Here is a 129,793-nt window from a genome sequence, read left to right as displayed (position 1 = left end):
CTGAAAATACGTCTATACTTTAACAGTGTATACACTTTAACAGTTTGAGAATACCGTAGGACTACTACTTTTTACACTGTGGTATTACTACTGTTACCTTAAACAGCAATAGGTAATACATTTGTTTCTTTATTTTTTTGGCCACTTGGGGGCAGCCAAAAAAGCTAATAAAACAACATTAACATCACCTTATAATGTTGTGGTGGTGAACATGTCACCACATCCAGCAGACACAGGGCAACATCAGCAATTATTTGGAGTCAGTTTTCTGTCTACCCAATGTAACCCCAATATTTACTCTGCTTTCAGTTCTGTTTTGGTCTCCACCTATTCTTGAGGGAAATATCTGGTTCTGGTACTGCCTAAATGATCCACTACTAGCTATGATGGGCAGGTAGCAGGCAGGGTTTTTATCAAACCCTTTTCACTAAAAACATCTGGCTACGGAGGATGGAATTTGGATTGATGAGAGCAGTAAAAATCAACCACAACAATAAAGTTACAACACGGTCTCACGGCAGTTTGTGAAATGGTCACGTTATTTTAATCTATTGATTTGTGTTCACAGAGACGTTTTTTTCATGGTGGCCAGCACAAAATGGTCTGGGAGATTGCACAAAATGGTCTGGGAGATTGCACAAAATGGTCTGGGAGATTGCGGGGGAGGACGCCTCACACGCTGGGAGACCTCACACGCCGGGAGACGGCCGCGGGGGAGGACGTCACACACACAGGGACACGGCCGCGGGGGACGCGCAACAATAACGGGATGGCGGAGGTTGAGTTAAGGAAAAAAACAACGGGGAAAGGACGCCTCACACACCGGGAGACGGCTGCAGGTAACGCGCGACAATAACGGAACGGTTAACAGGGAAACAAAATGCCACACGCGGGATGCAATCCCCGGCCTCCGGGGTGAAAGTCCTGAATTGTTTGACCTATCCACCACCCCAACCAACCTCCTTATGCAGATTTTCGGCATTTCATACTACTCCCTACCATAGTCGTGCTGTGACCACGACATATGTTTCCCATTTAAATACATTAGTTTATATTTTCGTGCTGGCCACCACGAAAAAAAACAACAAAAACGTCCCCGTGAACACGAATCAATAGATTAAATAACGTGACCATTTCACGAACTGCCATGAGACTGGGTTGAAAATTAGGGGTCATAAAATTAAAACAATTATGTAAAATACAAGCAGAGTTGATCATTCTCTGTGGGTTTGTCACTATAAGTGACTCCTTTGACATTACTAGTCACTTGATCCAAATAAAAATATGGTTTAGTGAATATTTAAGCAAATGGTCTGAAAACGTCTTATAATTCTTCATCTAAATACTAGGACAAATGGTAACCAAATAAAAGCATATTTGCATTGTTGCAGTGAGAACAATTTGCCATCACAGGCATGGCAAACTTTTAGCTAGTGTTAAAAAAAACAAAAACTATATAAATAAGGAAAGTGGAAGTGAAGTCATCACATCCATGTTTTCTGTCCATGACATTCAACCCCAAACTGAACTCAAAACTGTGCTTTGTTCATTTCAACCTCATTGGACGACGCCACAGTTTCCCTAAGGGGCTCTGTCGCACTGTATTAGATTTACACAAATTACTAAGACACAAAGCAGCCCCTTATAACGACGTATCAACCGCAAATGTTCTTAGATGCAAATACCACAAAAAAAGTCCCTCTTGGGGGATGTTACCATTTGGAGCCATAATGTTGCAGAGAACACAGAAAATGACTTGCTAAACGTGTCCAGTCCAGCTCGTCGAAGCAGAGCAATGCAGACTTTAGCCCACGAGCTGTTCTTTTGCAAAAAGCATAATGTTAGTCATACAACATGATATTTGCAGAGCCACCACAGTGACAGGTTTATCTAAACGAGCTAGTCGTTAAGTCTTGTTTGAAGGCTGCAGAATACTGGGCATCAGCTAATGATGGTGGAAGCAGCCGTAGGCAGGATTTGTCAGTCCAGAGGATAAACTGGGTGATGGGTGATGAGAATGGGACATATTCTCAAGGCCATTGTGATATCATCAGCATATTGTCTTTCCTTCCGCAGCTCTCATTAGACACAAACATTTTCTTTTGTCTTCTCCCTTTCTGTCATTCAGATTTAAATTTAGCTTCAAGGATGAGAGCAAAATTTACCTTGTCTCCACTTTTTTTTTTCTCACTCCCTGTTCTAAAGTTGACACCCAGGGTCAGCATGACCACTCAACCATTGCTTTCTGATTCAACCATCCCATCATTTCTGACAGTAGTTGATGTTTTGTTGCTCTGCTCTGCAGAAGAAGTGAACTTGTAGCAAGACTGAAATGAGGTATGGCAGACAGAGAGCAAGTAACTAAAGGTGAATTGAAAGAATAGTAGAAAAGGAGCTGGATGGAAAGGGGCTGGGAGGATGGGAGGAGGGGAAGGTGCACAAGGGAAAAAAACAAGGTTAATTTCAGACTACAGTGAAGTAGAAGAAGTTAGGGATTATGGAATATAGTGTATGGGAGAAGGCGGAAGAGAGAAAAACAAGAAAAATATGACAATGAGTAAAGAGAGGGGCACAGAAAAGCCCAGAAACAATCAGGGGCTTGAGAACAGAGAGCATGGATGTAGGAGAGCATCTAACCACTTGTATAGTATATATACCACTGTAAAGTACATGAAAGTAAAACACTCAAAGAAGCTAGTTTTAAAATATATTGTAATTATTTTTAAAGGTTGATTATACTCAGTACTATTCTCTAATTAGCTTTGCCCTTTTGACTATTCTCTTTCCCTTTCATCTCACCTTCCTTCATAGATTTCCCTTAACGGAGTCTTCTCATCCCCTTTTTTTCCATTATTTAGATGTTTAAATTAACACATGTGCCTTTTTCAGATCACAAACTACACCCTCCTCCACTACCTCTAAATATGTATGCCAGACTTTAATAATACAACAGCTGCTTTGTCATCTGCAAATGGCTTTCCTTTTTCATGGAATACATATTCAGTTTTGTTTATAGGGTTGCCTTATACAGTATAATGCCAGTTATGTAACATAATTAAAAGTTGCTGTTTTACCATCATTGGATTACATTTGTGTGCTCTCTTCACTTGCCAGCCAAGCATCCTGAATCGAGAGTCGTCTTAGGCTTGTTGCAATCTGTGGTTATATTTAATACCAGACAACATTGAGGTAATTAATTTGGCTTATATCACCAAATGCATCCTGTTCCATTAAATTGCAAGTGAGGGCTTTAGTGTGGAATTAACTAGTTTTCTCAACACCACTTCAACTGCCCCTTGTTATTTTTGGACCACTGCTAAAACACAATTAGTGTTGCTCTTATGAAGTAATGGAACTTTAATAATTGCATTTGATAACTGTGGCATGCAGAATATTTGAAGTTGCAACAACTAAATAGGTAAACTCATTAAAGTTGTGTACATAACTTCAATTCACGTTGCACTTTCAACTTTTGTACAGCAGTGATGTGGTGTTTGTGGATTCAGTGACCATATCTGCAGCATACAATCCACTCTTTGTTGTAATACAACTGGATTTATGTGGAACAAATTTGACTCGTTTGCGGTTTTGAATTCTTTTATTCCAAACAATGGCCCTGGCTTCAGTTTTGCTGCAGTAAGCTAGTTGGCTATGCAGTCAGTAAACACTGCCCAGTTCTTGAAGGTCAAAGCATGAATACTCTTGGATCCAATGTGGACAATGTGTTTGTATGGTTCAGTGTGGGGCTATTTGGAACTTTTTTTGTTTGGAAATTACTTTCTTTACAGGGTATTATCCGAATGTGTGTGCTGTCAGCTGTTTTGTTTTAATATAAGCTCCAGTAGACATGTTGAGTATTGACCCAGGCACATGCACATTTGCCCACAGGTACATATAAAGCTGACGAACATAATAGATTTAGAGCCTCACTTTGGCCAGTGTTATTTTATTTTCTATATTGAGTGTTTTCTGTGTGTACATACTATGCTCATATGTGCTTCATGCACATATGTGCGTGGGCTTGTGTGTGTCCCACCTAGAGCTATGCTTCTCTCCTTTTCACTGCTATAAATCACAGTGTAAACCCACATTTACCATGGTCAGCGCAAGCATCACCTGGTTATGGTTCATCTAAATCTTGTGCCCTGTTGAACCTCAACACTGTTCCCCCCTTTAGGGATTCAGAAGGGCTCACTTGTGTTCATTCTTCTCTTGTAATATTCTTTTACTCTCCTTCTTTTTTCTTTTCCTTACTCTTAGTTCCAATCTCTCCCAATTTCCCTCCTCTTTCCAAGACCTTTCGGGCTGTTCTTTGTCAAAACCAATAGTTGCTATGCATATAACTAACAAGCTCCGCAGTTCAAAAGGCTACGAAGCTCACTTCTGCTCAGCCACACATTGCCATTCAATCATATCTTGTTACCGTGACATGCGCCTTTGAAACCATCTATTCTGGGAGGGAAAATAGTCATTCAAAGGGCACAAGTTATATTGAATTGAATCACAAGAGCATAACATTTTTTTTTTATTATTTCCTATCACATTTTCTTATTCCAGAAACATGCACTATGGACTTTCAAAAAGAGGTTTGCCCTGTACTCTGCTGGGATTACCCTGCAAAACTGACTTCCTGAAGGTATGACACAGTGCTGGCTGTAACCTTAATAAATGAATTGGCTTGTACAGGTACAAAATATGATTTCCTCTTGAGGCCAGTGCCTTTCCAGTCTCAAGAGCATAAATCAATAGAGAATTTACAGGATAGCACGGTGTGACTGAGAAAGCACAGGGTGAAACATTAAGTGGATGTATAGATAAGATACATCATGCTTTTGCAATGCAATTATGAGGGGGATCATCTCAAGAAATACAGATTTGAGGAGGACATGCTTCTTCGCTTTAATTTCTGCTATCATATTTTCACATAATGCCACACAATGTCAAAAGAAAGCCCCTTCACCAACCTGGGACTGCTCAGAGCCTTTTATCTTTAGATGTATGGTTTGGCTCTCAATCTGCTGGTCTCTGTGTGTTAGGCAGCACATTTTGCAGTGTGTTGAACCATAAATCAAGCCTTGATAGACTGTGTACACTGAATCGACACATATCTCACATCACCTCCCTAGGGATGTATTGGAGGCAAAGGCATCCATCAACAGTTAGCAGGTTAAAAGCTGCTGGGGAAGGCAAATTGATCCTGATCAGACTAGAAGCAAATCAAAACATATGGTGCTCTCCTCCAGCTCCTGCTTCTAAACAGGCCGAATAGTTGTTACAAATGCAGTCAAAAGTGTGCAGGGTAAACACTGCAGCTTGTTATCAGGGATATGACAAGGCTAAATGTGAAAAACATAACTACATGGGCTTGAGACCTGCCTTAGACTTTATTGCTGTGAGACATGAGTTACTTGACTGCTTAAAGACTCGAATTGACATGAGACTTGAAAGGAAAAATACTTAAGAACTCTATTTACTATTTTCCTGTATGCCTTAAACGTGAATCTAACAAGGCAAATTTTATTATTTTTTTTAAAATATATAAATATTGTATATGTATAAATGCATTTTATTGAAAAACAATGGCAGATGACCTCATGATCTGATGGGTTGCTCTATGCTCATAATGTCTTTTAGAAAGTCAGTTTGCCTGTATTCAGTCAATATAATTAGGTTTGTAAGAGAAACTGTTTCTGCATTTTATAATGCATTTGAAAATGCTCTATACAGCTTTGCCCTCCTTCTGTTGCAGTTTAATATGTGTTTAATGTATATAAATACATTTATCAATAGGATATTATATCATATTATTACTGTATTTTATTATTTTATTTTTTTGAAAGCTAATTATCTCCCTCAGCCATCATTGCCTGTTGCAGATACTGGTCTTGGCTGTGTTAAAACATTACTTGCTACAGCTTTGAAAGGAACGTGTGAATGGCATCTCATTTTAACGGTCAAACGACCTGAAATTATATATTGCAATTGGTTTAAAGACTTGTGACTTTACATGGACTTGCCCTCATAGATTTGAGACTTGCCCCCCATTATAAAAAACAGCTGCATTATTATTAATAGTAATAGTATAATGCTCAATCACTGATTACATGAAACCTGTTTTTATGCAAATTAGAGATATCGGCTTATTAATGTGTAAATGGAATATTGTTCAATAGTCAAGTATGTTACTGTGTTGGACAAGACACCAGGCTTACAAAAGAGAACCAATACTTCATTGCTTGTATAAATATATATATATTTTTTGCTTTCATCAGCTCTCCTGGGTAATTGCTCTGTTTGAAGTTATTCAGAGATTCAGAGATTTTAAGATGGGCAATAGAGGGAAAGATTGGAAAAACATGTAATTCTGTTATAAAATACAGATGTACTATTGTTGTCTATGGGCAACCATTTCATATTACATAATGTTGCGCTTCAGACTCTCTCTCTCTCTCTCTCTCTCTCTCTCTCTCTCTCTCTCTCTCTCTCTCTCATAAAAACGTGTGCATGCTGTGTATACTGTACATGGGCCCAAATGCCTACACACACACACACACACACACACACACACACACACACACACACACACACACCTCAAGGACAAATAAATCAAATATCTATCATAATTTGACCCAGTACAATTGTGTGGTTGACTACCCACTGCCAGATATTTCAAAATCCTAAAACTTTTTTTGTGTGTAACCCCTCCACTCTCTCTCTCTCACACACACACGGACAGACACACTGCTAATGCTGATGTAATTTGTTAATGTTGACATTTGTTCCAACCACTGGCAATTTTAGATAGATAGATAGATAGATAGATAGACATTTGCTCTTTAAAACACTCAAAGCATCAAACCCTTGGAGAAAAATATAAATAAGATAGATTAGACTAAGAAGAGAGAGAAAGCTTAAGAGGGTAAGAAAGTAGGAGACTGAAAAAATAAGATAGGTAGAGATAGGGAGAGATAGAGAGAGCGCCTCCATTATTCATCTGTTCATCTCACTGCAGTAGATCCAGCAGGGGGAGGTGTTGCAATATTTGGTTGCTGGCTGTCTGTTGCAAAAAAAAAACTAAATACACAATCCGACTTACATATAAATACATGCAACTTTTTTCTCCACACCTGAGAAGCGTTCCTAAACAGAGGTACACAAAGCTGCACAGGGTAAGTAACAGAGTTATACCTATGTCTCTTTCGCTCCCTGTTTCTCCCCTCTTTTGTGCCGAAGTCCAACTCACTTGGTGGAGGAAAGGTAGGTGTGGAGCAAGGCAGAGAAAGAGCTGTTAAAAACCATGAAATGTCTCCACTCACTTGGGAGGGTCTGACATTTTGTCTGTCTTGAAGGCAGGGTGAATGGAATGAGAGAGAGAGAGAGAGAGAGAGAGAGAGAGAGAGAGAGAGAGAGAGACGGCTATTAGGATAAACCCAGATATAAAGAAATAGTTGTATCTCTCTGTCATTCGCACTGTGATTGTTGCATTCAGTAGGTGGTCATTATCACAGAACAAAAGAATAATGAAAGATTTGAGATTATAGTTTCCGGTCACACTGAATCTACTCGTTCGATTTCATGGGCCTCCAAACAGTGTGAGTGTCTACAAAGAGTTCCTATATGATAGTGCCACAATGTTTTTATATATTTTTGTTCTGAAGCTCCCTACCCTAGTTTAATACTCCATGTAGCTCTAGGCCAGTTTTAGGTATTTTTAATTGACTTTTGATTTGGCAGTCAAACAATAATGGTTGTTATGCAACTGCCCCGCCAAGCTAATAAGAGCCTGATATTATTTTCTGGAACGGTCACACCGGGCCACTTAATATTGGACTTATATTTGACAAGTTGTGAAGAAAAGAACTCTAATGGGATCAGGCCTAGAATTACCACTTAGGGGGCCCAAGGGCAAAAAAGAGTTCTGGGCCCCTATTGAGCCACCCTTGTGTCTCTGCGGTGTGCATGTATAGGTTAAAGAAATATTTTGTAACTTACCAATTGTATTCAGATAATATGCACCATGTCAGCACAATATTGACAAGTTTTGTATGTAACATTGGTTCAAAAAACAAGTGATACGTTTGACATTGGTTTGCCAGTTACTCCACTTCCCTGTCTGTTTTAAGGCTTCATTTGTGCTTCTACTGTGGCTTAGGATGTGAATTTGACAAATAACAACACAACAAACGCACGCACGCACGCATGCACGCGCACGCACACACACACGCACACGCGCACACACACATACACACACCCCTTTTGCCAGAAAGCATGCATTCCATCACCAATAGGTAATTATTTAATGAATAACAGATGTTAGTGCTGCTTTTTTTCTGTGTCATGAAGTCAAAATCACAACAAACAAGAGGCAGATTATTTCTTACAGGTGATAACTTTGAGATGAAGTCTCATTTTCTCCTACATTATTAACAAATTGCCCAGACACACACACAGCCGAGCCGCGATGTGCCTTGGGTGTAAGCTATTATTCATTCTCAAACTGGCCACGTGTATGATCGGGATTTCTTCACACTAAATAAAGCATTGTTGTTTATCAAACCTGACCACTGACAAATATCACTTTCTCTCTCTCCCCTCATTTATTATTCTGTTCCAAATTATGTCTCAGAGCCAAATTCATAACATTCTTGCTTTTGAATATTTCTTAAATTGTTTTGTTCTGAGAGGAAATGCTCCCTCTGACTGAAATTCAATTAGGTGAATGAAGCAAATCGTGTTTCATAAACATGCTGGGCAACCAAATGTCTAAACAGATGGGTGTGTGTCAACATAATCTTTTTTGTATTAACTCAAAGTGCCAATTAACTGCCATTGAAGGTGACAGATTTGGCCACTGAACCATCTTTTTTATGTTTCTTGCCTTTATACTGTGGTTAGGTTTCTTGAACTCTTTAGTCTATTCCATTTAAGACCTAATTTTATTATTTGCTGCAAGTGGCTAGATTCAAAAAGCGCTCTTGAAGGGAATTTGTGATAACATGGAACATATCACTTTTAAGAGCAACTGCACCCCATTTTCAAAACTGTAAAAACAAAAGGCTTGTTTTGCCTAATAAAAACACTAGTTTGTGTTCCAGTTTGCAAAACAACAAATGCTGCAAAAGGTATTGTGTTCTCAAAATTCTGGTTCTACTGGTGGCTAAAAAGACAATACTCAACCCAAGACCAACAACCTTCTTTGTTCACACCTGAAGTCATGTATAAAACTGAAAATAGAGTAAAATTAGTATTATATTTTAGGCAATCTGTTTGCTACTCCATTTACTGCATTGCCTGTCATTTACATCAGCTCATATATTTGAATACACATACACCTATGCTCCCTGGTCACTGGACACTTTAGATACTGTAAAATAATTTGCATGGCAAATCCAACCTTGGCATGACAGTATTACAGTTCATGACTCAGTGACATGATATTTGTTTTTGTAAACTTCCCAGTGCCACACTGAAAAAAAACAGACCATTTATATTGTTGGATGCACTTGGAAACTCTTCTGAAACGCTATACTGTCAGATTAAGTAGAAAGAAGAAGACAGAAGAAGAATACCTCATTAAAGCTATAGTGTGTAGTTTCTGTCTCCCCCATGAGGAATTCTAAGTAATGACAACAACATTGTCGGTGCGTCCACATGATACATCCTTCCGTGATCGCGCACTCGCCCCCACCCCTCCTCCACGCAGTTGCTAGTAGCCAAGGAGGACACGGAGGATTAAAAAAACATGATGGACTCTTCAGAAGAGGTCACATATTCACTCAAATTTCTGCGTGGGAAAGTCACCGGACGACACAATCTTCTGAACATAGCCATACTGAGAAATAAAGAGAGAGTTTTAAAGAGCGGACAGTCTTTATTAGCTTTGTAGCAACTCATTTGGCAATGGCATGTAATGTAATGGATATGTAATGGATGGAATTGGACGTTCATTAATATCAAAAAGTTACGTGCTAAAGCTTTAAACCTCATATTGTCTAATATGACAGCATAACACTGTAACAAAGCTAGACAACTGTTGTCCTTTGATAGATTTTACCACCTTTTATTTATTCAACCCTATAGTATGGCTGCTCTCTCTGATTTTAGGTTGGTCAATGCACACCTTTACAGTACATATGGTTTCATTCTTTGAACATTTTATCACAGTTAATTAATAACCTGATGGAATTTACCTGATGAAAGTCTGGGACCAAAACGTTGTATTTTTCTAAATAAATTATTGCTTGCGTAATGGTCAGTGTGCGGGATTTTCTCTCAACAATCACAGTTAATTAGCCAACAGAAGCATTTTTCGCTTCACAGGGATCAACAATGACAATATTATTGTATTAATTGTGTAAATGTTCTGCAAACCTTTATATGTAGTTGTGTGGAAACTTTACTGAATGCGAATTTGAAGTTCTAATCGCTGCATCACTGCATTTGCAGTCTTAGCAGAAATGTATTAAATAAATGGAGTAAAACTAAACCTTTGTCTGTGGTTTTATCACAGCTGTAGTGTTCCAGCTGTCTTGTCATATTTGTGCCTTTTTATGCCTTTTTGAACTTATTGCCTCCCTGCTTTGCTCCTTTGGACTTGGTTGCTTAATGTAACTGTGTGCTTGTTACTGAAAAGAAAGCATTTGGACTATGTTTTCACACAGATGAAGTAAAAAAAATCCCGGACAGTAAACATAGAAAACAAACTGAAACAAACTGAAAATGGAAAAGATCCATTGTATTGTATCCTGAAGGTACTGTATGCACTGAATCTCAAATAAGGTCCACGGTAGGGGAGCATGTGATTGACAGAACATCAGATATACGACTGGCAGGGCATAGCGAGACCACCGTTATCTCATATACACTTTCTCTCTGCAATCTCTAGTGACACTTCCATGCTGTCTTGCAGCCGTCCAGGCGAGTTTCATATTCAACCCAATTGGCACCATGATAGCAGGGGAAGTAGGGGTGGTGCGATGGATGGAGAGACAGAAGAAGAGATACAGGGTGAGGAATGATGGAGGGAATGTTAGAGATGGAGGAAGGATGCAACAATCCAATAGAGTGCTTTCCAGAAAGGGCATTAAGAAGTTACTTAGCTAAATCCATTATGCTTCACAGGATGTGGCTGCCTTTATGCTCTAAATCAAATCATGCGTCCAGGTTATTGTTCCCACATTAGAAAAACTGCATCCTACTTCCATCCCCTGAATGCTCATTCACCCTGCTCCATCCATCTGAGATGAGGGATGGATGAAGTGTGAATCAGATGATGATGGTTATATTGTTGATGATGCAATAAACACTGAGGATTGTGTCACCAAAACTATTTTGATGAGACTAAATCAAGTATAACGAAGCAGAAACAACAACAAATATAGCCACAAGCGGCAATTCATGGGTTCAAACCCTTTTTTGGCTTCTCAAAGCATTTTCACTTGTTACAGTTACCTTTCACTCACATTCATAAACTTCATCAGACTCCAAGGCAAACACTCTACCGCCTGAGCTACAGCAGGCTTGGGAAGCAGCCCAATCGCTAAAAGTCAAAGCAGCAAGCAGCACTGAGCAGATGCCAAATCGCCAAAGTCAAAGCCGCAAGCAGAGTTGAGCGGGTTTGTAGCTTCGTAAAGCTGAGCAAAACCAATTCAGATGGTTTAATGCTTAATAGAAGAAGTGGTGAAACCAACCACACACCTGTTACATCCCTACAATAGGGTGGTGTTAAATGTCTCCAACAATTTTAGACAGGATTGCTATGGCAGAACTTGATTTATAGGCAATTCCCTGCTAGCTCCGCCCTTTAGGAAGTTCTTTGATCGATGCCGGCCATGTTTTATGATGAATCTTGCTCATTTATAGCAGAAATGTGTATCTCAGTCCCGCAAGGCCATATGCCAATATTGGTTGACAAAGTTCTATTCATTTAACTGTTTTTCATATCATGCAAATTAGCTAAATCATGTGACATCTACGTGACCAGTTGGTGACGCTACAGAGCTCCGTGCTACAGAGCAGTAGTTGCTAGCTGTTTAAGCCGCTACAGAGCTTCGTGATGCCGGCTTCAGACCTCTGTCACAGCTTGTCATATCAGCGGCAGTTAGTAAATGTGTTCAGCCACTACAGAGCTCTGCGACACCGGCTACAGGCATAGTGCTCCGCATGGTGTTCTGTCAGGTCAGGTAGTTGGTGGTTCAGTTACCCGATAATAGGTGACTGTGAGCCGGATACAGAGCACCGCAAGCTGCCGCTCATTTCGGTGGGGATTACAATTAAATTTAGGCAAGAAAAAGTGAGTGTTATGCGGCGACGAAAGTTACGTTTGGGCACCAAAACGCCTAGTTAAGTTTAGGAAAAAGATCGTGGTTTGTATTAAAACACTCCCAAGGAACACGCATTTCCTGTGTGAAAGTCTTTTGTTTTCCACGGAAAGCGAACTCCACTCCCTGGCTTGAAAGTCCTGTGTGTTAACGCCAACCCATCACCCCGACCACCTACCTACGCGGCCAGCCACGTTCTTACACAGCAGCAGTCAATGTGGTGCGCCCAGCGAAAAAAAAAAGGAAATCATACGAATTACAGTTCTTATCTTTTCAAACATATGGTTCATGAGAACAGGCTGTTTTGGGAGCCTTTGGATATTGACTTATAGTGATGTTTAGGTAAACAAAAATCAAATGTACTATTTAGTAATACTATGATATCCTCTGCAGCCGTCAAAAGCATTACTGAATCAAACAAAATGTTTAAGTCAAAGTGTAAACTACGTCTACGTCTACTATGACCTTGGCTCATTCTGTCTACCTTTACAAACATGAAAAGTTCTCTGGAGGTCACACACAAGAGAGTGAAGACTAATCTTTGATGTCATCAAGCAACACCACCTGGAGCTGTTCCATTTGTCGTGGATGCGCCTACTTTGTGAATTGTGTGACAGTGCTGAAGGCTATTTTCTGGGGATATCTTTTGGTTCAGAGCTCTTAGTACTTTTATGAAATGAACCAATTTGGGTGTAAAAGACCAACAAGTTATTCTACAGAGTCAGACTGCAGAGTCTGCCCCCCTATTTTTTGACAGAACAGCAGCTGAAGAAATGGGATGCTAATCACATAGTCATGGATGTCTGGATTTTAGCTTTCGGGTTTACTTGTTCATGTTCATAAATATTAATTGAACTGTCCAAGATGATTAGTGTGTTGGAATTTATTTCACATTTAAATACTAAGTTTGATTTCACTTAAAATAAACATTGTATGATTTGATAAAGTAATTAATATAACTTGCACATAGCAAGACTAAGAACTGAAACCTCTGCGGCCCTATAATAAAATTTTCTGGATGCTTTTATTCATAATGTTTTATATTGCTGAATACATACATTTATTTATATTTATTTTACGAAAAAGGAAGACATATTAAATGAGGAAATTCTTGTAATCAAGTTCTACATACGAATGTTGTAGTTTGTTGTGCTGGGTTGTCCGTGTATTTAGTGCCAGTATGGACAATAGTTGTTCTGCTTGGATGTTTTACTCTCAAACAAACTACAGTTATGAGTGAGAGTAAAATATTGCCAAATTAACGACAGTTAACAGGTTGGAGGCTTTGTGAATACAGCAGCTCATCACTTAAAGCTTGTCAAAATAAAACATACTGTGAAGTCAAGCACACTCTCAAAGCGGAGTCGTAGACACTACATTTTCACCAAATGCATTGCTTTCAGCTCAAGGCACTTTACTGTCTCCCTAAATTAGACACAAAGCACGTTTCAGCTCCCAAGGTAAGAGCGAATAGCCTTGGGTTGATGAAGACCCTCCAACTGATCCAGAATACATTTGGCTGCTTTATAAACAAAAACACTCTTTGTAAACTCTGTGATGTATCAGAGGAGTCACAGTATGAAATATGTAGCAACTGATTTGATCTCTTATTGTCAGGAAATACCTACCAACAAGAGCTGTCTCCTGTTTAATAGCACTTCCTGCTTTTACATATTAGGTTGTCTCTACAGTAATTGTATATTACTCTTATTCTCTCTCCCTGTAGTTTTTCAGGTGTGACTGTGGCTGCTGGAATAATTTCTATTCTTCATATCTCAAAAACCACAGTCCTGTCCTTGGTCTGTCTCCAAATATCACCCCAGCAGTGCACTTCACCTCTGTAAACTCTACTGGTGGTATTTATGCGTGAGGAGCCCAAGGATCTGAACTCATAGAGACATATAACACAAGGTTATAGCTTTGCTGTTCAAGTACATACAGCAAGCCTGGACTGGCACTGGGGCTCCCGCCGGAGCCTTTACAGGCTGCTGATCAGAGGAGCAGAAAGGAATAAGTTTCCACAGACTCCCCACGGCTCAGTGGAAAGGCATAAATGACACAGAGGCAGGCTGACGTCCTGCACTTACCAGGTTTACAGTCAAATCTCTGGATACACAAATACAGGTGTGCACAGAGGCACTAACCGGTTGTATACACACTGGAGATGATTCTGCATGTAGCATGAAGACAGTAGAAACTCAGATAAACCCACTGTACACTACCTGCCTGCCACAAAATGGCAACCAGTTTATTTCTAGCTGGTTACCATAGTGGAGCGTTTGGCAGCTAATGAGCCAGATATTGGTTGGTGGAGACCAAAACAAAGCTAAAAGAAGAGTGAAGGTGTCAAGAACTGACTCCAAATAAATGCTAATGTTTCTCCATGTCTGCTCCATGAGTAAATAGGCAATGTTAAAATATAAAAACATTTAGGCAATTGTAATACTTTGCCCAGAAATATATTTAAGGGTAAAACAGTATTAAGGTAATGTAAATGTTGAAAGTTTCTTCAGACAGACTAACGAAATTACCTTGGATTTTGGTTAGGCTAGACCATCCTTAAGTTTTTTGGAACACTGAACATAAGAATGGACAGTGTCCATTGTGTTGCAGGATAAGTTTCAATAGACGTTGAATATTGTATTTTTTGAACTTGAGTTGCCATTCAATTCCACTGTTACTGAATCCAAACTGACTACAGATGCAATCCCCTTACAAGGAGCGAGGAAAAAACTATTTTATAGCCAACTTTCAAGCAGGGAAGAATGTTTAAGAGACTCCATACAGATTTTGGACAATTTTGTTCTGTAATTTTAAATACAGAATGTGTTTAAACAATGCCCCTCTTTTGTTATTTGTCATAGAAATTTAGGAACTACTCTTGTTAACACTTTTGAGGTTGTTCCATGAAGATAAAGGTTCTAAACTCTATGTCAACCCTGGCTGTTGGTATCCTCTTAGTCAGAGACAAAATGGGAGGCCCCCTCGACCGTGAGCACAACAAGGCTGAGTAAATTAATCAACTGTTGTTGTGAGTAACCAATATGCACAATGGTACAGAGTGCTATGGCCTTGGGTTGAACAAGTTGTTGTGTAAGCGGATACTCAGAAAACAATGATAAGCTTTGGATAAAGCCTTATCCTACGCAATGAATTTAAATCAAAGGCATTAAAAACCACTGAGGTGTGTGAAGATGTACTGCACTGATTAGGTGAGGTAGGCCCGATATTCATAAAACAAAATGTTGAATTAGAGTCATTTATTTCTCCTCTTGTCTTTTTGAATGTCATTGTAAAGTGAACAGGATATGAAAATAATGTTTCCAGTGAAAGCCACAGTTACACTTTCATTTTTATCCTTACAGGTAATACTTTATGATAATATATTCCATAGTTAATGTTAGGCAGTGACTTTGTAGGTTTAGGGATTCAATTTCTATTGGTTGAAATGTTATTCTCATATAAAAGTCATATTGTCTACATTATCCGTACACATTTTCCCATCAGTTATAACTCAATCAAGTTGCCATATCCCATGACATCATTATCATGTTACTAAAGAATAATTCTCTCCATCTGAAGGGGTGTTGACTGTATAGTGTTGCAGCCAGAGTAAATGTACTAAATGGCTCCTTTTCTAGTGTGGTGCTTTGGGTGCCACTGAAACACAGAGACAAGAGTTTATAGCTGATGGTCAATGTGATAGTGAAGTGCTCCCTATGGACTGTCCATTTAGTGACAATGGGTGCAAGTGGCCTCTCTCTTTCTGACACACGCAAGCAATATGAAGCTTATTTATTACAGTAGCTGTGATCAAAGTAAATATGCGTCTTTATTAGCTATTTCCATCTCCCGACAAAAAAAGTTTTTGTGTAACTCCAGCCTATGATGAATGGGGGATGGCAGAGCATTAGTGTTCTTCAGATGACAAAGTGGGGCTCTGGCACATCTTTATCTACAAAAAAGGTAAATGGAAACAGAGAGGCCACCTTGAAAGGGAAAATACCAGCAACACTTGCCGTGCTGTGGAGATTAACAGCTTTATTTTGGAAAAAGAAAATCAGGGTGCAATGAAGGCCACAGGCTGAAATGCATTTGCATATCACTATAAAGTTGTTCTCTACAGCACTAAAAGTATTGGTGGAATTTTCAGGGCGTTAGCATTCTGACAGGGGAAGAGCTAATCTTGATGGCAACTATTGTGTAATGATAGGGAGATTTACTCTTGATAGAAAAATGCATCATACTCTAAGTACATCCCAAAGCAGATAAATATGTTGGCATCTGCACCCGGTGTGTGGAAGCATTTCTGTGTTGCAGCTTTCTCACACTTTTTTTTCTCACAAAGAGGCTTTAGAAAAAAGTAGACAAATTCCTGAGGGTTCAACGCAGAAATAGTCTAAACAAACAATCCAGATATTCCAGTATCCCTCTGCTTTAATTTGCTTGGCAGTGCTCTGCCTGCAACTTTCACCACTCTTCCATTTTGGCATTTTCTCCCTCATATGTAATCTGTAGTATCTGCATCACTGACTTTGGGCTCAATTGTGGTTTGTGTTTAATAAAGCTGTGACCCTAAAGAGAACATAAAAGCCTCCGAAATAATACCAGAGCTGAAAGCAGAAACTCCCTGTGATCTACCTTTGGGAGTGGAGATTATACCTGCTTAACGTCAAGCAGACCAAATACCATATAAAGAGGCTATGAAATCAGCCAGCTAAATTTCCCCGTAATCACAGTGGAGAGGTTAGATGCTGGCAGGCGCCTCACAAGCCACAGTCCAGGAGCGTGTGTGCAAGTCTCATGGAAAGCGGACAACTGAGCTTGACTTACAGGCTTAGCGTAAACTGAATTTCTAAATAATCCTTACCGTTTGTTCAATCCATATACAATGGGTGGTTTATTGGATTAGAACAATTTAGATAGAGCCAGATAGATACATTGACTTTTTTAACTTTCTTTCAACTCAGTAAAACAAGTTTGAAAACTTAAATGAACCTAAGATATTTTTTATTTATTCACTTGGCTGATCTCCTCTCCTACTCCTACTGTGATTTCAAAGTCATTATTGAAATTGAGTAGCCTGCAGTTACTTAAGACAAAATATAAAAAGCGTTTAATGGTTTTAGACTATTCCAAACATTACATATGATGTATATCCCAAACTGGTCCTTTAAATTTATTTTCAAGAATTTGACATTAATTTTTTTCTGTAATCTGTCAAAGCAGCTTCTAAATTCTCAAATCATAAATCGGCCTACTGTAGTTTTACTGCTAATTAAATTGCCTTCCTGTGGAAATTCTCTTACAGTAGAGCACTGCATCCTGCTAACTGCACCCTTGTCCTGATATGTCAGTCATCCATCACATCTGCTTACTCGCAGAGTTATTCTCCTCAAAGACCAGTATTTAAAGTGAGATCCACCCACAACCCAAACACAGTCCACATAGTTTGCCAGGTTAAATGCAAACAGTGTGAGGGTAAAAGCCTATTAAGGGGTGCCATTCTGCCTGAAAAGTGATTGATTTGGTGGTTTGTGCCCCCTTCAGGTTGACAGATCTGAATGCCCACAAGTCAGAAACAGTTCACACCCCCTACAGCTGCCTGTCCACAGTGAGGGGATGTTGGCATCCCATCTCAAGCCTATAGTGGTTTGGCATCCCATCTCAAGCCTATAGTGGTATTATCCTTCATAGTGATAACATGGATGTTCAGCTGCCAACCTGCAGACTTTCAAACTGCAACATAAGATTTAAAAAAAATACCATTTAAAGTTACTATATGTAACTTTTAAATGTTTCTAAAACTGTGTAATTTTTCATCTGATGATCAGAAATGACCTGTAACAGCAGACAAGACTAACTATTTTTATATAGTTTTGATTAATGCCTTTGCCCGGGTGCAATTTTCCCCGCAAAGTTACTAAATGATTTACGGAATGTAGAACAGCGCTACAGTAACACATTCTGATGGGTCACAGATTTCGGCTGAGCACCCAACCAGGTAAAAGGTAGCAGGTGAGATGTCTTTATATAGGCCTAATTGTATTTTTATTTTATTTTAGAAGTTATCTGTTGTAGTTATGGCTGATACTGGGTCAGGGCCATCACAGAAAAGACCGAAATTAAACAAAGAACAACTAAAAGCTAAAAAGGAAAGTGAAAGAGGACGGGGGAAACCAAGTTAATCTCAGTCGGGCTTTCAACAGATGGAGACAATTGGGGGATCGTAAATGATTCAAAAATGTCCCAGAATTGGCCCTCAGGTATGTAATATGTCTATTTTATTCATAAAATAACTTTAGTCTGCGCAATGTGGTTGTACGTCAGTAGCCGAAATTACATTACATCTCCCTTCTATTTAACGCAGACATTTTGTTCCTTTTAGTCCGTGTTTGTGTTGGCCTACTATTTTATTTCCCTTTGCCCCACTGTACTTGTGTAAAGGATCTTTGGGTTTCATGAAATGCGCTATATTTATTAATAAGTTCTTACTACATTGGTTGCTACAACAATCTCTTAAAGTGATTACGTTACCCGGTTTAGCTCACGATACATCCAGGCTAAGTAACCATATGCAACACTTGAAAGCTAAGACCTTTACTACGGCAGGTGTGGTAAAAACACTACCGCTTTTGTCCAAAGGGGCCGCTAGAATCAACACAAACTGAAAGTTACATATAGCCACTTTAAGATGCAACAGTAAAAATTAAATAGTAAGTACATAATGATGTGTACTCCTGTTTTTTGGAGGGGGCAATAGTAGCATAGAAAGACATGTTTGTGACCACTAGGACAAGTGAATGGAACACATGTTCCTCTCATATGCAGTAAAAATCCTGGGTTAAGGTGGTAAAAACCTAAATGCTGCGGACTAAATAATGATAAAGAAATTACGAATTTTCAAAATCACTCCCTAATGACAATGCCCATTAGGTCACTCCTATAATCACATTGTGTTTCTAGTTAACATGATGTATAAAGTATGACAAAGCAGAATCAGCTTGAAGAAAAAAAACAGACTGCAGCAAAACAAGAGATGCAGATATAGAGATGCAGATATGTTGCTCTTAATCTGGGCCCTCGTTAAATCAGCAGAGACCACCAAATGACTCAGCATGACATGTTGTTAGATAAAGGATAACATTTCTAAATGTTGTCTAATAAAGACAAAGATTTTAAAGAAAGCTGCACTATATAACAGGCATGGGAAATAAAAAGCTAGAGTCAGTTGGACTAAGGACAATTTAGGGACAAGGTGGAATCTAGTCTGGTGGCATTTCAGATGTGGCTTAAAACTTTTAGTAATGTCAGGCCACAGAGAGTGCTTATTCATGTTTCATGTCCGAAAGCTCTCAGTAAAAGGAGCGATGCTTTTGCACATTTGCTATGTTTAATAAACAGACCACCTGGTCTTATACTGCATCGGTCTTTTCCAATGTCAGTGCTCTTTTCTGTCTATCTTTGTTTTTGTTATCCCTGTAGCCAAATCTTCTCATGAAGATTCAACATTTGTTGCGTATGTTTTTCTTCAACAATTTTTGGGGGATTTTTGCTCTGTGGTTACATCATTGTGGTCTGAATGCCAGGCTGTTTCTCATATCCAATAGTGCTAACAGTAGATCATTCTGCATGCCACAGCTTGATGCGAACTGAGTAGGGCTGTGACAGCATATGTGTGGGTTGTAAAACTGGAATGATAGTGGAACTGGGCATCTGTGTGTTCAATGATGCCATTATAGAAGACTATACCTCCTCCAGCTCTTATCTAAAGATGACACAACATATCATCACAGCCAGAGTCACACATGCCACCCTGTCTGCAGAGAGAATGGGTACCATTAGAGATGAGGTCATTGTTGAATTTTTTTTAAGCAGACATGTTACTAAACTAAGCCTTCACATGCCACTACTGTCACTGCCTACAATGCACACAATCCGTTTGATGACACTACTTCCATGTGTTAGCCAGGGGCCCTATAAGAATTACGAGTTTATGCCAGTAAAGGTAACTACCTGCATGCATTTTCTCAATGTTATAAACTCACACAGATAAATAGGTTTCTGGAGGTAGGTCAATGCGCCAATTTGGCCTAAAATTACTGCTGTGACTATTGAAGCAAGTGGATCTAACCTGACATTTCTCTTTCTTGCTCTCTCTCTCTGTGTTAGTGTGTATGTGTTTGTGTGTGTGAGTGAGAGAGAGAGAGAGAGAGAGAGAGAGAGAGAGAGAGAGAGAATGAATGAAGAAGTGAATATGAACAAGAGACACAGCGGCAGATTCTGCTTGGGGTAATAATGAGCTGCCTTGTATTATCAAAATAAATGTCCTGTTAAGCCATATAGATTAAAAGTGAACATCTAGTAACATGTTGTAATAGCAAACAAGTACTGTAAAAAAAAAAAAAAAAAGCCTCTATTCCGGCCTGCACCGATCCTTTCTTTTGTGTATCTCATTATCACCCAACTGTGAATGTCCTCCACTAACAAAATACATTCAAATATGTTAATTAACTGTTACAGTTACGGTAATAGCTAATGGATGTGTTGGCATTTATCTAAATTACCTCTTCCATTTCTGCTAGATCAATACGTCCTACTACTAACCCATATCTCTGATGCTACCTTTTGGGTCATGACCGGCGTGGCTAGAGTCTCTGACAGCTGCTGCGGTGACATGGCTGCAGGGCAGAAAGAGATAACTGTCTCTGGGGACCAAATGATATTGGCCGTGTGTGTGTGTGTGTGTGTGTGTGTGTGTGTGTGTGTGTGTGTGTGTGTGTGTGTGTGTGTGTGTGTGTGTGTGTGTGGGCCTCTGTTTAGTTTAATTTGCAGTATATGATGAGCAAGGCCTACATTTCCATTTCTATTTCCAGAGCTGTTCATATGTGCAATATCTCTATATTGAAAGATAGCATGTGGGGGCAAGAGATTGTTCTTTTCTGCTATTAACTCAGCTCATACTAGCAGGGTTTCAACTGCAAATACAACAGCAAAACTCATACAGTTCAATACTATTGTGTTTTTTGCGAGTATTATAGTCATATTTATTCAATATATAAAGGATGTCAAAACATGACCTATATTGCAGATGTGTTATGTGTTAGCTTATGAAACGTATATCCACGGTGAAAGATGTAGGTACAGTATGGTCAGGAAATATGCATTGCAAATTGGTTATAAGAATATAAATTAAATATTACGAGACTTCCTCTCTTTATTTAAAGTGTATTCGGGAGCGATTTCTGGTTTACTCTGCTATGAGGAGTGCTGCCTGCCTGATGAAGCATCTGTCAATTTCCTTAAGATGATTAACCTACGCTGAGCCTCCATTGCCACATATAAACACATGATGGTGTTTTTTTAAACCAGATCATCTTCTATGCATGTCACACAACTTTGATTGCCACAGTCAAATTTTATTAACTAATGTCTAAAAAAACAGGAACCAGACAGTGGCTGGTTGTCATTCTGTGTGAATGACTTTATAAGGCCACAAATATATATATTAAAAAAAAACAGTGCAACGGTTTACCATGGCTGTTACCTCATGGGACCATAAAAGAAATAATGCAGCATGTTCACTGCCTGTATGCCCGTGGAATAAATGTTCAGAGGGGAATTTGGCCTAATGCACCATGACAAGATGACGACTCTGCAAGCACCTGCTTGTTTCACTGCACCTGCCACTCTCCTTGGTGTTCGTTCCCCCCCTTAAGCTTTCACGTTGGTAGGTTTTAATTTATAATGGGATCAATTAACTGTATTTTTCTGTTTGCTTGACAACAACATTTTTACTGGATAGGGACAAAATATAAGAAAAACACTCAGTATGTTCACTGAGGAAGAAGGAGAAAAATATTATAGATGTCACCAACATGGTCTAGTTTTAGTAAATTTGTTACCCATTCTGTTAATATATTGTATATGAAGACAAACTGTTCTTCCCATCTGTCAGTGAACAATATATCAGAAATGCAGTTTAGATGAAAGATATCTTAAGCATATAGTGTACTGTACGCACTTGTAAATGGAAACTTGCCAGATGTGTCCTTTAGTGATTTAAAACAGATTTGGAGCAATGCTGCGGAGGACACATGACCTACTTTGCTCCTGCCATTCGAGTCATGCACACAGTCCTAACAAGCACCAATTAGAATATGTGTTTATTTGTATGTGTTTATTTGTGTAATGCATTTGTCTTGATTTCCCTTCTGTCTTTTAAAGTAGCATTTAAAGAGATTGGAAACTTGCCATTTAAGCAATGTGTGTGTCTAAATAGATTGATGAGAGAGAGAGAGAGAGAGAGAGAGAGAGAGAGAGAGAGAGAGAGAGAGAGAGAGAGAGATTGCAAAGTGTAACAGCAGTTTTAGAATAATGTATGAGGCAATGTGAGTAGACTACCATTTTGTATTTTAGATTATGAACACATATTTTCTCAAACATCCCCTCAAGGAGTCCTTGGTAAAAGTTACACCTAACCAAAGCAGGAGCACTAGCATACTTATATAAGGATATTGAAATGGGTACTACTTTACCTTACAAAGGACAATGCAAACCTCTACTCTTTGTGAATGGTTCATGAATGTCACAAGACTTAGAAAAGCACATATATGATAGAAGACTTGTGTATGCTGCCAAAACATAAATGTATCCTCTGGCACAGGCTACTTAACCTCATTCAGTCAAACAATCAATACATGTACAAAATAAACAAGTAAACTAATCAGCCCTTTTTTGGGGATGACAGTATTTATTTGTTTGTTTGTTTTGTTAAAACAACTGGGCTGTGAGATCCCGTATTCCTCTGATTTAAGTAGCAACAAACTGACGGAAGCTGTCCTTGGTGCTGATTGGTGGTTTGATATGCAGATGACACTTATATAGCTGTCCAGGGTGCTGAACGTGTGACTGAAATCAACTCAGGCCTGCAGCTCAATTAGGGTTCTAAATAGATCTGTATGGCATCAAAGAGCACACACACACAAACACACACACACACACACTCTTCTCTTGAAATGATTTGTGTAGTTAGTATAGGAGAGTTTCTTCTGTTTGTCTCCACATAGGAAAAGTGCCAGTGAAACATGATTACAACTTTCAGTCTTCTATAGACCCTCATCGTGTTCACTGAGATTGCATAGAATTGTGTACTTGCTCCTCATTAGTCTGTTAGGGACCCAGGATGTCACCTTCGATTTCATTTTGTGAGCCCTCTGATTAATTTTGTGTTAACTGCTGCATCACATTATTTGGCAGCAATTGACAAATGGGGCAATCTTTACATTCACGACAGCAGCCAATACTAACATCGCCACTATCTTAACATGGTATAATGTTATCATATTGTATCATATACAAAAATAGATGTTTTAACAGTCATCACGTGGCATACACCGATTGTGTCCTAGCAGTAAATAATAAAACCACATTTTTATTTCCTGTAGCACCAAGCTAAGGCTTTTTCCACTATTCAGTGCAGCTCTGCTTCCGCTTGGTGAAACCACGCATGTGTTGATCCGTGCTGCAGCAACGTGCATCAGTTCCTCTCTGACCCCAGTGTTAATCTGCATTCAGACTGAGACTGCACTGTTTTTTCTTTTTTTCAGCTGCTCGATATTAGAGTAGCATATTCCGGGGGGCTTCGCCGTCTGTGGCAGTTTTTAAGGCCCTGCTAGGCTGACGATTCGGCAACAGACACGCAACAAAAATTAATATTATATATAAATAAATAAAAACAAGCGACGCGAAATCAAGCTTTCGACTCGCATCGAGTTTGTTTTGGATGATTTCACTCCACCGCACGTCCGCCTCGGGTCTAGATTTACAGACCCGCTACTGCTAACGTGCGTAATGTATCGTAGAGAGGAAACACAGTAAATAGACGGAGACGTCCATCTGCAATAAAGAGGGAACGAAGATGGTGATGATGGCTTCACCAAATTTAGCCTCCAAATGCTCGACAGCAATGGCGAAGCCTTCCCTCTCCCTGAAGCTGTTTCTCTGGGTGTTTATTGTCGTTAATCTCCCTACAAGGTAAGATATTAATGCGTGATATGTGCTCTCTAAAACATGATTCTATTTCGGCTTTGTTGGATAGCTTGTGTCTTAATCAAACAATACATAATTTTGCGGTGCCTCCCTTAAATGCCAACACAACCCTTCTTTTAGTGGGATCCTGGACGATTTGTGGAATCTAGTTTTATTAGAAAACCAAGGCATGTAGTGTATATATCACACGTTTAATTGTGGTTCGACATGGAAGTGTGATATTTTTTTTTTTTAGATAGCCATAGCGACACATGCATCGCATTACTGTGAGATTTCGTGCATCATAGTGTATTTTCTGGACAGAAAACAAAAGCGACGAACAGCTTCAGACTGTCTTAAAGATCTGGCTGTGGAAATCAGATGATTTAATCCCGGGCATTTTTACAGATAGCATGTCTATGAAGAGCCCAGTAGCCTATCTCACACAATCTGTCCATAGTTAGAAATAGCATAGTGGCAGGCTAATTTGCTTGAAGCTAAGGTTCCATATAGTCTCTGCTAAGCTGTCTTTAAGGATCAAGTCTATTCTAAGAGCCAAAGCCTCATTATTAAACGCAGGTGTCGAATGTGGCCGAACTCGAATAGCTTTATGCAAACCGTCGCTTGTAATAAAGATAACATGAGTGTGAATGAGGGTACGTTAGATACCACGTATTTGAAATAAAAAAGCATTTCAAAATGGCAGACAATCACACAGATAATACAAGTGTAAAGGCACAATAAGGACAAGGATAGCACATATGGACTCATCCTTGTCTTGCACACACACAGGCAAAGGACTGCCATTTCAGCTTTAACTGAGGTGCAGATTTGAGTTTGTTGAGAGAAGCTGTTTGGCTGTCCCTGTCAAGGCAGTCTCGTGTACTAAGATGAGAGAAGTCAAGAGGAAGGATGGCTAGGCTTCTCGCTTTCCTTTTGTCTTGTGCTGCTGGAGGGTGAAAAATGGAGGCAGATAAATCAGTTGACGTTCAATCACCGTCATGCTGATCGCAACCTCAGGGCTCCCTGCCCAGCCTTCATTGTCAGGCCTGTGTGTCTCTCTAATTGTATGCAAAAGTAGTGTTCACAATATGCCTGAGTAAACACTACACCTTGCCCCACTGAATACAATCCAGAATTGAGATTAATGGGCAAGTTATGGCTTGTATAAATTGTGCATGAGTGATGAGAATGAACTTTGACGTGACATTTGGGTGCTTCTAAGTGAGCTCTTTATGTTAATAGCTGTAAAAATGGAATCTACCCATTTGTGGCTTATCCCCCAATGACAGGGAGATGTGTTTTCTTTTCAAATATTTTATATACAAGTGTATTATGTAACAATTAGAATATTGCTATTGCTCGGTAAGTTGCATTGGACGTCATTTGTGATTCATGTATGAGACCTCTTACATAAGAAATCTCTTAAGGCCTCTGGCATGCTTTCAGTAATCTATGCTACTTTGTGACTCATTGGCAGTTACTATGTGTAGTGATTGTGTTATTCACCATACATTAACCCCAGTGCACAGTCAATCCTCAAGTAGAAGTAGAAGACATTCTGTTACACATGTTGTGGCATATAGTTCCATCAGTCAGTAATTATACTTCAGATGTAGGCCCATGATCCACTAGGAGAGTTTGTAAACCATGGTATTATGGCCATGACAGGAGCTAATGATATCAGAGTGAGGAAGTTCTCTGCTCAGGTTTTCTATTGTGCCAATTGCTGTTTACTGTTCAGCAAACTTGCTTCCAGCATTTTAGGTGGCAGATTAAATTCATTACATTATCACCATTTGGGACCCACTACACTTACTGTTTTTAGTTTTGCATTGCACCGTAGTTGTGGCTTAAGAGATCATCCAACAGCAACCTAACAAAAAGTCCTCTTGCTAAACAAGTAACAGATAGTTTGTGAACAACATATCCACCCACACAGTTAACAGCAGTTGGCATAATTGTAAATTAAACAAATAGTTATGAAGTGAATTTACATTTTTCATCAGTTGTTTAACATGACACTCCTGGATCTGAGGTTGATTGGGTCTGGGTTGATTTCTGTCTAAAATCATCTTGCTAGCAAGAACATGCTATGGACATAATACATTAAATGAATATGGTACATAACAATAATCGCAACTGATACAAAAATAATATAGATTTGTAGAATTATTTTTGAGCTGTGTATACTCTGTAAGTGTGCATGACGTAGGACAAATTTCAGAAGAGAACAAATTTCAGAAGAGAACAAATTTGACGCCAATTTTATGAATTCAATCCTGAGTCCAGCATGCCATTAATTGCATTACAGTTATACTTGTTTATTAGTAAGTGCAGTTCCTTCCATCCATTGAAATGGGATACATACAGTGTATTGGACTCAATCAAACCCTCAATCACTATCTGCCTCTTGTCATCACTTGGAAAAGGCTGGGATGTACAAACTGTCAATCTGTCATGTATCCCATAATGACTATCATATGTATTCATGTCTCAGAATTCCTAAAATGTTTATGATAGCACACAGATGTCAATATTCTTTTTTCCTATCTCGATTTAAGACAGTTTGACAGGACAGTAGAAGATGACAGTCACAGCTCATAGCTGCCTCTTGGTTTAGATAATCTGTCAAATTCAGCACTCAGGAGGTATTAAGGTCTACGTGATTTCAGATTTCTGGGATAGTTGTGTAGTGCTGGTGATTACTCCCATTTACTTGGACCAGTAAGTACCACAAGAAACCTGAAGTAGGGGCATGAATATTGGTACATAACATGCCTTGTCATTTTTCACAATGGCTTTCACTAGTTCTGTCTTTATTCTAGGAGATCTTGTGGATAAATATAGAGCTACTACCCTTAGTCCAAAAGGGTTTGTGAATTTCGTTTTTAAGGGGATACTTTTAAAACTAGTCCACTGATGTTTTGTTTCCCTCTATGGTAATATGTATGGCCGGCTTTTAGGTTAATTCTAAACACTCAATGTTGCATTAAATGTAGACTCACTGCAATATCCCTGTTCATATAAAACTCGATAAAGGCAAATGCACTGCCATTTAAATGCAAACGGTAAAGCTCACCCCACCCAGAATTGGACGCTGCTCTCACCCCTTACTTAATGATTGACAAGTTCTTTAATCCATCAACATCAGGCAGCATCTTAATTACTTATTTATATGTTATGTTGCTGCTGCTGCTGCTGCAGTTATTGATGATTTGTTCACATCATCTTTAAGTCAGACCTCACATTTAAATAGTCCAAGATATTACTGATTGGCCATTTTACTTGATACACAACATTGGCAACATTACAAATTGGCCTAACCTGCCTAATTGTACTGATCACTGACAAATCAACCTTGTATGCCAATATCAGCTTATCACTGTGACCTGGTTCACATTGAACTGAGTGGCGCCTGTAAATACACTGGTTCTCACTACCAGAGGTCAGTTAAGTAGAGCAGGCTGACATAGTCCAGGTGATTAGTTGTTAACAGTCCTGCATGTGAGTACCATAACTGCTCATTGTAAATTGGTAGTCTGGTTGATTAAGCAGAAACACAGTATTCATCCACAAATGACTACAGTTTGTTAATTCAAAAAAATAAGTCGCCAATGTATTGTGTTATTTTGTTTTATTAACGGAGCTTGTGAGAGGGCTGTAGCAACAATGTGATGTGCAAGAGTGGTTTGTTGTGTTGTTGCCATGTGCAGGACCAATTTCATGTTGGTTGATGATAAGCATGAGGATTCGTTAGATTTGGTTGCTTTATTAGCTACAATTTAAAACATACAAAGATGATTTCTCAAGGGAACTTGATGTAGATGCTAATGGCAGGCACATAGCTATTTCCGTAGCTGGTATTGCTATAATTACCCTAGACTATCTCATGAATGTGTACAACTGGAGAGGATGGGGCAGTTTTCTGCTGCTGTACATGAAACCTGAGATGAGATTTTAATTGAGATCTGTTTAATATCAGAGGCAGGCTTTGACAGCTGCATATAGAGCAGATGAGAGTGTTTATTGATGGTGATACATTGATGAAGGTGTAGAATCTATTAAAATATCAGATTGTCCTCGATGAGAACACTTATCTCCAGTACTGTCCATCATTACATACACAGCCGCGGACATACATATGCATGAATAACAAACACTAATATGAACACAAACGCATAACAGCATGCACACATACAACACCCATACACACACTGTCACAAACCTCTCTGTGGATCTTCAGGTACTGAATTAGTAGGCAAAACCTCAGATCTCCCTGCAGTGAACACATGGCTCTTCCTTTGATCTGCTTGTCTTTGGAGCATTACCATATACACAGAGATCTACTCTGCAAGATGAATACAGATGATGAAATTGCAGCAACCTTTCAGCAAGTTTCAAGTTCTTACACCCTTCACTGCCAGGCTTGCTTATCTATCTGTCTATCTATCTATCTATCTATCTATCTATCTATCTATCTATCTATCTATCTATCTGTCTGTCTGTCTGTCTGTCTGTCTGTCTATCTGTCTATTTATCTATCTATACATGACAGATACTCCCATAATATATATTTTTTTATAATATCCAGTAAGGCATATCTAAAAGGGTCCACCTGAGTAAAACTATTACGATTTAATGTTTTAGGCATTAGTGTTGTGGTGGAGATGGATGACACTTAATGGCACTTTATGCAGTCTAAGGAAGAGTGCTGGTCAAAACATTATTTCAGCCTAAGAACATGAGAAAGCTATCAGGGCCTCTATCCTTGTGCTTTACCATGGAAACTGTGTGTGTTTTTCCCCCTTACCATTACTGATTCTTTATTATTTCATTTAGCCCCCAACTGTTTTACTGTTGCTCTTCTGTGCTGTTGGCCGGTTCTCCAAACTCTTCTTTCTCTCTTCTCTCTCTCTCTCTCTCTACTTATCCATCTATCACTTCTGTCTTTTGTCTCAATCTGGTTTTTGATGCATTGTGTGCCTGAACAAATATGTGTTATTTATCAAACACCCACAAATGCAAGTTTTCTTTCATCTGAGGCACAACTTTCATGTAATTAGTAAAGTAGGCTTCTCTTTATGCATATATGCTATTTGTGTGAGCTTCCTTGTATGCCAAGGAAGCTCACACAAATAGCAGGAGATATGTGGTTGATTGCACATTCAATCGTATATTACCCAGGTCCTTGGTTTGCATGAAAGCTATCTCCAAAGAGTGTGTGCACATTTACACTGGTGTTTTCAGAGAAAATTGTAATAGGAAAAATACATTTTAATTATCCTGTATTCTATAAAAATCTTAACAATTTCCTTAAAAACAAGAAGAACATTTATTTTAAAATGAAGAGCAATAAATTACAATATCTGTCCATTTTCAGATTTAAGAGCATCATCACAATTACAATGCAGTAACAGTGTAGTGAAAGATATGAATAAATAGTCCCAGATTTAATTTAATAAAAAGCAATGGCAAATGGAAAAGCTGTACGTACTGATTTGAAAGAACTGAAATTTGGAGCAGACCTCAAGTTTTAATATATGGTGCATCAAAGCACTGCTCCTTTGTGTTTAGTCAAGAGAGATTTATAGATAAGATTTCTATTAATTTTTTGTCAGCCCATTGCTATTTATTGGACAGTAGTATGACTCTACTGCAGTACTTTTGCAAACATCTTAATGTTGATATCAAGATTAAAATGTAATCAGTATTAGAAGCCTAAATAATTTTTGCACTCAGTTTAATTGAAGCCTTAGTGAGTATTTTGGAATACTGTTAATACTTCATGTAACATTATCTTGTGACTTGTTTTTACGTTCTTTTGAGGTTGCTAAACCTATGAAAATCCCACGACCGAACTGCACTTTTTTTTTTACTGTTCATGCACAAAACACGTCTAGAAGGCACTGATTGCATAATGAACTGCTGCCTTAGTAAATCACACACTAATTACACTTGGATAGTGCTAGCACAAATTGAATGAAAAGATCCAGTGCACATTTGCTCTGTGCTTTTATGTGCATAAATCTGGCCCACAGTCTCTTTCACCAACATCACTTTCATGCTTTTCCGTCTACTCTTTTCCTTCATTTCACTGCTTCCCTCTAGCAGTACACATCTTCCCTCTTACTGCAGACAGCATTATGTAGTGCTCCTGACATACTATAGTCCTTAACGATGACAGCATGTTGTTGTCAGCATATTAATTCGCACAATGCATTGTCATACCTCCATCTTCTATTCAGGTCTCAAAGCTGACAAATATCTATTGTGACAGACACTTAACTTTCATTCCAGACATATCATTTACAAAGATCACACTAGTTTGTGGGAGAGGAGGAAAAACATTTACAGCATCGTTGTGGTGGTATTTGGGGTCGGAGGCTCTTGATACATCATTGTCCTTACAGTTTGAGATGTTGAGGTAAGAAGTATTCTCAGGAAAATTGGCTTGTCTTTTCCAGCTTTCTGAAGCTTTGGGGGCCCTTAAAACCCTATTTACGAATCGACAAACAATTCTGCTGTCAAGTTCCTCAACTTTATCATCATGCAATTTGTTAACAGAGTTGAAAACTAAAGAAGAGCTTTAACTGTTATTAAAGATGATTGTGGAGGTTGTGAAGTTCTTGAGGTTCTGGGCCTCACAGTAATAGTAGGAATACTGTATGCAATTCTTACATTTTATAGGCCACTATAGAAAAATGAATCGCAGAGAAGCTGAGTGGCTGTTTTGTAGTCTTATTTGCAGGAAAAACAAAGTTATGCATTCAAGATAAGTGTTTGAAGGGCATACAAATTGTCCAAAGGGTATCAACAGCGATACACCGCACAGCGGGCAGGTAAGTCTCTCCTACTGAGGCTGTTTCAGATAGTCACCTATATTTGTCAGCAAAAATAAGATGTCCCCCATGACCACCGTTTCATCCATATAAAAAATTAAACTAGTGAATAGATGATAGCCCTATTGCTACCACCGCCAACCACATGTCCCAAAAAGGTGTTCAACAATGACTATACCTGGCTCCTACACATTTGTTTAAAGGCATGTCCCATTGGTCAATCAACAACTAGGGCCCTATTTTAATGATCTAAGCGCATGGCGTGAAGCGCCTGGCGCAGGTGTGTTTAGGGCATATACAAATCCACTTTTGCTTGTTAACGGCGGAAAAAAGGGTCTGTGTGCCAGGCGTATGGTTCAAAAGGGTTGAACTTAGTGTGTTAATTAATTATAGTTATGTTTTGGTCGTAACATACAATAAACCAATCAAACAACCAAGAGTGTCATCTCCCATTCCCTTTAAAAGCCAGGCGCGTACCTTGGTGCATTGCTATTATGATAGTGCATTTGCTAAGAAGGAAGGAGAGATTTTCAGGAGAAGAAACTGATCTGCTTGTGCGTTTTTCCATTGGGGAAAATTGTGTACAAGATGTCCAGGAGGACAAAATTAATGATGAGATGTGTCAGATAGATGATAGTGGCTCTCAGCTGGTGTGTTGGTGCAGACTAATATGCATTGATTAGGTTCCATTGAAAATAAACCAAAAAAGTGTAAAACTCAAACAATGACTTTTCTTTTTTAAAATCATATAATGGCACGTCACCTCAGAAAAAGCATAATTCCTATCAGCCATAAGCTATCTATATGTCTATTTTATAACCTCTTAGATGAGCATATATTATGTATGAGCCTTGTGCCATATTCAGGCTATGGTTGCTTTGTTCTTTTGTAATTTGTGCATTTCTTGCAAGTGTTCTATGGATTGAACATAACAGAACCAAGGGATTATGTCTTAAAGTGCTCATATTATGCTTTTTGGCTTTTCCTCTTTCCTTTATTGTGTTGTATATCTTTTTATGCATGTTATAAGTTTACAAAGTGAAAAAGCCCAAGGTCCATCTCCAACAGAAAACACTGTTCACAAACTGCTCCAAACCGCTCTGTTGTAGTCCAGCCTTTACTTCCGTGATGAATGTGCGTCACTTTGTAACCCACGTTATAATGCTCACCTAGCTGCTAGCATGGCACTCCCTCATGCTCTGCGACTGACTGGCTAGCAGTACTTACTGTGCCTTTCCCTACAAAGATGGTACAGAAGTAAGATGTCTCACTCTGTAGCTAAAACAGAGAGCTCAACACAGGGTGAAAAGAGGAGCTGCAGCAATGTGCAGTACAACACAAATATGGTGTTTTCTGAAAATTAAACCACATAAACCAATTCTGGTATAGCCTCTAAATACAATTATGAACCTGAAAATGAGCATAATATGAGCACTTTAAGTATCGCCATGCAGGGAATTCAAAGATCTGAAGCAAATAAATCCAGCCCTTTCATCTAATTTTCACATCAAACAGATAACATTTTGACTCTTATCTGGTGTGGTCTAAATGCATTATGGGATTGGTCTTGAAATACTGGTGGGTTCTTCACCAAAACACTAAATGCTCAGGGCTGTAGATTAAGTAAACATATTTGATAGGAGTATCAATCTGAATCAAACTAAAGAAGCATGTTTGAAGGACATTTCTTTTGCAAATTATGATATATGCACAAGATGGCATGGCCCCAGGAATTCAGACATCTCACAGTGAACAAACAGTATATTGTAGACTGGCACTTATTACAGTGGGACTTTACAGTGAGAAAATTGAGAAAATGTATGTTCTGCATTACAAGTGTTGCACTGAATGTGTACAGTAGTTGTTGTTAATCCTACAAAATGATCACTTTATTTCACTCTTTATTTCTGATATTAGCATTTTAAAGTGGTGCAACTACGTTTTACGAGAAATAACAGAAACAAAATGGAAAGGGAAGATTAATCACACATATTTCGGTTGGTCTCTATAGTCACAATGATGTGGTGATGAAAAGCCCTGAAAATAAGTTCATAAAGGAAGCACAGCACTCTACGAACAACACTGCTTGCTTTTCTTTTTAAAATAAATTATGGATAACATGCATTTATTTTCTCTCTTCTCTCTGCAGCTCCTTCCAGACTGATGACGATGATGAGGTGGCTAACAAGACGTGGGTGCTGACTCCCAAAGTGCACGAGAGTGACGTCACACACATCCTAAACAGCCTACTAGACGGATATGACAACAAACTAAGGCCTGACATCGGAGGTGGGCGCTGATTTTTCACAGTTGATTTGTTTTGTCGCAGAATCACAAAGAAATACACCCACATTTATGGCCACATTTGCAATTGAACACGTTTATGCACTCATTAACTGACAAACATGCTATTACCCAAGCACTTTATGCATTGACTATAGAAAATAAGGATGTGGCATATGTGACATTCCCACTGATTTCTAAAAGGAGCCTGCCATATTCTCACTTGTTGAAGATAATTCATGATTTTGCAGTGGTGTGAAGCCTGTAACACTTGTTAATGAAAGTAAACCAACCACCATAATACACCCCTCTTTAAACTTTATTGAGATATATTCTCAAAATTGTAACTAAGAAATGCATTATATTAAGGGAATACTTTGAGACTTTCTCCTTTTTTGGAGACTTAGGGACCTATTTTAAAGATCTAAGCGCACAGCATGAAGCGTATGGCATAGCTGCATTTAGGGCGTGTCCAAATCAACTTTTGCTAGTTCAACGGCAGAAAAAAGGGTCCGTGCGCAGGGCGCATGGTTCAAAAGGGTTGTACTTAGTGTCTTCATTAATTCATAGGTGTGTTTTGGGCATAACATGCAATAAACCAATCAGAGTGACATCTCCCATTCCCTTTAAAAGCCAGGTGCGTTTGTACCTTGGCGCATTGCTATTATGATGGCGGATTTGCACCGTAATATTTTTATTTGTAATCTTTTGCATGTTTGTGTGCTGCTGCGTTTCCCTGTGTGTGTGTGTAACAAGCATAGTGTGCGTGCGCTGTGCATAAGCCTAGGTGCATTTTACTAATTTGCTGTTAAAATAACAATGAAATGCTGCGCTATTGACTTTAGACCAGGTTTTTGTTGGTCAATGGCATGATCACTTCCCACTACCTCAAGATAGCAATACGCCAAGAATTCACCTGAACACACCTTCCTAGACCAGCGCATGGGCGCAAAGATGGGCGCAGGTGCATTTGCTATTTAAACGACGCGGGCGCTGGATGGGAAATTGACAGATGCGTCGGTCTTAAACTAGCAAAGACACTGCACCGGGTGCAAGATAGGGCCCTAATAAAGCAATTAGGGATCTTAAGGCACGTGTGCACACGGAGAGGACACGTTGATACTATAAAAACAAATCTAGTGGCACTTGTACTTTATGTGCACATACTCACAGATTCCATTTTTTATTTGAAAAACAGGAGCTGAGAAAACAGCCTTGTGGTTAGGTTAGTGGGCTATCAAAGGATTCCATATGCCCAAGAGGTCATAGATTTCCCTCAACAAGTGGCTTCTCACACAACAGCAGTGTAGTTTAAAACATCTGACCTCAACACCAGTAACTCGTTACTTTACTTAGACTCTAGCCTGACGGCTTGTAATCTAATATTATTCCAAAGCCCAAAGATTAAAAATAATGTTATACAAAGTACTTTTTCCCTAACAACAGATACATTTTTGAATTAATCCGGGGGCAGCCAGTCACATTGCACAAACACGAGGGAAAGGTGCGTTTTGCAGGCTTCTTACTTTTAGCTGGAGCTGACCCTTTGCTTTAACTGGTTTAAATGACACATTTCCAGTAGCAGATTATATCACCTGTAGCTTTCTAGTTAATAATATTGCTGTTATTTACATGCCAAAAAAAAAGCTAATATCAAATCTGGCAGTTGATCAACTTGCGCTTAAATGTTATAAAGTTTATTTGAAATATGTAAATACAGACTTTAAAAGCATGCATTATTCTTTAAGTGTACTCTACTACTTCTCTTTTACATGCTATTTTCTTTTTTAAAGATTTTTTTTGGGGCTTTTCCACCTTTATTTGACAGGACAGCTAGGTAGGAAAGGGGGGAGAGAGAGAGGGGCAAGACATGCAGGAAATCGTCACAGGTCGGATTCAACCCTGGACCTCTGCGTCAAGGCATAAACCTCCAAGTATATGTGCGCCTGTTCTACCCACTGAACTAACCCGGCCAACTCATACATTTTAAATGGCATTCAATTTAAAGGGACAAATGACTTATCAAAGACTCAAAACACAAAGTTTGCCTCACCTCTAATGGTAGGAAGTAATAATGTTGGGCATTCCACCTGATACATTTTTAAATATATCTGCTGTCAAATGATAAGTAATAATTACTTTGTAATGACATGAAATGACAATGGAAGGCCAGCTGCACTGGATGGCCTATTCACTAGCTGTAGAAATTGAACACGCAGGGTTTAACATGCATAGCATACAGTTTATTATTACGCCACGCTGGATAGTACAGGGTGTCCTTGTGTGTTTGCCTGTGTCTATTTTATGTGTGTTTGTTTTGTGTTGTGTGTTGACAGGCAGCCAGACTGACTATAAAGAGTGTGTGTTTATGTACATGCGTGCATTATGGTCGGGATAGCAGTCCGTCATGGTCCTACAAGCCCTGTCTTGTTGAAGTACGGTAGCTTACTCCCTTCACTTTGACAGACAGCTGGGCAGGGCCTCCTTGTCTGCACAAGCGCACATATATCCTAAAGCCTGTCACGTCCATCTGCAAGAGCAGAATAGGGAGATATTCAGTACCCTTGAATACTTGATTCATGGGTCAGTATTCCTGGGAAAACTGGTTAAGTCAGAATCTGTCACATACTCTTACAGAATGATAAAGATTTACCACTCTATATGCCAGCAGGGAATCGCTTCTACATCCATTGTAGGGGCACAAAGTAGTGCTGTATTGAAGCAGCAAATAATAGTTTGGAAAAATGCCCCAGTCTTATCAGTCTGTGTCACAAAGTTACAGCTGAGACATTTACCATTTGTTTTCCTAAATTAAGTGTTGAGTCTTGTAGTGGTGTACACACACAGGAAGAAGGAAACAGCAACTGACATATGCAACCTGCACACTACACAGAAGAAACAAAGTGCTCCTTCCAAAGAACAAAATATTGACCCCTTTTTTAGTATCTCTGCCAAAACAAGTGATTGCAAACTAGGGCTGTGACGATAACCGCATCACCGCAATACCGGCGGTGATGTGACACTACCACTGTGATGACATCATCAATGTTTTCAATTAGGTGTTCATGCTACATTGAGCCACCAACATTTAAACTTGGCTATTTTTTTTGTGGTATTTTCACCTTTATTGGATTGATGAACGTGTAAACTAGAGACAGACTGGAAATGGGGAATCGAACCAGGGACGTTGCAGGGTTATGGTATGTGGCGTAACCATTCCGCTACCAAGTTGGCGTGAATGTTTACCCATTAACAATTTTGGGGATTTTTCCCTGTTTTCTTCTAATTTGCGCTGTAGTATTTGTCATTGGTATTTGTTACCTCCACTGTTGACCTAAGGATGGAGGATATGTGCTACCTCATCAGCTGGTTCTTCAAACCTGCCACTGAGAGATTCTTGGTATCTCCCCCAGATTCCAACCCCTTGACTGAAATTGTGACACAAGATGAAAGCAGCTGAATAACATGGATGTATATAGTGAATCCTTTACACTGCTTTCATGGTTTTTCCACACACTGTCCAATATGTACAATGCTGCATATAATGTGACACATTTCATGAAGGGCAGGACCTTTATTTTTAAGACTTAGAAGTGGGTTGTGCTATAAATTTAAAAGCAGCTAAGATCTGCTTTGAGGTGCAACTTCAACCCAAAGAGCCACTGTGTAGCTTGGCGGCTGGCTGCCACCGTCTTAACCATCATCTTCAAACACGCTATGATCTCGCTCACTCAATGGTGGTATTCCAGCTGCTGCCATGTTACACAGCTACAGAGGGGTTATAATTAGCTGGCTATACTGTCATCTGAACCACCAACCAATCAACCAACCAAGCATACCAAGGCAAAGCGAAGATTCTCCTTCACTCCTCAGAGCGCTAAAAAGCTATGGATTTAGATTCATCGCTGATTGTGCCACAGTCTCCCTTTGAAGTCCATTGTGATGCTCATTTCATTTTAATGCCCCTGGAGTCTACTGTATGTATGAAAACTGAAGCAAGTAGAACAGAGAGAGGGAGAGAGAGAGAGAGAGAGAGAGAGAGAGAGAGAGAGAGAGAGAGAGAGAGAGAGAGTGATAATATATCCATGGCTTTGATCAAGATCATTGCATTCTAGAAAATAAACAGATTTGAGAATTCACAAATATGGAGAGACATACATTTACTGTAAAGTGAGTTTAACTAATAGGTCTAAATTATTGCTAATGCATGGTGATGAATTTGGTCAGAGTCTATTAACTAATTCGATCACCCTTGTACCAGGATGCATGATGCCTGTGGTGGGTGTGTTGGCATGTATTATGTCCTCTTAGACAGCAAGTTAAAAAATCGGAGCACAGCCATTTTATGTTCACTGGCACATTTATGAAAGCCATCTACTTGGCCTCTCCAGTTGGCTGTATAAAATAAGACATTTTTTTTAATTTATTAATATTCTATTCATGCCATGCCTGTTATTTTATGTGATTTTACTAATAATCCAATGGGTTACATATTCTCTGCATCATAGTTACAGTCTACATACATGCTAATTATGCCAACGCAATAATATGCACTAGTATTCCTAGCCACTCACTTATATATCTGTCCGAAAGCAACACTGTGCTATATGCAATCAAGTACGAACCATTAAGAGCAAGAGTGTTTGTGTGTTTATGCCTGTGACTGACATGAAAAATGGATGCAAACCTGCACTTACTCCCTCTGTCTATCTCTTACACTCACTATAGCTCCCACATCAAGTCTTAACCTGACTGTCCTCTCAGATGTAATGTCCAGTCATCCATAAACATACGCATTACATAGCAAAGTGTAGTGACCTCCAGGCTGACTTAGAGGCTCTGACAGAGCATGGGTGTCGATGTGACACCAAGCTTTCCAGTGTCCTCAGTCATACTTTGTCTGAGGTCTGTCTATCCATATCACTTGGTGTATGCAGCGGATACCATGACATGTTATGCATGGCGGGGGACAGATGTACACATGCAGGTGCACACGCAGAGATAAAAATGAATACATGGGAAGATGAACATGCAACATTTAACAGTTTCCAATGTAACTGCTGTTCTATGTGGCATATTTGGTGGTCTCTATTGGTCTAAGAATTGTAATCTTCCCCCAAATCTTGTCAAGTCAAAATATTTATGAGGCACTTCTAACCTTAAAGTGCATTTTTTGGGAACGCCGGGCAATAGCAGGTCTGTGAGAAAAGACAGTAACTGATTGACTATGAAGAGGAGCTTACAGGCCTGAAGCATACAGTATAATGGTAGAAAAGGGATGGATGGCATGTTGCAGAGGGCACACAGGTATTGTGGTAAATGGGACAGGAGTTTGGCTGTAAATACAGACAAAGCATGTGGTTCTCTGACATTGCCAGGAAGCCTGTTTAAAGATGAAGTTGGCCCTGTAGGCTCTGATGTAGTTTCCTTGCTATTTCATCAGCACTATCTGATGTATCTCAGACCTGGTAAAATCTTGAGTGAACTGAATGTCATTAGCGTTTACAGTGGACCTAAAATGAAGGAAAAAAAAAATTTCAAAATATTTTTAATAAAGCCCAAGGTTGCAACAACCAATTGAAGAATCAAACACCAAATTACAAACAGTTACAGCATCAATATTTGATTAAAAACCTTCCTGAAAGGAGACAAGCAATATATATCTCAAACTCACTAGACATTAGATGTGCTTAAAATTTGTACTTGAAATATTAGCTTGATAATTGTATTTGCAATATTTTATAATACTTCATACAGCATTTCTTTAACAGTAGTTTATTTTATTCTTGTCCTCATTAGAAGACACATTGACTTTTGTGAACAATGTTTTTCAACTTGTTGTCGGATCCCCCCGCCTCTCACCTATTGGATTTATTGTATTACAAAAATCATGTTTCTTTGCATTGAACATCCATTTTTTCTTTTTCTATTTGCATTTTTATTATTTGTATTTATTATTTTTAGATTGTGTTTAAGGGCTCTTAAAATATATTGTTTGTCTCATATTAACAATGCTTTTTCAATTGATTGTTTTAGTCTGTGGCTTAGTCTATAGTATAGTCCATAGTATCTTTATCCTTAGTATAAAGATGTTGTTTCATATTTTTGAGTTTAATGCCTGATGAAAGTCCATAACAAAACATTGTGTTTTCACTGAACGTATTGCAGACAGTGTAATAATTCAAAACTTTCTTTTGCATGAATTTATTATATGCACCTGTCTTGTGTGTCTTAGCTGTGTATTAGATCAAATGTAAGCAGAGCAGTGATGTTTTCCAGCAACATTGTATTCACACATTCACAATAGGGAGATTATGTCCCTTGTTTTCCTCATTGATGATGATGAAGTAGACAAAACTGATAAATAACTTCCTGAAACTTGTTGTGCATATGCATGATACATCATTGCTAAATCTCTAAAATTGATTGTCTTGTGCTTCTTTGCAGTCAAACCAACAGTGATCCACACAGACATGTTTGTCAACAGCATTGGTCCAGTAAATGCCATCAATATGGTGAGTAATACTGGAATATGGTGTTAATGTGTTATTGTTGTTATATATAATAATCAGCCTTAAACTGCATATATAACTAAAGGAGAATTTTAATTTAACAAATGTGTGTTTGGCCTGCCTCCATCCTCAGGATTGGTGTATAATGATCCAGACTGTAGCTCTCTTTTCTGTACCTGGCAGGGATTCAGTGTCTGGCTCAAGCACACTTCAGCAGGGCAGATGCTTGCTGTCATGGTGGATTGGTGGGTCCACCTAATCACTGTGCTGCCCCACTGTCCTTGTAGTGTGGCAACACAATACATGTGTCAATCAACTACTTAACTACTGCTCTGGTCTTTGCCCCACAGAGAATAAATAAGGTCCATTTAATGCATCTGTGTTGCATTAAACACTGCTTATTTCGAGTTAGAAATACTGTTTAACAGTTAACCAATTGTGTTGCTTAACACGCAGGTCAGATCTCAAAGCAGCATATTTGCAAATGTCTGCGTGAGTTGGCAAAGGGTAAGAGGTTTGCATTTGAATTGCATCAGCAGCAATCTGAGGTGTAGCCTGTTCAAGCTCTTTGTGGTTTGTTAAAATATTACCAGCTTGTGATTTTGCTTGGACCTGGTTTGAAGACAAGGGTCTTTTGGGGGACTTTTGATCACGTTTGTCTGTTGCTATGGTTAGAGTGCCACATTTTAATAGTGTGCTTAATTTTCTATTAGCATTTATTTAATATATAATAAAGAATTATGTGAATAACATTCCAGTAATCAATATAGGAACAGCTAAAAAAACCTTGCAAATCAGGTGATACTGTATATAGTTTAATCTTACTATGAACAAGTACATACAATCTCTATCGTCTCTATGGTAATGGTCTAATAATAGTTTCTTTCAGTATTCTTCTTCTAGTGTATGCATACAATTTTATTACTCTTACAACGATGCACTTCAATTTCAGCCAATATGAGTGGGAGAACTGCTTATTTGTACACTACCAGCTTCCAGAAACCATATGTATCAGTACATTTCTATTATTAAAAAACAATTTAACAAGTTGGAAGTGTTGGAAATGCTAAATTTCAGCTATCCATTTCAGAGAGGGAGACCCTACACCGTGTTGTTTTTTGATTACCATTGGTATTATGTTACAATGCACAGTAACTGAAGAAAACTGAGGAATAGTAATAGAATATATCTGTCATCACTCTGCAGTGATGAACAAAAGAACAGTTCATCTGATGGTGGAAAGGAAAAATGTTTGTTGGAGAGAAAGCAGGATTAGAAAATGAGAGTCTCTTGAAAATCTCACATCAGCGTTGTTTTATGTGTCATTGTTTTCTGTGGAACGTCCACGCTGAGATCCCACTTCTATTGTAATTCTGCAGAGCAGCCTGCTTTACATGGTAGTGGCGTTTCATTTCACTTAGTCTTAGCTAAAACACCCACTCTCAATAACTGTAGTCACAATGAAGTTGGAAGAGAAGCATTGATGGGATCAGTTAGAAAATGTGTCTTTGCGTTCACATTAGGGAGTCTGCGTGCATATGCGTGTGTGTGTGTGTGTGTGTGTGATTGTGAGAGAGAGAGAGAGAGAGAGAGAGAGAGAGAGAGAGAGAGAGAGAGAGAGAGGGGGGCGAGAGAGGGAGAGAGTGTTTGTGTGTCTGTGTGATGAGGGCATCATGCTGGCATGAAATGACTGATTGCTTCACATTCATATGTAATCAGCGCGGTTAGGCCAGTGTGTTCACACTGTGACATGACAAATGTGGTGCAATCGTATTTTATAAAGAGCATCAAACCATAATCACTTTTTTAATTTTTTAATTATGCAGGAATCTTTTAAATATGATAACGTTGCAACTCATGCAACAGAGGGGTAAGGGATAGGACAGACTAACAGAGAGAAAGAGAGATTGTGGAGATGTTGCTGTTCATATATGTTTGTTCTTATGCTTTGGCAACACAGATGTATTTTTTGTCATGCCAATAAAGCAAACTTGAAAATTGAGAGGGAGTGATTTGAAGAAGAATCATAAATCAATGTTTTGTAGCCACTTAAGCTGAGCAGTTATTAGCTGTTCTTGGATGTGTGCAGCTCTTTGAATTGAAAGTAGTGTGATTCTGTTAAATATCCCAAAGTATATATAGGTTAAAGTAAAAAAGTTAGCTGTCCATTCCACTCAGCGGGGCCTAGATGAAGATCCTAAGGCATTTAATATATCCGCATCATTGGATTTGAACTGTCTGCCTGTCCTTTGTGGAAAAAAAGATGTTGAAATGATGGGAATGTTGCCTGGTAAAAATGTTTTTCAAATCTCATTTAGGACTCGTTGGCATGGATTTAGGCTTTATTGTTGGGCTAAGCTTTGTCAGGAAGTTAATGCCCTCTTGCACACAAATCCCCAGATTTTTATTTATTTTTCTCCCCTGCTGTACTTTACTTTGAACCTCAGGGCTCAACCCTTCCTAATAACAAAAGAAAGAAAGGCTGATAGCGCCTCTCACTCACCGTGTCTCTTTTCACGCTCACATTAGACCACATCACACCTTTGCTCTTAGCTCTTTAACTCTGCCTATTCAACACTGCCCATGCCGCTTTTCATCCTTGATGTGTATGTTCTAACACAGCTCTTACAGGTGCTGAATAGGAGACTGAAGAGACAGTAGGTTTTGTCAGGCTCAGGACAAAGTGCTGCCAAGGCAGCAGGTTATGAGTTTAGATAATACTCGAGCCAAACAAGGGGTATTATTAATTGCCCCGTTGAACATTTAATTTTCAGGTTGAGAGCGTCAAGATGGTCATTTTCAACAGAACTCTTGAGTTGGAAGAAAAGGACTTCTTGGCCTGAATAGAAACGTGTCTGAGGAGAAAAAAAAATTGCCTGCAAATGTGTTTCTGTGAGCCTTTCCACTGGCATAAAAAAGTTCCCCTCAGCCAGAAGAAACAGGAGCGCTTTTGCAGCCCACATTTCGATTTGATCTCATTGCATCTCACTGTTAAAAGCCATTCATTGGTGACAGCACTGGTTATAAACAATACTGTTTGCAAAGTTTTCCTGACAACCAAAGACATTTATGTAGTGTGTTACATAAAGCATGTTCAGCTTTTAAACTGAAGTTCGACATAATTTGGGTAAAACTGTGTTCTATCTGTTGTCAGGAATACACAATCGACATCTTTTTTGCTCAGACCTGGTACGACAGGAGGTTAAAATTCAACAGTACGATGAAGGTTCTGCGTCTCAACAGCAACATGGTTGGGAAGATCTGGATCCCGGACACTTTTTTCCGCAACTCAAAGAAGGCCGACGCCCACTGGATCACCACACCTAATCGCATGCTTCGAATTTGGAATGATGGTCGAATACTCTACACCCTCAGGTAAAACGTCAGGGATACCTGAGATGAGATATTAGTAATACAACTGATTTTGATATTTCACATTCATATGTGACCCACAGATTGATTGATTGATTGATTGAATGATTGATTGATTGATTGTGTGACTGGGTGGCAGAATTATTCATCTTACCAGTTATCATTCCAGTTTTATTACAGCTTAAATTGTCAGTTATCATTATCTTTGCCATTCTGCATCCGTTTTATCTAAACCAAAAGATAAAAAAAGTGCTTCTAAATTTTAGATTTAGTGAAAAAGGAGCATTATTTTACTGTTTAAATGATAGCCAAGATAATGAGGAGTTCAAATATTTTTACATAAACAATTAATGTCAGTACTCCCAACTGAATAAAGCAGAAAACAATAGATAACCCTGAAAGTACATGGTAACTAGTCTCGACTTAACAACTGGAGCATTAAAGCTGGACAAATACCAACTGCGCAGCATTTAATGTTTTATTTGGGTTATTGTCAATTTTTTGCCACCAAAGTCCTTCCTGTTCTTTCTGGAATCACCACAAGCAATGTGTGTACTTTGGAAAGTATTCTGAAGTACCCAACAATTTATGGCCTCTCTACATAAATGATTCATGATACTGATTATACTGAGCAGGCCCTGGGCAATTTTGAATTTCAGCATTTTAAATTTGACATTTATTAGCGTGCAGGAAATCTCTCCTCCTGAATGAGGCAGGAAGTTGTTAGTGACAAGGGAACACTAGAACTTCATTGCCCTAAACTGATGTTTTTAGGCACTCTTGCATGTAGCATATGGCTTGAAAGGCAACATTTCTAATTCCCCTATTGGATTTTTGCATGAGTATGACTTTCAAAAATCTTTGGGATGATTTGTTTTATTAATATAAATATCATACTCATTGCTATATTGTCTAATGTCCCATTCTTTCCTAAAGAGCTTGAGATTGGACAAATATAATGGCCGAGAAGTTACTGTTCTGGTCAGTTGAAAGTACTAGCTTTTTAAATTATTGACTACTCAATAATAATATGACTATAAACTGTATGAGTGTAAAACCTGTGGAATTAAATGGTGGAAAACAGGAGGATAGGTTGAAGGGAAATATTAATTGTACTTATCATGTTTTCCATGCCATCATAAATACAGCGGACGTTCAAACCGACACCACAATATATCATCAGTGATAATAAGAGAGAAAGTGAACTATTCTGGACTCAATCAAGCCGTGATGGATGTTCTGCTATGCAGAACACTACCCCTCCACTTCATTAATTTGTTAAGCAACTCAGAATTTAACCACTGGCTAATTAGGATGACCGCTGTGATTGGGAGGACAATGATACATGACAATAGCGAGTGCATGGATGGGTAAAGTCATTTAAGGTCATTCTCTCATTAAGGGGAAGTTTAATGACTTAGCGTTCAAACTCCCTCAAGCGTGAGAAAGAAGAGACGTGTGTGTTGCTGTGAAAAACATCAATTTAGTTTAGTGAAATGCTAATTAATAATTCCTTGTGTTAATACTGATAAGGTTAGGGGTTTAGTTCTGCTTTTCCCAACACCCTTTTAAATGTGCACTATTTTTTGTGATTGACTGGTATGCAATTTAAAATGTATGTTTACACATTTACATTTTTCTATAGACCTATTCAATAGGATTCCATTGCTGGAATATACATACAACAAGGAACCTCATCTTTAACCTTTTTTAAGTTTCCTTGCACTGCAAAAGGGAATACACTGGGACACATTTCGAGTGTGTATGTGTACAAATGGTCTACAGTAACTGAGTCAGTGGATCCAAATATTGTGTCTCTGCAGGTTGACCATCGATGCAGAGTGCCAGCTTAAACTGAACAACTTCCCAATGGATGAGCACTCATGTCCCCTGGAGTTTTCAAGCTGTAAGTTTGGCCATATGCTGATCCCCTACCATTTTACCTCTTCCTCTGTTTCATTTCAAACACACACACGCTGTGGCCATAAACGAGCAACATATGATCCTAACAAATACATTATTTAGGGAATAATTATGCAAAAGGCCAAATCAAGGAATTCAAGCTGCAGTCTTAGGATTTATTTCATACCACTCCAATCTCTAATCAGAAGCACTAGAAAGTATGTCTCATGAAAGTTTGTATGCATTTACATAACATAGTCTTTAAAGAGCTCTGTAATAGGTTTGAAAAATATAACAATATGTAGTTATGTGTAACAATATGAGATATTGCAACAAAAAACAATTGCTGTAAAACAATTAATTCATGTATAGTATACTGGCATTCAATAAAGGGATTTCATAATAGATATATTTATGCCAACTCGTCCAAAGGCAAAGTACTGATTGATTTTTCTGCACTTTGTCAATACTGTTCTAAAAGACATTTCAAATGGTGACACAAGTCCAAATGATTCAGTCCCTCTGTGTGAGGAGCGAATGAGGGTAAGTTATGCTAATGAGGCCACTATGGATCTACAGAGAGATGCACCATGGGTTATTCTCCAGAGAAAATGCTTCCTAAATAGCTCCAGAGCAACAAGACAGGAAACGCAGGAGGGTAGCAGAACTAAAAATGGAACAGAAGCATTCATTTTAATTTGATGAAAGCCATGGATGTTTTCAGAACTTTGAAAATCGCTTGATGTACAGTACATGAGCTCAATCTCAGAGGCAGCAGGCGGAGCAGCGTGCTGCAATTTACCACGCGGCATATTTTCTCAACACGTGCCACAAAGCATTGTAGATTTTCCAATGCAACCTCTTTTGCAGCAGTTTTGGAGAATGCTTTATAGATACAGATGATACACTATATTATTTCAGTTTGCTCAAAATTGCATATTCATTTTAATAGCTTAATTGCAGCAAATGTTTTGACAACAACAACACAACTCGTTGGGAAGTGATTTCATGACATTGAGCTCTAGCAACATTGTTGTTCTAGCTTCCCAAAAGGACAATGAAACAATCATATGTCTTGGATGCATTGCCAGAGAAGAAGCAGACGGCCTGCCTGGCTGTAATGTGGCAAATGGGTAGATCTTTCCATTTCCTGCTCCTCTGAGGGCCTGCATTACTGGACGTCTGAGAGCACTTTAGTAATAAAGCCATTTAAAGTCCGCATTGAGTCCGCATTGAGGAAGTATCATTTGCATTATTCAAGCCCCTCCTTGTCAGCTGTACACAGCTCATCACTAGACTGAAGACAACACTAGACCATTCCCATAATAAGGAGTCCATTTCCATATTCAACTTACTATTAGTTTTAAAGAAGCTTAACTTTGCCTTTTTGTTCCAAATTTGGATACTAGACAGAAATTTAATACCGACAAATTTGATTATGATAATGCATATGCACTTATAAGTGAATTTGCATCAGACAAGTAAGATCGTTGTGATTCTCACAACCAGAGAGCATCCTCTTGAGGTAATGAAATTACTGGAATCCAACTCATGGACAGACATGAATCAATTTTGTAATTTTTGCTTTTAAGTCAGTTGAGTGTTTCAGAAAAATAAGTTTTCACTCCACAGATGAACTGCATATTTTGTCAGAAGTTTGTTATATAATGGTTCTTTCATGAAACAGTTTATTTGCAAGCTAGCTGACTTTGTGGGTATGGCTTACTCTGAAGTAAAACAGACTGTGCTTTATTTTTAATGGTGTTTCAACACATTGTTTTACACAGCGGAGCACTTATCTAAAGAGTCACGTCTTAGGATATTTCCTAAAAGGAATGAATGTTAGTCTTCGTTAAACATTGTGTTATTTTTGGACCAAGACTCTTTCCTCTCCTTGTTTTAAGAGAGCTCCATGTAACTGTGTTATTGTTTGTCCAGATGGCTACCCCAGGGAGGAGATTGTGTACAAGTGGAAAAGGAGCTCAGTGGAGGTTGGCGACATTCGCTCGTGGAGGCTCTACCAGTTCTCCTTCGTGGGCCTGAGGAACACCACTGAGGTTGTCAGGACTGTCTCAGGTAAGAAAACAATCTATTCTTTTTTTTCTGACAAGACAAAACAAAAAACAAGTCTTACACATTCAGTAAATGCTGACTGAATATACCCGTTCTAAGTGAGTGACGCCCTGCTTGTGTCATTGGACAGTCATATGAGTGACAGTGTTAATTTCATGAACATGCAGCAGTGGAATAGGGATTCCACGGATGCTCCGCGACACAACCTTCATGGTTGAGCATGATATATTTAATCTGATGGGAGGCAGGAGCATGCAGGCAAAATAACCTTAATGTGATGATATGGTGGAATTTCTTGTATCAAAACATGAGAAGCATTATTAGTATTAGTATCAGGCTCAACCATGCATGCCAGTGACTCTAAACACATGATCAAATATAGTAAAATTCTCTCTTTGACTCTCTTAAAAATGCCATTCCCTCCTCTAGGTATGTAAGCAATCACTGCTGATCTGTAGACTGTTCTGGTTTGTGTCTGTTGCTAGGGGTTACAGACATGATTCGTTGTGTTTTTATCCACTTTTAAGTCACACTGCTTCAAGTAAAATCCATAAGGGCTACCTACATATATCACTTCCTCTGTGGGATGGTTTCACGCATTTTTGGGCTATACAATTATGTTTTTCTATGGCTTGTACTGACTTTTCTTTTCCCCCAGTTTGTTTGGTGACTTTTAATTATATACTGGACCTTATGGGTCAAATTGTGTTACTTTAGAAAACAATTTTGAATGTGTGTGACGACTGTGAAATCTTCTTAGTTTCCCAACCACTTCTGTCATTAAGTATGTGTATTTAACTCTTTCTTAGCCAGAGGGGACTATGACCTACAATACAGTTTGTGGTCGCTACTCCAAAATTGTCCCATGCTTGTTGGGAAGTTAAGAAAATAACAGAAAAGTTATTTTAAAATATAAATTTTTTATACAATTAACTAACAGAAAATTAATTGAAAATAAACATTTAAGTGTACATTTCTGTCACCTTTTGATGTTTGATGAGATTTGATGCATCTGTATTGTAACTCCAAACTGATACTCTACCTAAATAGTTTAAAACAAAGACTTGCAATTATGATTTTATTCAATAATATATGACTATTATAATCTGTTACATGTCTATCTTTAATTCAGCTCCTTATTTTGTTCTACAGATAAAAGATATTATATTAATTATTAACAAGAAAAGTAATGCACAAAAGGATTAGCTATATATGTTATACAGTAATATATTGTAACAAAAGCCTTTAATTGCTCACTAGAAATAGTGTTTGCCAGTATAACTTTATAATAATGACTTTCTCATTCAATAAATCTTTTCCCACTTATCTGCTATTATAGTCAACTGTCCTTCATGTCATGCTCTAACAAGGGTGTATGAATTAGAAGTACTGTATGTGGTGTCTATTAAATAACACAAAAAAGACAATCTCAATGTGCATCATTCATACAATATATTTATGATTTAGTGGCTTGATTCCACTCAGAATGATGCAGGAATATGAATGTGTGCTTGAGGAAAAACAGCTGTTTTCCCCTGACGGTGTTGATGTTTTAAAGGAGGGCCACCATGTTTGCATTCATATGCTTGTTTGTTTATATTCATGAGATAGCAGTAAGTAATATAGGTAATGTTCTGCAAGACTTTAGATATATTCTTTACACGTGTCTATGGTGTGAATCAAAGAAAGCCTGCCCACAGAGATTAGCTCTGGCCTGAGGAGAGTTCATTCTCATTAGCTCAGCTGCATTATCCAGAGGAAATAACAATGACAATTTAAAAAAGGGTGTATTATACAGAGGTGTATGAAGTACTAGAGATCCATACTTGAGTAAAAGTACAAGTGCTCTATCAAAAAAGTGACTTGAACAGAAGTTAAAGTGCTCTTTAAGCACACCACTTGGAAGTACTAACGTTTTCAACATTTTTTGTACTTAAGTAGTTTATTTTAAAATGTACTACTCAAGTAATAAAAGTAAAAGTACAAATATTGTGTTATGTAGTTATTAAAGAAAGCAGTCAAATTTTGAATATCACATTGTTGGAGTTCAACGATTTCCTTGGTATTAAGATGGTGTATTACAGGCAGTCACAAGCTTTACATTGCTGGATATGAAGGAAGTTTCTGAAATAAACCCAAAAAGGTACAATAATGTCACAGCTGTTATAACTACTATTATCTGATATAACAGTGGGTTATTAATCACTTATTAACAAATACTGAAATAAAATGTGTGATGTAGTGGAAAGTTAGCAAGCTAGCAAAATACAGATAAACTAGCAGCTTCACATCACAGGGTGAAACGGTTACTACACACACAGTAGCAGAAGAAGACCAGCTACAAACACCGGAGCATACATCGTTCACACTCAGCTTGAGCAAAGCGCTGCCGGCCGGCACAAATGCAGTAGACCGATCAACAGGACTTGAACCCCCTCCTCTTTCACTGAAGTCGCCGGTGTGGAAGTATTTTGGATTTCCAGGGAGTTATGTTGACAAAAAATCCACAGTTTGCAAGCCCTGCTATGTGCGTGTACCATATTCTTCCACTGGCAGCACAACTAACATGGCAGTTCATCTGTGTGGTATATGTTCAACTATTCGGAAATAGTTTGTTACGACACTTAATTGTTCAGAGAAGACTATGGACATAGCTGTTTTATGACACATGCCTTTGGTGTGGGAGACCCGGGTTCAATTCCCACTGCACTACATCAACCAATGTGTCCCTGAGCAAGACACTTAAACCCTAGTTGCTCCGAAGGTGTGCGGCCTCGACATATATAGCAATTGTAAGTCACTTTGGATAAAAGTGTCAGTTAAATGTAATGAAATAATGTAAGAAAGTAAAGTCATTGTTTCAGATATGTGGCATTAGGGTCATTATTCTTACTATAATTTGCAGCTCAGCATGTCTAGTCATATAGTATACTGCTTCCCTTTCATAACAAAAGCCCAGACTGTATTGCGAGAAGCACATACTGTAGCTAAGCAAGCAATTAGTAAAGTGAAAGAACTAAAAGGGGGTTAAAGACGTGTGAGTTTTTTGGTGAAACAGGTGTAGTTTATAGTGACGCTGCTGTGTGTGTGTGTGTGTGTGTGTGTGCATGAATGGTCATCTTATTTAAAATGTGGTAGCTGTGGTACTCTCTTATGATGAACAGTTAAGTTGAAGATAATATTGTGTTTGGAGTGTTTTCCATGGGTTTAATAGCTGCTATCCCCATTAGGTGACCCAGTGCTCTGTAATGGTGACAGACAAAAAGGTGACAAAACACCATGAACCATTAGCTTTCACAGAAAACCCATTTTAGAAATGTTTGATCGCAGTACAAGTTTGATACATACGTAAAGAAACATAAAGTAAATGCAATGGCCTCTGCGATGTTGTTTATTATTTCAAATATCTCAATATAAATAGTAATTTCAGATACATAGTATCAGATTTCTGTCAGAGTAAAATGCTCACTTTTCATTGGCCGACTGACCAAGCTCTATCAGACATACACAGAAATACGCTTGTATGCACTCTCGCACAAAGTAGCCATGGGATAAACTGAATATACCCAATCGTTCTGTAATTTGCCACAGTTCAACAGAGTGTCACTGCAACATAATGCTAACACACACCCTTACACACACAGGGAGGCAGAGAGAGATTTGCGCTGTGTACAGCACATGTGCGTTGCAAGATCAAATGCAGTGGTGCAAGTTGATTAAAAAAGAAGAAAAGAAAACTGCTTGTACATTTTCCTTCTGTTTAAATTAAAACACTTTTCAAGTGACAACATGAAAAGGCAATCTGTGTAGGAGGGTATGCTGTAATGGAGTATTTGCAGGGTACTTTGACTTTCTCGCTCTGATCTGGTTTGTTTTTTTCCACAAACAGCCATCTGCTCTCTTGTCAGAGCAGAGAACCTTGGGTGTGGCTGAGAGACCTCTTGTCTCATTTTTCAGTCAGTTTGGGTATCTGACCTGCTTCAAGATTCATGAACACAACATCTGTCTCAAAAATCAGTCAGTTAGGGCCATATAATTACCCAGTCATCTGAAGTACTCGCCATAAAGCGTGTAGCGCTCCTCCTATGTTTTTAATTTGGCTTTTCAATTGAATTCATTATTTTGTCTTCTGGTGTTTCCTATCAATGTCAAAGTTGAATATGCAAACTATCTACATATCTGGTACAATAACATATTAGTTTTCCTCATTTTAATCATGTTATGTGAAGCAGTTAGGGCTGCATCTTTGCATGAAAGGTAGCATACAAGTTAAAGTGTGGATAACCAAGCCTGAAGAGGGTCCCGCAGAGTTCAGACAAATACTTACAAATTATGTTCTTTTTGTAGTGAAAATATAGTGTAGAATTAAATACAAATAATAGACATACTGTCTGTGTTAAGCTTCTTCTTGTTCAGTGCTGGGCTTTGTTATTTATGGGACATACAGGCAAGCTGTGACCATGATAACAACAACTGCTTGACAGGGTGACACAAACTCATTATACGCTAGTCTCGCTTTGCCAGACCTTCCTCCACAGCACTGCGGAGGAGGGTCTGGCTAGTCCACACAGCATTCCGGGATGGAAAAAAACGGCGGGCAGAGCCATGGTGCCGCTGCAAAATAGCCTCGAGAAGGAACTTGTTTTGGTGGAAAATGTCTACATCCAAAAGTTGTTTTAGTCGTGCAACAGAAAACTCTGATTGCACAGATAGTCTAGCTAGCTGTCTGGATTCACCCTGCAGAGATCTGAGGAACAGTTAACCATAGTCCTCATAAATTGACCAGAGTTTAAAACAAAGAAAGCGGAAGGTAACGGACATCCAGCTGAAAAAGAGGGCCATCCGGCCAAATTTCTGGCGGCAATGAAGTAATCCCGGAAGCGGAACATCGTGGATCTAGACTATTATATGCGTCGGGCTCAGGTCACTTTGGACACAAAAACCAGAATGCTTGTCGGGTCGGTTACTCTATTACAAATAATACAAATATTAGTTGTTTTGTTTTTTATAACAAGGACAAACACTATAATAACGGTTGTTGTTGTTACAATGAGCTAGAGTGAAGCTTGAACACTGCAGCTGTGTCAACTGCTGCATTTTCTCATCTTGACTAAAAGGAGTGTTAGTAGTGGGGGCCGCTTGTCGACTATAAAGTAGTGAGTAGGGAGACTGTCCTTCAACCAGATGAGCCTGGGCGCAAACACTCATTCTAGCATCTGCTGGTGTATATGATACTGCGTTGTCTACAAGCAAGACACTGAATCCCTGCCAGCTTAAGGGTTCTGTGTATTTGTCTGAGCTGGACGGTTGTAGTTAGTTTCAGTTATTTAATTTTTTTAAATTAACCTTTTCACAGTATTCCAGTTAAAGCACTCTGCTGAATCATGTGCTTAAACTGGAATAATGTGAAAAGGGTCAGGTGAGGCAACAGAGGGACACATAATGGTAAGATGAGCAGACAGGCAGGCAGGTGAATTGGCCGGATCCAGACAATGAAGACTGTAGCAAATAGTCAGAGGAAGAGGTTCCCTCTCATTCTATTAGACAAGCCAGTCTCTCCCTGGCTCAACTTGTCACAGTACTCTACTGCATTACCGTATCTGTGCTCGTATTCTCTGAGTATCTTCTTTTTTTTGTGAAGTGATACATGATTAAATAACGATTGAGTGAGATTGTTATTAAAAGGGGGCTGGGGCGGTGACATGCCATCTGCTGCTCTCATCCAGTTGCGTTGTAGTTTTTTTTTTTTTTTTATAAAGGCTATGTCGGTTTTTATTTTGTTTCTCTTCCCTCCCTCAGCCAGTGTCCAAAGGCTTGGTCTCTCAACATGTCACTTCGCATCAGAGCCGCCTGTACTGCCTGGAAGCCTATACCTGCATTTACAAACACACACACAGACACAGACACAGACACAGACACACACACACACACATTTGCATGCATGCACACAATCTCAGGCCAATGAAGAGAAAGAAAAAAACATTCACTGCTGCTTATGACAAGCAAGGACCCTTAAAATGACACCAGTGGACAGAATAGAGAGAAACTAAAAGAGGAGGATTTTGAAGGTAGGACAGCCAAGGCACTAGATCCACAGCTAACGTAGCTGTTAAATTAACCTCAAAGTTAACCCCTCAGTGACTGGGTTAGGCTTGATGCTGTTGAACTGTTTTCTCACCCATCTGCCAGGCTGGAGTTCAGGGATGAAAATCATAGTGCAGACAAGGACAGAGAGAGAAAAAAAAAGGAGAGGAGGAGGGGTGACAGCAATAAAATGGAAAGGAATGGTAGTTGTGGCATTTTAATGGTCCTGCAAAGGAAAATGAAACAACATAATCCATTTTGCAGTTTACAGAGGTCAAGTGTGTCAGGATGTGAGGCTTTGAGCAAAATGTGTGGATTTGCTGCATCTGAGGCTATATTTTGGGGGCTATATTTTGGTTACTTTTTACAAGCAAATGATCATTAGAAACAGGTTTGCTTTTCGAGCTTCGACTCTGCAGTATCTGAAATGTAGTTTTACTTGGAAAGAAATATATGCACTGTGTGATAAATGTAGTGACCTGAAATGGAAATGTACTAACACAATCTCAGAGGCTGACAAAACATCAATGGCCACTAATTTGCATCCAAAACAGTTGTGTGGTTGCATTATTACATTACGGGTGAAAGTGTGTGATTGATGAGGAGGTAAAAGAAGATATATTGTGAGGGGAGAACCAAGATGAATGAGTGATTAGTTTTATCAAGAAATGGGTGATTAGTCATTTTGTCTAAAGCTACTGATTAATGTAGCCAGTGTGGTGCATTTACATTAACTATCAAATACTATCACAGGGATCTCTGTGAGGCCGTTAACCATTTCCCAGCACATTAGTGGAACAAATGAGCTTAGAACAGCATTGCTTAGATTGCCAGGAAGCTTTTTCATTCGAGCATAAAGGGAATCAATGCCATTTGCTGTCTTTATTTCTTGTTATGCTACTAGCCTCTCTTTTCTCAGCAGTGAATCATGGGATTGTTTTAGCAGGACATGAGGTGCTTCATCTGAGCACAACTGTATGCTATGTGCATCAGCCAGTGGTGCATATTTGTGTGTTTGACAGTATTCAGAGTGCTTTGGTCTGCGCCTGTGTCCATGAATTGATGCATGTTCCTATGTGTCCATTTGCCTGCATGCACATTTAAGTGCGTGCTCTGCATTGGATAGGAAGTTTTTTTTTTACATATTGAAAGCTATTCTTAGAGTGACCTTCCAAAAGCCATGCCGTGCAGCCCTGTTGTCTGTGTGCGCCGGCCTGTGTGATTCAGTTGGAGTGGAGAAAGCCCAGGGACACATCAGTGGCCCTCTCCCGATTACGAAGCTCCACAGTTTGCAGATGATTCTTTGATGGGGCGGATCTGGAGGCATTGTGGTTGAAAGGAAGTGGCCCGGCGAGAGGAAAACAGACAGCCAAACAACGCCCATGCACAGGATATATATATATATAAACACACTCATGTAAGCACAGTCACTCTCTGACATGCCAAAGGATTCCCTTTATATCATGGCAGAGTGCAACGTTGCTCTATCTTTAGGCCCTCTGTGCTGCAAATGGGGAGCTAGACCATAATTTAATCCTCAAACACACTTCACACACAACTAGAATAGATACCATTCAACAGCAACAACATTTTCTCCATCCTTCTTTCTGATATAACATTGTTAATGTTGTTAGTTTTGTGTCAGGACTATTTAATGATAAGTTGGGTTTCATTGAGGTTGTGCTGCATTACCGTTGCACAGCTAAACAAAAAACCTGTTCCTTTAAGGAAATCCACTTAAAAAAGAGGTGGGACAGACATGTGACAATATTGTCTTGGCATCAGGAGGTTTGTGAAATCACCCGGTGGTGGTGTGTTAACAGGCACATCACATACGAGTTCAATAGCAGAAATCCAAAGCAAATTAAAGGGAATATGTTATTAAATTCCTCAAAACAAAATTATGCCACCAAGACAGATGCCTGGTTTAATCAAGAAAGATCGAGGGAGACAAAAAGCAATAAAACCAAAATGCCAATCTTTTTTTTATTGTTACTGAGACATTGCATCCCTGATCAAATAAAACACCTGTGGAAGCTCAAGCATATTGTGCAACATTATTCCAGTTTCCAATTTATACGTTGTCTTGATGAGTAACACTTCTTTCTCAGAATAATTCACAATAAATGTAAAAAGGAGATTCAATCAATATGAGATTGAAGAATATGCAGATGCATACCAAGCAAAAAAATTGTCAAATATTACTTTATGGTTGTATGTCAAGTAGGCTTGGGTAACGTTCACTTTTTTCCCGAATACCGGTACCTGGAATTCGGTTCCTTTTCTGCCTTTTCTGGTACTTTACCTCTTTAATAAAAACAAAAAATTCCAAATCTATTTATCCTATTTAACTAAAACATTTTATTTATTTAGAACATTTTACACTCCACACAAAACTACCTCTCTCTTCCCAAACCCGTCCATACAATCTATCAAATAATTATAAATTTCCTACACTGCACTGTATCTTTTATCTTCTGGTTGTATCTTATTCTATTTTATCCTGTTTTTATTTTCTATCTCTTTTTAAATTGCTCTTTGATGTTTTATGTAAAGCGTCTTGAATTTACTTGTTGCTTATTCTATGGCCACGAACTTCCACCCCCAGGATTGCTATATTCTGCTGGAAATTCCGCCGGATGTCACTCTTTTTGGATGTCCATTTTCGGATGTCCGTTATCTTCTGCTTTCTTTGTGTTGTAATTCTAAACTCTAGTTGATTTATGAGGACTATGGTTAACTGCTCCTCAGATCTCTGCAGGGTAAATCCAGACAGCTAGCTAGGCTATCTGTCCAATCTGAGTTTTCTGTTGCACGATTAAAACAATCTTTGAACCTACACATTCCACCAAAATAATTTCCTTCCCAAGGCTATTTTGCAGCATTTTTCTTCCATCCCGGAATTCTGTGTGGACTAGCCAGACCCTCCTCCGCAGCGCTGTGGAGGAAGGTCTGGCAATACAAGACTATTTGTTGCTATAGAAATAAAGACTAATAAAGAGCATAGTGAACACTTTGGTGCCTGCCTGCCACAGAGGAAGTCTAACGTTAACCATACCACATTCATTTCTCAAGGAATTGTTTTGTTCGTATAATTTAAGAAACTAGTGAAAACTGTGACTTAGTGATTAGTGAAACTAGTGACCTGGACCTGGTGCAACCAAAACACTCAACGCTCTAAAGACAGTGGAGATGGTTGTGGACTTCAGGAAGAACCCAGCCTCACCTGCCCCCATCACCCTCTGTGGCTCCACAATTGACACTGTGGAGTCATTCCGCTTCCTGGGAACTATCATCTCCCAAGACCTCAAGTGGTCAAGAAAGCACAACAGGGGGCGGCCTCTAGCTCACCCAGTAAGAGTGCTCGCCCCATGTAGGCTGAGTCCTTTGCAGCGGCCTTGGTTCTAATCTGACCTGCGGCCCTTTGCTGCGTGTCATCCCCCATCTCTCTCCCCCTTTCATGTCTATCCACTGTCACTATAATAAAGGGAAAAGCCCCCAAAAAAAGAAAAAAAAAAGCACAACAGAGGATATACTTCCTGCGGCAGCTTAAGAAATTCAACCTTCCAAAGACAATGATGGTGCACTTCTACACAGCCATCATTGAGTCCATGCTCACATCCTCCATCACCATCTGGTACGCTGCTGCCACTGCCAAGGACAAGGGCAGACTGCAGCGTGTCAATCAATCTGCAGAGAAGGCGATTGGCTGTAATCTGCCGCCGCTCCAGGACTTATACGCCACCAGGACTCTGAAGCGTGCTGGAAAGATTGTGGCTGACCCCTCCCACCCCAGTCACAAACTCTTTGAGCCACTCCCCTCTGGCAGGAGGCTGAGGTCCATCAGGACCAAAACCACACGCCACATGAACAGTTTTTCCCCTCCGCCACTAGCCTTATTAACAAGGCCCGGGAACCCACCCTGACTCTCTCCACCTCTGGCTCCTTATGCCACTGTACCTACTCTGCTGTAGCATTCCTTTTACTACGGTTTAACTTATTTTATTTATTATTAACATTTATTTTATCGTTATTAATACATACTGTGTGTATATGTTTATACTTATATTGTTTACAGTATATTCGTTTATATTAGAGAATGTGTGACATGCACCAACAACACCATGACAAATTCCTTGTATGTGCAAAAAACGTACTTGGCAATAAAGCCCTTTCTGATTCTGAAAACAATTTTCCCAATTTCCCAGAGCCCAATGTCACAAATTTGCATTGCTTGTCTTGTCTGACCTAAAACAGTTTTAAATATTTGACCAAAAATGAACTAACCTACTCATAGATGTATTATAAATTTCACTATTTATTATACTGGTGTAAAGTTACATATCCTAATAAAAGTAAGTATATAAAGAGAAACAATGCTGTTGGATTCACATACAAGTACTGCACCATAGATGTAGTAATACTGGAAGTAGTAGTGTAAACATTATTAACAGAAATAGAAGTAGTAGTAAAAGCAGTAGTAAGAGCAATAACCGTTGCAGTCAAGTTATTTGTAGTACCAGCGGGAGAAGTAATATTGGTCCAAGCATCCAATAGAACATTTCATCATACATTGCAGTATACTGTGTGTGACTATCTTCCCTTCTGCACCTTCAGGCATACAAAGTTTCTCATTTGTCAAAATCTAAGACCAACCCAATCAACACCTTCCCGTGCTTCACACTGTAAAGGGCTTTTCACACGGGGAGCGATTGTCGCACCTCGTAATTAATTTTCAATGAGAGGTGAGCAGGCAGGGGGGCGCGGGCAGTTTGCCAGGTGACGCGAGAAGGAGGAGCAATCCTGCAAAACTGTCGTGTTCGTGCTCGTCACACGCACACACCCGCCCGCTGCAACAGTTGAATCGTGTTGAACTTTTCCCTGTGTGTGCGACGCGCAGTGCAAATCAATGAACAAGAGATGGATTCTTGCTTGTTTGTGCGTTCCCTAAAATATAAAAATGTTTTCTAAATAGTTATTATAACAAGCTTGTGCTTGTCAGAGCATTGGCATAAGACTGGATTTATCGGGTTTATTTAGCTAACTTTAGCTATCAACAATAACAGTCCGTGGTTAGGAAAGACTAGGATTACCACCATTTGTTATAAATCTAAATCTAAATCTAAATCTAAATCTATACGATACCACAGTCAGCTAATGTCATTCAGTTGTACGGCAGGGATACAGTAGTGCACAGAATCGCGTTGACCTTCACATGAGGAGTGTAGTAGACCCCGCGGATCCATGCGACTATGCAGGTGAAGTGTCGCTCCCCGTGTGAAAAGCCCTTGACGGTGAGAATGAGGTTTCAGAATGACCAGAAAAGCACCAAGAAGTCAAGAATGACGCAAACCTCCAGAAACAGCATCTTAAACAGCTTTGACATGGTTTGGTATTGGCTGAACATCCTCTTCTTCTTTTTTTCTCGCTTTTTTTTTTTTTTTTTTATCCTTGCATCTCTCCGCCTTATGACCTCCATCTTTGCCTACCGGCATCTCAACCGAAAAACAGGAACCAACAACAACCTCCCTTATTTACGTCCACTTGCTGGGCCTTCTCTCTCTCTCTTGCAAATTGCATGACTTTAATTGTGTAGTCAATGTATTCCAGTGTCCTAGTTTTGCTGAAGCTCATATTGCAACTACAGCTGTGCAGTGGAAAGGTTTGGTGTCATTGAAGTGGATGAAAAAAATATACATCATGAGGACATTTATATTCACATATTAAGGTGGAAGAAGTTACAGGAGAGGATCAGTGGGCTGAATATTATTCTATTTCTCAACCTTCACTCACTGTCTTCAATCCATATTCCTGTGTGCTTCATGGTATGGCCTCCAAAACAGAACAAGCATCTATACAGAACAAAGAGCACTGACAATCTAACATACAATCAAATAAAATATCGTTCTCTAAATCTGCTCTCCTCTGCTGTGCACCACAGGCACTCTTTTATATGCAGGTGGTGGTCGATAGGGAGGAAAACAAGAGCCTTATTTTCCCAAAGCAATCTCTTCTTGTATGGTGAGAGAGAGAGAGAGAGAGAGAGAGAGAGAGAGAGAGAGAGAGAGACAGAGAGAGAGAGACAGAGATGAGCGTGAGAGAGAGACAGAAAGCAATGGGTAAGGGTTGGGGGGGTTGTAAAATGTAGGACACGGGAATACACAGGGCACAAAATAAAAAAAATCATCTCTTTTGCAAGAGTGAACAGGGAAGACGGGGTGGGGTGGGTTGGGTGTATAGAGCAGACACTTGTAAATGTGAATGCTGTTAGTGTATTGGGCGGGTTAGGATGTGTGTGTGGAGGATGGGAGAGGGGATGGAGGAGTGTACATTGGTATTTAACTTCACAAAAGGAGGATTCTGGCTGAGTCAGAGCATTTTTCCTCCCACTCCTGCCCATCACAACTATCACCCAGAAGCAAGAGGGAGAACGCACAGAGAGAGAGGGGGATGAAGGGAGGGAGAGATTAGAGAGAGCAGCTATTATAGATACACAGTTGCACCGCGGCTAATGGATTGTTTCAGCGCTTCTTCACCTTTTTTACTTCAGCAAAGATTGAGTGATCATCATCTGATCAAAAAAACTGCAATGTAGTATTACGGTGATTAAATAACTTAATAAATACAAAAACATACTGTATACATAACTAAAGTCATGGGTAACCTATTGTGCACCTATTGTGTAAAATTTTCATCATATGTCTGATTTAAGATGGACTCATTTTTAAACAACATTAAGACTGGCAGTTTGAATTTAATTCACTCTACATTACCATTCATTTGCCCCATTTGCCCTTACTGTGTATTAAAAACAGATCAGTTGTGGAAGAAGTTGAAATGCCACAATGTAAAATATATTCTTTGACAAGTCCTGCATTAAACATTTTTATTTAAGTACTCTAAGTAAAAATATGGAAGTATTATCAGATAAGTGTACCTAAATAAGTAAAAATATTCATTATGCAAAATTACTCCTTTCCTATGGTTATATTATCATTTTTGGTATATTACTGCTTTATTTTTACTGGTGGCATAATGTTTAAACAATATTTTCATTTTGTGGTGGGTGGAGCTGGAGCTGATTTAACCACTTTATATACTAGCTGTCAAATAAATGTAGTAAAAATTACAATATCTTCTAGTAAAAGTTTGTGGAGTATAAAGTAGCATACAAATAAAGATTCAAATGAAGTACAGGTGCCTCAAAATTGTACTTAAGTACAGTATTTAATGTACTCAGTTACATTCCACCACTGAAACAAACAAAGTAAAAGCATAGAAGCACTTCCAATACCGTAAGATCGCTGCAATACACAAGTACATGAATAGCTAGTAGCTAGTGTGTAGCTCTTGGAAAGTACACAGTATTATGGTTACTTGTAAAGTGGAACAAGATGGCTCCTTATTTTAGAGATATTTTTGCAGCCTAAATAGAGTTTGTATGTGTACTGTACATGCTCACGTCTGCATGCACACACAAAATGGACAGTCTCTTCTTATTGAGACAGACGGAGCTGGTTTAGAGGTTAAAAACATTCAAAGTTGATGTCACTCTGTGGAGTTATTGTTCCTGGGCCAAGCCCTAAATTGCTCAATAAACTGTTATAAAGTTTGGTCCTAGATAATATTCTCACTCAGCATATTGGACTTGTTTAATATTCTGCAACCCAAGGTTTCAAAGTAATTAGCCATAAGAAATAAGGACAGAGCAAATGTGGAACATTGTGTGTCTGGTAGGTTAATACATGGCATTGAGAGGATAAATCTCAGAATCGTAATAAAAACAGAACGAGCAGTTTCCCATTAATCGAATTGACACTGTTCAGCACATCACCTGAATTCTAGGGAAGCACTTAAAACACATACGTGTTTTTTTCTGTTATTGTGGTATTAGAACTCTGCAGAATCATTATTTATATGTCATATGTGGCATTTGATATTACCTTGCTAAGCTTGGAAAGAGCGTAGTGAATCTATGCATTATGCTAATAGATGTCAGAGATACCTGTAAGTCTGGCAAAGGCTATAGTGAAATTAAATTTCAAGTCTTCTATGTTTGGACTTCGAAATGTGCTACCTTCAATGAAACTGTCCACGAATCTGTATGAGGGGATGCATGGCTCAAAGTAACGCTGGATCATACATGAAGTTAAGCACAAGGAGCACATTTGCTTATAAGCCTTACTGCACTGAAAATATCAATTTCTTTAAGTGTACGTGTGACTTTCTGGGAGTGCAGTTTTGGCAAAGCTTTGCGATTATTGAGCTACTTAAAAGAAAATGCTACTTAGTCTGAGTATGCACAGGCATATATTAGTGCTGTAGTTTTGGGCAATTCATTCAGTGGGGTGAATATGATTAATTAGATTTCAAAGCATTAAACCAGGGATCCAAAACTCTAATCTGTAATAGCACTAAGCCATTGGCAAAGAATTGGGGACTGATTGTCTTGGCTTATACAGTGTTTGTCTGAGCTCATCCATCAAATTTAGATTTAAATAACATTGTTGCTTTTGTAAAGACCAGTACATTGTGCCATTAGAACTGAAAAAAGAACATCCTAAAGATATGTTGTAATAGTGAGTTTTTCTTTTTTGTTACACGACAGTATTTATGAACATTACATTGGATTACAATAAATTGACGTGGCTTTAATCTGCACAGCTCAATGACTTTGTAATGCATAAGACCATGTCATTAACAGTTCAAATATTCTGCAAAAGATTGTTACTCAGTTGTTAAAAAAATAAATAAAAAAAATACCTTAGGCCAGTGCTCTGACATCATTGCCTCTTTTTTCTATTTCACTATTTCACCTGGTGCAAGATACTGGCCAGTATCTTGCACCAGGTGTGTAGAGCAGAATAATGAAAGCTAAAATGTAAATTGGGTGTAGTCTTGTGTTATATCACTGGGGGAAAAAACTCATACGTTGCAAAATATTACTGAAAAATTGCAAATATTGTCCACATCTCCTTCTGACTGCTTGTCTTAACATATCAAGTCATCTGTCCACACATCTGTATTTTTTAGGTTGCTCATTATATTTTCCTTTTCAAGTATATACACACAAATCCACGCTGAACAGATCCCATACCCAGAAACCTCTGGAAAGCTTTTTGTCTTATGTGCTTATCTGTAGTTTTTTTTCTTTTGTCATGGCATCACACACAGCATCGCATTCTCTCTTCTCCTCTCCTTGCATTTCCTTTTCCAGAAATTAGCCGTTTAATTTAATTAGCATTTTAAGCTGTCCTTTTAATAGAAGCACAAAAGAGACAAATAAGTCTAGCCATTAGTGTTGTGACTGTTGAGTGAGGATAAGTCCTGTCACCTGGCCAAAATAGTTAGAACAGAAAAAATAAAAAGAGTTGATATATTAAAAATGGCGAGAAAGGAGAGTGAGAGTTGAATTTTAGAACTTGGAACTTATGTAATGAGTGTGAATAGCATCTCTCGTCAGTTTGTAAATAAGAAATAATGAAGCCATTTTTAGACGAGGTAAGCTGGAACACGGATAATAGACTGCGAGAGAAGTGAGAGAAGTGGCTTGTGTTGGCCTTATTTTTAATTATATGGTGTTATGAAAGTAAACTCACTAATGGAGTTGTCTTAAATTTTTGCTAGAGAAGTACAACAGTTTAGGTGAGGACAAGAAATAAACAAGATGTGTGTGGCCTGAAATAAGATGTAACAACAGAAAGTGTGTTTTTTTAGGATGGAAGCTGAGGAAAACTGTATTGGAACTGTCCCATGGTCTGTGTGGTGCTGTGTGGTGATTAGATTGATTCCAAATTTGTTTGGTAATATGCACCACTAAATCCCATACAGTCCATACGTTGGCAACTGTTACAATGTTTACCACACTTGGGGCCCTGTATTATAGAGAGATCCATACAGCTAACTTGAGCAGGTAGTACTCATAGAATAGCATAGAAATACTTGTTGGTTTCTGTGTGACAAAATGGGTTGGGGGAATGGGTGTGTGTGTGTGTGTGTGTGTGTGTGTGTGTGTGTGTGTGTGTGTGTGTGTGTGTGTGTGTGTGTGTGTGTGTGTGTCAAAAGGGGCGTGTTATTTACTTTATCCTGGGGCCCCCACATGATAGCATGTGACATTGTCATCTAAAAAAAAAAAAATCCTGTAAACATCCTTGCTCTCAGTAATTTGAGAGCTATTAGTGTGTAGAGAAGGATAATCATCTGTCCCTGTCACATTCAACACAAAGTTAACAACAAGGCAATCAAACTCTGCAGACTCCTGTCTAGTGTTTAATCATGCTGCTGTGTTCCTGCAGTTACTCACCATGACAATGCTGTGCCTTTTTTGCCGTGACATCATCTTGCCACTCGCTGTTGGGCAGGAATCGCTGCAGTAGCCTGGGGAGGCAAAATGCAAAGCCATAGTTACTAGTTAATCACTGGCATATAGCCCCTAGTCATAGTCAAAGAAAGTGGAGAGCAGTTCTCTTTAACTATTGTTGACTCTGGCAAGCAGCCATGGCATAACCCTGGTCATTAGCAAAGCTCCTGTCTTTCTTACCAACACACACATGCACAATTGCATCTGCTGTCACCTCTAATATAGATGATCTTTGACAGGAGAGGACCTCAGTAAGACAGCCTGTCAGCGGCTCTGCAATGTGTCTGGCTCGTCTCCCTTCATTGGATGGCCAGCATGTGCCTCGGGTCTCTCCTGCCCATTCATATCCACACCAATTTACAGCATGGCTGCCTGCAGAATGATATTCACATGTGACAGGTTCTTTTTTAAATTCTGGTCAGCAATCCTCAATTACCGTGTTTCATTCCCATAAAATCCCCTTTGGCTATTCTGCAATAATGTACAGCCACATTGGGAGTAACATTTCTTCTCACAGGTTCAATACTCTCCCTTCAAATACAGAATATTGTTGCAATTTCTGAATTCTAATAATAAAACATCCATGTGTTTGTGTATTTCCACCACAGTAGAAGGCTCATACTGGAAGAATTATCTTCTTTTTTTTCTCCGCTCTGCTGCGTGTCTAAATTCTGTTAGTGTGTTGTCTCTACGGCTTTTAACACCAAAGATACACTGTTTTCTGATGAATGATCATCCCCGGAAAGTTTTTATTGCTTTTTGTAGATTACATCAGATTGTAGTAAATCACTTTTGCCAAGGAAATGTGTGATCCTAATAGAAATGCTTCAAACCATATCTTAATGCAAACAATAGTTATGTTTGCTGTTGTGTGCATAGTTGATTTTTCACACAGCTGTCGTCAGCATTTTTTATTCACAAAGTATAAACCGAAAGGACTGGATTGAGTTGAGAGCAATGTAATGAAAGCGATAAGATGATAGGATTTGAGAAATTTAAACTTTTAGGAATTTTGATAACAAAGTAGCAAAGAAAAAAAGCCCAACGGAAGGCCTTTACAGAGATCTGTACTCTTAGTGTGTTCTTGTTATTGGAGAAATAAGTACATGAAGTTTAGTTGATGATTATGAAAGACTTAGGACTAAATTTGTTGTAGGATCATAGGAGATGTGGGCGTTGTTGGATACATGCGAAAGGCCGTGAGATCATATCATCCCATGTATGGCAGCTTCTTTATATTCATTGGTGATCCACAGAAGGAACATTTGACCTTAGTGGTAATAGCCTTGAAGAAAAGAGCTTTCTATAGACCCTGTGAAGATAGAGTATGAACACGCCTTCATCTGCTGAAGTTGACAGATAGGGAGTTCTAGCTCAGGTTAATTTGAGGGCTCCCATTGGGAGGAACGCAGTCACAAAGGCTTGAATGCTTTGATATCCCAGCTGTAGTCTTATGAGAAATAAACAGGGACCTTTTGATCCTAAACACAGACATGCATTCGTACATGTGTGAAACACCATCTACCTTGCCCATATCACACATTGAAGTGTACAATAATGCAGCGAAAAACCCAATGGTTCTTCCAACTTGAAGAAAATGTACAAATGTTTTTTTTTAAATTGAACAAACAAAACAAAATCAGTTTGCTTGTATGTTCGGGGGTTTTAAGCTGACGCGACAAAAAAGGCATTCTGTGGGGCGAAGGGAAACGTTTTGTTGTTAAAACCTAAATAATGGTGGATAAAGCTGATGTGATCAAGAGTGGAGACAGAGGGACAGCTCCATAAACTGCTTTAATTGGGGTAATATTAATATTTAAACCCCTGTGTTTAGGATTCCCAAATATCTATAACATTGGCAACTCCTAGTGGTGACAATGCACCACTAGCGCTACACCCACACAGTTTTCACCAGGATTGTATATTTTTTTTCCAAACATAAACATGTGCCATCAGAATCATTTGAAAGATGGGAGAATCAGATAAGAATTTGACACTTTAAAATCCACTCAATTACAAATAAACAACTTGTGAAAAATGTCACATGTTCACACAGTCCACTGATTGTGTTGGGACTGTTTATCTGGAGCACTAAACTATTTGCTCCGCGTACGGTAATGTTGTGAAATCCCGGCCAGACACTTAAATCAATAAGGGAACTGGAAGCGATTTTGTTTTGAGTGGAATCAGGAAGTCATTAACAAATGTATGCATTACTATGGAGTCATAATGGCAGGCATGCTGATACAGATACATCAGTCTGCCAGAATGGAGGCCATTGGTCGATAACAGCTTCTCAAAGTGTCTTCCTGGCAAGTGCTGTGGCCTATAATGAAACTTGGGAACAGACGGAAAGAGGCGTACGGCATGAGTGTGTAACACCAGTCGACCTCACCCCTGTGGTGGAAATCCCATTATCATTAAGAGTCCGAGGAAATGTGAAGGAGGCTTTGTGCTGCTGACTGAGCTGGAATAAGTGTATTAACCGGCAGTTTCTCAGCTGTCAGGGGTCTCGGTTCTGGGCCCCTGCTAATGTAATGTTAATAAAAACAAAATATTGGGCTGTGGGACCCCTGAGAGCAGCCTTCATGTGTCTTCCGTACTCCTACAAACCAAGGCGGCACACTGTAATATATGGTGCACCCTGCATCAGCAGAAAACACGTGGTGAAATGAGCAGTTACGGTTGTGCTGCTGGGGTTATTGCACTTAGTTTATTTAATGATGCTATCAATGGATGGGTGAACAGAGGTGCATAGTGGGATGGATCACAAAGACTTGGTCCCTGTCCAGACACTATGAAGACTCACTCACACACAGAGTGCACATGTTCGCAGACATAATAAACACTGACAGTCTCATCTCTTTCTCTCTCTGTCTCTCATTAACACACAAATACACAGATGTTGGCTGTTTTTCAATAAACTGCATAGGTGTTGTGCCCATGAGGAAAATTATTAGCCAGCTGTTCAATCCCCAGCTGCAGAGACTACTACATGTGCTGTGGGTGCTTAAACACACGCACACACGCACACACACACACACACACACACACACACACACACACACACACACACACACACACACACACACACACACACACACACACACACACACACACACACACACACACACACACACACACACACATTAAGAGTAGATACATAGCTGAGAAGTGTAGGTTTGTGCCCTGCAGATTACAAGCCACAGCGAGAGGCCAGGGGAAGTTTCCGACACCGTTAACAGTCTAAAGTTAATCAATTATCAGACAACTGACTGAGCTGGAGGCCAGGAGTGAACTGCCATTAAACAGACAGACAGGTACATTGGTAGACTGCTAAAGAGGGCAGTAACTATTGGCAAGCATTGCTGCATTGTCGAGGTGGCAGGAATACTATTGGATTGTGTGTGTATTGAGTTTGTTCTTGTACATGCCTATCTTTCTGTTTGGTCCTGGTTGAATTCGCCCTCCTTGCATATGCGTGTGGTGCAAGAGGGTGCATGTGCACGTGCATTCGTGCTTAGCATGCATTTTAAACAAGCAGGCCAGATGATCCATATTGTCAGGGTCAGGGCTATCTGGACTTGGCTAACCTCAACCTCTTAACACCCAACATCTGTTTGGGTCAGACTGCCAGCCTGGATGCTAGTGTTCATGGTCCAGCTAACTACTGGCAGGAGACAAGGGTTTGTGTGTGTATCCAAGCAAGTCCAGCGCTAGCTCTCTGAAACACTCCATTTCCTTTAAGATCTCGAGTTGCCTTGGGCAGACATGCTGTGAAGATTTTGGTTCCACAACATTATGTATTGATCAGCCCATGACTTAACAGTTTTTTTTTTTTTTATCCACGCTTGGTGTTTCTGTGTTGACGGCCTTCTTTGATCACAGTACGATAATGTGCCGTCATTCTTTTGAACTTTCTCAGTGCCCTACATGTTAGATTAGCTTGTCCTTGCATTCTTGTATGGACTGTGAACATTAATACTCAAGATGAAACACTTTTTTACACTTATGTAATAAAGAAAATTCTATCCTGCATATAAACTTTACATCCCGTATGTTTTGTCATACATTTTACAATGCCCTCACTCTCTTTATTTCTGTTCTCCTGTTATTTTTCTCTCTCCAGGAGACTATGTGGTGCTGACCGTCTTCTTTGACCTGAGCAGGAGAATGGGCTACTTCACCATTCAGACCTACATCCCATGCACCCTGATTGTTGTCCTCTCCTGGGTCTCATTCTGGATCAACAAGGATGCAGTACCTGCCAGGACATCATTAGGTAAGAAGGAAAAAAGAAAAGAAAGTTATTTCTGCCGCTAGATTTTGACCATATGATGTATATGCTGAAATCAGTTTAAAAAAGTAAGGTCAGTTTGCTCAAATAATAAGAAAAATTAAAAAATATATTTTACATTTAATTTCTTTTAGACCCCTTATCCATCTCTGTGACTGCTCATAAAGCCTTGACAGAGCCTTTGCTCTAGTTCATTTTTATAATCAGTCGACCTAGTCCAAACACACATATGCTGCCGTTACACCAGTGAGGTTCATTAGCCATCCTGGCCTTAATTACTCTCTGCTGTGAAACACATCAAGAACCCTGTGGTGGTCACACACCACCTCAAACTGAAAAGCAGTCGGCTTAAGCTTCCTCTTTCCTGCCGTTCTCTCCTTTCCTTTTGTCTTTTCCTTCATCATTCTTCCTCCTCCTCTTTTCCCCTCTGAGAGAGGGCAGCTGCTTAGGAATCTAGTCCATCTTGATTAGAAGAGCCTATGCTGGCACATATGTTTTCATGCATGCCTTAATGAGGCATTAATTATGCAATACAACAGGGAAGATGCAGAGATGCAGCCTCAGCACAATAATAATGCAGGTGGCCTCTTCTCTGAATGCAATGAGTGGACACAGAAGGAAAAAAGAGGGAAAGAGTGAAGATTTCAAGGAAATTTGTCAGCTTTTGAACTTGCCCTTGGCGTCCAGTGGACATCCTCAGAAGTTCACTCGTGAAGCAGTTTCGTACACATTGCTTAGTCAGCTTTACTTTTGGCCCCTTAAGGCTCTAAATCCTGACCTCAAGTCAATGTGATGTGATCATTAACGAGCATAAATGAATGTAAAACAATCCCTGCGGGCAGAAACCCTCATTCTACCTCACTATCACCGTTAATGTGTCCATCATTAATCTCTCTAAAAATAGGTAGTTTTGTTTTCCTCCTGCTTATGCAGCTCCAGACATGATTTTCAGTCGAAATAATAACACTATAAATTCCCTGATAAAATTGTACTAAGAGTCAAATCTTAATTTCCTTTAAAAGATGATGCAGGAGGTACACGAAGCCAGGTGGTTAGGACGCGGATTAATGCAGATGACATCATTCTTAATCCTTCAATGCCATCCGGAAATATATCAATTCACTTGCTATACTGCAATGTTAATCTTGACACAGACTGAGGCCTTTCAGTTCATTTTAAATTTAGACATAAATCGTCTCCCATGCACAATATAAACAAGTCCTCTTAAGTATGGTCTATTTAAAGGAAGGAGGCGGTCTTGGTACTTGCTTGTTTGTTGGTGTTAAGTGGTTGTGATGATGCTGTTGGTAATCTGTTGTCGCAGTGTACTTAATACGTAATGTACTTATAAACACATTTCTTCATCATGTGGCATCACCCAGCCTCGATCTACATTATCATTGGAGACAGACAGAGCAAGTAACGGGAGAAGGTTACCAGATGGTGGATAAAGAAATGTTTAATGTCAGTGTGGTGGTCAATGGCAGCTAAACTCGTGAACCAGTAAAGTATGTGGTTTAAGGGGGACAGTAAAACAGCTGTTCACTCCATTGTCATGAGCGTCTAACTGCAAGAGCATGCAATTAAACAGCCAACATTAATCTTCTTAATCCTCTCTCCCTCTTTCTCTCTTTCTCTCTCTTTATATATATATAAATATATGTATCTATATAGATATAGATATAGATATAGCTATCTCTCTCTCTCTTTTTATATATATATATATATATATATATATATAGCTATCTCTCTCTCTCTCTTTATATATATATAAATATATATCTATATATATATATATATATATATATATATATATATATATATATATATAGCTCTCTTTCTCTTTATATATATATATATATATATATATATATATATATATATATATATATATATATATATATATATATATAATTCATAATTTCTGTTTTGTTGTTAAAACCTAAATTTCTTCTGTCACAGTTTTGTAAGTTATTGTTGAACTAAATAAACCGGGACATTTTTAAAATAAAACAATTTAAAAAATAAAAACATCTGTCACACCTTCCATCATATGGAGCTTCAGATATGAAGCTTAGTTCAACAATAATTACACTAATACTCCACAGATTTTTTTTTCTTCTTCTAGGCAATACATACTGTATATTTTTAAATAAAAAAATCATATCCTACACTGACACATTTTGGAGCACGTTTTCCTTAGTTGAAAAATGTATGAGCACATATGAATTTAAAAAATATATATTTAACACTGAAAAACTGGTGCACAATCTGTAAAAAATGACTAAAACATCCACTCCAAGTTTAAATCTCAGCTTCAGCTTGTTTCAGCTTTCCTCCAACTGTGAAACTATTCTGGGGAGAATTATCATATTAGTTACAAATGCAATAATTTCGTATTAATTATTCTTCAAGCACCTATAAGCCATGAGCATCGTGCACATCACATTCCACTTCATGACAGATTTAGGAACACATTAAGTACAGAAAGATGCTTGTATTATTGTTATACCTAACATTGTGTTGCCTTTTTTAATATTATGTACAACATGGCAAGTTACTGTTAACAATAGATGTAAGAAAGGCAGCGCAACATTTTGATGTTGGAGATTACTACTACAATATAAAAAAACTATTTTAGAGCATTTTGTTAAGCTGACATAGTGATGCAAAATGTGAAAGTGGCACCTACAATTGAGCTCTATGCAGAAGTGAGCCTGGAGGTGTTTCAGTTGTCTTGATTTCGAGCAGATCTAATTTTCTCTGTTCTTTCCCATCTCGCACCAGGCATCACCACTGTGCTGACCATGACCACGCTGAGTACTATTGCCAGGAAATCCCTTCCAAAAGTTTCCTATGTGACCGCCATGGACCTGTTTGTGTCTGTCTGCTTTATCTTCGTCTTTGCCGCACTCATAGAGTATGGCACGCTGCACTACTTTGTCAGCAACAGGAAGCCTAGCGCCAAAAAGGACAAGAAGAAGAAAAACCCGGTGAGCATCTCTCTAACTGAAGTGATGTTTTTGTTTAAATTAAGTTTTCTTGAGTTAAGTTTCAGAGTCTGACCAAGAAAGGTTGCTCAATTGTACCTAGTAGCTACAAACATTTTAATTGATGCACTATATATTTGTGTAATATCTTGATGTAATACATTTACAGTGTTTACAGTATCCTTTATTTAGGTGAAATGTCAAGTTCTCCCTACATGCTCTCTGTCCCTCCCCCACTGTATTACAGTACAGGGATTAAGTCTTAGAAAAAAGCTATACACTGCTTCCTAAGGGAGCATCTTCCCAGGGGCCACTACACAAATTACTCAATGAGCGAGGCATGCAGCTCAAATGTTTTTGTAATCCGTCACATATCTGTTACAGTTGTAACTGTCACATGACAGGAAAGCTGGAGTCATGTGGGCCTTAAATCCCTCAAGAGATCATGGCAGCTTGGTTAAAGGGCTACTCTCACCATATATATGAGCACTTATAGAGCTGAGAACGTTTACTCTTGACAGCAAGACTAGCACATCTCCATAATCAGCTAAATTTGGCTTATGGTTCTAGGAATGAAAGATTTTGCATGGCAAATTGTTCAAATCTACTACTTGAAGTCTGCTTGGTAAAAAAATAAAAGTTAGTTATTTTGCTTTTTTATAACTAGACCAAGTTGCAATACTTTTGAAAGGGTTGTAGGTAAATGAAATCCATTTTTGAAGTCATGGCATTTTTGGGGGAATTGGACTTAAAGGATATTAAATCTTACACCTTTAAGTATACTGTGCTTGGGTGAACAGGAGTATTGAACTGGAATGTGGGGCGCTCTAGATTCAGCCTCCGTAACTAAGGTTTTGCACATGGTCTAGCTGTCTCGTGGACGAATATGATGAAGTGGAAGGTGTAATGCCAGTTTGCCATCTCAGAGGGGCTTTTCTAGGTTCTCTGCATGAATTCCCGAGATGTGGGAAGGAGAAAGTGGGCAAGAAAAGGAGATCTTTGATGAAATTCTTTTGATGTTCCTGAATTGTTAAAAGGATGGGAAAATAGGAAATCAAGGAAATATAAATCAAGAACTTCGAAAGTTTCTCTTACTATTTGTAAGCTTATTGGGTACACGTGATCTTCTTAAAATGCAGAGGGATTTATGATTATCAGATGTCCCCTTATCAGTTGATTTAGTTTCTTTTAAGTTTAACGACATACATTACAAAGTTTGTTGAATGCCACATACTGGAACTGATAACAATGCTTAATGAAGTGCTGTGTAAGACAAATGATTCCATCTTAATGTGAAAATGTAATGATGTCACACTCACAGGGAGTATTTGAACTCTGCATTATGGATAGTGTTTACTTAATCTCTCCAGTATTGCATTTGTAATATTTTCTGCTGGTGTAAGAATCATGTGAGATACATATATCCCAACATGCATCTTCCCTGTGTCTGTTTGTAACATGTATGTCTCTCTACAGTATATTTATTCTCTTTCCATTTTGAGTTACAAAGTAGAGTGATTGTAAATTTCACAAATTATCTTGTGTTTGTTTATTTTCTCTATTGATGTTTTTTGTTCTCTGTTTACATGTGTTCTATGTTTTTTTTTGTTACTCTCTTTCAATTCCACGTATTCTTTGTTTCCTGTCTGGACAAAAGCTCCTCCGGCTCTTTTCCTCAAAGGTATATTGCCTGTGTCTGACTGCATGTGTCTGCTGCATTTTGGCTCTTTGAGCCCTCAGCACCTCACTGCTTTTCTGTCTGTTCTCCAGCAGATACACCTCTCTCTATCCCCTCTTTATCTACCTGCATTCTTACTGTACTCCCCATCAGTTACTAAATAGGCATCAGAGATAATATTAAAAAAGGGGCGCTCTGCAGTGTATAGTGCGAAGGCAGCCAGCCAGACGTACTTATGCAGTTTTCTAAAATTAAAATAAGCATCCCACACATCCCGTGTCCAGAGGAATGTAATAGTCCAGGCCCAGCGTGGACTCATTCTGGCTCCCTCTGTCCTGTTTCACTCTTTGTTGTTGTTGTAACCACAGTGAATTAGCAGCCGCTGCAACAGCTTCTTGTTCTTTCCCTTCTCCTGCCAGTAAATCTATACCTGCGTGTTTGCTGGGCTTCTCAACCTGACGCTTCCTACAGAGTCAGCAGAGCCTTAACAGACTGAAACAGACAACCCCTGCACCGTGATGAGTCTAATTAGAGTTGGAGGTCCAGTCAGAAGATTAACACATGTTAATCTTTAAACACCCAAAAAGCATCCAGAGTGGGTGGGATCTAGTAAAGATCTAAATTTAAACTAACACACAAGTCAAGACAAGATAATCTGCTTTTCCATATAGTGTTCCACATCTATATTCAACTGGGAGGAATATTTTTAGGGTCAGATCTGTTAGATTTTCAGGCTAGACATGAGTCTAAATGTACTGCTGAACAATTCACCTTTATTTTAACACAACTTAAGACAGGTAACCAAGGGATCCTCCAGCAATGTTTCCACCTTTTGTCTTCTCTGAGAGGTTGTCTACTTTCAGCCAGTTAAAGTTGCCAAATGCCACTGTGTTGTTTCTTTGTTGTTTTTCTTTATTTATTTTTTGCTAACACTGACACAGCACAGCCCAGCTTGACCAGGCCATGCGGCAGGATGCTGTTAATGCTCCTACTGCTTGAGCTTCCACTGCGCTTCCTCCAGTGCAACCGATCCCCTTTGAGAACTGAGTCATAACCTCTTCTGCTAATCCCCTCATTACATCAACATACTGTCCGTTAAGGACAAAAATCCTGAAACTAACCAGTATGTTGTTTTGTTTGTGGTTATGTATCGTTATCAAAGGGACTGCAGGTTTGTGCACTAGTGCTGGGCAAGATGAGTAGTCGTAGGGAATGAACAGTTCAATCAAGTTTAAGTATTTTAAGCTTGTTTGTGAATGCATGCTTTCAGCAGATAATGTTACTGTGTGTTTCAACCCGTTCTTCCTCCCAACTCATAAAATACGGACGCTTGGGCAGTGCCTCTCAGCGTCAAATACAACGCAAAAAGCACCCTTCAGCGTTTGTATGGAACGCACCGGGCAGGGCAGAAGCTCCACATCGCTTTAAGAAGACGTAGCATTAAGAGTAGCGGTAGCGAGTAGTATAAAAGCCCGAAATTCCGCGAAGGGAGGCTGGTTGGGTTAGTGGATGGGTAAAAACAACACAGGACTTTCCCCCCGCAGCAAGCATGCCTAAATGGGTCCTAAAACAACCATTAAAAAAGTATTTAATGTTTTGTGATGTTTGTTGCAATTAAAACCAACAGATTAACACAACATAAATATATGCTGTAAAACACATTTGCAGTGCTAGTACAGTCATTTATATAATATTGTTTAAATTAAAAAGACAACACATAAAGAACAAGCTAAATGACAGCTACTGGCTCTTTCTTGAGGGAAAGTGGTGATGGGAAATTTTTAGAAGTATGCGCAACTCACTGTCTTTTTTTAAATGATGAGCTTGACAAATTTCTCAAATGGGGGTATGCTTATCCCTAGAGCTACTTTGGAGTAGGTACTAAGAGCTTTTAACTGTTTTTGCTGTTACAATATTGTTGTTGTAGTAAATCTGAAACTGATGGGGCAGTGCTGTATTGTGCCTCTTTATACAGCTAGGCTTTTTTTCCTACCCAGTATGTTTTGTGCTGGTCAGGGGGTACTTTGATGAAAACATATTTCAAAGGGGGGTACATTATTGAAAAAAAGTTTGAGAACCACTGCCCTATTTTATCAGCAAGGTCAAGGAATCTCTGCCAAAGGGGGGGAAACATTAATCTGCCAAACAGCCGGAATTCCAATTTGTGCAAAGGTAGCATGGTATTTCAAGATAAAAGCTGATGAAAACAGTCTGTTTGAATTGTAATTGTCTCCCTTTAGAATGACAGCGCCACAAAACTCACTGATGTCACTGTCCTATTTTAGCAATCATTTATATAAAAAAAAGGCATGTGCCCTTCAGTGGTGAGCACAGTTTGAAAAGGAGGTTTATTTTAACCCATTTAGTGACCGAAAGAGTGGTCTGGAGAAATATTGAGCTGTGTGCACATGCTCCTCTCTAAGCTTAGCTTTATGATGCATCATAAGCCAATTATGTATTTTATACGCAACGTATCTTATACATGCATTTCAGAAGAACTGCTTAAAACATTGATACAGGTCCAAATAATGATATTTTGTTGAGTCATTGGGCAGTAAAAACATTTTAAAAACTGCTCAGAAAAAAAATGACACACAGTCATCGGTTTGCTATTGTGTTTTCACTGCAGTTTTTAATGTTGTGAAGCACCAGTAGCATAATCAGAATAAAAAATGCAAAGTCATTGCCCAGCACTAGCTCTTTATATCTGTAAATAAAGCAAAATGGACTACTGTACTAGAAAATAGTATGACTGATTCAGCCGCAAAGGTGTAATTTGCATCATGGGTTCCACGGGAACAGACCCTTTGTCACTATAAGCCTCAATAATTACAACCACGGGTGGTAGTTATAGGTCAATTTGTATCTTCTTCTGACATTGAAGGGGCCATTGGCAAGTCGAAGGTGCAAACTACATTCTGCTGACTAATGACAGAAATGGTGGGAGACAGGAAATGGCAGCTCAAATTAGGTCCCCTGTTATGTCAGCGAGGTCTTTATTATGGCACTCTGGGGCTCTGATGGCTAACTGTGTCATTTTGTCCTGTTAAAAGCAGACACCCACGGTAGACATCCGTCCACGCTCGGCCACAGCCATTCAGATGAACAACGCCACGCACATGCAGGAGCGAGACGAAGAGTACGGCTATGAGTGTCTGGATGGGAAGGACTGCACCAGCTTCTTCTGCTGTTTCGAAGACTGCCACTCCGGTGCCTGGCGGCACGGCAGGTTGCACATTCGCGTCGCCAAGATAGACTCGTATGCACGCATCTTCTTCCCCACTGCATTTGGTCTATTCAACCTGGTCTACTGGGTCTCCTATCTCTATCTCTAGGCCTGGGTGTGTACCCAGCCTTATCATACAGTTCATTACATTCTACATATGCTCTGTGCCAGCAAGGGACATTTTAAAAAGGAGGCGACCCACTGAAATACCCCACTGATTTGATTTAATGCATTTCCTTTAATTCCTTATTTTTAATCTCTTTGAATTTGAGTGAATTTATTTGATAACTTTGACAGACATTGCAAATGTTGTAGCATTACATTGAACTGGTATGAGGAAGTTTGTAGATGTGTTGTGAAAACATTGATTGTGTGAGCAATTAAGAAGAATCCAAGTTTTGTTTTCATGATTCGACTTTTTATTTGGAATTTCTTCTTCATGTCTTCTTAATGGAATTTTTTATTTAATTGCTGTATTTTCAGACTAATGCATTAATTGCGTAGAAGCAATTAACAATTTAAATAAAGAGCAATTCAGATCACAGCAAACACCTATCAGAGAAATCTAAATAACATTACAGTATGTCTTATCTTTTAATTTAATTTTACACTTAACATTCTAAAACACACAATCTAAAGCACATTAATAGAACTATGTTAGACAGTGATGCTAATTTATTTTTAATTTATTTAGCCTTAGTGTTGGCACAATTAAACATTGCATTTTTCATGTGTGGTCAGAGAGAGATGATGTTGTTTATGGACAATGCTTAACTGTACAGACATTGTACATATTTTACTATTACATAGTGGTTTACATTTATTGCATGCACCTTTCAGGCCAAAAATCAACATCTTTTATGGTCTTCTAATGTTGGCTATGGAAAAATAAAAAAAATGAGCACTGTTGATTATCATTCAAGATTTAATTATACTATTTTCTAGGAAAATTGGTAAAATTAATATATAAAAATGTGCCCGGTTTATCCTTTTAAAGCAGCACTGCAGAATTTTTGATATCATTGTGATTTGGCGCCCCTACAGTTTCAGAGTGTAATTAATTTATACACCACTGTTGTAAATATGGACAGCTGTACAAGTGCATTTGTTATGATTACTTATGATCAAAAACTAGCAAGTGGACAACTTTGCTACCACATCCAAACATCAAGCAAGTGCAACAACACAAGACATAGCAAGCCAGCTAAAATGACTTACTAGTCCAACAGCAAGATGGCCAGCTCACGGTCTGTCTTGCAGCCTTTTATTTTGCAAAGCTCTCGCCAACGACTTAAAGCCCATCTGAATTGTCCAACGGCAGCTCAGTCACTCTCTCCTTTTGTCTTCTTAGCTTCCTCTGTTTCCTCTACAGCTTCTAGCCTGCTATGATGTCTAGCTCCAGTTCTGGCACGACACTGCCGCCGTCCCCACCTGCATTAATTTTGCCCCCCGGCCCTGATAACTTTCTCCTCCCTGTGGTCCATAGCTCCTGTGCTAGCGATGTAAACATCAACACCCCCTCAGTGCTCCTAGCTCCCAGTCCAGCATGGCTAACTGAGCTAACTAGCAAACGGCAGCTATACAGTTAGCAGCAGTTAGCGTTTAGCCTTACTTTAACAACAAGTAAAGCTTTCCGTCCATCAGGAAATTCCGTAGATCATTGAGTCAAGGCAGAGCAGCCGGAGGACATCAAAGGGCAAACCAGAAAACATTTTCTCTCTAAAATATTATCCAGTTTTACCAATACTAGTGGTAGTACCGTAAAGCATTACAGCAATTTTCCTGGGAGATGGTACCCGCCAACCAAAGTTACATGCGAGAACAGGCGTTTGGGGTGCAGAGTGGGAATGACAGAGACATCATTCTCCCTATTACACGTCAGAGTAGCATTAAAATTATTTTGAAGCTTTTATTTTATGGTTAAAAGTGGCATAATGTTGCTGTAAGTTGAGGAATCTTCTTTGCATACAGGTGGGAGGATCAGCCCATAATTTCAGGCCAGACAACTGTTTAATAATTTTTCTCTCAGCTGTTAGCTTACAGTATAGACAACACTGACCTCTCATCCTCTCCTACATTTACTGTTAAAAGCATGCATTAACATAATGACACACTGCTGTTGTATTTTGGTTATGCAAGCTTTTACAAGAGAAACTGTACTAAAACAATTTAGGTTTTCTTATTAAAATGAATAACGTTTTTTGCCCTTAAGTATAAATGCAACTGCATAACCAGCGGGTGAGTTTCAAATAGGGGGATTCAAATTAATCTACACTTTAATGTGAATGTCAATACAGACATCTGTTGGGAATTTAGACATCCCTGCAGTGGGACAGGGTTCATTCAATGTGTCATCCTTCTAAGATGAGCAATAAAAAAAACTAAACTGAAACTAAAAAATATGAATTGATGTCAAATAAACTTAAGACCTTCATTCAATTAAAAAGAAGCTTCTGCTTGTGTCAATAAGAGATGTTTAAGCCTTATTATCAAGCATCTCGCTTTCTGTCTCTTTGAGAAGAAACACATTGAGAATGTACATGTAAATTATTACATAGTGAGGGAGCCGATTCACTGGCTGGGCCTAATTTCATTATTTTTTTGACTTTTTTCACCATCAAAATTAGCTTTGAATGCCTTGATGTTGTGTGAAGAGAGCTGAGAACACTGAATTGTAAATGCTGGGCATGACAACATGTAAAACATGATTTAAAACCCTTACAGAGTACAATTTTGATAGACACTAGTATGCAACACATGGAGACAGTGCTTCAGTATGATTTGTAAACTCACAATGGGTGTAAATCACATTGTTTATGTACATAAATTATGAAATGGAGAAAACACTTGTCAAGCCCTTGGGATTTTTGTAAAAGGGTATATATTTTGTAATTTCAGCATTGTTACAGTATATCACCATACAGTATATTAGACTTATTGTATTATGCTGGACTGACCATGTAGAATACTTGGGGATAATGGGGTATTTATTTATTTAATCATTAATGGTATTTATTTATTTATTAAGAGAAAAATTATTATTTTATGTCCATGTAGCCCCTGAAAAGAAACACAGAATGCTGTCATTTATATCAAAGATACATTTTTGTTTGATGTGTCAATGGAGCTTAAGCTTATTTATCTTGTGTTTTCTATGTTGTGATCGATGTACACTACTCTCACAAAGGCCTGTCAAAGTGTTATATCTGTTGAATTAATAAGTTGCAACATCACCTGTTGTGCAGCTTCTGAGTAGTAGACTTGAATATTTTCAGGGGGGGAAAAAACACCAAAAAAACCACCAGAAGAAGAACATTTGCTTGTCTAAGTAAGTGTTGATTATTTCCACATTTTCCACCTCCACAAGGGACTTCATTGGTCTTGATATTTGCCATATTTAATAAAGCATCAGTGATGATAATAACATATGCATTTACCATATTATCTCATATTTCCTGAAGTTCTTTCCCTTTTGTATTTAATGGTGTTCTTGTTGTGTTGCGAAGCTGCCATTTAGTCTGTCTTCAGTGTGCACATACTCTATCTTTCACATCTTTAGGAACATAGTCAATAGCAATGTAGACTGGTAATCATCAGTGTTCTGTAGTTTAAAGAAGTGTAAAAGAGTGATTACATCTTAAAAAGTGCCAAACTGACACACATGCAATAGAGAATATCAAACGATATAATTTGTGAATCCACTTTTACTGCCTTGAAGAAAAAAAAAACATACAGTATGCTAAAAGTGGGTGTTTACTTGAAGGAAATTCTATACAGCGGAAGTTGGACACACTGATATTCCCTCAGACATTGTTATTGTTTTTTTTTTTTTTTTTTTTTTATTGATATGGAACAGAACCAAAAGCATAAGGACAATTGTTTGATTGTACACCAGACCAATACAAACAAATTAGTGTATCTGATTCAGACTATATCTGACTTTATCAGTATGGCTGGGTTTGTAAATAACCGAGCATGTCTTGTGCTTGAACAATGGTGCAAAAAACAAACAAACTTTATGGTATTTTTTTTTCCATGATGGCAAAAGCTTGTTTATTATTTGTATATAATTATTTTTTGTGCCCTCTATTGTAAATGCAGAGACATAAAGGTGTATGAGAGATACTGTTAATATTCAGTAGTGTGCATGTTGGATATGTTTTCAGAATTGGGACTAATTCAAGCATTGTTTCATCTGGTCTCAGTCCTTTGGTTGCACGGACATGGACATTTTATTACGCTGTACTTATTTTTGACAGAGTGATTTTATTTATTTTGGGACCCACAAATGAGACATTTATGTGAACAGCACATGTAGATATTTTCTATTGTTATGTATTTTGTCTGCAGAAAACAAAATAATACGCACTGGAATTACAGAGCTCAAAAGGTTTCCAAGAACAAAATCAATTTCATATGGTCCTCATACATACATTATGTTAGTTGTTTGCCATCTATGTATATTTGAGTATTGTATAAAAGGGGCACTGATCAGTTCTGTTAGGGTCTGCATAATATACTATACATGTACTGGAAAAAATCCTTTTCATAAGGGAATTGCACATAGCTGTGGAATTTTACAATAAAATGGTTGCATTTATCAATGTGCATATGTTCATCATTATTATGTATTATGTTACCATTGTAGTAGTAGTAGTAGTTGTTGTTGTTGTTGTTGTTATAATATCCCAGTGGTACTCTATATTGTTACAGATATGTGACATCATGCACAGATAAGCAAGTACCAAAAAGAGTACAGGAGTATTATCAGCAAAATCTCCTTAAAGTATCAGTTATTTATTACTGTATATGACATTATAAGATTACTGATGCATTAATATGTAGGCAGCATTTTACTGTTAATTTGATCCAGTCAGGTAACACTAAATATGCAGCAATTAGAAGTCCTGGCATGGATACTAAGATTTACAAAAATAGCAGAATAGAGAGTTTACACCCAAATTAGCTACCTGGCCCCTTGCAGACTTCATATTTGATCTTATTCCCAGGGAAAGAGTGGTTGACCAAGCTGTAATTAAAGTAGACTACGATAAACACATTTATCCAATTTCATTGTCATTTGATAAACTGCCGAGGGGTCACTCTAATTCCATGTTACAAATTACAACTGACATGTTAGGACATTTTAATAGCTACGTCTGCAAATTGAATAGTAAGGATGGATGGAAATCATTCTTATTTTCTCCTTGGAAGCAAAACACATTTAATAGTTCCACCCTTCTCTGTGTCATTTGGCCAAATTTACACTTCAACATTTGCCACTTTTCTTGATGAGCTGTCAAATGAGCTGTTGAAACTGCATGTTTTCTGAGGCTGAGGTAACCAGCATCCCTAGAGCCACCATTGGTTTTGAGGATGCAGATGGTGGATGTTATATGTGTTGGAATGACAATGTGTATTGCACCTACAATGTAATAATCAGACTCGTTTATATTTTTGTTTAAAACTTTTTAAGCATATTTGCAAACCATGTGTCACTGAGTAATTTGATATACAAATACATAAAGGTCATTTTAGTACTAACCTGATTTTAGGGAAACAGCTAAGGACATTAGTTTAGGCATGACTTAACTCTACCAGAAGCATGTTTTCATTTAATCTGACAGTTTTTCTGTATGAATAGCACAGCCTGTTCTAGTCCTGTCCTGTGACTCTCTTCCTTCCAGGAAAGTGCACTTGAAACAGAGCAGCAGTTGGCTGATGGACCCCTGTGCTGGCACCTCTCCCTCCACTGGGCAGTGTGGCAGCTGCAAAGGACAGCCAGTGAATCCCTCTGATTATTACACAACCGTCTGCAATGTACCACAGCAGTGCCGTCACAGCTAGCCCTTTCATCAGCTGAGGTACAGGCTCTTCAGCGAGTACAGAGCTCGGAGTGCAGAGAGTCCTGCATGAATAATGCAGTCTGCACGGCTCACTTTTTAGGACTTCACCCTTATGCTTTCATCACTGTGATGAATATACTGGCTTCTATTTGTTTAAATAAAATAACAGTCAACAGTAATATTGTTTACATATTGTTGAAAATGTTCCGCTTCAAAGTTTTTCTGAAAATACTGAAAAGTGAGCATGGCGACAATATACTGTAGTCTGGCAATATTCTATATTTCAACAACATCACCAGTCCATGAAAAGAACAAAACTAACAATGAATGTATTCTTCTAACAAGTACGCCTGACATAGTTTATTCTTCTGTGACATAGTCCACCATAAAGCATTATATAACATAAATTAATTGTATAACATAAATTAATTATATAACATAAATTAATAACTTGCAAACACTGTTTTTATGATTTCCAACTTCAATGTCCAACTTACAGAGGCACATAGCTTGAACCCAGCACTACTGTGATCCTGACAATACAGTAGGCACTTAATTGCCATTTCTGACAGTACATGTATTTAAAGAAGCATTCTCTCACATAGCATTTCAAACAGATTATAGCAAAGCAAGTAATAAACTATATGAGCACATACATGACAAGTAAAGGTGAAGTGTTATTAAACTGCAGTGGATATACACAAGGCTCCATAAGGAGATCACATAGGCATCGCAGCCATCTGACAAAACATGGATGAATGGAACACTGACTCAAGAGGCATATGGGAAATTAAAAGAGGAGTTCAAGTAAAGGGACAAATACAGCTCAGCAGACCAACTGTCAATTAACATAATATGGTTTAGCTGTACGACTTTCCATTGAAAAATGTAGAGCCCCTTTAAAGTGCATTCTACAGAATCCCGGTCATCACCATTGATTCCTTGACACCTCATCAAATAAACAGTATAGGAAATTTGATTTCTGTAATGCCTATGATACTGACCTATCAGTATCAAAGTCATGATACTGAAGATTCCACTGTTACATCAATAAACCACAGACTTCATAAGGGATGACATTTAGTGACTTTTGAACTGCTCTGTCAATTATTCATAAATCATTCTAAAATGTCAGCCATAAAATATTTTGACCTTTCACATTAATTTAGACTATGCCCCCGTGTTAGCACTGAGGGCTGGTGGGAGTATGCATCAATGTCTATGTATGCAATTCCAGGTGATGTTTCCACCCATGTGTTTGTGTCATGTATTTACTGTAACTGTGCGTGCATATTTTTGCCTGGATTTCTGCACCCCTCATTAACAGCTCAAATGTAATATGCTTGGGCTCAGTAACAGTGTGAGCGGGGTAATGGAGGGATGGTTGCATAACTTTTTCCTTTAGGCAAGAAAAACAGGGATTCATTACTAGGGTTTACTGTCAAGATATTCCAATCCGCAACCATCACAGGCAGATCCTAAGTCAGATGAATAGGATCCTAAATGCACCAGTACTACTACTGTACACCACACACACACACATTTCTGAGACTAATGTAAGAAATAAGAAATAAAACAATTGTATTTATTTACTTCTAAAGTCTCATATGTAAAAGTTTCTCCTTGAATACATGGCATTTAACCAACCACTGTAGACCAAAGAGGACAAACTGGTGGATTGAGGTTAAGGAAAAGACAAATAAGAATTTTTTTTGATTTATTTTTTAATTAACAGAGACTGTAATGCCTGTAGAGACGTCTGACATTCATGCTTTCTAAATTCCCACCCAGCTTTACTTCTTACAACTGCAACTGCCTGCATAACAGCACATATTTGGATGGGATTTCTAACAGTTTTCTGCACTAATGGAAGAGGAATTTACCATTTTGGGCATAATCTAAGATGAACTATATTTACTATAAATTACATTGCAATTAATGCAATTACTTTGTTTTATAAACATATGGTTCAGGTAAAGTAAAAGCCTCAATCCATAACTTTCTGACCATTTCAATAATAGCAAAGGTGGTAAAGCATTGTTTTTGTAAAATTTTTTGTTATATTGTCATCTAGGTGTTCTAAATTCAAAGATAATCCCTATTGTGGTTCAAGGTTTGAAAAGCCCTGTAATTTTAGCTGCTAATTGAGCCTCTGGTGACTTAGAGTAAAGAAAAAAATAAGCCATACTGGAAGCACTTGTACCCTTAAATACCACTGAAATTATCTGAAGTGTACTGCAGCTGATGTTTTGTCAAAAGTGCATTTCAAATGTAAATGCTTTTGAGAGTAAGAATTACCATAGGCACCCAAGGTTTTTCCTCCACCCATTTGCTAAACACAAATCTGACCGACCTAAAAAGTCTTATACGCTCTTCTTTTTCAAAGTGAAAGCTTAGATCTAACACAATTTGACGTCCTTGAACAATGTATTTTTGTAGACAAGGTACATTTACCAGGAAGAGAAAGCACCATAAAGCACAGGCTTTATGGGCAAATGAAATTCAATGACCCATGATGCTTAGAGCTGCGCACTCTAGGCCTCCCGTAGTCCTTCAGTAAAGTTAACCCTTGATTTTAATTTGACCCTCCTGGAGCTTTGGAAATGTGGTAGATGTCTGGATGTGATTTACAGATTTAGATCAAGGGAAAAAAAATAATACTATATAAAGTGCCATTGTGAAGTCCAGGGATGTGTGTGCAGAAGATGGACATTAAATCTTAGAGATTACTTTTCTTATCCTGTGTTGTTTCCTTTTACACTGATGTTGGTGTATATTTTAAGAGAGAAAAAATGCAATTACATTTGACTAAACTCAACTCCATACATGTTTGTACTACATACATTAAATGTAACGCTACTATATAAAAACATTGACATGAAAGACAAGTCATACGTTCTCTCAGGTCCAGAAATGGCATCAGCTAGCGAAAAACACCCAACAGGTCATGTACAGCTGGTCACCTACATCCCACAGGATAAATCTCGGCTGAAATATGCATAGCACTTGGTCAAACGTAAGCAGTTCTTTCTTAGCAAATTTGACAGGCTCAGCAGAAACGACATCTGCTTACAGCAAACATTTTTTCAACTTCTTTTTAAAACTCTGGATCTGTTGTCGAGCTGAACTTGGCACCCCGCAGGCAGAAAAAGAGGTGAGAACAAGGACTGTACTGCATCCTGAGCAGAAATCTACCCAAATCACACACCCTCTAAAGTTATCGCTCTTCTCATCCCTCCAAAGCATAACTTTCAGCATCACACTTTTGCCAGCAGTCATAAGACTTTACCTCTTCCCAAACAGCCTTATCAAAGTTGGAATGCGAGCAACGTAGAGTATATAGAAACTACTTTGCATTAGATATTTTCTTTAGCACACAGTATGGCCCATTAGTGCTGGTCTCCAAAATGTAAAAGCCTTCCCTACAGCAGACATATATCTGTATATGTATCATCTCTCCATCTATTTTTACTCAACCTTTATTTGCTGTACCCTGATGCTATTTGCTGATACAGTTATACTTTCCCCTCAGGGATCATTAAACATTTGTCATATCTGAAGTATGAGGTGGAGGGGAAGTTGTTAAGTTGTTACTTGGGTTGAAGTCTTCACCATCTCACATACAGTACGAAATAAGGTCGTTTAAGGTCTCCTCTCTGTCATGGAAGCCTCAGGTGGGAAAACACTGGGGACCAGGAGGCAGGGAAACTTTTTATTCAGATTATACCATATAGATGAATGGTTGGCTGGCTTTGACCAACTTCAAATGGGATTTCCCAGTCATATATGTTTATTTCTTACATACAGTCAATTCATGTCCTAACCCTGACTGCAAAACAGAAGGCAAATTTAATTTTGATGTCAAGTGACTAAGGCTGCAGGATTTGAGGAAAATATCTGACTGTGATATTCAAAGAAAAATTGAAATTGAAATTGTAATTACAATTTATTGAGTTAAGAAATAAAAATGCAATTGCTTCTTGTTGTTGTCCTCATTAGTAACCTTAACTTGTTTTCAATAGAATAAATTTACTTTACTCAATTAGTAAGATATTACATTAATTAATGATTTTCAAATATAATCATGATATTCAAAAGTGGTGTTATATTTATTAATAGCAGCTGTATTGTGGGTGCTGTTAGCTTAGCTGACTGACAGGATGATTCGCTTCACAGAACCAAAACCCAATTCATTGTTTTTAAGGTGTTGGGCATAAAACATGTGCTTAAAAGCTTAATAGTCAGATATCCAGACTCATATTCACTATCCATCAGCTGTCAGTCATTTAAAGTATTATATAACGCAAACAAAATTATACAGAGCGGTGTTTCAGCAAAACCACCTTTGGCTGAATAGTAACGACACCAGGAAGAGTTTCATTTTTTAGTCATGGACATTTATATTGTATTATCTGACTATGTTTTCCAGCGAGTTGTCAGCATAGCCAGCTAAATTGACTAAAAAATCTTTCACTTCACACACAACATTGTGGCTTATGATTTGAAAAGTGCACTCCTTTAAGTTGCAATTTCTGTCAGTATTAGTTAGCATTTGAGCTAGCATTTAATTTGGCACAAGAGGGTCCTGAGTTTATTGACAGTACAAGACTTATGTCTAAATATTGTGATATTAGCAAGGTGACTCGTATGCACATCAAATCTAATCAGAACAAGTAGCAAGATTCATTAGAAAATACATTGAAAATGTGTAAGACATTAAATAAGTTATACAGTGGCATTATGACCTACCTACAACAGTCCTGTCATAAGTCATTTATGCCTTTACTCATTTCAAAAGATTAGTAGCCTTGTACTGGAAAACTAAAAGTCATTCAAGTTATTTTGTAGTGAATAATCCCACTTTCCTACGAGCCCTCACAGCCACATGGACCCTGTGCATTGACTCTGTTCCTTTGTAGCATGCTGGCCCTGCAGGGAGAGGGAAAGCTGCAGGTGTAAAGATGTTAAAAAAAATGTAATCTCTCACAGTAACTGACTTCTTCACTGTGACTAAATCTGTGAAATTAGAACACTTTGTTGCTTTGGGTTACTCTGCAGATAAGAGTACAGTCTGGCTGATGTTGATTAAAAAAAGCCAAGAAATGTTTAGAGACATTCCTTATTTAGAAACTACTTTGCATTCCCTGTATATATATATATATATATATATATATATATATATATATATATATATATATATATATATAAAGTTGTATGGCTATGATAAAAGATTTAAGAGTTATCGCTGTGATTTCAAATTATCTACGCTTTATTTGCAGCGCAGACACGTGGGGCAGCCACCTGTTCTAATGTTTCATTTCAACCTACTGTAGACTCTCTGGTCTTGCAGGTCTCCTTAAATTTGTTTTTCCTGTGCCGCTGCAACATGTTTTTGTGTCATTACTATTTATATCTTATTGATATTTATGAGTAATAAAATAAGACTGAGTGAAGCATAAGGCCCAGGCCCATCATACCAATGTTTGCTCAGCATTGAGCGACTATCAGACATAATCAAAGCCAGATAAGTAAAGACAATACCATTACCAGGCCCGTTTCACAGTTTGGTTTTGAGATGAACTGTGGCAATGAGCTTTGACAGTATTGCTGGAGCTTGCAGACAGGAGTGACATAATGTTATGTGTATGTATGTATGTATGTATGTATGTATGTATGTATGTATGTATGTATGTATAGACACACACACACACACACACACACACACACACCCCCTGCAACAAAACTACAACACTTTGTAAGCAAAATATAAATAGTTGGAGAAGGTCAAATGTGCTGTGACAGTAAGACATTTGAGAGCTGTTTATATATCCTACCACATATATCCTACCACACACACACACACACAAAAAAACAACACAGAGAATGGTGATGAACATGATGGACTGTTCCTTTCTACTTTCATCCTCTAGGATGTATAGCTTAACAGACAGTTTATAGAAAATGTAATGCTTGGATGGCTTGTCCATCTTGTGAATTCTTAAAAACATCTCAACTTTCATCCATTTTAACGATCAAAATCACCAAACAGGGTTGAATATAGATAACTGTAAAATGATGCATAGCAAGCAAGTGTTCTGTATAGAAAGTAGGACTGACCAATTTTACACACCAATCATGTTTTTCTTTTATAGCCCAATATCCTTAAAATAATGTCCATATTGGAAAAATTCCATACCTTACAATATGCATCCAATGCCAACAATGCCAACGTTGAAACCTCAATCTTTCCCTAATCTTAATGAAGTGTTCTAGTTCCCTGACCCTAACCATAGTTTATTTACCATGCACCAATAACCAATGCCATAACCAAGTTTTTGCAATTGTACATTAAATAATTATTTAAAAAATTGTCCTTAAAGGTGCCCTGCCACAAAAAAAATGTTAACTTATGATTTTAGCATTTTTTGAAATATGTTAGGTCCATATGTGTTTGTGTTATGTTGTGAATGTGAAAATTCACTGCTACCTCCTTTGTCAGCTCTAGCCATTGAAAAGAAGAGAAATCAGGCCAATTACAAAAGCTTGTCAGTCTGACCTCGTATTGCTTGAGCTCATTACTATTCATGAGCTCGCCCAGTTGCGCTGGGTAAAGGATGCTGCACAACCAACATGTGAAAAGTTTCCTGCTGCAACTTTAAAATAAGATGAAGTTAACACATTTAGTAGAGTCTTACTGATAAAGTTCTACCAAAGACTTACTCTCGCATTGCCAGACATATCTCCACAGCGCTGTGGAGTAAGGTCTGGCCACTCCACACATACATTCGGGATATGAGAAAAAAACCTCTGGGTTGTTTGCATTTCTGTAAACCAATCACAATCGTCTTGGACAGCACTAAGCTATGGACGGTGGCTATGCAACATGGTCTCCAGAAGGAACTTGTTTTGGTAGAATATTTGCACACTGCAAAAGAAAACGGCACATACAATATTAAATTAAGTTAACTGTTCACACAATACAGTAACGGGAACTATTTAAATTAGCTGGATACATGATTAAACGTGGTTTAAGTCATTACAATCCAGTGGCAAACATATGGGCCCTAATTCAGACTGAGTTTGATTCATTCTACACATACTCATACTATCTTCCAAAACGCACAAATGCTAAATAAGCATATGTGAATATAAACACTGACATGTTGTGAATGAAACGTGATGTGACGGGAGGGGCATGAAAGATATGTTTATATCCCACTGCATACACATCAATGAAACACCCACCCACAAAAACACACATACACACCCATACCCACACCCACACACACACTGCTTGTTTTACAGTACCTTCAGCAGCTGTCTTTTCTAATCTATCAACTGAGTAGATGTCAGGTCTATGCTTGGCTTAGGCGATGGTCACACAAAGGGCTGTCAGGTCTTTCGAAGCACTATCACAATGCTCGAAGTTTTGGTGTCTACAGTGTCACTTCATGAGGAATCTGTCAAATGGTGGGGAAAAACTATGTTATGGCTCTAAAGTTTAAAAGAAACCCCACTTGTTTACATTGTTTAACCTCCCAAAATATGAATAAATGAGGACTGCCTCGGCTGTAGGCTAGTCTTGGTTCCAACTAATAGGAAGTCAGTAAGAGTAACAACCCCACATAGCCTCAAAACACTGTCACTGTATTGCAGAGGCTAAGACAGATAAATCAGTTGCCTACATGGGGAGCCATCCAGTGTGACATGGAGGATGATTTAAATGTGCTTTTTCCTGTATATGATATAGATATATACACTGAACATTTATATTAATGTTTTAATGTTTTCACACTGCCCTTGACACTACCGCTCTTTATGTGACCGCCCCTGCCCGGGCTCCCTGAGGCAATGTCTCTCTAACGTCAGACCTGTCTAGTCGAGAAAACTGGAGCTCTCTCTCCCTACAGGGCTGAAGGCCCACGGTTGCGTGCCTTAGATAGCTCCTCCACTGGCTGTCCACTCCCCCCAGGTTCCAGTGACTCACCCAAGCAAACAGCTGAGTCATTTCCATAGGGGGAAACAGAGACAAGACACAGTAACAAACATACTGCAAACGTTTTAAATATATTTAGATAGATTTTGAATGTAGGGTTTCGACAGAAATGTATAGATATAGATGACAATCACTTCAATTACATTTCTGAGAGGTTGAAATATTATATTTGGTGTCAACAGGACACTGGGAGAATGGTTCACCAGAAGCAAAAACTGCTTCTATAGGTATGGGTCAGTGGGTAAGCCAGTTCCCTCCCCAGAAACTTTCTCTAGGACCTCCTAGAAATTCCTTAGACATTCCCAGGTGAGATAAAGAATCCCTCCAGCCTGTAGTGGGTCTGCCCTCAGGGTTTGATCCCAGTTGGATGTTCTGAGACTACCTCCACAGGGACCCATCCAGGAGGCATCCTGATCAGATGCCTGAACCACCTCAGCTGTCTCCTTTCAATCCAATGGAGCAGCAGTTACTACTCCAAGCTCCTTACAGATGCCCAAGCCTCTAACCCATGGAGGAATGTAATTTCAATCCCCTTCCATCAGGGATCTTTTGCTGGTACCAGGTGTTATGACCAGCTCGCAGTCTACGACGAAGTTGGGAGATGCACACCAAACTTAGTGTTACCAAACTGACATTTATTAACTAAAATGCAAACATAAGGACAATGGGGTGTTAAAGTCAAGATCAGTGGTGTATGAATGCAATGAACAATGTGATGTGCATGTTGTCAATGTTAAACTCAAAGGTAATCTCAGGTTGGAAAAGGGGCCGATGCATTGGCCTCTGGGCAGGCAGGGTTAGTAGCTTGGAAACACTGGCTAGGTGTTCCCAGTTACTTCGTTAGCACCTTGGTTCCACACCCACACACACACACACACACACACACACACACACACACACACACACACACACACACTTAAAACAACACAGACACACATGTACACTGTAAAATATTACAGACCCATTTAGTTATGTCCACTTATTTCTTATTTTTAACTGAACAAGCTTATACAAGTTGTGAAGTTTTGAACTCAACTTTATGAGTTTTTGAAAGTTAAACTTGCATTTATTCATTGGGTTGACTATTTAAAAAAATGTATGTGTTGATTGAACTTGGGTATGTAAGTTATCAGTTGAAAAAAAAGCGTGTTTAAGAACAACAATACAAATTGCAAGAACAAGGATCTGTTCCATTACCAACCCAGCAGTGCTCAGCCAGGGGCATACCCAACACAAGAAATGGAGAGAGTGCAGCCCCTAACCCTTTTATGAGGGAAAATGATTGGACGACTACGTACACTGCCGGCAATTCTGCACATATTGATATATATTCAATCCATACAGTACATTAGCTTAGACAAACATGCACACACTAACATATGACAATTTGTGGATTTCCCAATGAGCATCACATAGTGAATGATCAACCCTCAGCTTTTCTGTTCCATTAGGGACATCATCTATGCCTGCACAGTCCATATACCATGGATAAATGACACGCATACAGTATGGTTTGCGAAGCACTGATGTGTAACAAGAAGTATCATCAATGTGATGTTTAAATTTAAACTGGCGGCGAGAGAGATGAAGGGGAAGGCATCTGGAACATTAGCTGCTTATATAACAGCGTGATAGTCTATTCCCTATCAAGCCTGCTTTGTTGTATAAGTGTGAGTATTTGTTATATGTGTATGTGCTTATGTTTGATTCTGAAGTATGCTACATGGGGATATTTGTTTTTTTTAATAAACCAGATGATTATAACTTGCCTAACCTAAGAAAATTAAGGGTATCCACAGGTTTAATGTCATTAAATTCCACACAAATAAAATGTTTTGTGTGTTTATGGGTAGAACAGTGGCTCAGTGGTAACCTTGCCACCTCACAAGAAGGTTTGCATCCTAGTATATGCTTTGGTTTTCTCTCAACAACACCACCAAGATCAACGAGTCACTTGCGATGCCCCCCTCATTCAAGTAGCATTATCTTGAAGCCACTGTCACAGTCATGAGTGAAAAACGTTGTCAGCTGTCTGATATAATCATTTATAAATATAAATGCCACAGCAGATGTTGGAAAGAGCACAGCTATTGGATTCAAATGACTGTGAAATGTCTCTGTCAAGTCAGAGGATAAATCACAGGCATTGACAAAAGGTCAGGGGTTTAAGGTGCTTTTTTTTAAATAATTTAACCTCAACCTAAAAATAAATCCACAGTCCTTGGGCGTTGGATGGCCTTTAGGAGTATGCTCAGGAAAGCGGCATTGATTGATGAGATTCCTCCAGATGCAAATGTGAGTTTAATCAGATTTGCTTCCTTTCTTGATTTTTTTCTCTCTTGTTATACTATATGGCTGTCATAGTGGCCCTAACAGTGTCAAAACGCATGACGTTCTCTTGATGTTTAGAAGATCCAAGTGGAAAGAAATATAGAAATGGAAAATTATGACTGATAAAATCTGCAATTTATAGGTAGACCTGAGCTGCTTTGCACCTGGTCAACCTTTTAAAATAAGCCTGTAGAGTGCCTGCCAGATGGAAATGCCAACTGTTATACTTAGGCTATTTAAACAGCGTAACACAACAAACATTACACAACTCTAAAAACAATCAGCTATGACTCAAGCATGACTTTTAATTGAATAGCATCAGTGCTCTACAGTTTGCCCATATGATGTTTGTTTCTGATGTGAAATAGAGTGCAGACTGAAAAAGCCAGAGAAGTGTGCAAAAAGGGTTTTGCCCTTGACTATTATTAACTTTGTATGAGGTTGGATTAGATTAGACTGATTTAATAGTCCAACCCACTGAGATAGAAAATAAAGTCAGATAAACAATAAATGAAACAAAACAACAAACGTTTAACCCATCTCTATCAAGCACATTCTCCTCCTCCAATCAACAAGAATAACAAAAACTAATTCTGAGTGATGACAAAATAAAGCCTGAAGGCAAGCATTAAAATGAAAAAACAGAAGAGAAGACAACTAAACTAAAAAAGTTTGATGAAAACTGAATGAGCCAGCTGTTAAAGCGTGTTTTGTCATGCACAACCAACAAGCATTACACTTCAGCTCATATTTGCATTGCTTAAATCAACTGAAATGAATATAACAGGCAACATTATATAAGAGAGGATAACATAATTCTGCTGAAAGTCATAGAGTTGACTGGGCGTGCTTGCTCTTCCACCAACTCTGTTTACATTCATCTAAGTCCACATCCACACCTGGAAGCTGCCAGTAAAGCCAGAGAGTTCTATCGCTGATGAACAGCTCAGCTGGAGCAGTTGGGGGTTTTGTGCTTTACTCAAGGGCAAACAGTAGAGGGGAGAGTTTCATTTTAGCAAACCATATTTTAACAGGCAATCCATCATTTTGCGATGGCAAATATAACATTCACAAACTAAATTCTCTGACTTCACATGAAACATTGACTTCACAAAACAACTTGTAATCAGCTAGATACTCCAAGCTAATAACATAACCAAATTTTAAACTGTCCAGCAGCAGCAGCAATTAAGAGTGATAACAAGGAAGTAACTTCCCATATGTTAGGAAGAAACGTAATGTATTATATTAGTTTTTAGCTTTTCTTTTCCATGTGGGAAGGCTTAGGACTGAAGGTTTGCTTTGTGTTTATAGCAATAACAGCCTCATATTTATACTGTTATTTCTCATTCCTTCCTGGGAGCTGTGAAGTACAACCAACAAGTGTTTGCTGTTGCACCTCTGCAGTGTCTGGTTAAATCTCTTGCTCAAAGGCACAAACATTTAAAGATAAAATTCACGTATAGAATTTTGCTGGACACTGGAGGTGGTACAGCCTCAGAATAAATGTCCCTTCCAAACTGGCTGGCTGACACATGCAATTGAAAAGTGCATGCTTGGCAGTTTGCAGGTACATTTTGCCAATTTACAGTAGCAATTGTGTCACTAGATTTACTAAATTGACGACCCTTTTAAAAACTTAATTTAATGAAAAAAAAAAAGGAAACCTACAGTAGCAACAAATTAAGCCACTTTTTTGGCTGGCCATTAGCCCCCCATTAAACTCTGTAGTCCAACTTCTCACTGTGGCTGGGGTTCAGCTGCGTTCAGAGAGAGAGGACAAATTAAATTGACTGCACAGCAGCCAGACTAAAACAGAGAACATATACAGAGTATTGACTGCATGTGAAAACAGCACCATGCCATAAACACTGCTACACTAAGTAATGACTTGATCATTTGACTGTAAACTTGTAAGTGAACATCACACATATTATACCTGATGTCAAACTGCCCCGTTTCAGACATAAGTAAGGCATCACCGTGGAATCAAGAATTTTGAATATTGCATTGGTTCTTTATCATATCTACTGCAAGCTTACTGCCTTCCCCAGAGCAAGGGGAATTATGCAAAACTCATTGAAATGTTACACTACTCTCCCTTTTATCTCATCGCCTTTCCTTTTCCCCCCATGAGACTTTGTGGTAATGGTGTTCTCTGGACCCTTAGGTGCAGGCTGACAGAAACCACATTTTAATCTTCCCTGCATTGTATTCTCTTTTGTCACATCTACTTAAACTCTCTTGGGGAGTCTTAAGATAGATATACTTTCCTTTTGATTTTTTTTAACATGTTTTACTCAAGTTGGCCTGATCCCCTTTACAAAGCTACCCTTTGGCCTACCAAAACAGCTTCTGTCTAGAAAATACTGCAAACTGCCTCTGTTTTACATTTACATAATTTTGAGCTTAATAGCTTTTATTTACACGTTGAATAAAACTGGGCCATCAAACAATAACCCTTTCCTTCCCACTAAATATGGAATTCATCAGCATGGGCAAAGCAACAGTCTTAATCTCCTGTTTGCAGACCTTTATGAGCTGTACCACCTTCTAAATGAAATGGCTCTTGCAATTGTACAGTTACAGCTAGAAAACTGTGCTGTATGGTAATAGAATAAAAAAGGCAGCAAAATGTTTTAGTCACTTGAAATAAAGTGAAGCCTCTTATATGCTTTTGTGTCAGCACCTTCTTAGCCAGGGTGAAAATCAGAAGCAACATAGCAAAGAAGACCATTTAAGTTAGAGAAGCTGCCATTTAATTACCTTGAACGCCTTTCCATAGCGTGTATTACATTGCTGTTTGTTGTCCAGATGGCTGTCAAAGCTCCACTTTACTTCTCTCTATTTGCCTGATTCATCTCTGATGTTGAGGAGTAGGACAGTGAAGTTGGAAGATGAAGGGGCTGGACTTTTATTTCTCACAGAAAAAAATCTGCTGACTCTACCGATGGAGGGAGTGCGATTAATGTTATTTTTTTTTAAAGCCAGTGATTAAACACTATTGCATCTGTTTATCCTCACAGCACCCCTCTCTGTGGAATTCTTCTGTAACTCTAAAAACTCTTCCACATATACAAATACTAACACTGAAATTAAAAAGGAGACTGCTAAAAGATGTTTTCCTCCTCTGTAAGAAAAATAATCACCACTGGTGGCTCCATTAGTCTGTTTATACCAGGACACTGTCTCTCCCTACACTGAATGGCAATACGGCTACCTGTAATTTATTAGACATTGCTTTGTTGCTGCTGCGAATCATAGAAGTAGGTATTTCGCTTCTTGCCAGCTTAGTTTCTGAGTCTGAAATATAAACTTTCAAATATAAACTGGTACTTGCTCACCAATATTTTAAAAGGAAAATCCACTTATAAAAAGATGCCAAACAGCTTTCTCATCTTTACTAAAATGAAGATCATTAACCACAAGTTATTTTATCCAAAGCTGTCTCTATTATTCTAATACTGTGTATGATTTAAAAAACCTACAAACACAAGACTGAAACATGGCTAAACGTGGCCTCCTACATGGCTACTAACCTCTTAAACCTGATTCACTTCCTTGTCACAGGCTGTTTTTCTTGTTAGGTTCAATTTCATTCCAATCTCTGGGGTTTGCTACAAAATGAAAGTAATCACAAACAGCACTATTGTAGTCCCTACCCCCCATATACCCTTGTCACTGAATCCCCTAGAAAGCCACCAACCCTATGTTATCATGGTTTCATGAATTTGCTGGCAGCAAAGGTTATGGATGTGAAGGGGCATTTGCCTCCAGCATTCACAGCTGCCCCTATGGGAACAACATTCAGCATATCCAGAAGGCAGGCAATGGCTCGTATCTGAATACCAATACACCTCTTAGATCCCTGCTGCTACTTTGGCTCTTAAGCCACCTTTGTTACAGCTGCTGGTAGGTAGCTGAGTGAATCATATCACTGCCTGTGTTATTGCTGGAGGCAAAGGCATTTGGAAGAGACATGATAATTAGCCCAAGTCAACAGTTGTCTTGAAGTTGTCCTTACATTTTCCTGTTCCCATGACAACATGTGAGAAAACTGTATAATCCATGGCCTTTAAACCTCGTTAACCCCACCTCACCTATATGGGTGTCATTAAAAAGCCAAGCATTGTTAAGAACAACAAACAAACAACATCCATTTAACACATTACTGAACAGAGATAATGCCATAGAAGCTAGAAGTACCATTTTTCTGACTTCTTTAGCACCTTTCACTGAAACAACCTGCTTTTACACTGAAAATAACTGCTGTGTACCATACTGACTGGAAATGCCACACACAGTACTTAAATAGCTCTCTCACATAAACAGGAAGAACTTCTTGACACATGCTCTTGAAATTTTCTCATAATATTTCAGACTATAGTGGACAAATCTTCCTGTCAGTGGTCTAGCTTAGGTTAGACCTTAGGTTAAAAAGAATGAGATATATTAAAGTGGAAAGACCAGACATCAGAGAAGGGAGAGCCCTCTAAATGTTAACATACAGATACACACATCCATTCAAACACCACCTGTTTTGGCCTAAAGCAAGAGCCAACTAGCACAGGGAAACTGCCTGTTCAGAGAAGTTGTCAGAAGCTTTGCTCCGCCCTACAGATGTGAAGGTGGGTCTGTAGTTTGGGTGAGGGAGCTGCAGGGGCCCACTGCGCCGGAACAGGGAAGCTGTAAGTTCAATCATTTCACGGAGATCAAAGTCGAGCTCATGCTGCTAACACTCTGATGTGAGCAGCTGGCTGGTTGCCACTGTTACCACTGACCTGTCTCAAAGTTTTCACTTGGACTAAGAAAGATGGCCTTATTTGGCCGTTCTCTGGTATAAGGCAGGCATGTTAGCAAACAGGACATCAATGGAGTGGCAAGCAGGGCAGTAAGCTGTGGCCTGAGTCCCACTACCAGTGCGAGGAATGACAGACATTATATAAAAACATCTTACTTTACAAAAGGTAAGTATATGCCATGACCAGTTGTTCAGCAGTAAAATCAAGACCCCATAATCACCACGTCTATGAATGACTTTGTATTTCCTAATTACATGAATAAGTATCAGTATGTGTAAGGTCAAGAGGGACTACTTCTTTTTCTTTATTGAATGATGTTTTACATTAGTAACTGTTATCATTGGAAATAAATTGCATAGAATTTAGAGCATGCAGCCTATTACTGCAAACCTTATATATATATATATATATATATATAACCTTATAACATTATAATGTCAGCAGTAAATTAATAAGATAATATTGCCTGACTGTTGCGTAAGGTGACAGTATAAAAATGTCTTAATGTCTTCTTTTTTTAAGATATCCTGATGTTTGACAGAAGTTTGACAAAGTGGATTGTTATATGTGGCACATGACCAGACTCTTTAAAAGGCCTCCTCATAGTGGACCATGCTTTTCCGAACATTTTATTTAACACTTTCTTGATGCTTACACCAGGTTTTTTTTTTCTTTTTCTCCAGAGACAACCAATGTATAGGCACTATGTGACCCGGGAAAACACCAGTAAGATAACTAGATTTGTTTTCCCTCCCTCAACTATCTGTACTTAATTTTGCTGCCACACTTAATTTAAAATACCAGTTTGTCCTCTCTTCCTCCCCTTCATTTGTCCTGACACACAAACACAGAGAGCTACCCTGTCCTGGTCATAAGAGAAGTGCTTCATTTCACCCACTTTTCTATTATCTATGGCAGTGAGCTGTCCACTATATATCCACTCTCTTGTTGTGAGACTACACCCACATTTACAAAAATCTTTTGAAAGAGCATCATTGACAGCTGAACAGGTCAACTTTACACAGGTAATCTAAAGCCTCATGAAACCCATGTTGGGGCAATACAGGCCCACCTATAGTATCCCCACGATAAAAAGAAACAAGCATCGAGCAAGAAACCAAATTCTATCTCCGCTTAGTAAGTGCTGGATATGTACCACCACTGCATCGGCTTTCAAAAGCCCCAAGACCAGACAACACTCCAGGGGAGAATTAATAACCATGAGGGGTAACTCTAGCACGCTCTTACGGTAGGAAAAGCTAAATTGATGATGGAAAGCTGGCACACAAACCTAGTTTCTCACAGTATATGCACTCACGGTTACTTCATCTTGCATAATCATAGCCACACATTATTCATCTGTCCTCCAATCCCGATAAATTTGAAATATATAAATACTTGGAGAGATAGTCCTAATATGATAGAAAACACATTTCAGATTTAGAAATCATGTTTATTGTTGTGCTTCTCCACTTACAGTGGAGAAAGTGTTCATGTACATGAAATTCTGACATGCAATTGTGTTGTAGTCTCTTCCACAAAGCCATGTCATTGAATGCTCTTTCATGTAACACACATGTTCATTGATTTTCTTCCACCGAATAAGAACCTCACCACTGAATTAATAATAAGAAATACACAGGGACTGGCACTGATGCACTAAAGGCGACGTATGTGGTTGCAACAAAGAAAATTGCATTGGCATTCTGACTCATCCCTTTCAACTGTGGGAGGAATGTTTTTTTTTGTTTTTTTTGCTGTTTTTGAAGCACAATTATTAACTCCCAAAGGACACAAGGAGTGTCTTCTTGAGACATTTAAGAGGCGTTGATGATTTCCATTAGTTGTTTTAAAAATGAAAATCCCTAATCATTGAACATTAAAGCCACAGTTAGGTTGGTTTCATTACAATTTAGTATATATTTTTCCACAAATGCACAAGCACCAGCTTCTAACCTAAAGTACACATTTGTAAATTAAGAAAATACCTGAAAGTTACTAATGTTATTCAAAATATTGTGCAAAAAGTAATTGAATTTTCATAATTTGTATGATAGTTAAACATATTACGGTGACTAAGTCAGTTGCTTTAAGTGTTTTTTGGCTCAATCAGGTAACCAATGTAACATTGACTTCCTGTTGAACACACCTGGCTTGTGTCAGGCTCCTAAACGACTGTGCCCTAATTTGTGGTTCATGCTGCTTTCATGTCATTAGTAACAGAAATATTGTGAAATAGAAATTCACTTTACGTTCTTATTGCAAATGCACAGTCGACAGCCCTTTATTGCCCTGGTGTCCCAAAAATGACTGACCTTTTTGAGGTGAGAATTGAAAGTGCCCTGAAATGAATTAGGGCCATTTGGCAGTGGCCGACAATATTTTAGGTCTAAAATTAGAAGTGTTACATGATCCATATTAACAGGATTTAGGACTGGTAATGACGCACAGATGTGCAAATATAGAATGGTGGCCAGTTACAGAAAATAATGTATTAAAAATCTGAGTCTAAAAATCAACTAATCCTACCAGTTAGAATAACATCTATTAATCATATGTTGTGTGCTAAACACAACTTTACAATGGAGTTCACAGGTCAATGGAAAGAAGGCCAATCAGACATGTTTTGAATAAGTTAAACCTAATTATATCATATGAATCACTTATGTAGAAGTGAAAGCAGAGAAACAATAAGCCAAAGCAAAGGTTTACCCTAATATTATGTTTTGGACATACAATGTCCATATTCTTATAACAACACTTATTACCTTTGTGTCTTAGTTTAATTGTCTGTGTATGATTAAGGATCACTGATTGCCTGGTTAGCATTGGAGTTAAAGTACAGACATAAGATGTAAAATGGAGACTACTGGCTTTAGGTATAATGCCATCAGACAATTAACCATGACTTATTTACTATAACAACATATTTTTGAGCTATCATATGACACTAGGTGTGATGAAGAGGTGCAAGTTTGTTATTCCAAATGGCATTTACATACGAAGACCTTTTCAACAGTTGTTTCTTTTTTAACGATAAAACAAGAAAAATGTCTGTAGTCATGTTAACACTGCTTTGAGAATGTAGAGCTCATTACACATGAGAAAACATGTTTTTTGAAGGTGTTAATGTTAATAGATTAATGGCTGTTTATGTGAATGCCCTGCAGCACTTTTTCAGAAGGTAAGTGATCAAAGTGGCCATTTGAAGGGTCTTTCTGATGATTTAAAGAGCTAGACAGAAAGACCAAGCTAGTTGTGCTGGAGGAAGATATTCAGTAAATCAGCATAGGGATTTTTCACCAAACAACCCTAAAGTTGTTCTTACAAATAGCTTTTTTTATGGGCCAATTAAATACTTTTTAAGTAACTATTCATACAGCTATTAGTTAGAACTTGCAATAAAATATGCTTTAATAAGAAAGTGATACCATTCAGACAATACCATTTCACTACTGGACTGTCAAGGTTTCCAAGTATCAAGTAGTAGTTGATAAACAGAAACTCAGTACTTGCAAAAGCATAACCCTACATTAAGATATATGCAAAAGAGTGCCTATGCACACAAACACACACAATAAATCGCAGTGGAACATATGGCCACATGATAGATTTAATGTGGGAATGAATCTCAACACATTATTGCATGTTATAACTCTCAATCTGACTGAATGTGAAATTATAGTCAGTTGACATTCATAGTCACAATATAGTATTTAAAAGGGACTAACTGGAAAGTCTGATTCTAAAATCTTGATCCTCAGCTGCAATAACATAGACAGTAGCTGATTTAAGGAGAACGGATGAGGGAGCCCGGCTATTCTATGTAATAACAGAAACAACCCAAGTTGAAATTTCCCATGCTCGAACATTATAAAAGATTGTAATGTTCATGTCATAGGCTCCAAGATAGTGCAATTCCATTCCATTTCCTGCGGTTTTTCTCTTTTCTTTCATCACCCACTCCTTCATTTCTAATGAATGATAGCTGTTTAATCGGTGTTCTGGGCTGATTAGCATTCAGAAACCCATCAAGAAAAGCGGTTCTTAAAGGTGCAGTAGGTAAGACTTATAAAACTAACTTTCTGTCATATTTGCTGAAACTGACCCTATGTTTGAGTAGAACTACATGAAGCAGGTAAAAAAAAAAAAAAACAGCTCCTCTGGCACCACCTACAGCCTGTAGTGCGATTTGCTTCAGAACTCGAGCCATCTATGGCGCCATTTTGTTGCTAACTGGCCATCACTCCTGTTAGCATTCCGCTGACCGCCATTTTTTTTTTACGTCACTTGACTGCGAATAACTTTACATTAGAAATGTTTGAAGACTCTATTTGTCAGTTGTTTAGTTCCAAAGAAACATGACAATGTATAAAAGGCTCCATTACCTTGTACCTCACGTTATGGCTCCGTAGCAGACGTTTTTGTAAATATAAGCTAACGATTGTGTCATAACCAAGTGACTTACTGTCGCATAGTAGAGGAATTACCGTATAGTACAGGAGAAGCTCGCAGGCAGTTTCGACTTACATGAGATGTTTAGGTTTAATTACTAATGTTAACTGGCATGTTAGTTAGCAATAATTAGCCTGTGCTTATGTTATCTCCTTACATATACATACGCTCTCCGTCTCTGTAAGATTGGGAATGATTGAGATTTCTCTTGGCACAGCTACCAGAAGACTTACAACTTTCAGACACGTTGCTCACGTCACATTCTCTCAGTTGGAGGCTGCGCAGTAAAGCTGGCCATCACCAGAAAAGTGCTTCTAATAGCCTTCACTGGTCTCCGTCCAGAGCAACGGGGTCTGTTGGTCCATTATATACTGTCTATGGCAGTAACAGTCAAACAAAGTATTTATTGTATACACAAAACAAAACAGGCAACAGTCTCCAAAATCACGGCAGGCAGAACAAAAAGGTCAATCTAGCAACGGTATCCAAAAAACGCTAACACAGACTCGGGTCAAAAACAGGCAGAGGATCAGAAACACTTATAAACTCACTGCGAAAAAAGCTGGAACGCTAAACTCAAAGGGATAAGACAAACTGGCAGAGAACAAAGAGTGTGGGAGTGAATATATACACCTGAGGGGGGAGGGGAGACAATTAGACACAGAACATTAGGGCTGGGAAGGCAGACCAGAAGGAAAGTGACCTGCAACACAAGAACACTTTGACTTTCAAATTAAAACAAGAAGTGAGCAAAGTAAATGGATGTGAAAGAAAACTGAAAACGTGAGCTAGGATGGGGAGCTGGGCATGACAAAATGCAAATTTAATGTGTTGGACTGAATTAGGAGGTAAATGATTGATTTCACAGAGTTTGTATTCCAAAGGAAGGGGACTGATGGTCAGCAATGAACCAGCAACCTCTTTTAATTAAATTAACCTATAAGTGACATGGATTTGAATTTTTGTAGTAGGTGTTTTTATTTAATTTGATGTACTAAACTTGGCTGCATTTAGTGTTGGAGGTGTGACAGTGACAGTGAAACACTGAGCATCAGACACTGAGTTGAGTTCAGGAGCCAGTTACCTCCATGCCAAAGCCAACACTGAGAGAAACACAAGTTTGAAGTGGATAACAATGTGTTAACGTAGCATCTTTCAGGGTTCCAGCAGCATTTTATAGTGGAAATAAGGGAGGCCTTTTTTAACAGCAGAATAAATTATTACATATGTATTAAGTATAATATAAAGATTATTGAGCTTCAGAGAATATGAGCAGGGGCGATACATCACATTGCATCAGAATGAGTGAGGCATATATATATATATATATATATATATATATATATATATATATATATATATATATATATATATATATATATATATGTCTTTTGTTAAATTATATATTTGTCAGTTATGGAAGTTTAAGGAGATGATGTTGCTCATTACAGTATTTTGATAACTGTCACTTGTTTTAACAGATTGAAAGCTTTCCCAACATATATTACGTGTATGATTGCCTAAAGCCATGCTATGCAAATAGGATTTTTACTTGCTTATGGTCACAGTGAAAATATACACAAAACATTGAGAGAGACAGGGGTATGACATGCAACAAAGGTCCATAGGCTGGGAGCTGATCCATGGACGTGCATTAAGACAAGCACCAAACCACTGTAAAAAACACATTTCAATAAGTGAATCATCTCATCTCATTTTAGAATGCTTGCATCACCAATGCACTGAAACATCTCTATTTTCAACTAGGTGAAAAAGTTTTTGTTAATTAGTTTATTCTAGCACAATAAACATGTAAATACATATGAGTTCGTTAGATACTCACTATACTATATACAGGGATGTGTAGGGAAAGGCGCTGCTGCTATTTTTAACTCCTACAAAGTTTTAAAAAGTTCTTCACTGGCAGCATGTCAAAAAGAGACTTGGCGTACCTTCTTTTTTCACATTGATGTCTGGAGAATGAAATACTGAAAGACAGCTCAGGAGGCCTTCATTCTGAGTTGCTGCTGGAAATGGCACTGAGCGACAGGGTGGAGAGGGGAGAGGAGGGAGTAGTATCAAACTTTTAAATGCTAGCTGAAAAAGAGACAAGGGAAGGAAGCAGCTCTCCTGTGTAAGCTTGATAGGGCCTGGGAAAACATGGCATCTAAGACACCTAGTTTTCCGAGACTGGTGTCAGGGGAGGTGAGCCTTTCAAGCTCTAGACGCCAATTATGGGAAACCCTGCCTAAGCAGGTAACGAATTGAGCCATGCTCCCCCATGCTAATGGAAGTTCTAATTATTTCAGACAAAGCATCAGGAGTTGACACTGCAGGTTTCTGAGGGGATTGACTCCATGTGCCTCCATGCCAAACGTCGACAGCAACTTGAGGAGAAATGTTTGGACTGATAAATTCCCACAGGGTGACTAAGAATTGTGTGGTTATGGAGAGATGGCTAGATAGATGGAGAGAGAATGAAAACGAGAGGTAAGGATGATGGGAATGAGACAAGGAAGGGCTGAAAGAAGGCAAGGAAGGGGACCTTGGTCACCAGAAATGCAATAGGAGGTGATCTGTAGTCATAAGGAGCTCGCTGTTGCATTGCAACATGGTCCTCATGGAACTGTCATGCCTTAACTGCTCCTGTTGCCTTCTAAAATGCACATCACTAAAGCTTACTTATCACATTAACTATCAGCGATAGCTCACTTTCACTTGTGTAAAGACTACCTCAGTGGTTCCCAGATTTCTCCAGATATTTCCCTCTGGAGCATTTAACGGTTGACCTGGCCAGTACTTAGCACTTGTTATGTGTGCATTGAGTATGTTGGTGATTAATTAAAGCTATATATCTGGAGCTCCAGAGGGGAATCAAGATGCTGTTTCAAAGATTAGTGGATGAAGAACCTGTAGAAAGCCAGTATTACTTCAGTCTCCTCAGGGTAAACAGGAGAGAATACTACATTATAATACATAATGGCATTCCCTTACATTATTCTTTTGTTTCCAGTAAATTATATTAATTATTTAATTAATATTGTAATGTGCATATACAATACAAAACAATTAAGCACATACAAGAACATAAGGCAGAAAAGATCTGCAAAAGTGACCACAAATGTGCACGGTTTGTAGGAAGTACCCTACATCTTTCAACAGCTTACTGCCAGTTAGGACAAACTTTCCTGAAGCACATTTACAATTCCAGATAAATGTAGGTTCTGTGTGCACTGCAAATATGTGTGTTTATGTATTCCTAATCACAGTCTCTCTTAACTGCTTTCTTTTGGGGGAATTACTGGAATTGTTGGGTCTTTGTAAATTATCGAGTGTGGTCTAGACATTCTGTACAGTGTCTTGAGATAACTCTTGTTATGATTTGATACTATAAATACAATTGAATTGAAAATTGAATTGAGATTTCAAAGTGGGATTCCAGTAACATGTAAGAGAGCATCACTTGTATGTGATGCTACAACATTTTCACAATTAGGAAATCAACTAAAAAAACAAAGTAGCTCACAAAGGTTTTAAAAAATAAAGCCTAGAGACAGCTGTTCCGGTCATTGACTGTCATTTTAACCCTGTAAATTGTTTATCTTGGTTTTCTGTGCTTGCTGTACCAGGTTCCCTCTCCTGTCAAACACTGGTTATTTATTCAAAAGGTTGGCGTGATTGAGACATGTTTTATTTGAATCACTCCATAATAGATATCAACAAAATAACATGGGAGAGGACTTTCATATCATAAACATTTTGTTTTGTGCAGGTTGCGACCAAAATATGAAAATACGGTAGTGAGTACAAAATCCATCCTCCCCTCTCTCGGTTCTCTCTGGCAATGCAGCAATCCCATTTCAGATTTAATTCTGTTCTTGTGTCCTTTCATCCATAATTAAAATAACAAGCAACTAATTACTTTTGAATAATGTCAAGCCAGTCAGGCGGGTTGCACAATCCCTCTCCATAATTAAAGTGCACCCAACGATTTGGCAGACATTCCCCTCATAGCCACATCACTTCGCATTGTTTCAGTGAACCAGTGTACAGGCCAACTCTTCGGAAAACCTTTGAGATACTCCAGGCTCTGAATGTCATCTAGCTTTCACATGCTCCAGGCTTGAGTTATGCGAGGTTTGGAAATACAACGCGGCCCCTTCTGAAGCGCCCTGACGGCAAAAAAACATTGGAGCAGGAAGTTGGGGATTAAACAAGGGTATTCTCTTTCACTCTATGCCAGCCAACGAAACAGTGCAACAGTGACTGAGAGGGAGTAATGGCAGACTGAATGATAGCTGCACAATATGTCAAATGTTTTGAAGCAATGCTATCTAGATTGCCACATGAGATGGTATGTTTCAAGAAAGACCATAAAAATCTGACTTTCCTTTATTTTTATCTAGGAAAACACATTTCCACCTCCAATTCATGCTGAATTTACTTGCAGTTCACTTTGCTGGGTATTCTACTCCATCTGAGAAAATAGTGAGAGCTCTACTGGGTTTTCAACAGTTTTATATCAAATAAGAAAAAATACAAACCAGTAGCTCATTGAATACAGACATATGATGTTCACATAATAAACTACATATAGTGTGGTATTTACTTTTAAATTGCCTACATTTGATTTAATGCCTACACCACATGATTTAAGCCTATCATTGCTTGTCATTTTTATTACAGATTGCCCCCCCTTTTACAACCTTCCCACTGTGCTGAAACTCTAAAACATTGCTCCCAAAGACCGTAGGGAACACCCCATTGTATAATCGTGCCAGGAAAGGCAATTTATCAGATGATATTGCCTCTGTGTAGAGTGGGGGTCCCTAAGCTCCTCCCTAGCAAGAACTATTGGGTTTGGACCAGCAGCAGAATGTGGGGGAGGTCTCCTAAAGGATCTGGCTCTGCCACAATCAATCTTAGAGAGATCCCAGTGCTTCGATGGACACAGCTACACAGGGCCTAATGAAGGCCTCACGCTGCACGCGGTCTGCTCCAAGAAAACATGTTTATCTCTGTCAGAGTGTGCTGGGTTAAAGATTACAGGGTGGATAGATAACTCGGCTTATGGTTGGCATGTTTTTCATCTGCTGGTTCTTTCATTTTGTTTACAACCTACTACAATGTTTTTTTTTATATTAATTCATTTATATTATATTTAATTATATACTCTGTGATATATATAGTATATTAAATAGATTAGGGAATATATGCCTCTCTGCAGAGAAGCAAAGATGTATTGTTGTTTGATTGTGGACTTTTGACATACCCATTAATGAGTAATTACACAGCATCCTCTTGTCATTCAGTGCATAATTGATGCAACATCTGCCCAGGACGTCCACTTCCACCATTGTGCGTCTCTCCCTCCCGCTATATTTGGACAATGGTTTAATAAGAAAATTGATTATGTGCATCAGCAAACACTAGATATACAATCTATACATTCAGAGGTTTAGCTTCATGTTTTTACAACAAACTACCAGTTTCCCATGGACTTTCATGGGCTGATACCCAGTGAAACTTGTTTTTTTCATTCTCTGACTAGACAACATTATTATTACATTATTGTTTATCAAAGTAATTCAGCTTTTACCCTGGAACACAGAGTATAATGTATATTCACTTTACTTTGACACTGAGAAACATACTGGTGGAATAGGTATGTATCCTTCTCAGCTTTGGGAAGGCAATCATCTCTCACTCTGAGCTGTGACTCAATGTAAATTAAGTGATATGATATAAAAAAAGTGTTGGGATTAGACCTTGTCTTGTTGAATGTTATGGTTTTCTATTCTTAATTCTACGTCATCTTCACGTACTGTTAAATGGAATAACCTGGCCACTAATAGAGCCACATTTTAATGTTTAATTTAATGTAGGTCCATTCAACTGCACTATGGAAGACTGAACTGAAATTGCTATTCCGATTCAACATTTAAGTTGTCTCAATATCATCAACGCTCTTAAGGACTAGACAGACATATAATTACATATTAATCACATCTAACAACAAAAGGTTTCTCATATGGGGGTCACTCCTATAAGATGTCACAAGACATGGGCAGAGATCTATTTGTGGGTCCTTGATGTGAAAAAAGTTGGGGTAGTCTGCATTGTGTCAGTTTTTTGAGAAATAAAATCCCATGGGATTGGTACTAACTGAAAACTTTCAACTGATGACATCCCCTCTGTGTGAGTATAAACAGCTGTGGGAGAAGTGTCTAAGTGGTTTGCTGTAAGATGTCAGCTTTGTTCAAGGAAAGTAGGCTGACTCGTAGATGGTGATGGCACTATGATGGGCAGACAGCTGTGGAGTTTCAAGAGCAGGATTAGAACAATGTCCAGATGGACACCAGCTTCTATTAAAAAATGAAATTGAAGTAAATATTCAGCTGCTTTTAACCTCAGATGATTACCAAATATATGTATCAGGTTCAGAATTACTTAAATTACCAAGCACGGTAAAATGATTCTGCAGAACCATATTGAACATGTTGGTTTTTATTACACTTCTTTGTGTACGTGATTGAAAATAGCATTGCTTCACAAAAAGAGCAAAAGGTAAACAAACAATACATTGATATGTACTGAACAATTAGCTGCAGAATAAATGAATCCACTTATTAGGCATGTCAAATTCACAAGCTTGCATACATGTATGACTTAATTTACAGTAATTTATTAAATTAAATAATTTCTCTTCATCAAGGAAAATTGAAAGACTAGTAATTACCAAAGAAACTAAGTGACATCTCCTTTGTGGCCTCGTAAAAAGCTGTGAAGGAGAATGCTCAATTGCTTTGTGTTAATGTCTGCTAGGTTCCTGTCACCTTCTAATTGGTTTAGAGTGCTGATGGTTGCTAGTTACATACAGTTCCTAGCTACAGTTCAGCTGTCAGTGGTTGCAAAAACCGGTTCTGTATAAAAAAATCCCAGTGCTGCAATGTCAGGATTTATTTTCTCTATTGCTTCTTTTCTTTTGTGTTTTGCCAAATTTGTTAAATTATTTAAAGCTCTTTAGAATAATTAAATTACAGTGTTTTTTTTCTCTTTTCGAATAAAGTACCCAGAAGCATTAAGTGAGCTGAACAAATAATCCATGGTGTTTTCCCTATGTGCAAGTAACCTATAACTAAGGACTGCCATGATACATCTGCTAATTAAATAAGTTTGTGTTTGAACTGTGACTTAATCTGACCTCTTTGGAGGGAAGTTGAGGTGGTTTTACTTTAAAGTGCCTCTACCCTTTCTGTAGCCAGGGCTTCATTATCCCCACCTATAACAGCCAAACTGACAGAGTGAAGTAAGAACATGTTTAAACCCTTTAGATCCTCACTCGCAGTGTCCAAGCCTATTAGATCACTGTGACACATGGAAATGAGGTCATGTACTCTCCGTGGGGCAATGCTTATCCATATTTCTGAAATTTCTTCTCAGAGGGAGTGGGAGACAGACAGAGAGAGAGAGAGAGAGAGAGAGAGAGAGAGAGAGAGAGAGAGAGAGAGAGAGAGAGAGAGAGAGAGAGAAATGGGGAATAAGTCCCAGAGAGGATCATTAAAATGTGAAAAACCCTGACCAACTGGTCCTTTCAGCCCTTTGCGTCATGACAAATGTTCTGAGTGTATAGATCTGAGAGGAGCTCCTTGTTCCTTTCAAAAAGATGATAAATCTAAAACTTTGTTCGCCGCTCACTACTTCTCTGTGCTGCAAATAGCCTTTAAGTATAATAAATTACATTATAATTTGTATGAATAAAACAATAATTAGCTTAAGCAAGGCCATGAAACTGGTTGAACTGCTGTCACCTCTGACTTTGATGCCTCAGGCTATTTTTGTCATGCTGCTGCTGCTACTTCTACTGTAGGAGGACTGTGCAAAGAAACAGCTCTACGTCTTGAGAATATGGCCATAGTATACTATGCTGACTAAAGAGAGCAGATGTGTAACACTAATAAACTCTCTGCTTTAATGCAGCAGCAGATTTTGCAACTGCACCTTAATTATGATACGTTCAGGAGTAATTATAGTTTAAAGGGTGGTGCCAATTGGAGCATGTGTGATCGCCATCATTTAAAAGTTCTAACAATCTCAGTTGTTCTCCTCACCAGACATTCAATTAAATTAAACAAGACTTACTAAAATCAGTTAAATGGAAATATTGTAAGAAAAATATGGGGCATTTCCTGAACATTTAAAAAGGCAATACACTTGGTTATGAGTATTATGACATCCGGGCTTGTCCCAGCTGAAATGTGATAAGTGATATGTCATTCTGTTGTGGATTTGTGGCATGTTGAATCAAAAAATCCATTCATAATAGATATGTGACAATGTCTCAGATCAGGAGTTATGCTATGCTTTTGCTTCTTGATGTTCTGCATATGATCATTTATTTATGACATGGAAGCATGAGTTTAGTTTGAGATGAGTTAAAGATGAAAAAAACAACTTTATAATCAAATAGCTCTTTACACAGTGTGGAGAGTGACCCTTATACTTTACAAAGATTTTGCAGATCGACTTTGAATGTATATTTAAATTTATGATGAAAGTAGCATCTATAACTTTAAAGCATGTGATGCATTTCAAACAAGCTATTCACCAAAAGTATACATAAAAGTAATTAAGTATAAGGGCTTTTTATTTTATCACTGCCAAAGTGCCTTGAGAATGTATCCATCTATCTATTAGAAATATTATTAGGAATATTTTGTGTAGGCCTATAACACCAAGAACGCAGATGGTTGGTCTTGCTTAGCCTTACTGAAAATTGAGTAATTAGATTCTAAAAAGTTGATGTACGATACTGTATGTTGATTTCTAACTACATCCACTATGATTACAACAAGCAAAAGGTCTGCTCATTTAATTTGAAAGTCCCAAGTTCCAGACTTCACTGATACTGAGCTAATTACTTTACAATTTTAGCATTATACTTCCATGTCTATTCTGAAGCACTGAACACCATGAGCGCCTTCTTTCATGGAGCTTTTGCAGAAAAATAAAGGCCTTGAGGCTGCCTCCGCATTTAATGCTCTACGAACAACTTTTTCATTGCTCCTTTATGCCTCTATGAAGTAGTGGACCTGCTTCACAAGTGATTGAAATGGCTATAAATGTTAGAGGGGGCATCGAGAGCAGGGAGGGTTCCGTTCTAAGAAGAGCACAAACTGTTCCTGCTATATCAAACTGAAATACACCTCGTTAAATTTACCAAAATCTGTAGCCATTTATTCTTTAATTAAAAGGCGAACCCAAAGAGGCTTGCCCTTCTACTTGCATTAAAAGCTTTTGATTATGCAGTCAGTCATATTTAATTCAAAGCATATTTCAGCGTGAAAAGATACATTGCACAGTCATGAAATATTGAGAAGGCCCCTAGAGGCAAAGATTGCAAGCTTGCTCTCTCAAAAATATAAAAAATAAAAATAAAGAGATAACACACTAGCACACATCCAGGACATCGGTGTATCTTCTTGATCCTCTTATCTCATGCCGCAACACAACAACACATTCCATCGACGGAGCATGACCAGTCAGGATGTGAGAGGAACTAATATTTACAACATAATGGTCATACAGGCGCATGCACGACTGAGAGTTTTGACACTGATAAAGCTACAGTACACCAGACATATAAACAGTGTTGACTTCCTGCTATGACAGCTCCTCTTTTGGTCAAATCAGATGCAAATTAGTAATAAAAGTGGTAAGGCACATTGCTTGAAGAACTTATCATACATCATCAATCATGTACAGTAACCAAGAAATAAAATCTATGACACTACAGAAACTGCAGCTGAGGACAAGGGTGCAGAGTCAACTGGTACAGAAAGATGCCACGTCGGTCACACGTTGGCTTCAGTCAACACAATATAGATGGGCAATATCACTTTTCCACTGTATGTGTATGGTAATGTGAGGCTCAATTTCCCTCAAGGGATTAATACAGGTTTATCATATTTTACTTATCTTAAAGAGATATTTTGCTGATTTAAATCCAGCTCTGGCAGTGTGGGCAGTGTGTTTAGATAAACAGTGCCATAGAGGGAAGCCACACACCGTTGGATAAAAATCAGCAAAGTATCCCTTTAACTACATATCAATAATTAACTATAAATCAAGACATACATTTGGAGTCAGCTCTCTGCAGTTATTTTAAACTCCACTTGCTAAAGTTTGTCATTAATAAGATGTCATCGCCATTGCGGTTCACCCTTGTTGAGCTTTGATAAACGTGGAATAAAAAAAACAGTTTAATCCATGCAATGTTTAAAAATGACAGAAAATGTAAATCTGTAAATCAATTAATTCTCAACACTTCTGGTTTCAAAGGAAAGGCCTACCGCTCTCTTCAGGTTCAAATGCATTTATTGGGAAGCATGTGCAGGAAGTGATGAATTTAAGCAATAGCTTGCAGATCAACGTTATACCTCACCACAGCAAATTACCAAAGTAGATCAAAACACTGTGCAAAATGTGTATTGGTCACATCTGGCTGATATCAAATCTGCTTTATAAGGTAATTATCAATGAGTCGTTGGAATGGATCGGTGCATTCCTAAAGGAAACACGAGAAATGTGTTCACCCGAAGTACACCCATACATACCATACCCATCGTGCAATATACTGAGTGCACACATTTCTCTCCAAAGGCTTAAACTTCCCAAAGATGATTGTATATTTCATATTTTTAGCAGCCAAATGCATTTATTTTTTAGATTATTTTTTGGCTTTTCCACCTTTATTTGACAGGACAGCTAGGTGAGAAAGGCGAGAGAGAGAGGGGGAAGACATGCAGGAAATCATCACAGGTCGGATTCGAACCCTGGACCTCTGCGTTGAGGCATGTGCGCCCACTGAGCCAACCCGGCCACGCCAAATGCATTCTTAATGTTAATTAAATCTTACTCAGAGTCATAGTCAATGATTTTCTGTTTATTGTTAAGTACATACAATTATTAAGAGGAAAATGGAGAATCACCGGAGAAAGAAAGGACATGTTGTTTTTTTTTCAATGATATTCTTTCATTTGTCTTTATGGAGGTAAATGTGATATGATGTGATATGGATCTTGAAATAGATTTCAAGTCATGTCTCCCAGCCTACTTAGAGTAACATGCCTTTCAATATTAAACACAATGCAGCTTATTACATTTTTAAAAGCTTAATATAGATAATCTCCTGATACAAACTAATCGAAAAAGCTTGCGTCCCTTAAACCATGTGTGAAATTGTTTTCAATCTAGTGTGTAAAAACTAAAGTAGACTAAAGTAGAATTGTTGAAGGGTTTACATCACAGATTATACCTGTTCAACCTCTAATATGATTGAGATGTTATTATAATAAGACAAGTTGGGCAAGTCAACTGTGGCCGCAGAGGACATTAAAATACTGTAAGACGAACGTGGCATCTGATTAATGTTGTCATATCTCCTGGTTTAGTCTGACCTTTATTCAAAAATTTTACTGCAGATTTCCGAAAAAGAAATGAGTTTATAGGGGTGGAAACTGGGTTTTTGAAAGGTTACTGTGAAGGTCAGGAAAGCTTTTTATGTTTTTCAATCGTATACTCTGAGCTGAATGTTGTAGAATGTTGAGCATTTTGAAAACATAATAAAATATTTATGAAATCCATTCCAACCTGCTTGAATACAAATGATATGGGCCGCACAGTAATCTATCTATAGGGGCAGCAAGACCCCAATGGGACTCGCCATATACAGTATACTGCATGGGTGTGCAAGTGAGAGATGGCAGTGGGGGTAGTCCACACGCATTTCCAGGTATGCCTGTGATGTGCTGAACTACTAAGTTAATGAAGTATATCAGTGTTCAGTTGTGATCACAATCTTGGCTCAATTTCAAGAGAAGAGATTTTCTTCTTCAGAAACATTAGATCCCAACAAACCATTAGAAATTTCTTGCTTCGGTTCCCCGCTCACCAAAACTTTGCTTTGCACTTAATACAGTAAACAGTAAATAAACTCTTTCACAAAACCGGCATACTACTACTAAGAATGTTACCCAACAGTAGGCATGTGTTTATTCAGCCATAAACAGTTCACAATAATCAAATACAGGTAACAGGTAACAAGTAACTGTATTACCTAATCTTCTATAAATCTAAAACATACTTTAAACACTAGACGTACATGCTGGCATTTCACTGGCGTGCTGTGTTATGTAACTCCCCCTACCCCCTCCTACTACTCCGCCGATCTAGAGTAACCATGATTGGACAACACAAAAATAGAAACAATCACCCAACCCTAGACCTCACAAACTCATGTAAGTCAAATAAAAGCCAAGTACTCAGCTGGAGAAAGTGGAGTTTTTGATGAAGACAAGTCAACATCTACCAAACCAAAGATGCAAATCCATTTTTAGGTGTTTGCATAATAAATAAAAACAGATTAAAGGTAAAAAGAATATTGTACATTTATTTGACAGGTGGCAAGAGGGAGGACTCCAGTGAGATGCAGTAGATTTAAAAGGAGGTTGCACACTACAATCTATCAAAATGTTCTTAAAATCCAGTTTATATTTCCAAGCGATGGTACATTACAGGAACTCACAGAACATCTGAGTAATGCTAAACTGCTTACATGTGTTAGTGTATTTGTATCTCTAACAATTCAAAACATCTCTCTCTCTCTCTCTGTCTCTCTCTCTCTCTCTCTGTCTCTCTCTCTATCCTTCTCCCTCTCCCCCAACTGGTCGCGTCAGATGGCCACCCACCAAGAGCCAAGTTCTGTCTGAGGTGTCTGCCTGTTAAAAGGAATTTTTTTCCTCGCCGCTGTCGCACCAGTCTGGTCTAGACCTACTTTATCTGTAAATTGTACTAAGATAACTTATGTTATGATTTGGCACTAAAGATGAAATTGAATTGAAAACATGTGGTTTGGACTATATTATATTATATATTATGTTATGGAAAATCAACCAGTCTGATTGGGGTATTGCCCCTAATCCCTAAATTCCATCAATGAACACCCTTCAAACTATTTACATTGTAATACAAGCAAAGTTCAAGTCTTGGACTAAGCTCATTCAGCTCATGCACTATACTTATACTCTTAAAACATCCACTTTTGGGCTTAAGTCATTTGGCGTATATAGAGAGACAAAACAGCTCCCGATCCTGGACTCAGAGGGGCTGAGGCTATTCTATCTGACCCAGCTGTGTAGATTCTGCTGATTGTTCCAGCGGCTTTAAGTCAGCATGGCATTGGCCTCTGGGAGGTGACACACACAGTCTTTCTCAAAGGCCACAAACAGGTGAGGAGACTTTATTCGGCTCTGGCCAGAGGGTGTCTGTCTGCTGACACGTAAGCAGCTGCATAAGGACCCATGCACGAACGCCGATACAAACACCCACCAAATTCTGCATGCACATACACACTCTTTAACCCCCATCTCTCCCTCTCTCTCTGTGTGTCTCTTTGTGTCTCTCTGTCTGTCTGTCTCTCTCTCTCTCTCTCTTTCTCTCTCTCCCACGTGCACATACACACACATGTACACCTGGAATGAGTAATGGCTGAATAGGAGCAAGGGGTAGTTGGGAAGGACAAACTTTCCCTCAGGTGTCTGACTGTCATGGCAGCAAATGGGCAGCTCAAAACAATAGACTTGCACCCCTCACATTAAATCTCATCAGAATGTTTCATCCTCAAGCACAACAACAAATATGACGTTGTTGTTTTGAACAATGGTATGTCTTAAGGGATGACAACTACATGAAGAAAAACTAAACCATGCATTCTTTTTTAAAGCATTATCCATGTAAGACATTTTTAATTTATTGTAAAGTATTCATACTAAGGTTGCGTTCGTACATTGTCACTCCAGACGCAAGAACGCACTCTGGCACACTGTCTGTAAATTCAGAGAGCTGTTGGAATTACCACTGGAACTCATGCCAATGGATTTTCTGATTGCCAGATACAGTAGTCTATATTAAAAAAAAATACAATTGTATTCAACAGCCAAAACCGATTCGAAAAAATCTGATTTTGGTACAGCCCTAATAATAACAGGTGTATACAACTCGAATAAGAATAGAAGTAAAAATAAGAACTGTACTGTATACATACTGTATACCATATTAACATAATATAGTATGATATAGCATAGTATAGTATGGATATAAGATATAGAGAAAATAGTGAAGTATGTATTAATTTCAGGTATACAGGCTGCTGACTGTAAGAGTAATGGGATCCTAAAGGTTGCAGAAATAAACTGGTGGCATACAAAGTCAGTGTTTTTTTTACTTTGTTGTGTTTTGTTTTCATGTTATCCTCTTCCTCTCTTGAGATGTCCTTGAGCAAGCACTTATGCACAGCTCCAGTAAATGTACTGTAGCCAGCCTCTGTGGCCAGAAAAGGGAGAAGCTCTCACTTGTGAATGAGTGAAACTAACTGTGTATGACAAAAATAGGTCACTACTACAAAGAGCATGTGAATTCAGATTTTAGGGGGGCTGAAAAACATAGCTTCAGCTTTTCTTGGAGAAGGAAAATGTTTTTTATCTGCGCATAATGTTAAAAAAAAAGGCTGCATCTGGGTAAATAAAAAGCAGTGGTGAAAAACACCCCAACATTTCAAAAACTGATATAGCCGTCATATCGTATAATACTTTATCAGCTGGAAAACATTTCAATATTGTGCGACAGTAGAGTCTCAGTCCTAGCTACAGCATGTCGTCTGAATCTTTCTTAGGACTGCCTGTTGTCATTGTTTACAATGTTAATAAAGCTTTTCTAATGGCCTAGTTGACTGCTACTACTCAGCTGTGTGTAATCCATCAAAGAATGATGGATAAGAGAGCAAACACACGCACACACGGATCTAAGCCAAAGCACAGATGCTATAATGCAAAAAGTGTAAGAGGCTCTTACATGCAACACTACGATTAAAAATTCTGTATTTTAATAACATTTGATTGTTTTAAATGCTTTTAATTGTCATGATATATTATCACACACACCATAACATGAAAGAAACAAATCTTTGACAACATGCACACATAGTGCTTCCTAGCATAATCTGACCTCAAATGTCAACTTCACCATCAGCAGCAGGAGGGGCTCTTTTCCAAACTGTGATTACTGGGCAACATAGCACAGGGAGGTGTGCTTCTACTAATTATGAGAAATGCATACTTCTATATATGGATCATCCACAAGAGGATTTTACCCATCTGAACACATCTGTTGAGAGTTCCATCCATCTATTTCATCTACCCGGGTGGTTAAGGAACCTTGAGTTTTCTTCTGGCACCAACCTGAGCTTAACCTGACAACTTTGTGCACAGAATGGATTAGTTTTGTTTGTGTTTGGGAAAGTCTTGGGAAAATTGAACATGAAGTGTTCCAAAATATTACAGAAAATAAAAAGATAAAAGAAGACAAGATGAGTAAAATACTGCACATTTTTCTAAGAATAAATGAATGAAAGTCCGGTTGTCTTCAGGCCAACACCTAAATTATAAAAGCTATGGCTTTTATTGAAAATCTCATTCAATGAAAGCCATAGGTTTTATAAGGTGGGTGAAAAAAAGTAGGTGAAGCACATGCACAAAAGTATGTGATTAGTAAACTTCAATCAATTACCCAGACGTGTTTATCTAAGCTGCAGTAACCTGACAAAAGTCACACAACAGCCCTACACACACTGTATGACACACACACACACACACACACACACACACACACACACACACACACACACACACACACACACACACACACACACACACACACACACACACACACACACACACACACACACACTCCTAGCTGACTCGGTGGAAATGCTGATCGGACACACTTGCCAGAATCTGATCAATGCACCCTATGAGTAATGGAAATGGGCCCTTGATGGGAATCTAATGGAGGCTCACTTAAGCAATTTATACTTAAACATGCTATTACATGCTGTTCCTGTAAAAGCGGCACTTTACCAGGAGACAGCACTTACTATGTATTCTGTCCGTATCCCCCCACAGAACTGACCTCTCTCTAAGTCGGTCAAAGGGGAGGTGGAATAGATAAGCTTCAACAGACAAAACAAAATGTGGTGCCATCTACTATCTATACTATAATATATTTAATTGTATTGGGTATTTCCTGTTTGCTGGATTTTATTCACAGCAAACAGATAGGGCCTACCCAATATATTACTTTAAGTCCTCCCAGTGTTTCCCACACTTCTTCTGCATTTCCTTTCCCTGCTCTCCTCCGTCTCTCTGTCACTTGTGTCTCGCCCACATACACACACAGCCCCTCCCAACGTGCGGTGTCTGGTGTTTTACAACACCATCAAGCCCACTGTGCACACAGCGTCTGTCTCCATCAAGGAGAGAAGACGGCTGGCGAAATTCACAAGTTCACGGTTGGTATCTATCTTGTGAACACCTTTACACAATCACACATTCCCAATCACCGACCCGACTCTTAGCAAACAAGCGATTGCGCCGGCTTTAGAAAGTTAACTAGTCGCAAGTTTGCGGTAAAATGCAGTTGGGTTGTCGAGGTCAAAACACTAGCAGCTGTTAATGAAATAAACATATTATAAATAATGTTGTCACTTTTTACTCTTACACTGAATGTTTGCTGCTTCAATCCAGATGAATATTGAAAAGTATTTTCCGTGACTGAAAAAGGCACGTGTTGAGGATGAGGACCAGCCTGAACCGGATCTATCAGCCTGAAACAGAGCTGAACAGTCCAACCAGTGTAATTAGTTAGGTTATTAATTTGTTTAGAATATTTTCAGGCTTCAACCAGTGAAAGACAGGGTCAGGGAGAGAAAGAGAGAGATTCGTTAGGCATTAAAGTAGGAAAGGAGGACAGCATCCAACAGCGTGTCCTCAGTTTTTGATACTTAATTGTTACGAAAATAAGTTCCTCCCCCCGCCACAAATTGCTTTCTAAGCTGTGGGAAACAATAATTAATATTTTGTAACATGGTTTTCCCACAAAAAAGTTAAAAAGAAAATCTGAAAAGGGGTTGGAAGCGCAGCTACTCTTTTTCTGAGGCCCCGCCCACCACCACTGCCATATGCACAACCGGCACATACGGGTACTTCGCTAAAACTCAAGGCCGCGCCCCCTTTTGGGGGATAGAAAACAGACGGTCCCATAGAAGTCAATCAATTTGACGTGTGTTTGGATCATAATTTTGACAAATGTGAGTGGATTTTTTTCTTGTTAAACAGATGGTTTGTTTTATACACATGTCTAATGTTTATTGTATAACCTTGCCTGAACCTGAGCATTCACGATACCTTAATAAACTAAGGTTGATTGCTGTCATGTCCCCTGTCTTCCCCTGTATCAGTATATCAATGACCCAACACGGTGGCCGCATACTGCTAAATGTAGAAATACATATCTGATTAAATCACTATTGTCGTCCGTAATTTTTATTGTCGTCTGTGTCGTCTGTAATTAATCAACCTGTTATTAATAACCAACTGTTCAATCTATAAGCTGAGATTTAGTTGGAGATGACAGTCTGATGCTGCTAAACTGTTAGCAGCTTCCCACTAAAGCTAACGTTAGCTATCCATCAGTAGTAACTGTCACCAGCATCATTTACCACACTGACTGACAATATTCACGTTTCTGATGAGCCTCATATATCAGTGTGAAAGTCTTGATTAACCCGCTACACAACAGTTGTTACTCTCCTGATATGACAGCGCGATTCTTCCCTCTCATAGGGAGCCTCGGCGATGCCGGTCTGGTCTATAGCCTTGAGCCAAAGCCCATCTATCAGGATCTATTTTAGGACATGGCAAGAGGACAAATCGAAGACCGGGGTTTTTGGATGTATTGTTGGTGCAACAATCTATGACGCTGCGCCGGTTGTGCGTATAGTATGCTATGGAATGCCCCATCCACAAGTTTATGGGATTGATTCCTTAGGTATGCGATGTATGAAACCATGGCTGCCTGTATCCGGAATTCATTAAGACAAAGATGCTCAACCATGGCGTGAACTGTTCATTTTGCTCATGATATGTTTTGTAGCATATACAAGTCATATACACAGGACATGTTAACAAGAATAAAAAAACTTGATTTTTATTGGAGCGGGTTTAAGTGTGAGCCACAGATACCCAGTCTTGGATATACTTCATCAGATGCGAATTTCAAAAAGAAATAATTATGTTTACAAAAAAGGTATACGTCACATGATTGCACACTTCTTGTGTTTACCTAAGGCCTAAATAAATGTAAATACAAATTATGTAAAAACATAAAAACATAAGGCTGCTTCAGTGACCAACACGCTACCAGATTTAAGTCTGGAAATTAACTACTGAATCAATCTAGTTCACGGTTGGAACTTGACAAATCTGTGAATTATTGGGAGCAAGTTACACATGCATCTCACAAAATTCATGAACAACTTTTTAATCTAGTGATTTTATATTGATGCATTCAACTCTAAATGAAGCCTGACTGTGTAACTGCATGGCCTATTTCTCACTTTTAAATTTATTCAGAAATACTCCACTGACTGAGGGATAAAGCACACTGCCTATAAAGTTAAGGAGAACTCAATTTCCTCAAAGTATTGCAGGATGGAGGCTTATAATATATGAGGTAATAGAGATATTTATACATTACCCCACTATGAAATTGTATGATCTGTAATACAAACACTACAAACAAGAATATATATACATATCTCCTCTTTCCACAAACTGTGTCTTGTTATCCACAGTCTTGGGAAGGATGAAACCTCATTAAAGGGACAAGAGTTGCATGAGACAGCACAGAGAAGCTTTCTTAAAGCCTGCCTTTGAAGTTGAAGTTGAAGTGCAGAGTACACACACACACACACACACACACACACACACACACACACACACACACACACACACACAAACACACACACACACAGTCTTTAAAAGCGTTTGCATATGGGAAAAGCATCCACTCAAAAACACAATACACGACAGTGCAGACTGCCACACAACAGCTAAACAACAGCTAAATAAATGCTGCTGCCCAAGTGCCTTGGGAGCAGAGCCTAGAATAAATGATTCGACTTCAAAACCCCTCACATCTTCCATATCCCTGCTGACTCGTCACCAACCCACCCACCCAACCCAACAACCAACCAACCAACGGAACAAGAAGCTGTTCATTAACAGCTCAGTTGTGTGTTTGTGGCACCCTCCACTTCAAAGCCTTATCTGATTCCTGCCACCATCACTGAGAGAGAAAATAAGCCTTTTGACAAAATAGAAGGACAGCCAAGCATCATCCACAAGTTACAATTTGGGGTAACAAGCCTACTGGCCTTGCAAATCCTCAAAACCCAGACAGACTTTATAATGAAGTGTTGACCTCAGAAGGAAGCGTCATTTTGTGAAAACTGCAGGAATTATCTGTAGTCTAACTGAAAAAGCGGAACATGCTGCAGTTGCAAATGCAAACAAGAATACACCAGCTTGAGTGGTATTTCAAAGTGAGTGAATACTATGGTAAGTTTTCAATTCAATTCAATTCAATTTTATTTATAGTATCAAATCATAACAAAAGTTATCTCGAGACACTTTACAGATAGAGTAGGTCTAGACCACACTCTATAAATTCCAAAACCCCAACAATTACAGTAATTCCCTCAAGAGCAAGCATTAGTAGTGGCTATTGCGACAGTGGCAAGAAAAAACTCCCTTTTAGGAAGAAACCTCGGCAGACCCAGACTCTTGGTAGGCGGTGTCTGACAGGGCCGGTTAAGTCAGTAAAAACTAAACCACTCTAAAACATGTCTTGCTATAAATCAGATAAATGATGAAATACGTAAAAAGCGTTGTAAGACTGATAAAAAAACTAAACATATTGATTAATAGATACAGTATTGCAGATAGACAGACAGACCGACACAAAGGATTAATCAGGACCACACTTCCCTCATCTGCCCATTTTGACAGATTGATTCACTTGACATTGTGAGGATAAACACCACCCCCTGCTGGTGACTGTTCTGGCCAGGTGTTGAGGGAGCTATTACAGTCCGTTGGAGACAGCTTCATGTGTTACCTGGAGAGAAAGAGTAACGACCGTCTCTCCTTAACTTTGATTCTGTCCTTATTAGCCTGAGGTGACCTGCATATGGGGAAAATAAGGGAAAAAGAAGAAGAAGACGTTGTCCTAAAGGTGATGCATGCAACAAGTAAATATACCTAAAAGGCAAGGCTATGCTGCAGCTGCTTGAGAAAGTGTATTACTGTGGGAACTGAATAAAAGGCTCATAAAACCATATCAAAGATATTTGATATTAATTTATTGTACGAGGAATACCTCTTGAGATGTCTCATCTCATTTTTGAGAGGGTCCTTGGTAGGACTGGACAGTACAGAAGACAAGACATTGCAGTACAACATACACATTCACTCACATACAAGCTCCCCCTAAACCCATCCTCCCCCCCCCCCCACCCTACACCCATGCCCAGACATCACTAGTATTAGAAATGATCATAACAGAAATGTATGAGTAGTGATTAAAAACAAAAAGATAATTTAGCTAGCAGGGATCTGGTGTTTGGTTGGTTCAAGGTTACTTCAATGTCAAAGCAAAATAATACACCCTTCCAAAGACACACAAGGACAATTCTGTGTTGTCCTGCCTGAAAATGTTACTGACATGCATAGATTCTTAGTGAAGATTAAATAATTTGTCTTTCAAATAAACACTGATTGAGGATTAGTTACACAGGGGAGGACGTACCCCCATCCAAACTCCTGAGTAAAGTACACTAAAGTCATTAAAAGCCCAATTTAACAAAAAGCATGTTTTTGTTAGTTCATAGAATTTATGTCTCCAAACCCACTCTTCCCCAGAATGTAGATATATGTACAGTATGTGACACAAAGCATTTCCAGATGATAATCTGCTTAAAAACACTTTAAAAAGCATGTCGCTGGAGCATACAGTGAGACATGATCTATTTTTGTACCATTTCTGTTTTGTAAATAATTCTTCATCAAGGCAATTATTTTCATGCAAATCGTCAAAACAGAGGAAGATAAATGACATGTGTGTATGTGTCTGTAAGATGTGTAAGTCTTACTTTTTAAATGTCTTACAGCATTTTTACAACATTTTCAATGACAGACAAGCATTGGGCATATGATTTGAGCTAATTGGTTGTTTTGAAAAGATGAAGATGATAGAGGAAAGGAAGGGATTTCTGATGACATGGGGATTCACTGAAGAGAGAGGGGATGTGTATTGTTTTAAAAATAGAACCTTAAGCTGTGTGCTTGCTGTGTAGACAAAATAGATTTCCTGTCAGGAATCATTCTTTTCCAGATCTATGCTGCTTACCACCATTAGGGTTTACTTATACAATAAATACGGAAGGGATTACATTCTCCTGCGTTAGCAGTTCTCAGAGTTCAAAAAGACACATACAGGTCTGAATTTGAGAGCTTAGCCTCGATGGAATAGGAGGTCACTTTCATAATTTGAACTAATTTATGATTACACAAGTTAGTTACAAGTAGATGTATAACTTAACAGTCAGACAAATATTATAATAAATCCGTAACCAAATAAAATATTAATGGTATTATATAACAGTTTTGCTAAGGCAACTAAAATGTCCGTTAATTTCAGAACACTTAATGGGACTCTGTTGAGTTTTCTTTTAAATAAAGTTATGTTTACATCTACTGTTCCTCAACAAAACAAGGGTATCTGTGACGCCTAAAACACTTGCAAAGCCGATGTTTGAATTATTTGAAATCGTGCATTGTTTACATCCATGTTTGGTTGCTTTGGTACCTTCTTCCCTGCCTTTTGCAGGCACCTTGCATTCTGCCTTTTTTTTCCATATATACCGCAACCAAATGTCAATCAGTGAGATAAGACACATGAGAGCGAGAAAACCGGCAGCAGGTACTGTATATGCATTGTCTCCTTCATGCAGCTTTATATTTTGTCTTTAATTTAGCAAACATCAAAGCTGTTGAAGAAAAGAGAAGACAATTAACCTTTTTCCATCCATGTTTTTTTCCTTTATCAGAAAGTGGCCTGTCCCTCTGAGTAGCCACATGGATAAGCTGAGAGGTTTGATACAAAGACACTTTTTCAACATGTTGTAGGAATTACATTATTGTCCATGTAGCAATAACGTCACAACTACCATAGGTGTAAACAAATATCCCTTCATTATAATTATTCAGAGAGAATTATGAAATGTATCCGACTGAGCTGAAGTAAACAGGTGGCTGGTGAATAAATCTGCATGTACAGTGAATCAGAGAGACTGATATTTTTGCAGGAGTGGGCCCACTAAAAAAAGGGTTAAGCAGGAATTAATAATCGCTTGAAACGAAACCTGAGTGAGAGCAAGACACTAAACCCTCAAGCTCCAGATGAGCAGGTCACCACCTTGCATGACAGCTTCCTGCCATCGCTCTATCAATGTTTACGTGAGGCAGCAAGAAAGAAAGAAACAAAGGACTGAACGCAGGCCATGGCAGGAAGCTTTTCACAAGCCAAAGCTCTGGAAAGATTATCCTCACTTCTCTTCAGATGGATTAAACGCGCTTCAGGATGATGTGTGTCAGTCACCTGAAATATGCAAGAGAGCCCCTCTCATGACTTCAGAGATGTTTATTATTCCATTGTTGGTATAAAAAGTTAATTCTGAAATGAAGTTTTAACGGAGTCAGCTAAAAACAAAACAAAAAGGAAGAGCTCCTTTTCCCCTCTGTGTGTTAAGAATTGCTCTGGGGAAGAGTTTGTTTATAGTTGAGAAATGACTGAGAATGCAAGCACTTAATGAACAAGAACATGGATGCTTCTCATGGAGAAAACCTCAAGTTAAGGGATGTTGGTTTGTGCTGTGTGAATGCCTGTATACGATAAAACTAAGGATATGAGATTACATGCTTTCTGTTTATTGTCAGGGTATGATTCCCATGTTTTCCGTCAGTAAGTGCTGCTGACTTGTTATGGATGCTATTATGTTATTAGTTTTGCTGTCAATATTCACTTTACAAAATGCTAATTATGCACTACTCTATATCAACAACGTTTCATTTCCGGGATTTCTCCGTTGCCGCTGGATGTCCCTCATTTTCAGCCGGATGTCCCTCACCTTCCGCTTTCTTTGTGTTGGCATTCTAAACTCCTGTCCATTTATGAGGACTATGTTTAACTGCTCCTCAGATCTCTGCAGGGTAAATCCAGACAGATAGCTAGACTATCTGTCAAATCTGAGTTTTCTCTTGCACGACTAAAACAACTTTTGAACGTGTTCCACCAAAACAAGTTCCTTCCCGAGGCTATTTTTTTGCAGAGGCACCGTTGCTCCATCAAGCGCTTAGACCTGCCCAAGACAATTGTGATTGGTTTAAAAAAATGCCCACCAGAGCACATTTTTCTCCTATCGAATGTTGTGTGAAAGGGCCAGACGTTCCTCTGCAGCACTGTGGAGATAGGTCAACAACACATTTACTAACCTTAATATTAAACAGCAGTTAATAAATGTGTTGCCCTACTGTAAACCCTACCTAAGCATACTCCTCTAAACCTCTGATATTCTCTGCAAGTTATGAGTGCAGCAGAAAGGGCAGGATGAATAATTGATAATGTGAAAAATTGTACTTATCCTCAATTGGGCTCATACAGTAAGCACTGTGTAATGGGTCAATATTTTAAATTTAAATAGTTTATTTATTATTTATTTTCAGTGATTTTGTGGACAGTTCGAATTTATACAATGGAAAGGTGTTAAGGTGAACATCTCTGGTCTCAAATATGATGAAGCCGAGTAAAAAAAACTGATGAATTGGAAACTTTTTTTCTATTTCATTCAATTCTGAAAAGTGAGGCACACAACACTAAATATTACAGTGTCTGTATTAACAGCTACAGTAAATGAGGTGCACAACTGCTTTGCTTTATGATACAGTAGCTAAATTGTCAGTTTGCACAGATAAATAAGCATAATATGCAGACATTTTCTCTTCAATTATTACTGGTAAAGACTGCATTTAAGTGTTCACTTTGTGAACAGTGATTATTTCCTGCACTTTTCAGTTATAATTGTGCTTCTCCCATCTTTCTGTGTAATATATTTGCAGCAAGTGAAAAATATACAACATTTTTTTTTTGTAAATGCATGCAAAGGCACAACATATTTTAAGTTAGGACCCTCTACTCCCATTCTGAAAGTGTAAAAGCTACTTTCTTTGTTTCATTTTTTAATGATTTATTTGGTTCACAACTTAACCAGTGTGATTGAAAACGTAGTACTTTACTTGTACTGTACACCATTAATGTCAGGGACATCAAGGCTGCCAGTGATGAAGATGACAAATTATCTTACCTCCTTGTGACCTTTTTTTATTTTGTAATGTAATTATAGTTTTTTTTTTAACATAGACAAAGGGGCTGACATCTTTGTTCCTGTGACAGCTCACTAAAAAATAAACTAAAATATAGCAAACACAAAAGGACTGGAGATGAATACTGGCTTAAATGTCAGACATTGAATGAAAGATGTTTTGTAGATGAAGGACCTGCATTTGGTTTATTCTTTTGATGAACACACTACTAACTGACACTGGTGATCTAAAATTCATTATATTCTTTCTATCTTTCCAGGGCATCTGGAAAGTATGGGGTAGCAAGTTGCTTTAAGCTTTTCTTTTCCAGTGCTTGAAAATGCTTTGTGGCCTGCTCATCATGGTAAGGTATGTTCATGAAAAATGACATTTGGTGGCTACCTCTGTCTACAGAGCCTTGCAATTATTACATCATTATGCGAACACTGATAATGGTGGTAATATTGGTGGCATTGGAACCCATCATGATATTCCTCCTCCTTACAGAAAGTTTGTAAATTGTCTTATCTTCCTTATAAATTCTTATTTATTTTAAGGAGAAATAGTCTCTTAGCAGTAGAGTGACACAGATTTGGTTCATGTGACAGTCACATGCTACCACTGCTTCTATGTAGAAAAGACCCTTTTGTGGCTCCCAAATCAGATGATAATGAATGGAGCAATTAGCAGTAATAATTAAGTGCTTTGTGAGGCTTCCCTTTGCTAATTTATCATGCGAGCATGTTTGATTTATCAGACCCCCTCAAGACATATGATGATGACGACGACAGGCAGCCATAGATACATACATAGTACGTCTGTGTGCTCTCTGCTGCACTTGGCTCATAGCAAGGGATGATTGTCAGTCTATTATGTGGCCAGGATTGAGGACATCCCACTTGCCTCCCAACACCATAAGATGGGGCAAGGGTACAGACACTAAAACCCACACACACAATCTCAGCACAGGTAAACAGCAAGAAATGGAGAAAAAAAATACAATCCTGTGGCCTATTTGGTCTGCCAAATGAGCCTTGATGATGAGGAAGTATACTGTCACACCATCCAATGAAAGATATTATTGATTTAGTCATACCTTTCTTGTCCACTGCATGCACGGTTCATTACGTTACTCAAACACTCTATGAAGGCCTCATTAGATCCCTCTAGCTCTTGTATAATTCATGTTGAATGTTTGCTTCTGCAGACCCACTGTGTGTCAAGGTCGTTTTCATCCGAGCCATGACCCAGAAGGGCTTGCTGTCCCACAGGATAGACGGATATTTGTTTTGGAGTGCCTGTTGTGTTTGATCGGGCTGGGAAGTGGAGAACAGATAACATGTTGATGCTGGATGCACCCACAGAATGACTGATTACTGTCATTCTAACACTGCATCTGGTCTCTTAAGGTAGCCCTGCATATCCTCCTTCCAAATCAGCTTGGTTGTGTAATAACCATATTTATAATCAGTCTCGGTGACCAAAGGAGAAGTGAAGGGGTCGTGGGAGAGTTTGATGTAACCGCTGTGAATCAAGATTAAAGGATAGCGGTTATGATAATTATACAGACTTGGCAATCTATCAAGCGTTGTTGTCAGGCAGAGGCCCATCAAACTAATCACTCTTGAAACTGTCCCTCATCTTAGCATTGGCAATATCCTGCATGACACATCGATCACATTTCTTGGCAATGGGTTTGGTGCTGTGCCAAACCACATGCTCAGATTCAAAAACTTTCTTGGTTAAAATACTAGATAAAGCATGAGTGTATGGTGAAACAATTCTATACGAGTTTATGAGGGCATGTCATGATTTTGACTTATTTATTAGCTCAGTAGTTTCGAGTGTGCAGGGCAAATGGTCTCGAAAGGAGTGAATTCAGGTTGTGATCCAGTACATTTTGCTAAAGCACTTATTGAGTGAAACTGCAGATCGACTTAGCGTGTAGTAGTAGGAGTCCCTCTTCTGCTCATGGGAAGGTTGACATGACCAAACTTGATCTTTTGTCGAGCAGCTTGCAGACCTAAAATGCTGCTCTCATTAAACCAAAGCTTACACTTTAATGTCAAGTAAACACATCCACAATAACCAAAAGCATAAATATGGAGGTGAGAGCCAACTAAGCCTAGTGACCAAATTCTTATATTCAATCCTTAGATCATTAGAATTGTCATACATCACATACAAGTTCGGCATCGCATTAAAAAGGTAGAGAATCATTGTTAGTATTTGTCATGCAGGATTAGCTTCCATCATTCAAACCCTTCCATGATTCTCAGTGGCTTCAGTCAGTGGTCTTAATGTCCATTTCCTCTATGACTTCCCTATTTTCACCATGCTGTTATAATAACTGATGGCATGCTTGGTTAATAAAATTAACTAGCCAAGATGCCTGAATTACCATCCCAAACTAAAATATGAAATGATTTAACTAGACCGTACATCCTTAATTGCTGTTTTACAGATTAAATGTGTAATTACCATCATGTTTAAGTGAGGTTGTGATTTAAATTAAACCCTAGTACCTTTAGGAATAGTTCTTATTTAACTGTACAAGGCTCGTATGTGTTTGGTTATAAATAAACTGTTGGCAGCATTTGGAAAAAGACACAGAGGGAGGAAACTGTAAAATGAGCAGCATGGCTGTGAGAATAAGAGAGCGATATAGGGCTAGAAGGTTAGTGTGCCCATAGAGGTAATCAATTATTTTACAATGCCAATGCCTCAGACAGGCATGAAACAGCTATCAAACAGATTCAAAATGTCTACCGTGAGGGGAGCAAAAGGATAGAACAGTCCAAAAAAAAATTCACTCTCAGCTAGTGCAAGCTGAGAGTGAATTTTTTTTTTTGGACTGTGCCAAGACATGCTGGTGTAGTCCATACTAAACAAGCTTGACCTCGATCATTTCCCTTGATTTCTTCTATTACCCAGTTGTACAAAGTTATTGTGAGGTTCGGAAAAAAGCCCTCCCCTGCTTTGTTTTCCTTCTCTAGGCTCTGTGGGGATGCTTGGTCAATTCTCTCTGCAATGAATATTTGATCAAAACAGTAGAGTGTCCATTTAAATATGTTTCTCTTACAAAGTCCTCTTAAAGAAAGTAGTGTCAAAAAGCATTGTTTCAAAGTATTTAAATGCAGATGTATGTGGAATTTTCCATTAAACCAATTGTTTAACAATCTTAACATTAGTGTTTAATACGTTTCACTTAAAGGTACATTTTTACTTGAAGGCTGCAGCAGATTGTCTGATATGATTCAACTTTTTATGACGGTGTGAGAAGTTTTCTTTGTACTTGATACAAGTCCAAATCTCATTTACATTTTCCTTGATCTACTTCAAAGGAGGCTTTTACTTTGATGAGTGTTAAGGAGTTAAAGTTCTTAAAGTTTACTGTGATCATTTGATTCTGACTTTTGCTTTGGTGGGTATGGCATGGTAGTAATAATGCATCTAGAAGCATCATCCTTATGCTGTGAGGAATTTGCATGTATATTGGTTTATCATTTGATTATTATCCCAGCAGCCATCACACCATTCATAATCAATGAGTAAAATGTTACAAAGTCTGCTGTGAATCACATGACACCAGTTAAGAGATATTAGCTAACATAAGAGAATATTGGGTAACACTTTACTTGACAGTACCGACATAATCGTGACATGACACTGTCATAACTATGACATGACACTGTCATGAATGTGTCATAAACCTTATAAACAAGTCATAAACGTTTTTGACTTATGTCATTAAGTGTCATTCGGTTTTTGTCATGACATGTTGACATTGTTTAGGTTGTCTTGATTATGACAACTTGACATTAATCAAAGTGACATTACTAGAAGTTGTCTTGGTCATGACAAGTTTACATTAAATTTGTTTGCGATGTCTTTGTAATGACAACTTGACATTAACCAGGATGACATAACCAGAGGATGTCTTTGTCATGACAACTTGACATAAACAGAAAATTCACTTCTCTTTGTGAATATGAATATCCCATAATTCATATGTCTTGT

The 129,793-nt window shown here is 38.6% G+C and overlaps 1 protein-coding gene across 2 annotated transcripts; it reads left to right on the top strand.

The window, feature by feature from the left end:
• The first annotated feature begins 23,905 nt into the window (after positions 1 to 23,905).
• Positions 23,906 to 76,716, top strand: gabrg2 (gamma-aminobutyric acid type A receptor subunit gamma2). Of its 2 annotated transcripts, none has more exons than XM_028595338.1 (9): positions 23,906 to 24,356; positions 33,342 to 33,481; positions 39,923 to 39,990; positions 43,142 to 43,362; positions 45,183 to 45,265; positions 47,200 to 47,337; positions 67,908 to 68,060; positions 70,863 to 71,068; positions 75,800 to 76,716. In XM_028595338.1, exons 1-9 carry the CDS (start codon positions 24,241 to 24,243, stop codon positions 76,076 to 76,078), a joined length of 1,404 nt encoding a protein of 467 aa, XP_028451139.1. In that variant the 5' UTR covers positions 23,906 to 24,240; the 3' UTR covers positions 76,079 to 76,716. The 2 variants fall into 2 exon arrangements, with proteins under 2 accessions (XP_028451139.1, XP_028451138.1); XM_028595337.1 differs by having other exon boundaries at positions 75,797 to 76,716.
• The last annotated feature ends 53,077 nt before the right edge of the window (positions 76,717 to 129,793 follow it).

Source organism: Perca flavescens, chromosome 13 (genome assembly GCF_004354835.1).
Source record: "Perca flavescens isolate YP-PL-M2 chromosome 13, PFLA_1.0, whole genome shotgun sequence".
Taxonomy (NCBI): Eukaryota; Metazoa; Chordata; class Actinopteri; order Perciformes; family Percidae; genus Perca; species Perca flavescens.
Note: the sequence above shows the minus strand (reverse complement) of the source record. Positions and strands in the feature narration are given on the sequence as shown.

Bases quoted from the DNA above. Each gene is read 5' to 3' on its own strand.
- gabrg2 (XM_028595337.1), top strand. From the start codon at position 24,241: ATGGTGATGATGGCTTCACCAAATTTAGCCTCCAAATGCTCGACAGCA. The intron at 45,266-47,199 runs GTAAGTTTGGCC...TTGTTTGTCCAG, and splicing joins TCCCCTGGAGTTTTCAAGCT to ATGGCTACCCCAGGGAGGAG. The intron at 68,061-70,862 runs GTAAGAAGGAAA...ATCTCGCACCAG, and splicing joins ACCTGCCAGGACATCATTAG to GCATCACCACTGTGCTGACC.